The following is a 144,179-nucleotide window of genomic DNA, read 5'->3' as shown; positions in this document are numbered from 1 at the left end:
TGTTTTCCCTGTTTCTTTGTTAGTTTTTTTTTCTTTTTTTTCTTTTTTTTTTTTTTTTTGAAGGACAGCAGGGGCGCCTCCGTGAGGTTTTCACCCTTACCATCTGCCTTGAGCGCCTCAGAGAGGTTTTCACCCAAGGGTCTTTTTTTTTTTTCAAACATTTTCAGAAAGACAGCAGGGACGCCTCAATGAGGTTTTCACCCCTACCATCTGCCTTGGGAGCCTCAGAAAGGTTTTCACCCAAGGATCTTTATTATATACATTTTTTTTTTTTTTTTTTGAGATGTTCAGGGTATGCCCAAAACAGAGGCAGAACCCTTCTCTATGACCAGCACTGATTTTTCCACAGTTTTGATGAATTCTTGCCTTGAAAGAGGTTTTCTGTAGATCTTTAGTCGATGCCCATTGATGAGCATGGGGATGGCCTCCTCATCAATGGTCCGAATAAGAACAGACCCATTGTCACTACATTTTTCCACTGCATATGGTCCCAGCCATCTGGTTCTCAACTTCCCCTGGAAATCCTTATGCCTGGAATCGTACAACAGCGCCCAATCTCCCGGCTGAAATTGCTTGTCATTGAGGTGTTGGTCATGCCATACTTTCCTCTGAAGTTGAACCACTTCTGAGTGGAGAAGGGCTTGCATTCAGTGCTCGTCCAATCCATTCAGCTGCAATAACCTTTCTTGTTGGGCATGGCTGAGATCCAGGTCCAGCTGAGCTGCCATCCTCAAGGTGTTGTACTCGAACTCAATTGACAGCAAAGCTCTCTTCCCATAGACCAGCTCATAAGGTGTGAAGCCGGTTGTGGTCTTCCAAGTGCTGTTGTAAGCCCACGTGGCCTCAACCAGGCGATCTACCCAATATTTTCTACTACTGCTCACCACCTTAGTCAAGATCCCTTCCAATGCTCTATTGGTGACTTACACCTGCCCATTTGCTTGAGGATGATAGGGGGTGGAAGTCCTATGCTTGATTTTGTGATGAGCAAGTAGGTCTTCAATTAAGTTGGAGGTGAACTGGCTTCCTTGATCGGTGACTAGCTCTCTTGGGTAGCCAAATTTGTAGAAGATGTTTTCTCTTAAGAACTCGGCCACCTTTTCTTCTGTCGCTGCTTTGATTGCCTTGGTTTCTGCCCACTTTGTCAGGTAGTCTGTTCACACAATGATGTAAGACCTTTGTCTCGAAGGAGGATTGATTGGACCCACAAAATCCATACCCCACTTCTCAAATGGCTCAAGAGTCACTTGAGGTCGGAGAGGCATTTCGTCCCTTGGAGTCGGTTTCCCCATCCTTTGGCATCGGTCACATTGGCTAATATACCTTCTAACATCTTGATGAAGTGTGGGCCATTAGTAGCCTGCCTGTAGGATTTTGAAGGCAGTCCTTTTGGCTGCAAAATGTCCTCCACAAGGCCCGTCGTGACAGGTTAGGAGGATATCAAAGACTTCCTCCTCCCTTACACAACGCCTTAATATCTGATCGGGGCCAAGCTTGAACAGGTTTCCCCCGATCCAAGTGAATGAGGCACTCTTCCTTACGATTCTGCTCTTCTCTCTTGAGGATAGGTGCGGATGGAACTGTGCCGAGACAAGGTAGTTTGCTATATCAGCAAACCATGGAGAGAGTACTGAGATAGAAAACAGATGGTCATCTAGAATTTGGTCATCCACTGTTCCATCCTCACCTGCAGGTAAATCCAATCTAGACAAAAAGTCAGCAACAACATTTTCTTTACCTGGTTTGTCAATGATAGTCAAATCAAACTGTTGCAACAAAAGTAACCATCTAATAATACGAGCATTCACATCTGGTTTATTCATTAAATATCTAATTGTAGCATGATCCGTATGTACAAATGTTTGATAGCCAGTGATATAATGTCGGAACTTGTTCAGTGCATGGACCACGGCCAAGAATTCTTTCTCAGTTACAGTATAATTCAGTTCTGCCTTGGATAAGTTTTTGCTGACAAAGTATATGGCGTATAAAAGTTTTTGTTCAACTTGTCCTAAGGCTGCCCCTATGGCTTTGTTCGAGGCATCAGTGTGGATGTGGAAAGGTAGGGCCCAATTTGGACCTCTCAAGATTGGGGCAGACACCAACTTATCCTTTAATTCATTCAGAGCCTTCTGACAATCGTCAGTCCATTTAAACTCAACATCTTTTGCCAAGAGGCTAAACAATGGCGAGGCTAGCTTATTGAAGTCTTTAATGAATCTCCTATAATACCCTGCTAAACCTAAGAAACTTCGAACATCTCTTACCTTCTGAGGAGGTGGAACCTTCTTGATGAGAGCAATTTTGTTATGATCCACCTGTAACCCTTGGCGAGAAATGGTATGTCCTAGCACGGTCCCTTCAGTCATCAAGAATTCACACTTTTCAGGACTAAGGGACAGGTTCATCTCAATTCACTTGGTTAGGACTTTTCCCAGATTGGACAATGCTTCCTGGAAGTTGGACCCATAAGGAGTGAAGTCATCCATATAGATTTCCACCGAATCATGGACCATCTCAGAAAAGATGCTCAAGACGGCTCTCTGGAAGGTGGCAGGAGCATTGCATAGTCCAAAGGGAAGAACTCGGTAAGCAAAGGTACCCCAAGGACAAGTGAAGGTGGTCTTATCTTGGTCTTCCGGGCTGATTTGGATCTGGTTATACCCGCTTAACCCATCTAGGAAAGAGAAAAACTTCTTTCCCGCCAGTCCATCCAACACTTGATCTATGAAGGGTAGAGGAAAGTGGTCTTTCTTGGTGGCTTTGTTAAGTTCTCGGTAGTCCACACAGATTCTCCACTTCCCGTTTTTCTTGGGAACCAACACCAGAGGGGACACCCATTCGCTATCCGAGATGGGGTAAATGAATCCGGCATCCAACAGTTTTTGCAATTCTTCCTTGACGATGTCCTTAAGGGCTGGATTCATTCTCCTTTGGAGCTGCCTAACTGGTTTACAATATTCTTTGATGTAGATGTGATGGGTATAGACTGAAGGATGGACTCCTTTCATCTCCTTATAGCTCCAAGAAAAAGCATCTAGATGACTGGCCAACAGACTACACAACCCCTTTTCCTGGGAAGGAGATAGGGAGGAGCTGATCTTTAACGTTCTCTCGGGGCCGAACTCCACATTGTTGACTCTGGGAGCGACTGGGTTGGTCACACAAAGGTCCGCTAAGGTGCTGGCTTGGGCATCCTCCACCAATTCCTCTAAGGACAATGCACTGGGAGGTGGATTTTGAATCAAGGTCTCAATCAAATCATCCTCGGTTTGGGGGCCTCCCCTAGTGGTGTCTAGGGTGCACAAGGGTGCTGAGTACACCTCATCCTCTTCTCCTTCCTCCAACCAAAGTGGTAAGTCATGCTCTAATAACGGTTGTGAAGGAGGGTACAGGACTAGCTGCTTGGACATAGGACCATTTTTGATGGTCATGTTTCCTGCACGGAAGCTTATGTGTTATAGACATTTTTGTGCCTTACAGCATTGAGCATGAAATGTCCATAATCTAAGGGATCCAAAGTCCCTAAACATGTTGTTCCTACCCCTAGAGGAACAAGGCTAACTAACCACAGCAATTCACAGAAGTTCTCCACCTGAAACCACTCAAAAACAAGTCAATTCAGGATCATGTCAACTGCTCCACTGAGCATCTGCGCTGAATGTCAACTGCTACACTGGCTACCTGCATTGAATGTCAACTCCAACACTAGCTACCTGCGCTGAGCGAGTTTGGACAAGTGGCAGACTCATTCCTCAATGTGTCAATGCTTAGGAAGCTTCCAAAATGACACTTGCCTCAGGGAATTCGAATGGTGATGAGTAGGAGGTTCCAAATCTCCAAGTGGAAGCAAGAACCTCCAAGTGGACTCAAGAACTGAGAGAGGGAGAGGACACTAGTTAGATCTCAAGTTGACTCATCCTCTCTCCAAAATAACTATATATAGATCTCTCCTCCATGAGATCTAGAGGCTGGAATCTTGTTATTGCAAAGAATTGCTGTTGGTTTGAGATTGGAAACATTGGGTGCTTAATGCTTTGAAGGGAGCTGAAGAAGGAATTCCATTCTGCTGGGAAGGAGGTGCTGGATTGGAGCCCTCTAGGTTGTATCTCTTCCTGAACCTTGTTATCAATCAATAAAGCTATCTTGGTTTTCTCCTATATACTGGTGTATTTGTATGTTTGCATTAATGTATTTGATTGTCTTCTAATCCTGAATCATTTATGAATATGAATATTTGCCTTTGTGTTGTGTTCTTCTCTTGTCGCAAGTAGCTATTCTCTTGTCATAGGTAGCTATTCTCTTGTGATCTCGTGGGAATCAAGTAGCTATTCTCTTGAGCAAGCGAGGAGGCAAGTAGCTGTGAACACCCAAAGAGAAGAGGATCTAGATCGAGGGACAAACGAAAGACAACGGTAAGTCTAACGATCTCCCCTCTTTCACATTTCATAAAGGAAGAAACCAAAATAGCTGTATCTGTTTGTTGCTAAGGCGCTTTCACACCTTAGGTGGATAGGATCGTCCTGCATAGGCATTTTTCCCCACAACAAATTGGCGACTCCGCTGGGGAGATTGCTTTAGTCATTTTATTTGTGTTTACGTCATTGTTTGCTTCATAGACTCAACAGCAACAATCGAACTGCTTCTGCAAAGTAGACTGTTGCTGCCTTGATCCTTCACTAGATTTTGTCTATGATCTGAACAATGGACTCACAAATGACTTGATGATCCTTTGTGATAGTCTTTAGTACCCTCTCAAAGCATCCCTTTGATTATACCTTGCTTGTGTTTCTGATTTGGCCTGAAACAGTTGATTTTTGAGCATTTTATGACCCAGAACCCAGGGGAAACGAGAGTTTCTCCTTCAGCGCAGACACTGTGAAGGCAATTTTCATTTCAATGCAGGTCCCGTGAAGGCTACCTGTGCTGAATGTCAAACCCACAGCGTTGGACTTGCGCTGAACTAGTTTAGCCTTGTGCAGCTGGGGTTCTCTGCTGTCTGTTGCCCTGTTTTGATCTCTGTTTTTTGCAGCCTTTAACCAGCATAGGTACCAGCCTGATAACTCCTTTTCTTTGCTTAGATTCCGCCTCCTTTTGTACAAAAAGACTGTGAGTGTTTTTATGTGTTTTTACGTCATTTATAGTTTTCCTTTGCATAAGTAAAGTAGTCATCCTGTAGCCTTTGATTCAGATCTGATTGATTGTGATCTTAGAAGAGAGTTCATTGGCTATTTGCAGATTGATTATACATTTACTTTTGCTTATTGGTTTGAATTTGTCTCTTTTAAGTATCAAAACAAGTCTTTGTTTCGAAAATCGTTAAGTGTTGTAATCTCTTCTATCTTCTCTGATTTCGAAAAAGTGAACTTGTTTGTATTGATCATTTAAAAGCAAATTCAAAGTTGTACAAAAAGCTTTCTTTGTAGGCATCAATACTAAGAAAGCGGAAAACAAACACCTGCATTGTGCATTTGCATTTTGATAAGTTTGCATGCTCGATTTAAGAAAGAGTGCATTAGAGTGTGCTGATTGCTCTTTGAGAAAAGATGGTGTCTTTCTTTTCCCTTAGTAGCTAGGATTTTCAAAGTTGAAAAGATAATAAAGCTTGCTTATCATCTTAGACTGCATTTAGGAATTGTACCATACATCTCATGGTGATCCTGAAAGGCAAACTTCTAAAAAGATCAACTTAAAATAAACTGAATGAACCTAACAACGCTTTGCAACATAACGCACAACATAGAGGTCTAGGCTAGAGACGTGTTCCGGCGTCGTTAAGCCTGGTGACTGTCGATCTCGTGGAAGGTGGGTGATTCCTCCTGAGGGACGATAGCGCCAGTACGGATTGTGCTCCCACGTACCGTCACGTATATATTGGGAGATCCCTATAGGCATATATCCTTTATCCTTAGGAAACCGTGTCGGCCGCCCTACTGATCGCAATGCACTGAACATAGCATTCAGGAAGATCGACCGCCCGTACCTTAGAAGGTATTCTACGGTTTTGCGAAAAGTTTGGCACACCCTCTGCCTAGAACTCCAGAGTAGTTTCTTTTGGCCTTTTTTAGACTCTATAACAGAAAAAATCCATCCGAGCATTTGTCACTTCGAGCTCGTTAAAACATCGAAGGAGACTAGAGTCATCTTTAGGCTTTTCTCGACTCTTTAAAATTGAAAAAGCAAGTTGTGTCCAAGCATCGTTAAAATTTATTTTAAACGGAATAATCATCACCTTTCCCTCGTTGATCTTCGAAGTTAGTCTACCTTCATCACAAAGTTCTTGTAGAATCGCTAGGAAATCTTTTGGATAGACTAAATATGTCTGAACAACCGTCGACATCCAGGACTGTGTCATCCGACACAGCAGCGGCAGAGCCTCCTGCTGCTACTCCAACGATGTTCACTGGTATACCATCTGTCCCGGCAAATTGTCAACAACAAGCTGGAGTCCAATCAGAGACTGTTTCGACGACATGGTTAGTTCCTATTTCTTCATTCGGATTATCATCTGGTATTTCTTATGTTGAAACTAAACAAATTGATCCAATGTGTCTTCAAAGGCCAATCTACCCTTTAAGTATTGAATTGCCACCATATGGAGGGCAGTATGCATTTTCATTGTTCCCCCCCGGAGAACAACCATATGGGAGTTTACAAAAAAGTTCAGGTCAAACTGGAATTACATCCAGCGGATGGGTACCGATACTGCCTCAGCAACCAAGGGTTGCATATTCAATGCAACTAGTCCACCCTGTGTTGAATGTTGCCACTATACCTGGTATGGTGATTGCGTCGCAAGTACAAGCGCTACCTGTTGTATGTCAACCCCAAGTTTCTCAGGTTGCCATACAACATCCTCTTGTCTCGACAACTCAATCACAACCTCCGGTTAGTGCCTCCTTATCTGGAGCGACTCAGGCTCAAACAAGTACTATGACTCCTCATCTTGGTCAATCATCCGGTATTGGACAACAGAAAATGGTCCAACAACCAGAGCTGGTTCAAACTCATCAACCCCCATTCCAGCAATCATATCGAGGACCTGAGCAACAAGTCTTTGTAAGTAATGGGCAATCGAATTTACAAAGCGGTTACCAACAACCATATTATAATGGTTATGCCCATCAACCTTGTCAAAGTTGCCAGCATCAAATACATTATGCTGGTATGCAAAGACCCACTGCTTAGGCGATTCGATCTTATCCTGGGTATGCTTCGCCTAACCTGAATCAACAGTTGCCCTTTGTAGCAACTCTAGAATTACCAGATCTAAACCGGCTGACGAATGATCCAATTGCTTATGCCCCTTGGTGGCCAGCGATTCCACATAAACTTCCGTCGGATATTCCTAAATTTAATGGAAATCTGGGTGAATATCCATCGAATCATGTAATGACCTTTCATCTGTGGTGTTCATCAAACATCCTAAATGATGATTCGATTAGGCTTTGCCTTTTTCAGAGGACGTTAACTGGTCCGGCAGCAAAATGGTATATCGAATTGCCTAGAGCTTCATTCAACAGCTTCAGTACCCTAGCCACGACTTTCTTAACCCATTTTCAATTACCCATAAGGTATGAAATGGGAACGGAACTCCTAACCAACTTCAAACAGACAACGGCCACTCACATATTTGATCATATACATGAGTGGCGACGTCATCGTAGGATGGTAAAAACGTACGTTCCCGATCAGGTATTAGCTGAATGGTTTATCAAGTCATTACTTCCTGCCATCACGGAAGATGTGGCAAAGGGGGGAGTCATAATGGAAGAGCAAGTCATCGCTCGTGCGCAATATCTGGACTTGGTTTACACTCAGTCTGGCATGATCTACGACAAAATACCTGATGCCCCTAGACCGGAATTCTCAATTCCTCCTCCTCCTAAATCAAACAATGACTCTCATGCCAACGATGGTGTGATTAGCGCAATGGACATGAAATCGACAAAGGCTATATCTAAAAAGGCCCGTAAGATTTCCGGTCAAAATGCAAATGAGGAACTTCTTGCCTCGGAAGTAAGTAAATGCAAACAACTGAAGCAACCAGGGGGCAAGAAGAAAAAGAAAGGGAGAAAAAGGAAACCCCCTTGCGGGGTGTCATATATGCGATGAGGATCATTGGACAGCAGATTGTCCATACAAAGCTGAGCTTGAAAGATTCTTTAAGAGTTCGAAAACCTCAGCTGTGTTGACTGATCCGTTTCCAAGCCCGGGAACCGAACTGGTTGCTAATCAAAATGCTTCCCGATCCCAAGTGCTTATGTTGTCTGTATCAAAGCAGCAAAATGATGCTTTGACGAGGAATAAAGATTATAGGAATCCAAAGCTGTCGAACAACAAGGCTAATGAAAAACCTAGTAGTTCGACAACAACTTTCACCAAAGTTGTGCCACCCACCATTCCTGAACAAATGATAAAGTCGCCAAAGGGAGTAGTATACAAGTCGACATTTAATCCTCGTGCAAAAATAGCACAGAATTATAATATAATAGAGGACCTTGTTGTGGGGAAAAGTATCCGACTCGGAATGACCCTATCCCTACTCTAAGGGTGATAGTTCCTTAGCAACAACTGAAAGTAAAGCTTTGATATTTTTCCTTTATGAAAGTACAGAGAAGGAAGAAAAGATTGACCAACCGATGTCTTTCGCTTTTGTCGATCCTGTCTTCTCTCTTTGCCTCTTGTTCCTAGCTCCTTGCTCCCTTTGCCGGCCCAGCTACACAAAGATCCTGCAAAAACAAGAGAGGGAAACTACAAGAAACATGTACTCATAACTGATGCATGGATTAGAATGAATCAAATATACAGATAAAAACAATACATCATTGCAATACAAGTATATAGGAGAACATCAAAGCTTTATTGATAGAAGAAAAAGGTTCTGAGAAGGTTACAACCATAAATGGCTCCAATCTAGCAGCACCTCCCCAGCAGCAAGAAATCTCATCTTCCCCTCTATAAAAGCAATCACCCAATAGCTCTAACTGTAAACCAACAACACTTCCTTGCTTTGTACAAAATTCCAGCCTCCCTAGACCTCATAGAAGAGCTCTATATATAGGAGATTTGGAGAAAGGATGAGTCAGCTTGAGACTGACCTAAAGCTGCCTTGTGTCCTCTCCCTCTTCAGTTAAACTTCAGTTCTTGAGTCCACTTGGAGATCCTTGCTTCCACATGGAGATCAAGTACCTCTTACTCATCATAGGGCGAATTCCTTGAACCAAGTGTCAGTTTGGAAACTTCCTGGGCAGTTGACACCTTGCAGAATGACTGTGCCACTTGGCCAATCTCGCCCAGCGCAGGTAGCCTTCATTGGTTTTGACTTTCAGCGCAGGTACAAGGAGGAGCAGTTGACATTCAGCGCAGATGCTCAGTGGAGCAGCTGACATGATCCAAAAATAGCATGTTTTTGAGTGTTTTCAGGTGGAGAACTGATAGGAAGTGTTGTGGTTTGCTGACCTTGTTCCTCTAGGGGTAAGAACAACATGTTTAGGGACTGAGGATCCCTGTAATTATTGACATTTCATGCTCCATGCTGCGAGGCACAAAAATGTCTATAACAGTTGCCCCCTAAAGTATGAGGTCGTTTATCGGGTGAAATGCTTTATCCAGAGGGTCCGAAGTTCATTCAAGTGCTGAGAGGTGCCCTGTAATACAATATATTATTTTTCATTATGTTTTCATGATCTAGCTGAGGCGGGCATTCCCATGCTCAGCTTTATAAATACATTTTGGTACATAGAACAGACGATCGTCTGATGGTAGACTGATAATTTTCTGCTGAAATTATCATCCTTTGAATAGGATGATCATCTGCTGCAATGATGTACATGACAAATGCTTTTATATTTCCTGAATATGTATCGCAGCTCGGATGGATGAAACTAGATCCGGGGTCTTCAAACTCGTTCGATCTTCACTCTAAGTACAAGTCGATCCATGTGAGAATTTCGCTGAAGTCGAACATGGAAAGACATCGCTTGATTACCGGTCAATGATGAAAAACCGTTAACAAGCGCGAGAGGAATCACCGATAATGATAATGACCCTCAAGGTACTGCAGTACAATTCACGTGGCGTGAATAAAGGACTTGGCGTCGAACGCCACGCAAAATCTTCTGGTCGAAGGTCATTGATGTATACCTATCGCCGGAAGTGAGAAACTTGCCATTGAGGCATGCAAGCTTCAAAGTACTGATGGGGTTGTTCCTAGATCAACTTCTTGGATAATGAGCTAAAGTCGACAAGAAGCGATCCGTCAAAGGAGGGCCTTAATGAATCCCACATCAATGACACGAAACGGAGCTAATGATTTTAGTGGAGGTGAAAACAAACTGTGACATATGATTCAGGGTGGCGATCATGAATGGATGAAGGATAATGTATGGTAGTGGATGGGACACGGTTGACACTTTCCGAATGACCTCTCTTGAACATATAACGACACTGATGCGATGGATCGGTAGCATTACCCCAAAATGTGGATGGTTTGGCGAAGACCATGGTGATGAGACCGGTGAATGAAACAACCCAACCCGATGTAGTACGGAAGAAAAGTGTCATGTTCAAGAGCGACTTGCTACCATTAAGCTTTGATGTTCTCCCAATTTTTCCCCAGTGGAGTCGCCAGTTTGTTGTGGGGAAAAGTATCCAACTCGGAATGACCCTATCCCTACTCTAAGGGTGATAGTTCCTTAGCAACAACTGAAAGTAAAGCTTTGATATTTTTCCTTTATGAAAGTACAGAGAAGGAAGAAAAGATTGACCAACCGATGTCTTTCGCTTTTGTCGATCCTGTCTTCTCTCTTTGCCTCTTGTTCCCAGCTCCTTGCTCCCTTTGCTGGCCCAGCTACACAAAGATCCTGCAAAAACAAGAGAGGGAAACTACAAGAAACATGTACTCATAACTGATGCATGGATTAGAATGAATCAAATATACAGATAAAAACAATACATCATTGCAATACAAGTATATAGGAGAACATCAAAGCTTTATTGATAGAAGAAAAAGGTTCTGAGAAGGTTACAACCATAAATGGCTCCAATCCAGCAGCACCTCCCCAGCAGCAAGAAATCTCCTCTTCCCCTCTATAAAAGCAATCACCCAATAGCTCTAACTGTAAACCAACAGCACTTCCTTGCCTTGCACAAAATTCCAGCCTCCCTAGACCTCATAGAAGAGCTCTATATATAGGAGATTTGGAGAAAGGATGAGTCAGCTTGAGACTGACCTAAAGCTGCCTTGTGTCCTCTCCCTCTTCAGTTAAACTTCAGTTCTTGAGTCCACTTGGAGATCCTTGCTTCCACATGGAGATCAAGTACCTCTTACTCATCATAGGGCGAATTCCTTGAACCAAGTGTCAGTTTGGAAACTTCCTGGGCAGTTGACACCTTGCAGAATGACTGTGCCACTTGGCCAATCTCGCCCAGCGTAGGTAGCCTTCATTGGTTTTGACTTTCAGCGCAGGTACAAGGAGGAGTAGTTGAAATTCAGCGCAGATGCTCAGTGGAGCAGCTTACATGATCCAAAAATAGCCTGTTTTTGAGTGTTTTCAGGTGGAGAACTGATAGGAAGTGTTGTGGTTTGCTGACCTTGTTCCTCTAGGGGTAAGAAAAACATGTTTAGGGACTGAGGATCCCTGTAATTATTGACATTTCATGCTCCATGCTGCGAGGCACAAAAATGTCTATAACAGACCTGGCCCAATCGCCGTCCGCTATGTCGACGCTTGAGGTACCGCAAAATTGCCTCTCCCAAGAGCAAACTTTATTATCAGCAATAGGTGAAATTGACCCAATGGATTCCAATCTTGTGACCTTTGATCATAAAGGATATGACCCTCAGTTACCATCTCAACTAGCTTTCCTTATTCAAGTGAAAGCCCTCAACAAAACTATTCATCGAACAATTATTGATGAGGGGGCATCTACATGCATTATGTCGATGAGTTGCTGGAAAACTTTAGGATCTCCAACCTTGTCGCGATCTTCGACAACATTAAAAGCATTCAACGGAAGGACATATACCCCATATGGTATCTTAAGTAACTTGAAAGTTGAACTAGGAGGGAAAACAGTAGAAATAGATGTTGAAGTCATCGATGGGAATCTTGATTACAACATCCTACTAGGAAGACCGTGGATCTATGCCATGGCCGCAGTTGTGTCGACCTACTTCAGGAAGATTGCATTTCCCTTCCAAGGAGGAATTACAATCGTCGACCAACAAACTTTTCTCCCCAACAGTTCACAAGTTACGGGAAGCATTCCAATGATCCATAGAAGCAATCATTCGCTCCAAAATATCGGAGTAGGTCTCCTAAAAGACCCTGCTTTAATGGGTACTTTTGCCCTACCACCTCCAAGTAATCTGGCGAAAGTGGACACAGTGGAATATGAAACCTTCTACATCTAATTGATTTGGACTCCGAGGACGGTTCTTATCTCGTGTCAACCTCGTTAAAAAATGAAACAAGGAGTCATGAGGATAGTTCTTTTATTGTGTCAACCTCATTAAAAAAATGAAACAAATCCCAACTCCATGTCTCAAAGGTAAACCTTCATTCCAACCACCAAGTTGAATGCAATGAAGCTTGGGGGGCATGCACCTCGATTTGCGTTGTTATGCTGGGGGCATGCAAACTTGTCATCGAGCAGTTTTAGCATAACGTTCATGCTCGTTAAAAAATAAACGCAAAGATCCGAGCAGTTTTAGCACATAGTTCATGCGCGTTAAAAAATAAACATAAGATCCGAGAAGTTTTAACGCGGTCTTCATGCTCGTTAAAAAATAAATATAAGCAGTGAGCAAGAGTTTCCTCCGGTGTTTAAGCTCATTTTAAAATAAAAAATGAACCTATCCCGGTAAATAACCACTGTGAATGTAATATCATCAGGCATTAAAACCTTGGTCGTGTTTGCACCTGCCACCTCCACTTTTCATTTGGCCGATCGTTCACCTCCATATGATTGTTTACCCATTTTGAGGAACAACTGCGAAGAGTGATTTCACCTAGCCATCCTTGTGACACTGCCGTGATTGGAAAATTCCAACCTGTACCTGGAATCAGCGGCTATCCCTGTTTATCACTCGTTCCTCAAAAGACGAGTCTTCTTTAAGCTCTTTTCAATTGACTCGTAAAATATGAAAAGATTGCCGAGTTTTTGCCTTCCAGCTTGTTAAAGGACAAGAAGAGCTATCCCTCCTCTATATTTTAATCTTTTTGGACCTGAGGGATTATTGCACAAAAATGTCGAGCGCTTGTTTTATTCAGCTCGTTAAAATTATCGAAAACTCATCCCTTCTGTATTGTTTTATACTTTTTCGGACTTAAGGGATTAGATGACGAAAAAGGAATTTTGGAGTTGACTTTATGTCCCTTTTCAGACTCTCTAAAAATGAAAAGGACCGAGTTATCTTTGTCATTAGACTCGTTAAAATTATTAAATAGTGACAAACTTGTCTTTAGATGAGAACGAGTTTCACTATCGCTAGGCTCGTTAAAACATATCGATGGGCGTGCCCGAAGGGCAGGTTATATAACAAGCATATGTTATCCTCCTCAAGCTTGAAAAAAATAAAGAGGTACTGGTCAGCAATGACTGGGGAAAAATTGGGAGAAAATCGAGAAAACTTTGATGGTAGCAGGTCGCTCTTGAACATGACACTTTTCCTCCGTACCACAATCGGGTTGGGTTGTCTCATTCACTGGTCACATCACCATGGTCTCGCCATACCATCCATATTTGGGGTAATGCTACCGATCCATCGCATCAGTGTCGCCATATGTTCAAGAGAAGTCGTTCAGAAAGAGTCAACCGGGTCCCATCCACTGCCATACATTATCCTTCATCCATTCATGACCGCCACCCTGAATCATATGTCACAGATCATTTTCACCTCCATTAAAATCATTAGCTCCATTCCGTGTCACTGATGTGGGATTCATCAAGGCCCTCCTTTGACAGATCGCTTCTTGTCGACATCAGCTCATTATCCAAGAAGTTGATCTAGGAACAACCCCTTCAGTACTTTGAAGCTTGCATGCCTCAATGGCAAGTTTCTCACTTCCGGCGACAGGTATACATCAATGACCTTCGACCAGAAGATTTTGCGTGGTGTTCGACGCCAAGTCCTTTATTCACACCACGTGAATTGTACTGCAGTACCTTGAGGGTCATTATCATTATCGGTGATTCCTCTCGCGCTTGTTAACGGTTTACATCATTGACCGGTAATCAAGCGATGTCTTTCCATGTTCGACTTTAGCCCAATTCTCACATGGATCGACTTGTACTTAGAGTGAAGATCGAACGAGTTTGAAGACCCCGGATCTAGTTTCATCCATCCGGGCTGCGATATATATTCAGGAAAAATAAAGACATTTGACATGTACATCATTGCAGCAGATGATCATCCTACTCAAAGGATGATAATTTCGCCAAAATTATCAGTCTACCATCAGACGATCGTCTGTTCTATGTACAAAAATGAATTTATAAAGCTGAGCATGGGAATGCCCGCCTCAGCTAGATCATGAAAGCAGTATGAATCATAATGTATTGTATTGTATCTTATTACAGGTCTCCTCCCAGCAAATGGATGAACTTCGGACCCTCTTGGATAAAGCATTTCACCCGATAAACGGCCTCATACTTTAGGGGGCAACTTTTATAGACATTTTTGTGCCTTACAGCATTGAGCACGAAATGTCCATAATCTAAGGGATCCAAAGTCCCTAAACATGTTGTTCCTGCCCCTAGAGGAACAAGGCTAACTAACCACAACAATTCACAGAAGTTCTCCACCTGAAACCACTCAAAAACAAGTCAATTCAGGATCATGTCAACTGCTCCACTGAGCATCTGCGCTGAATGTCAACTGCTACACTGGCTACCTGTGTTGAATTTCAACTCCAACACTAGCTACCTGCACTGAGCGAGTTTGGACAAGTGGCAGACTCATTCCTCAATGTGTCAATGCTCAGGAAGCTTCCAAAATGACACTTGCGTCAGGGAATTCGACTGGTGATGAGTAAGAGATTCCAAATCTCCAAGTGGTAGCAAGAACCTCCAAGTGGACTCAAGAACTGAGAGAGGGAGAGGACACTAGTCAGATCTCAAGCTGACTCATCCTCTCTCCAAAATAACTATATATAGATCTCTCCTCCATGAGATCTAGAGGCTGGAATCTTGTTATTGCAAAGAATTGATGTTGGTTTGAGACTGGAAATATTGGGTGCTTAATGCTTTGAAGGGAGCTGAAGAAGGAATTCCATTCTGCTGGGAAGGAGGTGCTGGATTGGAGCCCTCTGGGTTGTATCTCTTCCTGAACCTTGTTATCAATCAATAAAGCTATCTTGGTTTTCTCCTATATACTGGTGTATTTGTATGTTTGCATTAGTGTATTTGATTTACTTCTAATCCTGAATCATTTATGAATATGAATATTTGCCTTTGTGTTGTGTTCTTCTCTTGTCGCAAGTAGCTGTTCTCTTGTCACAGGTAGTTGTTCTCTTGTGATCTCGTGGGAATCAAGTAGCTGTTCTCTTGAGCAAGTGAGGAGGCAAGTAGCTGTGAACACACAAAGAGAAGAGGATCTAGATCGAGGGACAAACGGAAGACAACGGTAAGTCTATCGATCTCCCCTCTTTCACATTTCATGAAGGAAGAAACCAAAATAGATGTATCTGTTTGTTGCTAAGGCGCTGTCACACCTTAGTTGGATAGGATCGTCCTGCATAGGCATTTTTCCCCACAACATTATGTAAGCATCTGCAGTGGCTAACCAAGGCCTTCCCAAAATAAGGGGGTATCTAGTAAGCTTTGCCTTTGGTTGCAGAACCAAGAAGTCTGCAGGGTACTCCCAAGAGTCAACAGAGACCAAGACATCCTCTACAATCCCTTCGGGAGTCACGGTGGAGCGATTTGCTAGTTGCAGGACTGTTGAGGTCTTTCTCAAGGAACCCTAAAGGTTGAGTTTGAGCATGGTATCTCTGGTCATCACATTAATGGCAGCCCCTAGATCAATCAATGTGTGTGGTATGATGGTGCCATTGATGTGGACATCAACTACAGGACTCCCAGGATCCAAATACTTTGGGAAAATTACTTGCCCCAACATAAGATCAGACAGTTGTCCTATGACATTGATGGTTGAAGCATCTCTTTTTCGCCTGCCTGGGTGTCTGAAACACTTTTCCTTAACCAGTTTGTTGTATATCGGTACATCTTTGATGGCTTGGAGAAGTGGTATTCTCACACACAACTGTTTGAGTTCTCCCAGAAGCTCATCCTCCTCTGGGTTGGGTTGTGTGGTGGCCGTTAGTCTCTCAGGAAAGGGTGGAATGGCTTTTGGTTCACTTTCTTGTTTATCTTCCTCGTCCTCTGGGGGAGGAGGTTGGCAATCCGGAAGAGTCTTTCCAGATCGCAGGTTGATCTCCTAGATCTCCACAGCATAGGTAGGGCATGATGTTTCCCCATTATATACCTGCTGGGCCTGTCGGTTGTTGGGGTTCGGGTTCGGTTAAGCAGGCATTTGGGGTTGCCTTGGAGGAGCAGGAGGTAATGGTTGTGGTTGAGTTGCTGGTGGAGGAAAAATGGCGGGAGGAGTATTGTACTGGGGCCTCCACCCCGGTTGAGGTGCATTCCACTGAGGCTGTGGCTGGGCATGTGAGTGAAACGAATGAGTAGTGGGCTAAGTATGGTACTGAGGCGGGTAAGACCATGGAGGAGGCACAGACCAGGAAGGATGAGCAGGGGGACCCCAGGAAGGCATAGGAGCAGATTGGTTGGGGCTATAATAAGCTTGGGGTGTCCCTTGCATCCCCTGCTGGTAAGGTCTAGGTCCATGTGGCCTCCTTTGGTTGAGGAAATAGAGAGGTTCAGTGGGCACTTCTGTCCCTTGGTACATGGCTTTAAGCCCAGGTAAGGTTAGACATTGGTTTGTGGGGTGGTCCTCCTCACAAACAAAAAATACCTCAACCGAATGTAATGGGCACTCGTTCTTAGGGTGCTTCCTTGTAAACCTAGGGCAAAAGATAGCCAAAGCCCTCTTAGCTTCCTCTTTCTTCTTCTGGATTCGAAATGTCTCAAGTTGCATGGCAATGGTCTGTCTCACCTCACTCTTGAGGTTCTCTAATTGATTTGCAAACTCATGTTTGGAGAAAGGAATACTAGCTGAGAGGAGGTTTCCTCTACCTCTTTTCCAGGTTGCCCTAGAGTGGTTTCTAAACACAGTCTTTATATCCTCATAAGGTAGTTGGTAAATATCTCCTCCAGCTAGCATGTGAAGGGTATCTAAGAGGCCTTCAGGGACTCCTCGGAGCAGGACCAACTTGAGAGATTCAGGGTCAACTGTGTACCTGGCCTGTTTATAGCTAAGTTGGAACCTTTCCTCGTAATCTTCTAAGGACTCATCATTCCCCATGGTCATCCGAAAGATTTCTCCCTTGGCTTCCTTGGACCTACAGTAGTCCCGATATTTGGCATTGAAAGCTTGCTGCATCTGGGCCCAAGTGGTGATACTGTTCCCAGGTAAGCCCATGAACCAGCGTAATGCTGCATCCTTAAGGGTAGAGGGGAAGAGTTTCAGTTTTTACTCATCTTCGGTATAGTCATAGGTTCGACAAAGGACGGCAAACTCAAACAGGAAGGTATCAGGGTATTCAGTAGTCAGTCCATGGAAGTGAGGTAAAGCGGAGGGGCTTATGTTCTTCATTTTCATGTCTCCATTGGTCTCTCGGATGGGGAAGGCACCTTCTATTCTCTCATCTTCTCCCCTATTGTCAGCCATGGCTTCAGATGGAGTGGTCTCTAACTCTTCTTCTGTTATAGTATCTTCATATATCTCAGGAGGCTCGCCTATAGGTTCTTCTGGATCACTGTCACCAAAGAAGAGAGAAGGGTGACTCAGTGACGTGGTGGGGGTGTTGGGTAAGAATTTGCCTGTTTTATCTCGATTTCTACGAGGCATGAAATGGAAAGACTTTTGATTGCTTTTGTTCTTTTTTCTAGTACTTGAAAACCTAAAACAGATTGAATTGCAACTAACTATCTTGTTGAAATGGAAATGCGGAATTGAAATGAAAGCATGAAAGAACTAATCTATTTTGCTCAAATGAAATTGCAGGAATGAAATGCTAGGCTACGCTTGTGGAATTGAAATGCTAATCTACGCTTGTAGAAATGAAATTGCGGAATTGAAATGTTAATCTATGAAAGAAGGAAATGTCTATGCTACTTTTGCGGAAAGGAAATTGCAGAATGGAAATGAAATAAAATACTTAGCAGAAGGCGAGAGTAGGAAAATAGAAGAAAAGAAGAAAAGCAACAATCACCAATACTCTGACGCTTCCCCGGCAACGGCGCCAAAAATATGGTGGGCTCCAGTATTGTAGTAATAATGCTACAACTCCTGGAACTTCCTTCTTTAATTTTATCAACCCGGTAGTTCGTAACAAACTTGGAAGCGACGGTGCTATATGCACAAGTACTAGCTCTTGCCACAACTGTCACTTGGTCAGCAGGCACATGTCCGCTAGGGGCTTAAGGCAACTTCTATGAGCTCTTAGAAGAAGCTTTTTAACTGATGGACGAAAGCTAACTCAAAGGAAGCTAATCTTCTTGCGGAAAGAAACTGCAAGCCAGCAAGAAACGCAAACCCTAGCAAACCCTAATTCTACCAGCTAGTCCTACTAATGCAAAGATGGGAATGCAAACTACTGAAAGAGATGCCATTACTTCTATGAAGGTAAGATGCATGTGTCTAGACTACTTCTACCTAAAGAAAACATCTTTTTGTATTTTTGAATAAGTTATTTAGAATTATCATGCATGTGCTTTTAACTGGCTTTTTACCGTGCAGAGGCGGATCACGGAGGAGAAATGCTTGGAAGAGGTCGGGAAGGTTTAGAGAGGGTCTAAGGAGTCTCTAACATCCTTCCAGAGAGTTTCACAAAGTTTGGCTGCCAAGAAACCGCGTTTATGAGCCTCTACAGGAAGTCTGCAAGGGTTCTACAGGATGTTTCATAATTTCTACAGGATGTTCAACAATTCCTACAGGATGTTCTACGATTGGATTTTGGATGATGGGTGAGTGGAAGAGGCTGCATGGATGGATAGGGAGGTAGGAGAGGGGTTTGTAATGACTTAGTGATAGAGAGATGAGGTGATGAGAGGGTGTGGAAAGCTAGCTTGTCTTAAAGAGGGCAACTGGGAATGGAAGGCCAAAAAGGTAGGGTGACGTGGGCAGTAGAGTAGTTGTGAGACAAGGGGTCTAATTTGGAGATGAGCAGTTGGCCTGGATGAAGCTTAGATGGACGAGAGAGTTATGGAGATGCACTGCACGGTGTAAACTGAACCAAATCATCCACGTCCTGCACATAATCAAAATATTACTAATCTATCCTAACTGTTAATGAAACCAATGAATAGCAACGTTATTTCTAAAGAGAACCATGTATGGTACTGAAGCAAAGAAACATTCCAAGAGGTGTGAGTGCATGGATAACTTTTACAAACGAAAACAGTGCACCAAAGATTGCATGAGTACGCAAACTAGTGTTTTTGTTGGGTAGCACTGTTTGCAATTCCAGCCCCTAGAAAGAGGTGAAAATGAGAGTGCAGGCAACCCTTTTCTGGAACTCTTATCAATTCTAATCTCTTTACTATATTCTAGACATCTGAAGCAACTCTATCTTCTAACAATGACCTACTTAACCACACCACGAAATCTAACTCAACAAACTGCGTTTCAAATGCATGTAAAGAAAACCATATTGCTGAAAGAAAAGATATCAATACAAAAGAAGGAGGCCCTAGGCTCTCAGGTTGGGCCCAACCCCGAGAGCTATGGCTCCTCTAGAAACTCAGAGCTGAGATAAAATCTGACTGCTTCTCATTAAAAAATAATAATCATAAGTCAAGAGGTATGCCAATGATGGCTACAAAAGAGCAAAAACAGAGCTGGCAGCTCGTAGTGCAGAATGTGCAACATTTTTTCAAAAAGTCCTTTTCGAAGGCTGAAGCCTTATCATTTATACATCACGAGGCCCCAAGCTGGCCTCCTAAATCTATGGGACTTGGCTGACCAAACTGGGAGTGAACAGCTGCTTCCACAAAATCTGTTTGGCTGCCTTCTAGATCCGGTTGTGGTGGCTTTTGGAGCTCAGAGTTGGGGGTGAAGATCCTGAGGAAGGCTATTTAATGTCGTGGACAACCCTCCTACGAATCCTCAACCCCATCTTGGCTGTCTCCTAGCCCTTCTCTACTCGGTTTTGCTCCAACAAGTGTCAAAAAACCTGAAATGAGCACGTGTTAGCCACCTAGGAATAGTGACTGCACTTATTCGTACAAATGACATAAACATACTAAAAAATGATGCATAAGTTATGGAAAATGAAGGATTGAGCAAGGGTGGTTAGGCCAAATGAGCCCAAAATGTTACCAAATTTGGGTCTCATCATCACCCTCCAGCTAAAATGATTGCTCATCCCTAAGCAACTAATCCAGCTCCTCGTCCTTCATTGCTTTCACTGCCACTCTCACATCCCAGGCTTCTGAAGTAGTATCCTCCTCACTGGCATGGAACCTAGCCTTCCTTTCCACCTCTTCCCACTGCTTATGCTCTTCTTTTTCTGTGCTGCCTTCCATCAATCCTAAAAGCAAAGGTGGGCTTAGCTTGAGGCCAATCCAGTTGGCTTGGAGGTTCTGTATGGACTTCTTGTAGAGGGGGACCCGTACTAGAGCTTCCCTCATTCGAGTTGGAGTGTGATATTCCCTGATTTTGAGGCTGTGGGACAATGTGTTCCATCGACGGGTGCAAGCATGAACACAATTGTCCCCTAATAGTCGCTCCATATCCTCGAAATGTGCTATAGCCTGAGCCTGCTGATCCATGTATTTCAATAAAGCTTGAGGGTTGGTGGCTAAGTGTTGGTGGGCCGATATCAATGCAGTGGGATCCCCTGGCTCTCCTCTAATCAGCAGTGGCTCATGTAACTCTCAGTTCATGACCTCTTTGACCTTTGCTGCTCTCTTTTCTTCATGGTCCAACCATGAGGTAAATGCCATCACCTGCATATCTCCTACGACTGTGTTGGGATCCCATGAAGTCACATTAGGAAGGGCCAAATTATGGAGATAGAACTCCGATAGCTTGGCCTTGTCCTCTGATGAACTGCTATTGCATAACTCTGTGAACTGCTGGGGGTATTGGATTTGGGAGATACCCCTCTGTGCCAATGCATTAATTTGGAATTGCAGCCACTGGTCCCGTATATATAGGCCATAATATTTGGCCGGTTGTCTACATTGTAGAGCATCCATGGCCCAACTGACCATGCAGGCCAGTTGTGCCTCTTTTTGCTACAACTGCTGTTTGAGAGCTTGTATCTCGATTTGTGCTTGTAGTTCCCTTTCCTGTAGATGCGAGGTTAGCTCCCCAAGACCAACTTGCAGTCCTTCTTTGCCTTGAGGTTCTGCTGTAGTGTCCCCTGATGATGTGCCCCTTTCTTTCCTCTGTTCCTGTAGCTGCAGTTTGAGTTTCGCATTCTCTTCCTGTAGGAATACCCGCTGGCAGTTTCCCACGTGTTTGGCCACAGCTAATTCTCTTCGTGCCTCCTTGAGTTGTTCCTCCAAGGGGCCTATATCTGCCACTCCTTTAGATTTAGCTATCTTCATCCACGTGTGGGTTCTCACTCTTTCATCCTCCAACGCAAAGAAAAGCGACACTGTGAATTTCCGTGGAATAATTTTTCCAGCCTCCAAAAAGTTATAATACGAGCTCAAGCTTGGTTGGGGACTAGGTTCCGGAATATGCTCTACCTCTTCTTCCCTCGGTGGCTCTACTCCGTCTTCCCTATGTGGTGATGTGGCTGCCTCTCCCTCCATTCTTTCGGTCTCCTTGATCCTGGCCAATGTTTCCTATAGAACGGCCTCAGCATCCTGTAGCGGGGTTTTTGAAGCCAACCTGTCCATTCTCTCCTTCCAGATAGTTGTCTTCGGGCTCCCCCGCTCATAAGTGACTGATATTTTTGAGGGGGACCTCTCCCTTGGCGAGGTAGGGGTGTCTTCTATGGTAATTGGGTTGTTGGATGGAGGTTGGGGCCTGCCTGTTTTGATTCTCACACTTCTGCTGGCTTTGAAATACAGAGGGATCTCCCTCTTTCGTTTTTCCTTCGGCTTGGGAGGGGTACTAAGGGTGGCCAGCACAACTACTGCCTCCCTTGCAAGGATTTTGGTTGTCTTCTCCTTCTGTTTTCCTTTCTCAGGACTTCCTGTAGAAAGCCCTGTAGCGGCTGATTTCTGGCTTCCTGTAGAAGCCGTTTTTGATTTTCCTGTAGAAACAGGTGGCACTGTTTGAACCTGTTTGGCTGAGGGTGCTTTGTCTTTTGACATGCTGAGGCTACCTTCGAGGTGCCTTCACTGACGTGGACTTGTTCAGTCCTTTCCACCCTACTCTGTAACCTTTTCTCCCTGGGTGTCAATGTCGGTTTGTCATCCTCTGTTTCGGCAACCTGGTGTTTCTCTTGTTTCCCCTTTTGTTCTTTCTTTGGTGCTTTGGGCATGGTTTCTTGGCCTTTTCCTTTCTTCTCTATTTGTATTGGTTCCTTCTCCTCGCTGCTGGAGGAGGTGAGCTCCTCGGCCAACATTTTGATGTTGCCATCCTTAGTCAAATTTCGAAAGGCTTCCCACGAGAGAGGGACGGTGTATGTGTGGAGTGCATCCTCCACGAGGAGCTTAATGAGCCCATGATGGGCTACCTGGTCTGGCGTGCCCTCTCGTAATTTGGTGGCACATTCAGTCATGGACTGTAGGAGGAAGTAAGGAATACTTAGCTTGTTTTTTGAAGGTAGGTCCATTTGGTGCCTAAGTTCTGTGAGCAGCCGGAAATGGTACCCATATACGATGCTGAATCGTCCTTCGCACGTGATATATTTCATAATTTGGAGGCTGACCTCACTCTACAGCGGCTGTAGGCTAGCTCTGCGAACCCCGTTCTTATCCTCTGAGAATTGCTCCTCCGGCAGAAAGAACTCCTTCTTAGCCTTCTGGCCTAGTTTTCTCTCCTCCTTATCCCACGGTACCCCCATCGGGAGATCAGTGACTCTGCTGATGAAATATGGGGTGAGTCTGAGATTCAAACCCCTGAAATTGACAACAGCCAACATTTTTGATTTTGGCTTCAAAGCTCGCAGGAATTCCTCTGCCACCTCGTCATCGTAACCTTGAAGCTTGTCGTAGAATGACATCCATCGTGCACGAGAAAACAGGTCTACCACCTCAGGCTTTTCCCGTAGCTTCTTTGAGTATGTCGGTTCTTTCCTAGTGAACCCACCCGGCATGGTGAAAGCTTGCTGTGTTAGGCGGAGGTGGCTGGCGCGTATCAAAAGATGAGCCTTTGGGATTTCCTTAGACAGAGTATAGAATTACGCCTCTGTCAAGCACATAGTTCGTGAATTCTCGGCTATCTACAGGTGAGCCTTGACAGGGGCTCAATTACGAACCAAATCCTGTAGAAAATCCCGCATATACACTGCGTGGACAATTCTCATGCAGAAGGACGACAACGCTTGCAAATTTATGCGCAGACTGTAGTTTTACTTTTTTAGGACGTCGAATTCGCCACCCTTCAAACCAATTGCATGGGAGGACCAGGTTGAGGCTTACCTCTTTCAATTCGCCACCTTTGACGTGAATAGATTGATTTCCTTCGTAGTGGTGAGCTTCCTGTAGCGCAGCTTCCTGTAGAAGTCGCGCACGGGTTCTGGAGAGCGCGTGAGTGGTTCTGGTCCTTCTGTGCAGCCACCAGATGTTTGAACAAGTCGAGGACTCGGAGTAACAGGCTTCAGGGAATTTCGGACGCTTAGTCGACTGCAAAGCGGTTGATGATAAATGAGTGGAGTGCCATACACGATCTAGCCAGTGGATTTGAATCCCTGCGGAACTCGTGGCGCGAGGGTGAGCTGTCCCTGTCGAACCGTTGGACGACGTCACCTATTATCATTCCACTGTAAGTCTGCCTGACCGCCGCATCATTCCCTGCATATCTACCACCGCCATTTCTGTTAGATCGCCACTTCTCCCCGACTGGACGCTTCCCACTTGTCCATTTCCTGTCTTGCTTGACACAACCAACACTTTCTGAATCTGACGAGACCATCAGACTGGTCGTGGTGGCCAGTTGAATGGCTACCCGACTGGCTCAACCCATTCATTTTCATACTCGCACACATTTTAGAGAATTGTTCATGTAATTTGACGAAAAAGGGCGAGGCACTTACCTGTGCAGCCGCGATGTTATTTTCAGGCTTCAGGACGAGGGTGATGGATCCGCTTGATGTTGCTTCATGCACAGGCACGGGGGTTCCTTCTTGCCGACTGCTGCTGGTTACGAGACTTGTTACCTGGCTACGGATGGTGCATGTGCCCGCTCTATGTGTTGCAGGTGCCTTCATGGTGTACGCTCTAGCCAGATGAACTGCTACAGGATTCCTATAGGATATCCTGTAGCCGTTTCTCCTCCTCAGGTGCATGCCGAAACGGTGGAAATGGTGGCATCACAGTCACGGTCGCAGGGTCCTAGGATGGCTTTGATAAGTAGCGCATGGGGCCTCTGCATACTTTATTCTATTTGAGAATTGTTTCTTCTGAGAATCCAACGTTCTGATTTGACTGTGCAGGTATTTCCATTGCATGGCAATAGGGGTGGTAGAAGGAGGCGACAGCAGTGGGTGATGGAGAAAAACATTGGTTTGCATGCCTCCGTATTGGACCTCGGGCTTCAAATCCTCCCACACAGTCAGTCCTGGGCCGTCCAAATATTCTACAGGAAGTTTCTTGTAGAAATACAGAACTTCCTGTAGAAAGTCCTGTAGCTTCCTGTAGAAGGCTAAACTGTGATCAAATCATGCCCAGACCTTGGAAGAGATGAGTGTTTCTGGAGGGAGTGCTGGTGAGGTCACCTGGTAGCATAGTAGGGACCCTTGTCCTTGAGTTGAGGGACCTCTTTTCCTGCATGGAATACCTGCAACCTGCATGAATTGTCAAATCCTGAACCTGTTTTCCCTGTTTCTTTGTTCATTTTCTTTTTTTTTTTGAAAGACAGCAGGGGCGCCTCCGTGAGTTTTTCACCTTTACCATCTGCCTTGAGCGCCTCAGAGAGGTTTTCACCCAAGGGTCTTTTTTTTTTCAAACATTTTCAGAAAGACAGCAAGGATGCCTCAATGAGGTTTTCACCCCTATCATCTGCCTTGGGAGCCTCAGAATTTCAATAATACACAGTGATATTACAGAGGGATGCAACACCTCCGGGATTGACCAAATATACACGAAAATACACAGATATATAATTTCTGCAACTAAATCTTATATGGAAAAACAAGCCAAACTAGTCAAAATCCCCTTATAATGATCCAGAACTTACATAAGTACTGGTTCATTTAACAAACAGATCCTAAATCAAAGGATTGAATTAACTAATCCTATCTAATCTGCATAATATTCTCCTCGAGAATCTCCACTACATCTAACTACTTGAATTTATTACATGATAACCCAAATCCTAGATTCTAGTTCATATCCTAACTAGAAAGCCTTGTAAATTGACAGCTAAAGGACCCCACTCCTCTGCTTGTAAACTTCTTTTGTATTTTTGGAATAAGTTTGAAGCCTTTTGCATTTAAGCCTCATGCTCTTGCATCAAACTTCAGAGGAAAAAGTTCTTCATGGGCTCCTGTCCATGAGCTCTTCTACAAAACTACCCAATTTTTGTAGCATGGCATCTGTCACCCAGGTAGCATCAACAATTGGTTGATCTTTCCACTTGACCAAATACTGAAAATACTCCTATCCCCTTGTCTTATTCAATAATTTCTTGTCCAGAATCCTCTCTGGCTGCAATTCCTTTGATGTAGGTAACTGTTTTACCCAACCAATCTCTTGTTTCTCTTGGTCTTCTGCTATGTCATCTGCATTTTCACCTTCATACCTGTACAAATGAGCAACACTGAAAATTGGAGATATTCCAATATCAGGGTGTAATTCAATTTCATATGCATTTGTAGAAAATTTCCTCAATACTCTGCATGGTCCAATTTTCTTGAACTTTAATTTGTTATACTCTCTTTTTGGAAACCTTTCCTTCCTTAGGTGGGCTAAAACCAAATCTCCAACTTCAAAGTTAACTTCTCTTCTCCTCAAGTCTTCTTTGCTCTTGTACTTTATGTTGTTGTCCTATAACTGTTGTTTTACTGGATCATATATTTCCTGCATCTCCGAAGCAAAATCTTCCCCTTTAGCACTTCTCATCCCATCTTTTCCTAGATTTCTTAATTCAAACACTCCCCTTGGGTGCATTCCATAAAATATATGGAATGGACTCTGCCCTATACTCCTATTAGGAGAGTCATTATATGCATATTCAGCCTGTGCCAATACTTGATCCCATTGTTTTGGATGTTCACCTGTAAGACTTCTCAGAAGATTACCCAAGCTTCTATTTACAACTTCAGTTTGTCCATCCATCTGAGGATGATAAGCAGAACTAAAACTCATTTTAGTTCAAAGCTTCTTCCACAATCTCCTCCAAAAATGTCCAAAAAATTTGGAGTCTTTGTATGAAACAATACTCTTAGGTAACCCATGCAATCTTACAATCTCTTTAAAAAACAGATTAGCAATGTGAGTAGCATCATTGGTTTTATAACATGGAATAAAATGTGCCATTTTTGAAAATCTGTCCACCAAAACATTTGACTTTCTTGAACTAAAATGCTTTTTCTACTTAAGTCATCTGCTGTTTTATTCGATTGACCAGTTATATGTTTTAATACAAATTAAAACTTTGCAGGTATTCTAACCATTTAGCATGCTTCTGGTTAAGCTTTGGTTGTTTCATAATGTACTGTAATGCATGGTTATCTGAATACAGTATAAACTCCTTGGACATCAGGTAATGTCTCCACTTCTTCAAAGACTGCACCACTGCATAAAATTTTTTATCATAAGAAGAATATTTCTTCTTTGGTTCATTCAGTTTCTCACTGAAATAAGCAAAAGGCTTGTCCTCCTGACTCAAAAAAACTCCAATGGCTTCTCCACTGGCATCACACTTCACTTGAAATTTTTTATTAAAATCAGGCAAAATCAAAATAGGTTTCTCAGTAATCTTTCTCTTCAACAGCTAGAAGTTCTTTTCTGCTTCGGCAGTCCATTTAAATGGTTGTCTTTCCTTCTTTATTGTGTCAATAATTGAAGCATTAATCTTACTAAAATTCCTTATGAATTTCTTGTAAAAACTAGCAAGACCATGAAAACATATTAACTCCAAGGCACTTTTTGGTGAAGGCCACTCCATGATAGCCTTGATCTTCTCTGGATCCATCATTAACCCTTCAACAGAAAAAAAAAAGCCCAAATACGCCAACTCCTCCTTCATGAATGAACATTTCTTCAAATTTAATAGTAATTTTTCTTGGTGTAGCCTCTGTAAGACATAATTCAGATGTCTCACATGTTCCTCCTTAGATCTGTTGTAAACTAATAAATCGTCCAGATATACTATTACAAATTTACCAAGAAATTCCTTCAGAACTTCATTCATAAGCCTCATGAACATACTATGGGCATTCGACAATCCAAAAGGCATTACTATCCACTCATATAATCCTTCATTGGTTTTAAAAGCAGTTTTCCACTCATCTCCCCCTCTAATTCTGGTTTGATGATAACCACTTTTTAAATCTAACTTTGTAAAATATCTAGCTCCACTTAAACAATCCATCAAATCTTCAATTCTAGGTAAAGGAAATGTGTACTTGATTGTTATCTTATTGATTTCTCTCGAGTCAGTTCACATTCTCCAGCCTCCATCCTTCTTTGGGCTCAACACTGTCGGCACTGCGCAAGGACTCAAACTCTCGCTAACCAGTCCCTTGTCTATTAGTTCCTGAACCTGTTTTTTGATTTCTTCATTCTCTTTGGGAGTCATCCTGTAAGCTTCTTTATTTGGTAGATTTGCTCTTGGAATCAAATATATGTGATGACTGCGTTTTCTAATGGGTGGTAACTCATCAGGAAAATCATCTACAATGATATCACAATAACTGTCTAGCATCTCTTGAATTTCAATTGGTAAAATGGAAACTTTTGTGGAAGTAATTATTACCTTAGGTTTTCAAACCAACGCAAAATTCACCTCATTTTCTTCCATCTACTGCAAGTACTCCCTTCCACTCAGCAATAGGGTCTTCGGTTCATGTTTCTTCGATGTATCTTCTTCTTCTATTGGCAGCAATGTATGATTGACACCATCTTTTCTGAATTTGTAGGTTTTCTTCTTTCCATAATGCATAGCTCCTCTGTCATACTACCATGGTCTACCCAACAATATATGACACACATCCATAGGCATTACATCACACAAAATTTTATCTTTATACTTTCCCAACTACAAATCCACTTCACAACGTTCATTTACTAACAATTGATGTCCCTTTTGTAGCCCTGACACCTTGTAAGGTGTTGGATGTTTCTTTGTCCTCAATTTCAACATATCCACCACTTCTGTAGAGACCAAATTATCAATGTTGCCACTATCAATTATCATCTGATAGCATTTTCCTTGAACCTTCCACACAGTCCTAAACAAAGTATTCCTTTGTGTTGGTGCAACAACTTCTTTTGCTGGCTTTAGTAATACTTTGTTAACTACCAAAGATTCTCCTTTCTCTTGGTACATTTTCTTCTTCTGTCATCGTTGTTGATTCCTCTTCAATATGAGCAACAATTACATTTCTCTGAGGTGTTCCTGCATTTTCTGGGCACTCATAAGCTCTATGTCCCAGCTTGTTACATCTTTGACATCTAACTTCTCTTCCTCTACCTCTACCTCCTCATCCTCTGGAAAAACTCCCTCCGCCACTTGCATCACCTCCTGTGAGTGCATGCTTACTTGAGTTGCTAATAGCTCCATCTCCAGGTGCTGTAGATCTTCCTCTACCACCTTGTCTTCCCCTTCCTCGGAAAGTACCTCTATTTCTGCCAAACTGCTTCCTCATGAGTTTTTCTTCATCCCCCAACACCATATAATAAGCTTATTCTACTGTTTTAGGAGACAGTACACTTATCTCATCTTGAATGTCCATTCTAAGACCATTCACATATCTGACAACCTTCTCATATGTATCTTGGATTTGTCCTGCTCTTATACTCACTTTGTAGAATTCCTCTGTGTATTCCTTTATTGTCATAGACCTCTGTCTAAGATTCTGCGTATGTCTAAATAATGTTTGCTGATAGTCACTTGGCATAAACTTACTTTTCGGTTTTGCCACCATCCTGTTCCAATTCTTAATTGGTTGTTTGCCAAGTCTTCTTCGTTTTCCTAGCACTCCATCCCACCAAAGTGCTGCATGTCCTTTCAACTTTGTGACAACAAACTTCACCTTCTTTTCATCCTCTGTTTCTTCATAATCAAAGAATTTCTCCATGTCATTAGTTTAGTCTATCAACTCCTCGGGATTTAATCCTCCTACATAAATTAAAACCCCAGTTCTGGGTCTAGATGTGGATCTCAACACTTCATTAAAAAATCTCATCTCAGGAGTAACTTCTACAGGTTCCTCCTCTTCTACAGCTTCACCTTCAAGCTCTCTGATATCTCCAGCATCTGCATCTCTCCCTGTTTCCATTGCTTCTAATCTAGCTTCCATCTGTTTCGTAGCTTCCATCACTTCAGCATTTGCAACAGGTCTTCCTCTTCTACCATGTCCTCTTCCAACTTTGAAAGCCATGGTGGATTTCTTTCTTTGATCCTTGAGATCCTATTCAGTTCCTTTAAGCTGCTCTGATACCAAAAATGCAGGCCTGGGTGCAAGTGTTAGTGACAATCGTTCAAAACTGGAAACAATTTCTGCTAGTTCAGGCTGAATCTCCTCTTGGGTTTCCTACGGAGTATCAGTCATCTACCGCCAAAGTTATCTATTTTGGTAAATTAGAAAAACTTCTTAATTTACCCCCAACTAAAAGTTCTTAAAAAATCGCAAATCGCAAATGAAAGTTCCTCAGGGCAAGGTTCATTTACTTATGACCGATGCGATGTGAGATTGATCTAACGGTTAGCAGTCTTTAGTGATCCAACAATCACTGTGATATCGCACAGGAATCTGCGCGACGATTATCCACCCTCACGATGCCGGTGAGGTTTATAATTCCTCAATTTATAAAATTTCGGGTCCGGCACCTAGATTAACGTTCGTTCATTTTTAAACCCGATATCCATCGGATAACAGTGGCTATTAGATCCTACTGCTCGCGGGACTTCTATTAACACATGAGTTAAATCCAGGGCCAACCCCGCTGTTGATTGTGACATAAGGCGTTGAAAATGAAATCAACGGTCAGGAATGATTGCGACATTTCAGATCGATCAAGGAATCCGTACGCTTTCAAACCCCACAGTTGGTAATAAACGACGAAAAGTGATTAAATGCGATCACACAAAACTCTACGTTTTCAGGGCTAAACTGGAATTTCAATAATACACAATGATATTAAAGAGGGATGCAACACCTCCAGGATTGACCAAATATATATGGAAATACACAGAGATATAATTTCTACAACTAAATCTTATATGGCAAAAGAAGCCAAACCAGTCAAAATCCCCTTACAATGATCTGGGACTTACATAAGTACTGGTTCATTTAACAACCAGATCCTAAATCAAAGGATTGAATTAACTAATCTTATCTAATCTGCATAATATTCTCCTCGAGAATCTCCACTACATCTAAATACTTGAATTTATTACATGATAACCCAAATCCTAGATTCTAGTTCAAATCTTAACTAGAAAGCTTTGTAGATTGACAGCTAAAGGACCCCACTCCTTTGCTTGTAAACTTTTTTTCTATTTTTGGAATAAGTTCGAAGCCTTTTGCATTTAAGCCTCATGCTCCTGCATCAAGAAAATTTGTCAAATCTATCTTCAAATCTGTCTTCAAATCTTCCATGCTTTTCTTTAAATCATCCATCTTCGCTTCCATGCCATCCATCTTAGCTTCCATCTTGGCTTCCACGTCATTCATCTTAGCTTCTACGCATTTCTTTAAAACATCCATCTTAGCTTCCACGCCATACATCTTAGCTTCTATGTTTTTCTTTAAACCATCCATCTTAGCTTCCACGCCATACATCTTAGATTCTATTACTTTTTGTGCTAGTGAAATTTGTTACACTTGGTCTCGTAATTTTGATATATCATGTTGCATTTCTTCCTCTTCTTCATGAGTCATGCTAGAGCTTTCAGGTTGCTTACTAGGTGTTTCCATTTTCTTTCTTTGGGGCATTAATTACTCATAATAATATTTCACTATGTCCTTTGAATTCCTTCAACCTAATTTTTCAATCCAAGCTTATGCAAAAATTTAAAAAAAATTGCACACCTTTTTTCACTTTGTAGGAGCTCGATATTGAACCTAATGTATCTATGTAATTTTGGATCTCCAAGGTCTGAAATTTCTTCCTGCGGTAACCCTCTGATTAATCTTTCTAACCTCGCATGTCTAATCAAGATTGGATTCTCCAATGAAGAGTTATGCCAAATGTCCCACGATGACCTGAGTATATACTGGTTCAGTAGAGAGAACTTGTACGATGTGCCGTGGGTCACTGTTTCAACCTTAGGTTCTAAAAATTATACTCAAAATAACTACATCCTGCCCTCTTTCTGTAATTTCTTACGAAAATTCAATCTGATGCTCAAAGCGAAAGTTATGACAGTTTTCCCAAGGTCACCTATTTGGAATGTAATTTGGGGTCTGCAAAAACCCTAATTCCTCAGATTATATCTCCGAAAATACAGCGAGACAAGATCTCAAATTTGGGCTTGAGGTTGAGAGAGATTTCATCTCAAATGGTTTTTTTTGGAGCTTCTAAAACGTCACAGAAAAAAATTATATCGAAAACTCCATGATGACTGGTTTGGAGCAGCGAAATCCTAGAATCCAGAGCTCTGATACTAAATGTTATGAAACCATCTCACCAAAAGATAGAAAATATAGATGAACACATTAGAAATAAGCCTGTTCGAGGGGGAAACCTACTTTACATTACACAAATGAACAATTCTTGGATGATTCAAATGACAAAACCTGCTTTCTATATATAGGAGTCTAAGGGGTCACAATATAACCAAAGCTAACCTAACAATAATAATATAAAGGCACAAAATTAACAATAATGGGATTCTATAGGGCACACTAATAACAATATGGGGAAATTAGGGGCACAACAATAATAATAATGGATACAACAACAATATTAATGGGGGAATCACTAGTATTATAGGGACCTAACATAGAGAGAGAGAGATGGGGGGCGAGAGAGGGAGGTAGGAGAGAAAGGGAGAAAGAGGACTTTAGAGAGAGGAGGAGAGAGGGGGGAGAGAGGGGGGTAGAGTGAGGAGGATAGAGGGATGGAAAAAGAGTTTGAGTTGGAAGGGGAGTGGGGGAGAGAAGAAGAAAGACACAGAGAGAGAAAAGTAGAGAGAGATATATGGAATGACGTGGGAGAGATGGAGAGAATGTGTATATGTTTCGATTTGAGATAGAGAGATAAAGCATGAGAGATAGAGGGAGAAATAAATATTGATGGAGGCGGAGAGAGGGAAGAACATTTCTTGCACTATATGCATTGATTTTAGTGTAGATGGTGATATCTAATCCTATAATATTGCTTGCACTAGGTGACTTGATTTTAGTGTAGATGTTGATTTCTAATGATATATGATTTCTTGCACTCGATGCATTAATTTCAGTGTAGATGTTGATTTATAGTCATATTTGATTGCTTGTACTAGATGCACTGATTTCAATCTAGATTCTTTCTAACTCTATATGATTGCTCGAACAAGATGCATTGGTTTTAGTGTAGATGTTGATTTATAATTCTATTTGATTGCTTGCACTAGATGCATTGATTTCAGTGTAGATGTGTATTTATAATTATATTTGATTTCTTTCACTAGATGCATTTATTTTAGAGTAGATGTTGATTTATAGTGCTATTTTATTGCGTGCATTACATGCATTGCTTTTTAGTGTAGATGTTGTTTGCTAATCCTATTTGATATCTTGTATTAGATTCATTGATTTCATTGTAGAATTTTTCTTCTATTCATATCTGATTGATTGCATTGAATGAATTGATTTCAGTGTATATGCTTATTTTTAATTTTATGTAACTGTATGTATGATGGTACATTAAGTTTAAAGTGATTGGATTAACAGTGTGCATTGATTTCAGTGTAAGTATAAAAAAATTCTTGACTTGAATGTGCATTGATTTGTGTGTTATAGTAATTCAACCTATTAATATTGGCGAGAAAGAGAGAGAGAAGATATGATCTTTAATACAATAACTTGAATTAAATATTTGAATGTTTTACGATTTCAGCTACCCCTTTCATATAATCGATATGAAAAGATGGCTAAACTGACAGTGGTGACAATAAGAATAGTAGAAGAAAATAGTTTGATATTGACCAAAATGAAGACTATTGATCACAATGAAGACTATAATTATCAAAAACGGATAATTTTACTTGATAAGAGGAAGTCTATTTTGGAAATCGAGCTCATCGTTTATAGCTTTTTCCAGTGAAAACTTTTAGAACCCCCCCTAAATTTATATGTATAATAAATGGGCGAATCTCCATGGTATATAGGAAAAATGGAAGGCGATTTTATCAATAATATAATATGTATATATAATTTTTTGGTGAATCTCTCACCAGGCATGGCGAATATTTTGCTCAATTAAAAAATCTTGTAAGATCTTGGCAAGTCTTTCACTAAATAATAAAACTTTGTAAAGTCTTAGTGAATCTTAGCATTGTGAACTCTTAGAGAATTTTTTGAAAAAGTATAAAACCATATACGACAAGAGCCACATAGTGGCAATATCACTGTCTTTTTTCACATTTCCACGACATGGAACTTGTTTATAAAATTATAAAAACGCCAACCAAGTCCCTTATAATATGCAGGTAAGCCTATAACAAAGTCTGATACCTCTATTATTCTTGTCTTCATTCACGTGTCATAGCTACTATACTTAACACTGTGAATCACAACTCTCTCAGAACTCAACTCTATAGTGTAATTAAAACCTTTGGAAATTGAATCTGACAACTCTATGAAAAGGATTAGTGAAATAGAAGCTTTTGTGAATGAGCCCACTAACTATCACTGCTAAACAATCAATCTAGACTATGAAGTCTTCCATCTTGACCACAATCGTGCTCACGATCAAGGGAGTGCGACCACCTGGCCTGACATAATGGCCATCATAGCTTCCAATAATCAACAACCACCTTGCAAGGACATCCTAGCTCATGTCTCATGACTTTTATTCATCAATCTTAACTGATATAAATCTTATAAAGATAATATTAGAATCCTCTCTAGATTCACTGTTAATACAAAGGTAAAGGACATTTTCTAGCTCAAGGCACTAGCCAATACCAACTTTGGTATTTGTGACCCCTTTGTGGGGATGCACCTACCCTGCCCTGTTGGGTTTCTCCCTTGTAACATAGCTCAAGGATCACAAGACTTTCCAATCTTCCTACTCCATTAGACACACTTTATATGCTATACATAGTGAATGGAAAAGAAGCATTATAGAACACACAATTTCACAAAAGGAAGAAAAATCTTAGCCAATTCAATATCAAAATCTTAACCATTAATTAATAAAGAATAACAAGTAGTGTAATGAATTGTTCCGAGTTATTATTTACAAGCTGTAAAGAATGTAGTGGAATGGAAAATATTACTTAGGCAACCCTTCAATATTTTCTACTAATATGTCTGTGCATGTACATATGAAATTAAGAGCATTGTTGAATACAAAGTTTCCTTTTCTCTTGCCTCCATTTTGAAAAATCAGTGTGAAATTAGTGTCACTTTGAATCTCCTTTCCTGTGTGGATGTTTTGACAAATCAATGTGAAATCAAAGTCACTTTGAATTTCCTTTCCTACGATGGATCACATCCACAGTTGATTAGTAAAAGATAATCTACTATATATTATGTTCAAGAAACTGACTGCAATCTACAGTGGAAACGACACCTCAATTCTTATTCTGAATTTGAATATCTCAGGACAACATAAGAGATAAAAATGAATATGGCCTTAGTAGCTAGAAAACAATCACTCCGTCATTACAATACCACATAGATTTCAGCACTTAATCTAAATAATGGCACTAGTTGCAGTGCTTATTTGCATTAACACCATGGAAAAGAAACAACAATGTTTCAAAGCACACTTACTGGAAAAGTTGTAATATTACGAGAATATTTAATGATAGCATCTGAACCTCATAGCTATGGTGGGGAAACTAGGGAACCCAAATCTTGGAAGATATCTCATACCAAATCTGAGAAAAAAATAAAAAAGGGAAAAAATCAAAATCTATAAATCAAGCAATGAATTGTCTACAAATCAAATACAATTCCTTTAACTAACAGTTAAATTGTGGTGATATATTTAAATATTTAGTAAGAGGGGAACTTCAAACCATTGAATATTACCTTTGTCATTACTGTCATCCCTCAGTGACTGAGATTACAAATGAATACTTATGGAAAGATTGTAAGAAATTCTGTGAAATAGTAAAGCATATTAACCTCTATTTTGAAGCAACAAAATCAAGACATTGTTACATCAAGAGCCATAATTGATGCATAATCAATGAATCAGGTCCTTGTATGGCACAGGCTTGTTTCACAACCTCTATTTTCTCAATAACAAAATCAAGACATTGTATGTGGTTATTTCCAAAAGGAAATTGCGTTCTAATTTGGAAGAGGATCTTATCAAAAGACATGGATTTATTCAAAGCTACAAAGCCTAATGGGTTACTGAAAAATAAGTTGGAATATGTGATCATGATACTTAAATTGAAAAAATATGCTTTCCTTTTAGAAACATTACAGTTATAAAATGTTTTTTGAAAGCATTATAATTTGAAATTGGGCCTTTCTATCAAAACATATTTTCATTAACATAATGTACTTTCCTACCTGAAACGTTGTAGATATCCAAGAAAAACTTGAAAATCATAAGAGAACTTAGCATAATGTACTTTCTTTCCTTCCTTAACATTCTTAAAGAGTTGAGGTTCCCCAAGTCATTAGGTAACTTTTGAAGAAAATGACAGTTAGTAATAGTCCAATTCACAACTGAAGATGTGTCACAAATACGAGGGGGCATCTCCTCGAAATCACAAAAGTGCTCGAGGTTAAAATCTAGCATTATTGAAAGATTAATGCTCGACTGGGTGTTATTGAACCCAGAAATTTTTCCAATCTTCACTAAAAGCTTAAAGATAGCTTCTCTAAGTTCTACATGACTTTACTATGCTCTTGAAGTGGGGGCACATGCAGCCTCTCCAAGTGAATAGTCTTAAACTAAGTGAAGGTAAGGCCGATAGATCATTCAGTGTGGATATATTTAACCCATAATTGAATACTATTAGGACTTTCAAATTTTTCATGGAACTCAAAAATGTTGGAAGAAAGTATTTGCTTCCAGAAAAGAGTAAAACTAAAGCCTCTGCTTGAGGACAATTGATGTCACACCACTAATATTTCTCCATGGAATCTGTATAGGTAAACCATAAATGCAGAATTCCATTAGAATATTGTGTTTATTGGATACACAAATGAAATCATTGCATTTCTTTAAAATATCTTTTGAAATCAAAATTACCGAAATTACATATCGATAACCTAGTGGGTGTAGGATAAAATTCACCCATGTCATTCATAGAAAGCATGAGAAAAAACCTAATACTATATAAAAAACCAAGATAAAATCAAATTGATCACTTCTAGGGACCTCATAACCACCTTGCTAATACACAAGTATGTTCCCATTTGCAGTTAGAAAAATTACCCAAATTACAATCTGTTTACTCCAGCCTATGTTGGAAAGTTATAGAAGGATGAATAGTTCAATCAATCCATTCCTTTTAGCCCTGGATTTGTTTCAGTTTAAAACAGAAGTATACAAATATACTTGTCCAATGTCTACTGCTACTGAGCATTAGTTAATTCATAAGAAAGTATGTAAACATACAAACATAAATTCACACTCATGAATATCCCAACTTTCTATCAAGTGCTATGACTAGTGATGGAAAGCACAATTATTTTCGAAAGCCTGGAATCATGCCTAAGCATCCTCTATGAATGACCCAACACCTTCCTGGTTTGTTATAGACATTTTTGTGCCTTACAAATCTAAGCATGAAATGTCCATAAACCAAGGGCTCCTAAGTCCCTAAAAGTGTTGTTCTAACCCCTAAAGGAACAAGGTCAATAGATTACAGCTTCTCCCAGAAGTTCTCCACCAGAAACTGCTCAGAATAAGTCAAAACAGGATCATTTCAGCTGCTCCACTGGCTAGGTGCATTGCATTGCACCTAAATACACTGTGAGGGTGCGTTGCATTGCAAAAGTCCCTTCTGTGGGGTGCGATGGGCGAGAAATGACAAATGGCAGTGTCATTCCACGAGGTGGAGAGGCAATGGAAGCTTCCAGAATCTTCTCCTGTGACACTTGCCTCACTGAATTCGACCAAGGATGAGTAAGAGGCCTTCAGTCTCCAAGTGGAAGCAAGAACTGACAGAGAGAAGACACTAATCAAATCACAAGCTCATCCTCCTTGCACATATCTATATATGGATCCCTCATCTCAGAGATCCAGAGGCTGGAATTTTTCATATTGTAAGGAATTGCTGTTGGTTTTTGAGGCAAACATCAGAGTATTGGGTGATCTATGCTTTGTTTGAGGTGAAGAGGGTCTTCTTTGCTGGGAGGTTGATGCTGGGTTAGGAACCACCGGTTGTAACTCCTCCTGGATCTTTTCTTGTTTATCAATAAAAACTATTTGAGTTTTTCCTCCATGCTTTTGTATCATTGATGCTTGTTACATTTGTATGGTTAACTTAAATCTAATCCTAAGTTTTTTATGAATATAGATCCATGTCTTTGTATAGTGTTCTTCTTCTGTGATCTTATAGGTACTTGGTGAAGCTGGGCAAGTAAGGGAGCAGGTAGCTGGAGACTGTCAAAGAAGAGAGGGATTGGATCAAAGGATTAGCGCAAGACATAGGTTGGTTCTTTCTATTCCTCTCTATCTATAGTTCATAAAGGAAATACAAAGTAGTTTTTCTCTGTTTGTTTCTAAGGCAGCTGTCACACCTTAGCGGGGTAGAGTAGTTCTAAATAGACACTTTTCCCTGTAACATGGTTAGCTCTCTACATTAAAGTTGCAACAAACAATATGACATTAGGCATGGCTTGAAAGTAACAAACCGCCGCAAAAATCAGGCATAGCTGGCAAGTGCACACCGTGTTTTCAAGATATCGGTTAGAAAATCCATAACATATAATAGCACAAATTGAGAAACTCATAATGTCCTGTCTATTGAATATTGTAGCCAATTTTCTCACAGATTATACTGCAGAGCATAAAACTGCTCATAAATTAACTAACACACAGGCTTCATATTCCTTGTTTTTCTTCAAGTTTGTTGCCATTGACAACACAGACTAGAGATAAATCATGGAGGAACTTCATTAAAAGCATGGATATATAACATTGAAATAGTAACTGCACATATTTTGAATAAAATTTGTAACGTTTTACGATTGCAAAGAAAATTAAATATGTCAAAATAAAATGTGGAATCTGAATTTTCTTTACAAGACTTAAATTATTAAAGATAATAACAAATCTTCCCAACCATTCAAGATAAATCTGATTTAACTTGAATGCACATATTCTTTATTTCCATTATCTAAATATTTTGGTGTCATGAAAAATAGATATTTCCATCTCAACATATCCTTGATCACTTGACATTGCCCTTGGTTAGTTTTTAAAGGTAATGGCTAAACATTTACAGAAATTCTAATATTGTAAGCCTTACCATTTCCCTTTCATTTCTCAAGTTTAATTTCCACATTTTTATTTCAATGAAACATTAAAGGCTGCAAACTTTGTGGTTAAGACCCAACTGGTAGAAGAAGGAAGACTTTCTATGAAGCTCAAACTACTCAGAGGACCCTTTAATACCACCATGATTATTTGGCATGCCCAGGGTCTTCAGAACCACAAGACTCACATAATAGATTTCATGCTACAAGAAAACAGAAATACTTCGAGCTCGACTTCAATTGCATTTTTTACACACACTATATGGTCTACCCTGTCCACTAAGATGGACAGAGGTTCTTTGTGAAGACACACCAAATACAACTGAGTGATTTATGGCACAATGATTAAATAATGATAAGCCAACAAAATATGTACTATTCAACATAAGATATGCTCCATGAAGGGAAAGATTACTGGCCGAGGATTTAGACTCCAAGCACCTAATTGGAAGTTGGTTTATGTGGCCTCAAACCAGATGCACTTGGACTCATATTTTTTCCTTGACTAACCAGGGGAATGCCCAAATGCTTTTCCCCTCTGTGAGGGCTATGTGTCTGTCTAATCTCACTTATACGAGGGCTATATATTTGTTTAGATTCTACAATTTTGGGACTTAATGCAGACTCAGATCCATGAATTAGTGTGCAATCACTCGAGCTAGTTATTCATGGACTATATGTGTGTTTGACCTCACTGCGACTTTGTGTAATCATCTCATCCAAAACTTCGCCATCATTTGCACCTGTCCCCATGCTTCCTAGTCCAAACCACTGAATTCAAGCTTCCTGCAATCAATATATGTTACTGTTCAATTTATTACTGTTCATGCTGCAGGGCTTATGAAATGGAATTGAGTAATATTTTTAAAATTTGTTTGATATGTGTCTTGCACTCACTGTTATATTGCATGGCATTCCAAGGGCTTCTTCATACTCTACTGCATCCAATTCTTGAAGATGTGCTCCTTTGAAAAACTTGGGAAGGGTATACTGCCTCGCTAGGAATAACAAGTTACAACATGATCAATAGCGGGAAGAGAACACCATCTATAGGCACCCATGTGATACCAAAACATGCCAGCAAATAACATGTCTGGAAAATGGTGAAAGTGGCAATTGTCTTGAAAGGCACCGTTTCAAGAAATGTAGCATGATACTCTTGAAGTTCTCTATAACCATCAGTTCAACATTGATCAGCTTTCAAAACTATATTACAAGCATTAAATTCAATCACATTATAGTTTGAATAAAGTTCATACTTGTATCTACGGCTTGGAGCAGTGAAAAGAAACAATATCCTTTCCCAAAATTGATTTCCTGGCAAACTCTCTATGGCCATGAAGGCAAAGTAACCCCAAATCAGAGAAGTTGGGATCTTTCTAATGATGGGCATTACTACAAGGCAGTCAACCACCATCATAGATTGCAACAAATTACTCAATCGCTATTCTTTCACCTCAATAGGAAGCAGGTAATCCACGTCCTTGTCAACATTAAAAATTGATTCATCAACTGGGGCATCCATATTCCCAGTACTTGCAGCCAACTGAATTGTGGTCTCTTTCAATTCCTTAAGTGCCTACACAAATGGTTGGGACATGACAAGAAAAATAAATAATGGGAGAGGAAAATTAGATAAAATGAAACACCCAAACTCAAAAATAAGACCATTACCAAGGCAGTTGGAGGCTAATAAACCAGTGGGGTCTGCATTTTCTCATAGGCTTCTTGCATGTTTCTATATACTTGCCCTAAGGCTGAATTTTTTTGCATACTTTTCCGGACTGTTGTCACTAACTTGCTAAGCACCAACTGTAACAAAATTACTTGTAAGTTACTCATCTATAAAATGTCTAAATTGTGTCTTTGCCCTGAGAAGTTGCAATTGATAATTCCAATATATTGGTATCTAATGTTTGAGGGTAGCTAAGCTTTTCATGTGCAGGGGAGATTGAGGAATAACACCATTTGAAGGAGGTATGCCAACAAGACCACATAAAATAGTTTGCCACAATAAAAGGAAAATTTATGAATCCACTAGAGATTTTTTATGGAGGTGAAAACAAAGAATGAAGGGTTAGATCAAGATGTCTTTAGAAGAGCAAGAGCTCTTCCAGAATAGGGTAGCCAGTGACAGTTGAACCTAAACATGAACTCTGACAAAAATTACAAAATAGTTTTAAATAGTATATATATACCGAGGTAATTTGCATACCAAAAATCCTAAGAGAAGTAAGTCATAATGGTATGAAGAAGGTTTTCTTAAGTTGAATTCCTTTTGTTGGGCAAGTTGGGATGCAACGCTGTGATCAAAATAATAAAGCACTGCAATCATTGTTTCCGGAATGAAAGCTCCAAAAATGTATAACAGTGGCACATCAAGCATTTCCTGTGTGGAAAAATAAGTATTTTTATTGCATGGAAACGAAAACAAAAAAGGAGAAAAAAATGGATTCTATGTTTTGAGGTGGTGGATGAAAGGCAAGATCAGTGCCTTATCATGTTTGGGCTATGGGAGCACGCATTTTATGTCAAAGGGAGAATATAAAGAAGCATTATGGATTATAAGCAACCAAGGATCATCCCCCTGACTTGTGTTGTTGCCACCCCCAACCTTCCAAAGTTCAAACCAACTGTCTTCCAATCAGCGGAAAAGCCAACACCACCGCCTTCCAAATCATTGAAGATTTATTGTAGGATTTGTTTGGAGATCTTATACAATCCTTAGTAGACATAGGTTGTATGTACTTCCAACTCACCACCTTTCTCAATAAGCCCTACCCTTCTATAATTCTCTAGAAATATTTAGCAGCCAGGGCTCTTTCCAAGCAATGGAGATTTTAAATTTCCCATGCTCACAGCTCTTTAGGAACAATAGTTTTTTTCCATGAGACCTGAGGAATATTCTTTTTTTCTGTTTGTCCCCAGCCCATAGGAATCTGAAACTAAGTCTTCTTACCTGTTCCAGGACCCGTTTGGGAATAAAGGAAAAAAACACTCAGTACACAGGGATGGCTTCAAGTAGGGATTTCACTAGCACTAACTTACCCCCCTTGATGATAACCATCTATTACACCATATTTACGTCTCCTTTTCAACCTTAGAAACCATCCACACCCATTCTATTTTTTTGTAGTCACTAAATTTTGATAAAAAATTAGCACTGCGATTACAATTGAGCTAATTGAGCACCCAGATTACAATTATTGTGTTGGGGAAATTGTTATTTGACTGGCGTCTGTTGCAGAGCTACTAGAAGTGTCTAATGTTGTTGAATCATTACTTGATGATAAGGTGTGTCAAAACATCTCATCACTTGAGAATTGTATGAAAACAGAAAATGATTCGAACGTTGAGAAAGATTATGAAATGGAGCCAAAAGGTGAGTATTGTATAAGAACAGAGCTATCTCCAGAACAGATATCTTTGAGAAAAAGACAAAAAGCTAACGTTGGTCTGGCCTTTTAGGATTAGTCTGGTGATGATAAAGAAATTGAATTGAAGCCAAAATGTGTAAATGAGACCAAAATTACAGAGCAAATTTTCCAGCAAGGGTCTTCGAGAAGGTGTAAGGGTAAAGTAGGTATGGATACTGAAGAATCAAATTTATCCTTGATTGAGAATATTATAGGTATCAAAAACAGGTATATTGAAGTGATGTGGGCAGATGGAATGATTTAAAAAGTAAGTGTTCTCTTTTTTTTGCTTGGATCTATTCTTTGCTACATTGATGTTTACTAACAATAGATGGAAAATAATTTAAAATGATCAGTCATATTTGACAATCATAAACAACTTAATTTCCAAATAAAGTTTTGTTCAATAGTCTTCAAGAACTAGAACCACCACAATCCAGCTACACCAATGGTGCAAATCCTTAGCAAAAGTGGCAAAATAATTTTTTTTTAAACATGGTATACTTGATCATGTTACTTATACAGGTTTCCATCTATTTTACCAGTCTCCAAAGAGAAACTCATTAGTGAGATGATGCATGCTACGCTACAACAGGCCAATAATCTTTTTATCCCCACAACCAATATACAGGTCAGGGTACAAAACCTAGATCTTTGAAATACTCGTGCTCCTGAGCACTACGAGCAGTGATGCGTCTACTGGGCTCCAGGCACAGCATTTTCTGGGAGGGAACATGGTGGCATAAAAACAAAGAAACAAACAACAAAGTTGTCAGCATTAAGAAAAATTGTTACCAGACATCCTTTGATCATATTCCAAAGAAAAAGATAATGTTTGTCCTCACCGAGAGAAGATCAATTCCTGTTGGCTCAAGACCTGGAACATGCACCTAACCACAAAGAAACTAAGAGGGTCAACGCTGTTAAAACTTCACAAAACTTGATCATAACCAAAACAACTTTAGCAAGAAGACATGTCAATCACCAATGAAACAATGTAAGAACCTAAATTCAGGCATAATTCCTTACAGAAACAAGAGAATGCTACATCTATGGTGGCAAAATAATGAACAACTACTTAGCCAACCTCTTCTGAAGAAGCACAGGATCACATGAAGCAACGAGCAGGGATCATCTCCATCATTAATCCAAAGAGTTCAAAAATGCAGTGCTACCCATGAGTAAACAACACCAACAATGAGCTATCCATGTAGATCATGATAATCACAGAGTTACATCATCATCAATGCGAACATATGGTGCATGAAATCCATTGAATAAAATACATCAATATCATAGATTATACCCTTATTCTCAACAAGGCACCCCTAGCATTAATTCAAAAAGGATACAATGTCACTAAAAGCCTTTGTAAAACCATCAAGAACAAGCAGGTTTAAATTTTGAAATATAATTGGAAAAAAACTATGCCTCACAATAAAAAAACGTGCTTCAAAAACAGAGTCACTAGTATATATCATATTGCAAATTTTAACAAGACTTCTTGCTCAGAAACAAACATCATTTATATACAACATTTCACCTTTTTCTATGGGCTGGACTTTTGAGAAAATTTTTGTGGTTAGAATCCAAAATAAGCGTTCTCTTTCACAGTTCACCATTAGAACCTTGCATGATTCAAAGAAAGGGTTCCATCACCATTGAGATGTTATCATCAAAACCAACATAAAAACCACTTGAATATCATATCCTCTACACATCAACATAACAAGTAAATACTCGCGCTATAAAGCATAGAAAACCATATTGCACAATATTATGAGATACCATGTTAGTAACAACAGATGGCAAAGAATTTCAAATGATCAGTCATATTTGACAATCGTAAACAACTTAATTTCCAAATAAAGTTTTGTTCAATAGTCTTGAAGAACTAGAACCACCACAATCCAGCTACACCAATGGTGCAAATCCTCAGCAAATGTGGCAAAATAATTTTTTTTCAAAACATGGTATACTTGATCATGTTACTTATACAGGTTTCCATCTATTTTACCAGTATCCAAAGAGAAACTCACTGGTGAGATGATGCAGGCTACACTACAACAGGCCAATAATATTTTTATCCCCACAGCTAATATACAGGTCAGGGTACAAAACCTAGATCTTTGAAATACTCATGCTCTTGAGCACTATAAGCAGTGATGCGTCTAAAAACACCAAAAAACTCATTTCCAAAATTCCTACACCTTTGTCTAATTGCAAACACATCTGATGTCAATTGGATCTAGCTCCACTGGTTAGGTGGAATGATTGTTATCCTCCCTACAATGGTTCTATTCCCACCAATGAAATGTTGATATGGCCTTTGGCCCTAAGGAATTTGCTTAAGCCTAGGTGCCATCCTCAGAATGAGGCAATGTTCCCTGGGTTTTCTCAGGATATATTTTGCAAAAAGCATTTTAGTCAATTGGGTCTAGCCCAAGTAATTGAGGGGGAATGTAATCCCTCCACACCTAGGACTAATTCTCACAAGTGACATGTTGACCTCTTAATGAATGTATTGTTGATTTCCTCGTACCCATAAAAATTTGGGTTTACACTGGATACCATCCTCAGAATGAGAGGAAGTGCGAGGATATATATTCCAAAAAAAAATTGTAAATTGGGGCTAGACTAGGTGGTTGTGAGGAGTGTTAACCTTCCAATATAAGGATATACATGCAATGAAATATATGTGGGAGATTCTTGTTTGAATTATAATGGCAGCTCGGGCTGAGAACAGTATGAGGTAAGTGTGTAAAACTAGCAAGAAATCTATTCTAGATACAGTGTTCCAGCCTAGCCTATGTTGCACTAAAAATTGTCACCATGACATTCTGCAATCTGTGTGAGTCTATCACCACTCATACTTTCCACCTTTGCAAGTCTTAAACCTCAGCTCTTCATGTCAAGCCCTGAAAATAAGAGAAAGCCCTAAAAAATCTATAAAACTCTGGTTCTGCACTTTCTCTTAGCATTACCTGCGGTCCCGCACGTAATGGTCATGTCCCTTCTACTCCTTACCTCTTTGTCTCTGTGTAATGGGTGCGGACCCCTGTAAAAGTCAAAAAGGCGCAAGTATATACTTAAAAACTCACTTTGAGTTATTTTTGGAAGCTTGTAGAGGGAATCTTGAGGTGGCAAGTTCGCTCCTTTAAGGTTCATGCATCCCATACCTTAAGGAGCTAACCCCTTAATGTGAGGAGCTTATCCCTTTGAAGGAGGACTCTATCCCTTCATAGGTGGACCAATAACTTCCTTCCTCTACACTATAAAATGAGGCATTAGGCTGGTTACTGAGAGAAAAAGCTAAATATTTTTGAGGTGAAATGCTGTTGGAACTTAGTCTTCCTAATTGAGCTTTTGAGAGGAAAGATTACATACCTTTTTGATCTCATTGGGAAGAGTGTGAGGCTTGTCAAAGTAGAGGAGATTCATGTTTGGACCCTGGGAAGAGCTTGTACAACATCAAGGCACCAAAGGTTGTAAAGTTCTTCTATTTCAAAGTTAATACAATCAAGTTTATTTTTCTCAATAAGCTATGTTTTATGGTTTATTTTATGGACTCCTTGATCACCATAATGAACATATTTTATGATATTAGCTATGTAGTTGTTATTTGATGTGTGCTTGTTTGTGTTTGCAGGTTCTCAAAAGGAAACTCTTTCAGACGGTTGAAGGTTGGCTGCTACAAACTAGCATTGGACTTAAGGTAGGGTCTAACACCTCTATAGTTTTTATTAATGAAACAATATGTTTAGAGAAAGGTAGATTTGCTTATTCTTCTTGTTGCTAGATATCTGTTGATACTAGGGAGATCGGCCTTGTCCACAAGAACGATTTATCTGGCCAACAAATTGGCGACTCCACTAGGGAACTGAATTTGGTTATTGGTTTTCCTTTTCTTTGACTTGTGAAACTTGTTTTTGTTTTTGGTTTTTGCTTGATGTTTGTGGGATTGGGTAGTTTTTAGGATCTTGAGTATTTTCTATTTTTTCTGAAATTTTGAAGAGGACCGCACGTTCTGTTTACAATACAGTGTGGACATATCCGCACTGTTCCTTTAGTGCACAGAGCGGTACCGCATCTGGTTATGCTGGAAGCCTACGGACCCTATCAAAATTCTTGAAAAACTTAAAAAATTTTCGCCCAGTTAAGTTTAGGTTTCATTTACAGCTTTTAGTGTCTCCCCAGATTTGCATGTGTTCTGTCAAAAATCTCTTATAAGTAAGTTCCATTGGCATTTTTGTTTTAGGTGATTTTCTAGAAGTTTTGCATGCCTGGATTGGTTTTGACTTGGTCTTTGTACTGACTCAAAGATTAGAAGCCTTAGAAACCTTAGATTACCCTGGTCTCTGTTGTCTTCTTGATGCGTCTGGCTGGTTTGTGAAATCTGTCCTTGGTGAGAAATACATCCAATTGTAATTGATATAATCTGGGAAGCTCCTCTTAAAGGAGTCAATCACGAGATCATGTCTGAACCTTTGAGATAATCAAGTCTATCTCATTTGGAAAGATAGAAGATTTGCGCGTATTAAAAATGGTAAACCTCGAATTAACCATTGTCAAGGATCCTAGGGTCACTTGTTGGTAAACCTCAGATTGATCATGTCGAGGAGCCTTCAAGGGGATTGAGCTCTATTACTCTGCCCTTGCGTGTAGATCAGATCGTAGATTGTTCCCCCAGTTGTATTTGTTACTGTTGGTAACCTTAGTGACCATAACCTTAAGATTCTTTCCTGAGGTGATTGTGAAGGACGGATTTCACTGTACCTGGAGCAGACATCGACTAGACTCACTTGGACTCTCTGGGGGGTTCTCTTCACTTGAGATGGTTTTGTGAAGAAACTTGTGCCAATCAATTTCATTAAGCAGGTTGCCGGGGTAACTGTTCCAACTGACCTTTCTGTATTAAATTCTACGACGTTGGATTTGATCACCAACTAGAGTTTTTGGTACAGGAAGTTACTGTTTGTGTGTGGTTTGAACTCTTAGATTTTTAGGTGTATGATTCACTTGTTTGTTTCTTTAGAGACTTTAGGTGCTTTTATTGAAATTTTCTTTGTTGTGTGTGATTATTTTCATCCTACATCCAGAGATTATTATTCTTGATCGATCATGTCGAGACAGTCATCCATGTTTTCCCAATCATTGGAAACATTTTTGTATGGTGGTCCTACTGTTCCTTTGGGGTACCAGTCACTTTCTGTTACTTTTTTAGGAGCAACTCCTCGACCAACTGAACATCAGTTATCATCTGGTAATAATGGAACGAAAATGTTGAATGTAGAACAGATATTTATGATGTCTGGTAGTATTCCAAACCCTCGACCTCAAGGTAGTCAACCCTCAACCATGTCGTAGATTCATCTGCGGCCAAATCTGGTAGTAAAGAGCGGGGAAAGAATAAAAATAATAAAAATTCAAAAGAGAAAACAAATAAAAATGAATCTCTTAACGGAAAATGAAAACCTCTCTATCCTTGTTTCATCTACGATGAGGATCATTTTACTAAAGTATACCCCTATCGAGCAGAGTTTTCAAAGTTCGTTAAAGGTTCTCAAACGCCTACTGTCTTGAAGGATCCTTCTCCTGATCAAGATAGTAAAGCGGTTGCTTCTTCCTCGAATACCTTGGAAGAACCCATTATGATGATGTCTCATGTCAGGATTGCAACGCGGTCGCAAGATCATGGTAGTAAAAATCATGTTGATGGTAAAGAATTAGGATCTTCTAATTCAAACCCATCAACTACACCTCTTCCTGGGTCTGCTCCACTACAGATCGAGAAACCCAACCCATACTTAGTAACCAAACTGCCTGTTAACGGTATATGCCGGAAATTAGCTGCGAGAGCTGCTCATAATTATAACATTGTTGAAGACCTGGCCATTTCCCCTTCAACAATGTCGGCTTTGGAGGTGTTGCAATCATGCCCAGCACAGCGTGAATTACTATTGTCTGCTTTAGGACCTATTGATCTTCAGGATTCGAACCTAATAATCATCGATTTAGAAAATAGTACACCCCGCCTTCCTCATCAAATGGCTTTCCAGATTCCAGTGTTAGTCAAAAACAGACCTTGCTTTAGGACTGTGATTGATGAGGGAGCTTCCACGTGTATTATGTCGATCCAGTGTTGGAGATCTCTTGGTTCTCCTACGCTCAATCAGTCCCCGACAATTCTAAAGGCTTTTGATGGCCGAGGGTTCCATATTTTTGGTATTTTGGAAGATTTACCTATAAGGGTCGAAGGCAAAACTGCTAATCTAGATGTGGAAGTGTTTGATGCCCCTCTAGATTACAACCTTCTCCTGGGTCGCAGTTGGTCTTATGATACGACTACTATTGTTTCATCGATCTTTCAGCTTATTAAGTTTCCTCATAACGGAAAGATCGTTACGATAGACTAGTTGAGTTATTTCTCATCCGACCTGGCCTCTACTGATAGTGGTTAGCACATCGGTAAAATGACTATCCCTTACAAGGATGTTGGGGTAGGTTTGATTAAAGATTCTTGTTTACTCAGAACTTTTTCGTTACCTCCTCCTAACATATCGCCTTCTATTGCAAATATTCAAAGCCCTATTGCTTTTGATGATCCTTGGATCATACCCTCCGATTCTGAGGTGGATTCATTTCATGGCACGGTACCTGTGAGTCCCTTTGAAATTGAGGCGGTACAGTCGTTTTCTTATTCCTGGCCTATCGCCAGGATAGTTTTGTTCTTGTATCAACCTCGTTAAAAAATGAAACAGGGTATCGTGAGGATAGTTTTTTCCTATCTCAACCTCGTTAAAAAATAAAACTGGATGTTGCGAGGATAGTTTGTTCCCATCTCAACCTCGTTAAAAAATGAAACTGGATATCGCGAGGATAGTTTTGTTCTTGTATCAACCTCGTTAAAAAATGAAACAGGGTATCGCGAGGATAGTTTTTTCCTGTCTCAACCTCATTAGAAAATGAAACTGGATGTTGCGAGGATAGTTTGTTCCTGTCTCAACCTCGTTAAAAAATGAAACTAGATGTCACGAGGATATTTTATTCCTGCCTCAACCTCGCTAAAAAATGAAACTAGGAATCATGAGCATAGTTCCTTGTCTTGTGTCAAGCTCGTTAAAAAATGAAACAAGGAGTCTTGAGCATAGTTCCTTGTCTTGTGTCAAGCTCGTTAAAAAATGAATCAAGGACTTTAGAGCATAGTTCCTTGTCTTGTGTCAAGCTCATTTAAAAATGAACAAGGGTTTTTGAGGATAGTTCTTTTCCTGTGTCAACCTCATTATAAAAATGAAACAACTTCCTTTCCAAATCTAGTCTTTGAGTCTTTCCAAGATCTCGAAAGTGAACCTTCATTCCATCCACTTGGTTGAATGCAATGAAGCTTGGGGGGCATGTACCAAAGATTTGTGTCGTTATGCTGGGGGCATGCGAACTTATAACAAGCATAGTTTTTCGTTTCAAGCTTGTATAATCATGAAACCGAATCCAAGAAGAGTTCTCTATGGTTCAAGCTTGTGTAAAAATGAACCCATACCCATTCTACATCTCGTGATTGATGTCTTTATCCGCTAAATTTTTCTAGATGAGCCTTGGTTTTTTTCATCCCATTACCACCATCTCTTTGGCCGATCATATGCTTTCACTTGGTCGTTTACCCTTGATCCAGATTTAAGCAGGAACGCAACAAATTACAGAGATAACCATATACACAAAGATGCAGCGGAAATAATACTTCATTTCATTAATGGAAAATACTGACATATGCTTACAAACAGAAATGGCAATAAACTAGCTAGGGCAATGGTAGCTTATCTCTTAGAAGAGATGTGATGGCTACATGCCTCTGAACTGTTCTGAACTATATTACAATGAGGCTCGAAGGCCTATTTATTGTTGAGAAACAATGGAAAACCCTTCACATACCGAAACCTAACCCTAGAAGATGAAACGCCAAATTGTGGGCCCCGTTTGGGTAAATTGGTACATCAATTTCCGGGGTCGTAACTTTGGCATACGATCTCCGTTTGACGCGTACGATAGCCCGTTAGAAAGATCTATCCGAGTACTACAACTTTGGGAGGCAACATAGGGCTCGGTCGCCCCAGAATTCCAAAAAAACGTCGTTTAGGACCTCAAAACGGCTCCGGAAGTTCAGGACCCGAAAAAACTGCTAAAAATAGTAAACTGTGCTACAATTAAGGAAACTGAAAATGTTGAGAAAGACAATGGTGGGGGTCCAGGTGGACCTGGCAGGTGGCCACCAATATCCACCTGGATCAACCCTTCCTGAGGGACCACAACGATGAGTGGTTTTGTTAGCCAGCCTCTTAATCATTACATGCTTTGAGCAGCTCCTCCATTGCCGGAACCAGTTGCTACCCTTTATACCACTTGTTCCTCTAGGACGAGTCCTCTTTAAGCTCTTTTTTGACCCATAAAATATGAAAACATTGCCGAGTTTTTTCTTTTTTAACTCGTTAAACAGAATTAAAAGGGCGGTCCACTTACAGCTCTTTCTGACCGCATAAACATGAAAATATTGCCAGACTTTTTTCGTTTCAAGTTTGATATTGGTAATAAAACAACGTGCCTTTGATCGCTTTTTTTACTTTTTCAGATCAGGGCCACTAATTATGAAAATTACTCCTTGATCGTAATGGTCAAGTGGTTCTCTCAAGTATTATTTTATACTTTTTCGGGCTTGAGGGACACAAATTTACGAAAAAGGACACCCATGGAGTTTCCTTAAGTTTTTCTTCTGACTCCCTAAAATTGAAAAACACCGAGTTTCTCCTATACTGGACTCGTTAAAATTGAACAGTAAAGGACCTATTCAATTTTAAACAGGAACGAACCACTCCTTCTTGGGGTTCGAATTTTAAACTAAGTTGGACTCATCCGAAGGATGATATTATAATCAAGCAAACGTTATCCTCCTCAAGGTTGTCAAAAATAAAGAGGTACTTGCCAGAAATGGTGGGGGAAAAGAGAGAAAAATGAACCTGTTTTTTATACTTTGTGTTTTAGAAAAGCAGTTAACCACTCTTGAACACAACACTTTTTGTTCACCTGGTTTGGGAAATCCTTTGCCTAAAAGTTAATCAAACCATATTAAAAGTATTCAGCCAGTTTTTGGGTATTAGCTTTGGGTCAATTGTCACCAAACCATCTGCAGTGTCGTTATGTGTTCAAGAGGTCAGTTCAAATAAACCATTCGTTTGAAAAATATCTATCATCCATTTTTACCATCCCTGAGTTAGTCCTTGCTACTATATTTCTTCAAAACTTGATCTATGATTTCGTGTTGTGGGCTTGCCTACGACGGATCGCTTTCTATCGACTTCAGCTCATTATCTAGAAAGATGATCTAGAAATCGTCAGTACCTTGAAATCTGCATGCCCTAATGGCAGGTTTTTCACCTTCGATGACTTATTGCATCATTGACCTTCGATCAAAGGATTCTGTGACATGTTTGACATCATCTCATTTATTCACATTTCATGGATTGTACTGAGTACTTTGAGAGCCATTGACATTACTGGTGGTTTCTCTCACACTTGTTAACAGTTTACATCATTGACTGGTAATCAAGTGGTTTCTACCATGTTCGACTTCGACACATTCATTCACATGGATAGAATCATACTAGTTCGGGAAGCAGAAATCAAGACCCTGGATCTAGTTTCCACCATCCAGGCTGCGAGGAATTTTGTTATTCACTATACAGTGGACTATTCATAAACATATGTCTGCACCCATACTGTGTCTACATATGTCTATACTTGTGATGTATTGCAAAATCATTCCTGTATCAGAGCAGTTTAGTTAGTTTTCTAGTCAGTTTTGATCTGAGTATGGGAATGCCTACCTCAGCGATGATGTGTTCACATATATATATTTTGCATTGAATGTTTTTACAGGTTCCGATTGGGATATACACATGATCATCCTTGAAATGATAAAGTACTTCACTCTTCTTACATGAAAGACTTCATCTTCATCTATTACAGACTTCGCACTTTAGGGGGCAATCTGTTGCACTAAAAATTGTCACCATGACATTCTGCAATCTGTGTGAGTCTATCACCACTCATACTTTCCTCCTTTGCAATTCTTAAACCTCACTTCTTCATGTCAAGCCTTGAAAATAAGAGAAAGCCGTCAAAAATCTATAAAACTCTGGTTCCACACTTTCTCTTAGCATTACCTGCGGTTCTGCACCTAATGGTCATGTCCCTTGCACACCTGAATGCTCTGTCTCTGTGTAATGGGTGCGGACCCTTGTAAAAGTAAAAAAGGCGCAAATATATTCTTAAAAACTCACTTTGAGTCATTTCTGGAAGCTTCTAGAGGGAATCTTGAGGTGGCAAGTTCGCTCCTTTAAGGTTCATGCATCCCATAACGTAAGGAGCTAACCCCTTGATGTGAGGAGCTTATCCCTTTGAAGGAGGACTCTATCCCTTCACAGGTGGACCTGTAACTTCCTTCCTCTGCACTATAAAATGAGGCATTGGGCTGGTTACTGAGAGAAAAAGCTTAATATTTTTGAGGTGAAATGCTGCTGGAACTTAGTCTTCCTAATTGAGCTTTTGAGAGGAAAGATTACATACCTTTTTTATCTCATTGGGAAGAGTGTGAGGCTTGTCAAAGTAGAGGAGATTCATGTTTGGACCTTGGGAAGAGCTTGTACAACATCAAGGCACCAAAGGTTTTAAACTTCTTCTATTTCAAAGTTAATACAATCAAGTTTATTTTTCTCAATAAGCTATGTTTTATGGTTTATTTTATGGACTCCTTGATCACCATAATGAACATGTTTTATGATATTAGCTATGCGGGTGTTATTTGATGTGTGCTTGTTTGTGTTTGCAGGTTCTCAAAGGGAAACTCTTTCAGGCGGTTGAAGGTTGGCTGCTACAAATTAGCATTGGACTTAAGGTAGGGTCTAACACCTCTATAGTTTTTATTAATGAAACAATATGTTTAGAGTAAGATGATTTCCTTGTTCTGCTTATTGCTAGATATCTGTTGATACTAGGGAGATCGGCCTTGTCCAAAAGAACGATTTATCCTCCCAACAACCTAGGAATGACATTTTTAAGGGTTCACATGTGTGCATAAAAAGCACCTCACCCCACCTCAAGCCTCACGCTCCACTATCTGAGCAGATCTTCCATGAGGTCAAGTAGTAGGGGGAATTAGCACTAGGGGAAATTCTAATTCCCCCCTACAGAACTCAGTTGTAGTTGTAGAGATATAAAGTCACAGGTAAGCACTATCCATAACAACATATCGCAAGGTTCCATAGGGATTTTGAGTCGTTGTTTTCGAGTGAGATGTGTGTCCAATCATTTCTTTGTAATTCATCAATCTAGCTTTTATAGGACTTGAACCATTGAATCTGGCTTCATCGAATATCCCTAACCCTAATGAACCTAGTGGATATCACCATCACGTGTGGATAACACTGCTTCAAATACAAGACCCAGTAGGGTAGACTGAATGCATGAACTCATGCACCCAACACACTTAGAAAACTGCACCATTCACAAAATAGACATTCATGCATGCCCTCCCCTGGATGGGTAACTGTGCCTTCCTAATTGAAGACAATACATTCATACATGTGCCTCATCTAGTGATCCTACTAAACTACTGCACCTCCATTAGAGGATCTCTTATGGGCCCTCTACTAAACATCAACTTTCCTCTGTACAAGCTGGAATGCATTTGTTGAAGGATGATGTTGTTGCCGAAGGAGAACAACTACTGAGAAATAGGTAAAATCTAAGACTACCTCCACTCTTGTATCAGATAAAAGTAAAACTGTTGTCAAATTAAGCAATATTATTAAGCAATTTTCTCTTTGTATATTCAGCTAGCCAAAAATGAAAAATATTATATCATATGTGGGTACATGGAGCAGTTTTTTACAAGTCCTATGGTACCAAGTGCAACATCTAGTTTAATCACAATAATATTCACTGGCCTGTAGAAATATTCTTCTGGAAAAAAACTAAAAGAGCTTTATTACGCTTTGAATTTCAAATTCTTGTTAAAGGATCAAGTGGCAGTTGCAAAGAACAACTCAAACTGGGTGATATCAAAACAAAATAATTTAGTATTTCCAAGACAAAATAACATTACTGATGTATCTCTGAATTCCATGAAAACAAAACAATTTGATGTATTGAAATGATATTAGGAGATTATTAAAGACGATCAAATTAAGTGATGTTATGGCCATACCATTGTATCCATTTACGGTTCGAGTGAAGAGACTCGGCAACACCAAGAACATCGAGTGCCCTCCAAGACAATGTATTCCTTGTGTTTGTAGAGAGTCTTCTCACTCTACCATCGATCTCTTCAAACCAACTCTGCACAAGGTCATTACAAATTTAAAAAATCAGCAAGACATAAATTTGGTAGTAAATATGACCAAAAGAAGAACTAGTGCAAACAATTTTCACAATCTTGCTTTTGAAACCAACATTATAATCTCCTTAGCATTATGATTAGCTGTCAGTGTTCTTCCCAAGTTAGCGAACTCAGCTCCGCCTTGACAAAGTGTAATTGCATAAAAGGAATGTCGGTTTCATGCTAATATGTCTCCTACGATGAATGCACAGGAACCTAGTACATAGACCATTTTTCTCTTCACTTAGCTACCTAGGGATTATTTCCCTCTCCAAATATCAATAATTCTTTTCCAAGAAAACATAAAATAAGAATAATATTTTACTATATTCTAAAAGGTGAAGATGCTGAAATCATGCCACAAAGTGAAAGGAAATCAAATCTCATTCCTCAAACCACCAAATATATAAAGAAAACAACAATAATTATAAAAATAAAACATGTCGATCTATGCATGAAATGAGTCAAGCGACTAAAAAAATCTAACCAAAACAAACCAAAGATTTCAAACTTGACAAAATACTCTAAACAAGCAGCAAACAAACTGCTAAAATTTTCTAAGATATTAGAGCTAGAAATCAACGTAATTTCATGTACTTGAATAAGCCCATTGTTGCTTAGCGTTAGACTTTTAAATTAGTTATTTATCATTTCATACTAGGACATTTTCTGTGTGAAAAGAAATAGGTCCCAGCTTCATCAAATCCGACTTCATTTCCAATCAAAGATCAAATCCAAAGGACACTAACTCGTTACTCTTGGATGGTGCTAAAGTTAAATACACAAAATAACAAAAAATAAATATATGATAAAAAATAGACCTGCAAGATTGTATTGGTCGAGTGTGACAGGGACACCAATAACTGAGACTAGAGAGATTTATAGAAGGCAGTAGTTACTACTGTGTGTCTATTGTGCAATTAGTGGTATGGTGGAGAGACCTACCAAGAAGGGACGTTGGTCTTGGGAAAGTATAGTAGGGAGATCCATAGAGCATTTATGTAAAAGGAAGATGAGAAGTGTTGTCTTCAAGTTGGTTTATATTATGGTAGAATTTTGTTGGTGATAAGTGGTAACAAAACACTTACATCAATAGGTAAAAGTAAATTTGGGGCATGAGTTGGACTGACTTATCTCATCCCTTAATGGTCCTAATAACATGTGGGGACCATAACAACTTAGTACCTAAAAGACTTGAAACCATGGCTGAAAAATGACTGACAAGAAATGGCTAACAAATGACTTGAAAGTCTTGTTAAATTTGTCATTTATCATTTAATAATAGTTAGACACTATCTATGTGAAAAGAAGTAGGTCCCAACCTCACCAAATCTAGCTTTATTTCCTGTCACAGATAAGAAACAAACAATGTAATGATTAAATATGAAACATCAATCTTAAAATAACACACATCAAAATAATGTCGTTGTAATGTTACAATGAAAAATACAAATATAGAACCTATTTTTACCTGAAGTTGACATATAGTAATTTTGCATGATCAATGGAACATGTATACCAAAATAAGAGTCCTATGGTATTTCAATTTCCCAGTTCTCATCTTGGTCCTCATTTTCTAAGTTGTGAACATGATCTTCTCTAAATGAACTGTCATTATGAGCCTCCAAAACATTATGTTCTATATCAAGTTCATTAGAGAGATTTGTTATATTGTTTTCTCCCCTTCTATCACAATCTGATCACCAAAGAGTTAGCGCTCTTTCATATGGAAAATTGTCAATGTCATACTTTGTTACATATAATCTTAAACATGTATCCACATGTTTATAAATCTTGTTCCTCAAATTTGACTTCAAGAATGATAATGCACTAAACATTCTCTCATCCTCCACTGATCCCAAAATCATGGTTTGACACAAATCTGGTAATTTGAAATATTCTGATATGTTTTCTTGCAGGTATTGGCTAGCATTTAAAGTAGTCCATAATCTTGTTATAGCACCATTTTCATTAGGATTCTCCAAAAAAGGATATTTCTTCCACATTGTTTCAACAAAGCGTCCACCTTGTTGATACAATCTAAAATACCTTCAATTTGTTCTCCATGTATCGAGACTTTCTTGCAAAAATGGTCTACTAAACATTTTAATCTTTTTTGAAATCATCTTTCAAAGTTCTTGGACATTGAAAATTGTTCCAATATTGAGGGTATACCACACACATGGCCTCCAACAATTCATCTCAAGGAAATCGTTCTCTTATCTCTAATGATAGTGATCTTGCAATTTCTATCAAATTTTGTCTCACTGAAATCACAATATTATCAAATTGGTCTCTTGACATGGGGCAATCTTTGGTGATTCATCCTGTCTTACTAATATAATGAAAGGGAACCATATACCCACGCACTGCGATACATAGTATCCCTTTTTCATCAAACGTCAAAAAAATTTCAGTATTTTCTATATTGATGTTCTCAGTCCAACTTTTAAACTCTGGACCAGTAAAAGATTCTGGCATCATATACAAATTATCCAATGCAAGACATGCTGACTTTCTTGCATTTGTTTATTCCGCAATATACATTGTGCAATTCTGAGACATTTTCACGAGGACATTCATTTCATGTAGCATAGGAAGAATTCTAGCCAATGTCAATAATGTCTCTATATTAGTTAGTCGAGAAAGAAGATCTTGAGCTTTGTCTACATTATAGCGATTTTCATACATCAACCCTACCAAAGATTTGAACTCACTAAATAGTCTTTGAGCTGGTCCATTTAATGAGATCCATCTTGTATCAACATCTTTCAGTAGTTTTTTTCCATCCGTAATACCATCTGCAAATTGTTGAAACTCTAAATATCGTTTGGGACTACGAGAAAAGTATGCATGAGTCTCACATACAAGATCTTCAACTTTTGAAATTGATGGAAACTTGCTTACTATTTTAAATGCAAGATTCATCCTATGAGCCATATAATGAATATTAAGCATATATGGTGAAGTTGATAGTTGTAGCCTAGCACAAAGGCCATTCCTTTGTCCTTGCATTATCGCTGCTCCATCTGCTCCAACACATACCAACTTTTTTGCAATAATTAATTGATCCATACCACTTTCCTTCAATCCATTAAGAACAAGTTCATAAATATTTTCAGCTATAGAAGGCTCTCTCATCTTATTAATCCCAAGTAGATAGGAATGCCTAATATGGTCATTAACCATATAAATGCTCATGCAAATCCATGAAGTATTATCTATAGCCGTAACCTCATCTAAAAACAATGCCAAAAACCTAGCATTTGCAATCTTCTCTTTCAAATCATCCTTTTCTACTTGAGCTAGATATCCTACCCATCCCTAACCACTGGTTACAGACCAATGAGAAGATTGAAAGTTTGGCACTTGAAAAAAAGATAGTAATTTCATGTGATCTAGATAATCTATCATAGGACGACCTTTAGATAAGATGTGAAATACAGTGCTTAATTGTATCGTCTTGGATAACAAATTTCTTTCCATCGTCTTTTCAAATAGAGATATGATGGTTCCTTTGTTTGCCTCAAGTTTCCTCTTACTTAATAAATATTTTTTATATTCTTCTACATATTCAACATGTCGACATTCCTCAGAAGATTTCCATCTAACAATAGATTTCTCTTTACCATTTACAATTTTATTTTCATACACCTTTCTTGCATGCTTTTGTATCGTATCTAGCTTCATCTAAAATTTCACTTCCTTTTGAGTTTTCCAGCTACATGCAATACATCTAACTTGTCGGAAAACCTCGTTCTCATTTGTAGGAGGTATTTCTTCAATAAATGGAAAACTTGAGACCCAATTTTCTTGGAATCATCTCCCTATGGCCGATTGGCCTCTTTTCCTTTTCCGCGAATGGATTGTGTCACTTTCCAAGAAAAATCTTTAACATTTTCATCACCAATTTCTGTTGAAACTGCATTTATCTCACCCTGACCACTTGAGGAACCTATTATTTAATCCATCGTATGGATATCAAATGCATTTCCACAAGAGTTAACCTCTCTCTCAGTAACAGATTGTTCAAAGGAGCTTGAATCATGAAGAGAATGTGTGTTTTTGGATGGAGCCTTTTGAAAGTATGATAATACATCTATTTGCCTTGATGGTTTCATCCCATGATTATATTTTTACATTTCACTAAATATTCCACAAGTAAAATTTCAAATCGATCTGCAAACCTGCATCAACAGTTTCCAAGCGTTGAGATATGCTTTATATAAATTCACTTGTTCATAGAAAATAGAATTGTACTTTGCAAAAGAATTGTTGAGTCAACATTGAAAGAACATGTATCAGAAATTGAATATTGAGGCAAAATGGAATTTCACAAAAATTATTTAACAATGATAATGGGAAACTATTAAATTTTAAGACATAAAATATAATAATTCATTTGTATAACATTGAAACAACATAACTTATGCGATCGGAATGAAAAATGTCTCAGGGCGGAGAACGAAATAGGTTTTTGCTCCCTGGCTTGGCTTTTGCTCGAATGTCGCCGCTGCGAGGCTGGGGTTCCTTGCCGCGACATGCAGGGATGGTGGCCAAGGCGAAAATGCCTTTTGGAGTGGACCAAGTAATCGATGGGGCAGTATTGCGCCATTTCAGGTAGATTTTTCTCTATCTTTACCTCGACGGAAGAACAGGGAGCTCCTCGGTGATGGGGGTTTTGGTCCTGCTACGGAAACACTTGTTTTTTCTCCTCGGACAGATTCCTGGATCATTAATGGTGCAGATTTAGGGTTCTTGTTCTTGGTCCACGATGTTTTTCTGCAGAATGGGTATCTTGTGGTTGTTGCCTCTGCTTCCCACAGGGAAGTGCGAGCCTAGGTTTCTCTTGTTCTGGCAGCAGTTTTTGTTAAAGGCATATGCAGGGTCGTTTCTGGGTGGGTTTCTTTGGGCAGGAAAATTTGTATCGACTCAGCGGTGGTCAAGTCACAGGCTCCCTGCCTCCAGTTCAATCAAAGCTCCAGGAAAGGCATACCCGAAACAGTCTTGCCCTGCGGTTTCGAGGATGGTACTAGAACTAAGAGGCTAGTAAGTACCCCCTGCTTTCACATTTTCATAAAGCCCCCTATTGGGACATCACTTATATTCTGGGTAAATAAAGCAGACAGTGTGATGATTCTGAAACAATGTATCACACAAAAAACTGGATACCCTATTGTAGGACGCTGCAAGTCAGGACTCAAATTTAAAGATTGTCCTGCCTTTATTACAAAGTTCTATCTAATTTTGTAGCATAAGATATAAGGCTGAGAAACAATGTAGATAAGGCAAGATAATTTTATTTAAGTCTAAATAAAGCCTGACAGATAGGTAAATGGGACTAAGAAGTACAACCAGTGATGCCAATATGTAGGGGAACCCTTATATGGTCTGGTTAAGAAAAATATTCAAATTCTGCTTGGCTTCTTGCTAAAGATATTTTCAGGTTGATTATCCTAGTGCTTATCAAAATACTCCATTATATTCAAAAAAATTGAAGTCACTTTCAAAGAAGGATCTGTAAAATTAATCAATTTGCAATTGTCTTCATCTTGTATATTTTTCTGAAGAGGAAAACAACTATGATCGTCCAGTTTTGATTAGTGCAAAACAAAATGGGTTTGACCAACTGGTTTCAACTAAAAATGGCCAAAACCAGTCTCAGCCAGCTGGCTTTGAATACACCGATTTTCATAATTCAATTGGACCTATTTCTCCTTTACCAAAACATTATTTATTTATTTTTAAATACCATATTAGCTACTTTCAGTTCATCACTGTGCTTTCCCCTCTTTCATGCAATAGCTTGGGTGTAACATTTTAACACATTTCAACAGTTAAAAAGATCCTAATGGCATCTGTTTTATTTGAAGGTTAACCGTGTCTCTTTTTCTTAGGGGTTCTTCCTTTAGAGATAAAGGATTCATGTTACTAGGCCCTAGTAAACCATATCATGCCATAGAAGACACAACATTTGAGACTTACCTTCTGTCATTGTGTAAAAATTCTGTACAATTCACCTAGTTGTTGATGCATGATTATTCAATGAGATGCATTGTTGAAGGCATCCCTGACAAGAGAGTTAGCATGGTAGAGCAAGGATATATTACCACCTAATATCTCGTAACAAAATCTTCAATACTGAATTCTGTCTCGAAAAATGACTTCTTGGTATTAAGCACCAATTAATCAGGTTAGGTAGTTTCCCAAGTTATTCACAGAAGACCATAGAACAGAGTTCACTCTAGAGACATTGGTAGCTTATTTCTAACAAAAATTGCTTTTTGGTCTTGAGCACCAGTGAATATGTTTAGGTAGTCTCACAGGTTATTCACAACAAACCTCATAACAGAAAATGGTCATCTTGGAGGCATGGGCTCTACATGTTTGAATTGTTTACTAGTTTTTATCTCATTACCTACAGCTTGGAAGATTTCTGCTTTTGTATTGCTCCTTTAAATAAACTTAGATATGAGATGCTTTCAGCACTTCTAATTGTTTCCTTTCTTGTTTTTTAACCAATCAGATGGTCTGTTTTAAAGTTTGTAGTTATTACAATTTCTTTCTTTTCTGTATCTAGTTTCCTATAAACTATAATTAGTTATGGTTTAATTTTTCTTGTTTAAAGGCTTAGATGTTGGAGAAACTATTCCTTTGCTTTCTACTACCTTGTTGCTTCTGTCATCGAAAGAAAGCTGAAGTTTGATGGTCAACACTCTGTTTAAACATATAGCTTCATAATGACATCTATCTTGGATACAGCCAGTCAACTCTAGAATAGCAATAATTTTCGTAGTTCTCTATTTGTTTCTTACACACTTGCATAAATACACATACAACCCAAAATGTAGGTGTTTTCAGTTAAGGATAAATCTAAATGAAAACCAGCCTCTGTTTTAAAATAAGAAAGGATGTCTTAGGAATGATGTGGAGAGAAGAATTGGACCTCTCTTATGCTAAATCACTCCAAAATGCTATCCACCTTGGAGATTTTGAAGGCGCATGGTAGGGTACAATTGCTAAACTGGTAAGAGTTTTTTCAAACAGAATCTTGTCATGGAACTAAACATTGCATTTAAAATTGGGGGAATTGTAGATAAGGCAAGATAATTTTATTTTATGTCTAAATAAACCCGGACAGATAGGTAAACGGAACTAAGAAGTACAACCAGTGATGCCAATATGTAGGGGCACCCTATGCTACCCGAAAAGCATAAAACAAAATATAACAGGATCAAGCAAGAGAACATGAACTAAATATGAGATCAAAAAAGTGGAAAGAGGATAGAGTGCAAGAGATTAACTAGAGGTACACAAGACAGGATGAAGCGGAAAAGGGTAAAAAGAAGAATCTACCATGGAATCAATCACTAAGAATGATCCAATACATTGTCTAACGATATTTTCTGGGCCCTGAGAAGTACCCATGCCTGAGAGGACCTGGCTAGATGATCCTGGGAGGCTTCTGCCAAACATGAGCAGACCTTCTCCACACATTCAAGGGCAGTGTAGTCATGGCTTAATGTGTGTGCATCATTGAACCTTTTGATGAAAGAAATTCATAACCAAGCAAGCCACTAATTCTTACTTGTATAAGAAAGAATTTGCATTGAAATCAACTGTTAATTGGAGAGCAAAACCTTGGGATTGGCAGGGTATTGTTCAAAAACACCAATACAAATTGAGAGAAGCCTTACGACAGTGGTTTCAGAGATTCCATTAACATCAACCGTAGGGATATTTAAAATTTCTGAGATGAGAAATCCACTGTTGCTAAATATCTTGGATCATTCCCCGAATGGTTCAACAATGTAGGCCACTTTGCTTGTTAAAAACGTATTGTCAGTGGTATATCAAAGTCCAAATGACCGGGGTAAATGGCAAGATAATGTTAAATATGAAAAATCCATTACATGCTCTGAAAAACATAGTAGAATAAGTGGAAGTAGAGATTCAACCATGGGTAAAATTAAGAGAAAAGAAAATTTTTGCAATTCCCAACATGGTCTAGTCAGATATATTGCATACTACGAGCAACTCCACTGTTGTATATAAAAATAGTCACCGTGGATAAACTTGGTAGCAAAATAAAGCAACATTCAATATAGTTGAGCATACCTTATAAAGTTATCATATGGTTAAACACACTCACGTGTTGAATATTATGATCTCTGTTCAACTTTTCTATCAGATGTAAAGAGGTCATTATCAGTCACCACTTCCTCAATACTTCCACCATGGTACAAGGTCTTGGCCACAATTAGAATGGAACATTTCCTGAAAAGTCGATATACCATTCAGGTTAATTTTTAAGCCAAATCTTCTTTCCAAAAGATGAAATCCAAATCAGCATAATGATACTTCTACATATTTGTTCAGATTTAGTTGATTCTCCTTTCATTGTGGGGTAACAGACAGATGGAGGGAATCTTTAACAAAATTTTATATCCAACCCTTAAAAAAATTCATGGTCTCTTGGAACCACGGTTATATGTGCTTCCAAATCAGCGGAAGCATTCAGCTTTGGCTGGAAAAGTAATTATCACCCCTGTTCCAACTGCAGGAGGCATGAATCCACCTAATTTGGCCTTCCAGAACAACTAATAATCTGTATCATACTCAGCAACTATCTTCTCCCCTACTTCAAACTTGAAGAAAAACAAGGAATATGAAGCCAACTTACCCTAATTCAAAAACCGGCTACAGATGGACAGGACCTGCATAAAGGGGCCTAATTTCTCGTGCTCAACCAATAATTCTATCAAGTACCAACTACTGTTGGTACTGCTATAGTGGCATGAGACGTTCAGATCCAAGAAACCATGGATACCAAAACAAGAGAAGAATCAGTGGATTGAAAATGCAAGAATATCGCACCGAAACTACTGCTGCTAACTAGAAAATTAGGATTTGTGAACTATGATCAAAAACTCTATTTCAAAATAATTTTATACAAGATGAATTCATGAAAGTAGGGAGCCATATACACAATGAATCCATGAAAATAGGGAGCCATATACATGATGAATCCAAAATTCGTGAAAACAGGGGGCTGAATCCGTGAAAACATGGAACCGCCCTCCATTTGAAAACAAATTAACCTCCGCCCTCAATTTCAAAACAAATCTAACCTCCCAGGACCAAATCAACCCTCACAATTTCACAAACCACTCCCAAACCAGAAAAACCAAACTGTAAATTAGAAATATGGTGATTTTAATCTCCCAAACCAGGAGAAAATATAAAAATTGGGGGATTTTAAGGGAATACGATTCGATTAATTTATCAGCCCATTTTATATTTTGGGCTAAAATAAAAAAATAAATTAATTTTTAAATAAAATTAGGGCTAATTATATAAAAAAGGTTTTTATTATTTTAATTAAAAATTCACCCCATTAAAATATAAAAACCCTTAAATTTCGCCTTTGGGCAATTATTCACCCCTAAAATTTACCATGGCGTTTTCTTGATCCACATAATCTTTATATTAAATTTCCCCAAATGAAACAAGGAACGACCATAAGGAGCACTATATGGATGACCCTCTATTTTCAAGAGTGGTACTTATGTTGGGTCACTTTTCTTGAACGAACGTTGGGGAGGGAGGATCAAATGCAGGGTGAGCCCAATTTAGAAAGGAAAAGTGAGAAAACCTTACATCACAGTTTCTGGGAGATCAGAAATGCAAATCTGGCCTAGCTCTGGGAGGATAATTGGCAGCAGGAGGACAATCTTCGAAGTGAATAATTAGCAGACATTCACATCGATACCATCAACAAGGGATTAAGGTGGGTAAGTGACTATTGGGACCAATCAAGGAATAATGGGAAATGGAGAACATGGAAACTTCTAGATTAGAGTGGAATGGGCATGTTGCACACCCAAGCTATAGCCCTTAAAGGTCTTTTAGACAAGAGAAAAATCCTAAACTCAACCTTGGACGATCAACTAAGATGGGGAAAGAACAAGGTATGTCTCTTCAACCTTAAGGAGGCCAAAAGGATTGATTCAGGGCTCAACCTTCCAAACACTGATAAGATGTGGAAAGAACTCTGCGATAATCCTCATTAGATGAAAGTCAAACTGTTAAAGTGGCTAGTTCAACAGGGCAAGATTCTGACATGGGATAACCTAAGAAAAAGAGGCTTTGTTGGCCCCTCAACATGTCACTTATGCAGACAACAGGAAGAAACTACAAATCATCTCCTGAATAGATGCACTTTCACTTCAATTATTTGGAGTTTGGTTGGAGAAGTCTTCAAGGAGACAAACAGAAATGTAAATGACATCATTGCTACTTTGAAAAAATGGCGGAATTTTTTTTCGGATAATGATATCATTAACTCCGCCTGGATGCTCACCCCAGGATTCATAATCTTGAATGTTTGGAAGGAGAGCAACAACAGGATTTTTAAGGATAAAGCAAGTCCGGTGAGCAGCATCCTTAAGCTAATCCTTAAACAACTCAAAGACATTGTTCATATCCTGGGAGGTATGGCTACTGGCAAACCCATCAGACAAAGAGAGGCCAGAATTCTGGAGAAGTTAGAGCTCAAGGTTCATCCCCCTTAGGGTTCTATGTAGATCAACAAGAATACCTTAGCAGAAAATGCTTCATGGCAACCCCCTTCACATGGCTTTTTAAAATTTAACATAGATGGGGCCTCAAAAGGGAATCCTGGAGAAGCAGGATATGGAGGGGTCATGAGGGATGAGGAAGGAAACATACAAGTCATCTTCCACAGTTATCTAGGAAAAGCAACCAACAATATGGCTGAGCTCATGGCGATGGAATTATGCCTGGAAATACTGCTCAAGTACAACATTCACAATGTCATCATTGAGGCTGACTCGGAATTAGTCATTAACTCAGTGAAGAGGATAAATGCTGGCGCTGCACCAGAGAAAATCTCAGGACACTGGCGGCTTTTGCAAGTCTACCAAAGAATCCAAGCACACCTAAGAATGCTGAGAACTCTTAGGTTGGTGCATGTCTGCAGGGAAGCCAACAAAGTTGTGGATTGGCTGGCCAATGAGGGGGTATGAAACAAGCATATCGACTTGTGCTGCTGGTGGGAGGAGGTAATGGATGACAGGTTGAAGGAGGGATGCTCATCCCGAGCCCTCAGCGACAGACAGTAGTATCAGGAAAAATCAAGAGAAAGAATTTTACTTCATGAAAGTGATGGATAAGTTCACTTCAGAACGCCTATCAGCGGAGATGTATTGGTGGCTTTTTAAGGGAGCTTCTAGAAATAGAGGCAGTAATCGAGATAGAAGATATCTGTTCATAGGAGGAATGATTCCATGGAGGTCGAAGGCGTCAAAGGAAGAGATTACTGGGGTCAAAAACTGCCCAAGACATACCACTTGCTTCAGGCAACCTATGACCCAGGAGAAGTTTTCCCGGAAGACAAGCGATTCCATTCAGCAGGCGACGCGTGGAGGTGGATGGACAATGATTATCGCCTTCATCGCTAGGTATTTCGTGAGCAGTTGTGTGGTCCGTGTTGGTCTGTGGCCATTAGATCTGGAGAGGGAAGATCAACGGCCACCTTTTGGTGTGCAAGTTGGCGGGGTCGAAAGGATAAAACCACTTATGGTTTACCACCTTCATCGGGCGCCTTCCAAACCAAAGATGGTTTTAATGAAAAGCCAACGATTCCACTTAGGTAGCAAGACATGGCGGAGGACCGAAAAAGCATACCGCCTTCATCGCGTGGTATTCAGCATGCTTTTTAAGCCGCACGATATGGACTCCAGCCGTTGGATCAGAAGGAAAAGATCAATGGTCAGTATTGATCATGCAACTCTAGGGTTTTTCGTGAGCAATTGTGTGGTCCCAAATGGTCTGGGGCCGTTAGATCTGGAGAGGGAAGATCAACGGCCACCTTTTGGTGTGCATGTTGGTGGGGCCAAAAGGATAAAACCGCTAATGGTTTACCACCTTCATCGGGCACCTTCCAAACCAAAGAGGGTATTAAGAAAAAGCCAGTGATTCCACTTAGGAAGCAACACGTGGCGGAGGACCGACAAAGAAAACCGCCTTCATCATTCAGTATTTAGCGGGCTTTTTAAGCCACGTGATATGGACTACAGCGGTTGGATTAGAAGGAGAAGATCAACGGTCAGTGTTGATCGAGTAACTTTAAGGATTTTTGGGGCTTCGCCCCTGCGCGGGTTCAATCTTGACCGTCAGATTATTAGAAGAAAGATCTTCGATCAGTTTTGGGGAGTGGACTTCAGTTCCACTTGCTCGCTCTTGGTTCTAGGGCTATCCAGGCCTTGTCTCTATTTGATTTTTGGAGGATTTTTTTGGGTACTTAGGGTATTTTTACTCCCCTTTATGGGAGTTTGTGCCTCTGAGCATATGTTGTAACATGTGTAAAATATTTTTCTACCTAACTTAATAGAAGGACTGTCTCTTGCTTAAGCAAAAAAAAATAGTGGCCATTAGATCCTACAGCTCACGGGACTTCTATTAACACACGAGTTAAAACCAGGGCCAACCCCCACTGTTCATTGTGATGTAAGACGTTGAAAATGAAATCAACGGTCAAGAATGATTGCGGCATTTCAACCCGATCAAGGAATCTGTACACTTTCAAACCCCGCAGTTGGTAATAAATAGCGAAAAGTGAATAAATGCGATCACACAGAACTCTACGTTTTCAGGGCTAAACTAGAATTTCAATCATACACAGTGATATTACAGAGGGATGCACCACCTCTGGGATTGACCAAATATACACGGAAATACACAGAGATATAATTTCTGCAACTAAATCTTATATGGCAAAACAAGCCGAACCAGTCAAAATCCACTTACAATGATCCGGGACTTACATAAGTACTGGTTCATTTAAAAACCAGATCCTAAATCAAAGGATCGAATTAACTAATCTTATCTAATCTGCATAATATTCTCCTCGAGAATCTCCACTACATCTAAATACTTGAATTTATTACATGATAACCCAAATCCTAGATTCTAGTTCAAATCCTAACTAGAAAGCTTTGTAAATTGATAGCTAAAGGACCCCACTCCTTTGCTTGTAAACTTTTTTTCTATTTTTGGAATAAGTTCGAAGCCTTTTGCATTTAAGCCTCATGCTCCTGCATCAAGAAACTTTGTCAAATCTGTCTTCAAATATGTCTTCAAATCTTCCATGCTTTTCTTTAAATCATCCATTTTCGCTTCCATGCCATCCATCTTAGCTTCCACGCCGTCCATCACAGCTTCCATGCCATCCATCTTAGCTTCCACGTCATTCATCTTAGCTTCTACGCATTTCTTTAAAACATCCATCTTAGCTTCCACGCCATCCATCTTAGCTTCTATGTCTTTCTTTAAACCATCCATCTTAGCTTCTGTTACTTTTTGTGCTAGTGAAATTTGTTACACTTGGTCTCGTAATTTTGATATATCATGTTGCATTTCTTCCTCTTCTTCATGAGTCATGCTAGAGATTTTGGGTTTCTTACTAGGTGTTTCCATTTTATTTCTTCGGGGCATCAATTACCGATAATAATTTTTCACTATGCCCTTTGAATTCCTTCAACCTAATTTTTCAATCCAAGCTTATGCAATAATTTTAAAAAAATTGCACACCAATTTTCACTTTGTAGGAGCTCAATATTGAATCTGATGTATCTATGTAATTTTGGATCTCCAAGGTCTGAAATGTCTTCCTGTGGTAACCATCTGATTAATCTTTCTAACCTTGCATGTCTGATCAAGATTGGCTTCTCCAATGAAGAGTTATGCCAAATGTCCCATGATGACCTGAGTATATACTGGTTCAGTAGAGAGAACTTGTACGATGTGCCGTGGGTCACTATTTCAACCTTAGGTTTTGAAAATTATACCCAAAACAACTACAGTCCATCCTCTTTCTGTAACTTCTTACGGAAATTCAATCTGATGCTCAAAGTGAAAGTTATGACGGTTTTCCCAAGGTCACCTATTTGGAATGTAATTCGGGGTCTGCAAAAACCCTAATTCCTCTGATTATATCTCTGAAAATACAACAAGACAAGATCTGAAATTTGGGCCCGAGGTTCAGCGAGATTTTGTCTCAAATGGTTTTTAGCTTCTGAAACGTCGCAGAAAAAAAGTTATAGCAAAAATTCCACGATGGCCAGTTTGGAGCATCGAAACCCTAGAATCCAGAGCTCTAATACCAAATTTTATGAAACCATCTCACAAAAAGATAGAAAAATAGATGAACACCTTAGAAATAAGCCTCTTCGAGGGGGAAACCTACTTTACATTACACAAATGAAAAATTCTTGGATGATTCAAATGACAAAACCTCCTTTCTATATATAGGAGTCTAAGGGGTCACAATATAACCAAAGATGACGTAACAATAATAATATAAAGGCACAAAAATAACAATAATGGGATTCTATGGGGCACACTAATAACAATATGGGGAAATTAGGGGCAGAACAATAATAATAAGGGATACAACAACAATAGTAATGGGGGAATCACTAATATTATAGGGACCTAACATAGAGAGAGAGAGAGAGAGAGATGGGGGGCGAGAGAGGGAGGTAGGAGAGAAAGGGAGAAAGGGGACTTTAGAGAGAGGAGGAGAGAGGGGGGAGAGAGGGGGGTAGAGTAGGAGGATAGAGGGAGGCACAAATAATTTGAGTTGGAAGGGGAGTGGGGGAGAGAAGAAGAAAGACACAGTGAGAGAAAAGTAAAGAGAGAGATATGGAGTGACGTGGGAGAGATGGAGAGAATGTGTATATGTTTCGATTTGAGATAGAGAGATAAAGGACGAGAGATAGAGGGGGAAATAAATATTGATGGAGGGGGAGAGAGGGAAGAACATTTCTTGCACTATATGCATTGATTTTAGTGTAGATGGTGATTTCTAATCCTATAATATTTCTTGCACTAGGTGACTTGATTTTAGTGTAGATGTTGATTTCTAGATATATGATTTCTTGCACTCGATGCATTAATTTCAGTGTAGATGTTGATTTATAGTCATATTTGATTGCTTGTACTAGATGCATTGATTTCAATCTAGATGCTTTCTAATTCTATATGATTGCTCGCACAATATGCATTGATTTTAGTGTAGATGTTGGTTTATAATTCTATTTGATTGCTTGCACTAGATGCATTGATTTCAGTGTAGATGTGTACTTCTAATTATATTTGATTTCTTTCACTAGATGCATTTATTTTAGAGTAGATGTTGATTTATAGTGCTATTTTATTGCTTGCATTACATGCATTGCTTTTCAGTGTAGATGTTGTTTGCTAATCCTATTTGATATCTTGTATTAGATTCATTGATTTCATTTTAGAATTTTTCTTCTAATCATATTTGATTGCTTGCATTGAATGCATTGATTTCAGTGTATATTCTTATTTTTAATTTTATGTAATTGTATGTATGATGGTACATTAAGTTTAAAGTGATTGGATTAACAGTGTGCATTGATTTCAATGTAAGTATAAAAAAAATCTTGACTTGAATGTGCATTGATTTGTGTGTTATAGTAATTCAACCTATTAATATTGGAGAGAAAGAGAGAGAGAAGATATGATGTTTACTACAATAGCTTGGATTAAATATTTGAATGTTTAATGATTTCAACTACCCCTTTCATATAATCGATATGAAAAGATGGCTAAAATGACAGTGGTGACAATAAGAATAGTAGAAGAAAATAGTTTGAGATTGACCAAAATGAAGACTATTGATCACAATGAAGACTATAATTATCAAAAACGGATAATTTTACTTGATAAGAGGAAGTCTATTCTGGACATCGAGCTCATCGTTTATAGCATTTTCTTGATCCACATAATCTTTACATTAAATTTCCCCAAATAAAACAAGCAACGACCATAAGGAGCACTATATGGATGACCCTCTATTTTCAAGAGTGGTTCTTGTGTTGGGCCACTTTTCTTGAATGAAAGTTGGGGACGGAGGATCAAATGCAGGGTGAGCCCAATTTAGAAAGGAAAAGTGAGAAACCCTTACATGGTTTTCTTCTCCTTTTCTTTAAAATTGATAGAGATTAAAAATAATTCAGTGAACAATGAATACCACTGCGGGATGAATTATTTCCCAAAATTTCTAACCAACGAAAATTTCAATCAATCATCTATCTCTATTCTTTTTCAGTATGGTAAATGGTTGAGAAATGATTTTTAATAGAATCTATTAATTAAAATATCATTACCATTTTCATAAGCTCATGGTTTCAAAGTTAGAGAATTCGGGGATTTCAATATTTCCATCTAAAATTTACCTGAGAATCCCTAAAGCAATAGGTGTGAGGAACTCCAATCTTGATTCACCCAAAAATTAGGAGGCTGGTTTCTACTTCTTGTAGTGGAGTTCATAGATCCAACATAGACCCATCTAAATCTTGGTCTGATATGTGCTTGAGAAAGGATTTTTTAATGGAATTGATCAAATAAAGAACCATTTCCATGTTTAAAAGTTGCAGGTTTCAAGGTTGAAAATCTAGGGATTTCAATATTTCAATATTCTGTGAAATTGTACATACTGACCCTCACTGTTGTTGGGAAAAGTATCCAATACGGAATGACCCTATCCCACTCTAAGGGTGATAGTACCTCAGCAACAATCGAATCAAAGCTATCTAAGATTTCTTCTTTATGAAAGTAAAATAGGGGAGAAAGAGGTCCACTAACCGATGTCTTTTGCTAATGGTTGATCCAATCTTCTCTCCTTGCTGCTTGCTCCCAGCTCCTTGCTCTTTCACTGGCCCAGCTACACCAAGATCCTGCAAAATGGCAAGAGAGGGAAACTACAAGAAGCATACATTCATAATTGATTCAAGGATTAGAATAAATCAAATACACGAGTATAACAATACACCATTGAGACACATGCATATAGAAGAACCTCAAATGCTTTATTAATGGAAGAAGTAAAGTTCAGGAAGTGATACAACCATAAAAGGCCCAATCCAGCATCACCTCCCAGCAGAAAGAAATCTCCTCTTCACCTCCTTCAAAGAAAATCACCCAATAGTTCTAAACTCAAACCAACAGCACTTCCTTACATTCACAGGATTCCCGCCTCCCTAGACCTCATGAGAGAGCTCTATATATAGGAGTTTTGGAGAAAGGATGAGTCAGCTTGAAGCTGGCATGAAGCTGACTAGTGTCCTCTCCCACTTCAGTTATTCTTCAGTTCTTGAGTCCACTTGGAGGTTCTTGCTTCCACTTGGAGATCTAGACCCTCTTACTCATCACCAGTCGAATTCCTTGATCCAAGTGTCATTTTGGAAGCTTCCTGGGCATTGACACCTTGAGGAATGACTGTGCCACATGTCCCAACTCACCCAGCGCAGGTAGCCTTCTTTGCAGTTGACATTCAGCTCAGGTAGACAGTGGAGCAGTTGACATTCAGCGCAGATGCTCAGTGGAGCAGTTGACATGATCCAGAATTAGCTTGTTTTTGAGTGTTTTCAGGTGGAGAACTGCTATTCAGTGTTGTGGTTTGCTGACCTTGTTCCTCTAGGGGTAGGAACAACATGTTTAGGGACTTTGGATCCCTTAGATTATGGACATTTCATGCTTCATGCTATAAGGCACAAAAATGTCTATAACACTCACCTTTTAGCCTTTAATTTCATATGGTTGTGTTACTCTCCACATTCAATGCACATAGAATGAATTTTATTTCTAGGAAGTTACCAGCTTCGAGACCCAATCTGCGATTGAAGTCTTGGCGACAGAGAGTCCACTACTTTTGCCAATGATAGATGTGAGGATCCCTTCAAAAATGATCTTGTTCTCTGTCAATGCTGTGTCCTTATCGGGAATCGAACAATCTTTAGAGAATGAAATCTACCAACACAAACTAGTTAATCAACATCCTTCCATAAACAGACTGAAACAAGGAATTGATCATACATACTTCTATCCTGGTAGGAGAAATAGTAAACTTTATGGAGGAACCGCGGGGGGAATTATGGTCCTTAAAAATCTCCTTAAACTGCTTTATCGCCTTGGCTTCAGCTTCACCATATATGCTTGTAGCTTCCCAAGCTGCCTTGCCACCTCCAGTCACTTTTTTAGAGTACTAAGCTCCCGAGAGCATTAAGATGACTGTTACTCTCATAAATTTCTCATATTGACCTACAAGTTACTGATTCCCACAACCACCTCATTTCATACTTTTAAGAGAAGAAATATGCTTTCATAGTTCTAAGAGAAGAAAAAATTAGGACTTCAGAGGATGTAGAGAATGTTAATGCAGCATAATATGGAACAAAATCAAATCAAATTCCACATTCGGGAAAATAAACTGTAGAAATTAAGGAAGGGGCATTTTGAGACAAAGCTTATAGATATTATGATATCTGTAATAGATATCGAACATCTCTTTACCATTATTAAACCAAAGTTTGAAACTACAGGGTCACACATATCCATTTTCAGATGAAATTATGGTGGTAGCATGGTTGAGGAGAAATTGATGTGCACAGATGTCACGCAGAGAGGAGAAGAATGCAACAAGTGGAAACGACATGTTTATTGGTAATTTCACTTTTTGATTGGGTTATGTGTGTTTTTCACTTATTTACTGGGTTATGGTTTAGATCATGTGCATGATGTTTTATCCACTCATTAAATAGCAATTTTAACAAGAATTATCTTTTTTATGAAAAGACAAAAACCTCGAATAATCAGACTTCCCTATTTTAAAGGTGGCTAGGTTAAAATTTCAGCCAATTTTTTTTTATATAAAAGAATATGGAAAAGGTTTTGTCTACTACTTGTATATTTTGTCAGTAATTATGATGAAAATGTATCATAGCCAATGAAACTTCGAGAAGATATTGTTACCATCATCAAGGATACAAAACATTTTGAAGGGAAAATGATGCTATAAAAAATCTTGGGTCAAAATTCATGGATGACAGATTTCTATATAGCATCATTTCAAAATGATGCTTCCACGAATTAAATTAAACATATTGAATAACAAATATTGGACAGTAATGTTACCTATCTTCCTGAGCTATAGAGGAACTTGTTGTCTCCATTGCATATTCAATAACAAGGTCATTCCATTCACAAGTTTGATGGAAAAGTTGAAATAAGGATGTATTTTGACAACATGGTCATCTTAACAAAATGGGAGGATGAGAAAATATTGAAGCTGAAAGGGACATCTAGATAGGTACATAATTCTATGTATTTTTGACACCTTGATGAAGGCTTCTATGAAATCTCAGGCTAGAAGGGTGAACACTGCGAATCTACCTTGGGGTCAGGGGGGATTTCTTCTCTTTCACTTTCAGATTGACTTAAAAGAGGACTATAATAAGTTTCTATAAAGGTCTTCGGGTCTTGTCCATGAGATTTATTTTTGGCATCTACTCTATTACTCTTTCCACTTTGCGTTACTGCGATCTCTTGCTAAAATTTATTCTCTCTTCTTCCAAACATAAGTAAAATAGCAATCTAACTACATCTGTAAAACTCCCTTTTCACACAGAAGCATCTTAATCCAAAGTTTCAAAGATTTTAAATACTTACCTCGTGTTCCTTTGAAGAATCATTGTTTCTCTTCATTGTAGGACACGATCAAGTCTATGGTGAACTCAATAATGAATCCTCCCAAGATGCTATCAATCCAGAAATCAACATCCCTTGAAATCCTATTGTCAGTGTTCTTGGGTTGTTGTATCAGTTTAGGAGTCAACACCATAGGTTCTTCTTTAAAATAGTTCTTCCTTTCGGTCAACCTTGATATTCACTCGTACAAATCGACAGGAAATGAAGTGAATAATTTTTTTTATTAATCTGTAAAAATATACTTCAGTAACCAAGCTTTGGATGTTAGATGAGGGCTTCTATTCTATTGATCTGCAAATTTTCACTATTTTAGTTCTATCCAGTTTTGAATCTCCTTCTTCTACAGGTGCCACATCAACATAACATTCAAACAGATCTCGGTCTCGACACTGAAACCATTTGTTGGATTGGTTTGGGCTAACCCAAGTTCGATCTATATTGTGCACCAACAAAACCCTCAATCATTGATCCTTTCAGCAATGACCTACAAGTAGATCACAGTCCCACCTAAAGTGACTATGGGAGGATGCAAAACTAGGTTTTTGCAGCCTTGAAGGATTAGGAGATGTGGTATTATTATGTTTTCTTAATCTTATCATTCATGAATTACTTCGTCGAATTATATTAAACACTTAAACATGTCATATAAAACCATAAACCATCACTGTGCTGAAAGTAAAATGAAACTCTAATAATTGCTACTCTACAACAGATAATAATAAAATATACAAATCAAGACACCAAATTACCGTGGTTCACCCCCATGTAGGGCTATGTCCATAAGAATTTTTTCTTATATAATGAATCTTTGAACAAAAAATAGTTCTTGGCCTGCGCACTAAGCTGCAATCTATTTTCATACTCCGGTATGGACTGAGGCCTCTGCGCACTCAGCTGTAGAGCCTCGCCTTCTCTACCAAATTACAGATCACAATAATACAACCATAACATTGATCTAGATTAATTCAATTTTATGATTCTCTTGTTATTATTTTACCCTATATATATTATTACACCGAAGGTTTACATCATCAAAATACCATTGTCCAAATACCATGGACTCCCTAAAATAAGAAACTATGGTCCAAAACCATTGATCCCTTACAAAAATAGTGCACTTTTACAAAAAGGAGGGGCTTCGACCCACCCCGAAGCCCCTACACCGCATGGTATATTTACTTCCTCAAACTGTGCTTCATTACTTCCACTGCGTGATCCACTTTGCACTCCACTGCATGCTCCATTGCGCGCTCCGCCCCACACATGCAAAGTATTTTCCAAAATCTAGGCCAAGTTGGGCTACACCCAATAATGGGATAAATTTTCGAAGCTCTTTGAATAAGGGTAAATAGGAATCCTACATATTGGGGAGCAGGAAAATGGAAGAAACATAAATGTACCTACAATTAGAAACAATTATAATCAAAGTGTGAATAGAACATCCGAATTACTCTAGATTTCGTATTACTTAGTTCTATTTTTGAAATATCTACATTTTCTTGTAGATATTATTTTGTAAATAATTTGTTTTGAGGTTTGAATTAGTTCAAGAGAAAATCTATAAGTATTTTGTGAAAATATTTAGAAAGGGTTGGATGATGCAAAAGAGAAGTTCTTTCTTTGATTGTAAGTAGTGAACTATATTTTGAAGTAATCAATTTAGAAATACAAAGGAAGTATTGCTTCAAGATTCTTGTGTCAAATAAATGGTGATGTTTTCCTCTTTATTAATGTGTTATTCCTTCTAATTTTTCACAATAATGTTCTTTCCTAGTTGTTGCAAGAAGATTAAGAGTTGAATTTACTTACAGTACTTTGCTTTGGCTTGTTAAACAATCTCAATGTTTTCCATCTAAGATTAAATATAAAATTCATTTAAGTATGATTTATATTTAATTGAATCTTACTTCCTATTCATCTTATTCATACCACATATAATTCACGATATCCAGCAGTTTGCGTACCTCGCTCTCTTTCAACTACTCTATTAATTTATGATTGATTACTAAAGATATTTTATGACTCCATGCCCAATGGAATTTTCTTTCATTTTACAACCAAAACTTTAAAAAACCTATCTTGACCTTTCATAACTAACCTAAGATCTAAAAAGTGAGATTAAAATCATACAGAGAGAGCCCTCTCTGAAGCTGGAAGGGCTAAAACCAAACTTTAAAAGCGGTTTGTAGTTACCTTTGCAGTTTCCTCCTCAGCCTAGGAAAACTATGGATTTCTAACACCTGGCCTTGTCGTTTCCTAGATAGCCATTGTGTTGTGGGTTTCCCACTTGATATTTTTATGATTGGTGCTCATTTTACTTATGTTTGTGGATTGAGTTACTAGTTCGTGGAGCCTTGGTCAAACGAACACTCTGGAAGCCATGGAATAGATTGGCTTGAGCTACTAGTCCTGGAATGCTTAGTCAGACAAACACTTTGGAGCCCTTGGTGGGTTGAGATAATAGTCCTAGATCCTTGGTTGGACAAACACTATGGAGCGCTGCAACAACTGTGGGTTGATTTGCTAGTCGTGGAGCCAAGTTTGAGAAAACACTCTCGAGCCCTAGGAAGCTTGGGTAGACACCAATTCGGTGATGGTTAGTGATGTCCTCGCATGAGGTGGAATCACTAGTTTAGGGTTGAGGTGGTTTAGCGTCTGGAATCCGTTGTTTGGTTTTGTGTGGTTTATTCCATGAGATCCCACATTCATGCTTGGTATATGGCATGGGGGTGATTGACTGAAAGAGATATTTGGTTCAACCCAATCTATGGTCGGATGGTACGTGAAAGTCTAAATTGGTTGAATTTTGCGTATGTTAATAAGAGTTATTTTCCTATTGTATTTTTATGAGTATTTACACTTGTTATTATATGTCTTTATGGTTGTTCTATCATTATTATTATTCGAGTTATATGTTGATTATAAGCATGGTTTCATGATAGATTCTAGTTATGGCTCTTAACATGTTTTGTTTGGTAAATTAATGGTTATTAAATGCATGATATAATAGATGTTATTGCAACCATTGTGAGAGGGAATTAGACCTTCTTGATGATTCTTAGATATGTATCAAACCCCTATATTTAGATATACATTTATGACCTATAGATTACATGTTCACAACATGTTTAATGAAATGTATGTCATGGTCAGGCCTAGTTGGGTTAATTTCTTGACTAAGTTTTGCATTAATGGATTTTTCCTTATGTCATTCATCATTCTATAAAGTTCTATCAAGTTTTTGGCAGAAGTTTGGATACTAGCCCTCAAAAAGTGGCTCTGACTCTAAGGTTGCATACTCAAAACTGGGAAATCTAGACTACAGTCATTGGGAGACAAGGTTATATATGTGACTGGAGAGTTACAACCGTTGGATTTCCTTCTTATGCAAGTGACATGGATCCTATATCACTAAAAGAGAAATTTAACTCAGGGTTATGGAACCTAGAGTGGTTAACACTCCTATCAGTTGGAGTCATCTAGTGAACATGATGTTGATTGGACCAGAAATGTTGGCAGAGATGGAACATGAAATGGAGGTTATCAAGAAGAATCTAAATGCAACACGGGATAAACAAAATAGTTATGCATATCGACACATGGAATTTAGGGAGTTTCATGTTGGGAAACATGTGTACTTATGCATCAAGCCCAAAAAGAGCTCCTTGAGGATTGGATCATGTGTGAAGATGGCACCTCAATATTGTGGGCCTTCCAATATTCTTGAGAGGATTGGACTAGTAGCATATCGACTTGCATTGCCTTTGACAATGAAAGTCCATGATGTTTCCATGTGTCATTGCTTAAGAAGTATGTGAAAGATGTTGATAATGTGATTAACTAGTGTATATTGTAGGTGGAGCCAAAAGGAGAATTTCATCCAGAATGTCGGTGCATTTTCTAGCGAAAGATGCTCATGCTCCCGAATCGAGCAGTCAAGTAAGTTAAAGTGCAGTGGAAGCACATTGGGTCTGATAAAGTTGTTGGAAATAAAACTGAGAGGGGGGGTGAATCAATATTAGCAATTTAACAATTTTTCATTTCCATAAACAAATTGATATACGCTACTTCTATTAATTAAACCTGCGTATATACTCAACTGTGTTTAGATAAAACTGCGTATATCTTGCAAACTTCTAATTTAGTTAGCTGATCATAATTTGTGTATCAGAACCATAAAACAGTAATCAAGTGCAGTAAACAATACAGGGAATCACACACATGAACACAAGATATAAGGTGGAAACCAAATCTGGGTGAAAACCACCTGCTACAATTCATCTCTATCTTCTTTTTACAATATTTTTGTGCTGGTGTAGTCTTATACCAGTACGTAGGCTTCTACCTGCGGAAGGCTACAACCTTCTTTCTCTCTCCAACTTTTCCTGGAAGGGAGCTACAACCCCCTTAGCTCTTGTATTAGCTGATGTATTAGTACGTAGGTGCTGACCTACAGAAGGCTACAACCTTCTCTTTTCTTCCAGGGACCACATTTCATAAATTTTCAGACTGGATCCATCAATAACATCAATCAAACATCAAATATATCTGCATCAACCAATCTCCTTTGCACCAACCATAAAATGAATACAGTAATAGTAACCAGAAACCAATCCTGAACCCAGAACACTACAACAATAAACAGAAGTAGCTAAAACATATTTTATGAGATGTATGCTACTTCAATGTGTAGAGCCTGCGTGCATACGCTGATATATTAAGGAAAACCTGCATATACGTTGTTGTGAATTACAGAACCAACGTGTATACGCACCCTTGCTATGCTAAACCTGCGTACAGATCTATAAAAGATGATTTACCCTTTTCAACTATTCAGACATCAGTTATACCCAGATCATTAGATTTATAGATCAAGTCATGCACCAAATATAACAGATCAAAATCATACAAAGATACTTCTCTTCAAGCCTTAAGATCTTGACCCACCAATAGAACTTATCCTTCTCTTAGCGTTCAGGTTCCTCCTTGATTTAGATCTAGCTATGCACCATAACCCAATGACCAGTATTCTAGATCTTGTTCTTCATAAGATATCCAATACTTGAGTGCCTTTTCCTAATGATCTCCTTCCCCTTTTATAGTCTTAGGCCTTACTCAATACCATGGTCCAAAACCACTTAGAACCAATACTTGGGTTCAGCACTTCGGACGAGATACCATGGTCCAAAACCATAGGTCCGAATACCAAGGACCAAACACCAAGTTTTCCAAACTGTACACACTTTTATGTGCATGGAACTGCGTGTATACGCATACGTGCCTCTTGGTCTGGGAATACGCATGTATACGCGGCTTGGTCAACAGGAACCTGCGTATACCTCCTTTTCCTTTATTTTGAGATCTTGTGATCCTGAACTATCATCTGAGTGATTTGTCGAGTGAGTTGCCATCAAGGACAATACCTGTGCCATAGTGCCAAACCTGTGTCATAATGCCAACAATCTCCCCCTTTGGACTTGATGGCAACCCCAAGTCACTCTCCCCCTTTGTCATCAAGGGCAAAGGGTTATGCTCCCCCTAAGTACATGCTGAAATCTCTGCTTTGTTGAAGTGTGTTGTTCATGCTCCCCCTGACTGTAAGCAAGGTCTGCAAAAAGATGTTCTACAAGAAGAACATGACTCTATACATCATAAATGACCTTCCTATCACCAAAGACTCATACATACATCCATCTCCCAACCAAGTGGGGATATACCAATAGTGACTCATCCACCCAACCAAGTGGGGATACACAAAAAGCTTATACATGATAAAACAAGAACATTACATCATCCATCCCAGGCATAGTGGGGAAACAAGATAGGTCGTTACATGACCTTGATAATAAAAGAAATACATGACATAGAGACTAAATATCTAAGACAAGAATATGATAGTCATCAGCAACTATTATCAACAGCATCTGTCAATCATCATCCAGACCAACAGCCATGATCTCCCTCTACACCTATTCCACCTGAATAAAAAACAACTGTGAGATTGTACCAAGATCTTCTAAGATAATGCCAATAATGCATTATTAGAAGTATATGCTCGCCCTGAATCTATGCCAAATGGTCTCTGTCAGACCTATATCAGACTCTTTTCATCCTGAGTCTGGACCACTATTTTTCTTCAAACCAACATATATGCGACTGTATCCACAAAAACAGGCATATGTACACGAATGCTCTTCATGAAACTCGCGTAAAACCACTTTTCTCTGAAACAGATAAGTGTCAACAGTAAGATGATGCATCAACTACTCCCAGCTTCTGTCTGAGGTATTCAAATGTCTCCCTGGGCAGTGGTTTGGTGAATATATCAGCAACCTATTCCTTGGAGGGAACATACTCCAATTTGACCTTTTGTTCAAGCACTTGTTCCCGGAGAAAATGATATTTGATAGGTATGTGCTTGGTCTTTGAATGCATGACTGGATTCTTTGAAATACTGATTGCACTTGTATTATCACATAAAATGGAGATAGGTGGAGTACAAGTGATTTGAATGTCTTGTAATGTTTGCATCATCCAAAGGAGTTGTGTGCAGCAAGATGCAGCAGCCACATATTCTGCTTCAGCTGTAGATAATGCAATTGAACTTTGTTTCTTGCTGAACCAAGATACTAATATGAAACCCATAAAGAATGCATCACCACTAGTGCTTTTTCTGTCATCCACGCTTCCTGCCCAATCTGCATCTGTATATGCATGAAGTGTGAGATCTGTATCTCTAGGATACCATAAGCCATAGTTTTGTGTTCCTTGAAGATATTTGAAAATCCTTTTAACTGCCTGAAGGTGTGCTTCTTTTGGACTTGCTTAGAATCTTCCAACTATTCCTACTACATGCATGATGTCTGGTCGGGTACCTGTCAGGTAGAGTAGACTACCAATCATGGATCTATAGGTTGGTAGATGTATTGCTGCTAATTCATCATTTGTGCTGAGGCTACATCCTGTTACCATAGGGGTACATACTTGTTTTGAATCTTCCATGCCATATTTCTTCAAGATCTGCTTGAGGTACTTGGTTTGTGATAGAAAGATACCATCCTTGTTTTGTTGGACTTGCAAACCAAGAAAATATGTGAGCCCACCACGCAGGGACATTTCAAATTCTCTCTGCATCTCCAAAGCAAAGTTTTGACTCATGGCTTCTTCATTGCTACCAAAGATGATATCATAAACATACACAACAAGTATTAGCAATTTATCATTGTCAATTTTTATATATAGATTTCTATCTGCTGATCCTTTTGAAAAACCTTCTTGATGGAGGTATTTTTCCAGACGATAATACCAAGCCCTTGGAGCCTGTTTAAGACCATAGAGAGCTTTTCTGAGTCTGCATAAAAGTTTTGGATCAATTCCAAGGATAAGTCCATCTGGTTGCTCAATATACACTTCTTCGTCTAAGTCTCCATTTAGAAATGAAGATTTCACATCCATTTGATATACTTTGAACTTCTGAAAGCTAGAAAGAGCAAGGAACATTCTTATGGCTTCAAGTCTGGAAGTCGGTGCAATAGTTTCTTCAAAGTCTATACCTTCTTCTTGTGCATACCCTTTACAAACAAGTCTGGCCTTGTTTCTAATAACATCTCCATTTTCATTCAGCTTGTTTTTTAATATCCATTTGGTCCCTATGACAATCTTATCATTAGGTCTAGGAACCAATTCCAAAGTGTTATTCTTTTCAATCTTCTCAAGTTCTTCATTCATGGCCTTGACCCAGCATTCATCTTTGCATGCTTCACTTATATTTCATGGTTTGACGGAGGAGAGCAATGCTAGATAGCTTGAAGCTTCTGTAATAGTTCTTATTGTTTGTACACCTGCCTCTTTCTGCCCCAAAATTTGAGTCTCTAGATGGTTCTTCTGGACGTACCTGGATGGAGTCTTTTATTCTACCCTTATCTGTTCTTCTGGTACCTCATAAGTTTCTTCTTCAGCATTAGCCTGATTTGATGTTGAAGGATAGTCCTCATCATCTTCAAAATCTTCGTTTTTTATCTGCTTTCGATTGTTGCCTGCTTCATAAACCACCACATCAATAATTTCAACAATTTTTCCAAGTCTTTATTGTAACAGTTATATCCTTTACTTCGGGAAGAGTAACCAAAGAAAATGCCTTCATCTTCTCTAGGTTCAAACTTGCCAAGCTTTTCACCAGTCATTTTGATGTAACATTTTCTTTTAAAACTTTGAAGTATTTTTCAGTAGGAGTCTTACCATACCAAAGTTCATGAGGAGTTTGAGTGTTGTTTACCCAGACGTTTATTTTGTTGAGAATAGTAATGGTAGCAAATGCAGCTTCACCCCAGAAGGTTGCAGGAGTTCCAGACCCATCAAGCATAGCATGAGCCATTTGTTGAAACGTTCTGTTCATCCTTTCCACCACTCCGTTTTGCTGAGGAGTCCTTGTAGTAGAGACTTCCCTTGTTATTCCATGTTCTTCACAAAAGTCAAAAAATTCATCTGAGGTAAATTCCCCTCCTCGATCAGACCTGAGGTATTTGATTTTGCAATCTCACTCATTTTCAGCCATGGCTTTGAAATCTTTTAACTTTTCGAAAGCTTCGTCTTTATGCTTCAGAAGTCCTATCCAACACATCCTGGAAAAGTCGTCAATGAACAATATAAAGTATTCTTCTCCATGAGGTGACTTTTTCCTTGATGGACCACATAAATCAGTATGGACAAGTTCAAGTGGCTTACTAGCTGATCATTTCTTCTCAGGAAAATGTGTTCTCGTTTGCTTGCTAAACTGACATGATTTGCATATTGTATTGTCTAGAATTCTAATGTCAGGAAGATTGCGAACAACCTGATATTTGCATGCTTTCCTTATCTGAGGGAGGCTTAGATGCCCCAATCTTCTATGCCAAGAGATTGAAGATAGGATGTGGTTCTTACCTTCCAATAGATGAAGTTTCTCCCATCAAAGATTGGTGGCCTGATGGATGCCTCCTTTTCGTAGTTTCTCATGATGATAGATCTTCCTTCAAGCGATCAAGCTTCTTCTGAAGGACCTACTCTGATACCAATTGTTGGAAATAATACTCAGGAGGGGGGGGGGGTGAATCAGTATTATCAATTTAACAATTTTTCATTTACATAAATAAATTGATATACGCTACTTCTGTTAATTAAACCTACGTATATACACAACTGTGTTTAGATAAAACCGCGTATATCTTGCAAACTTCTAATTTAGTTAGCTCATCTTAATCTGTGTATCAAAACCATAAAATAGTAATCAAGTGCAGTAAACAGTACATGGAATCACACACATGAACACAAGATATAAGGTGGAAACCCAATGTGGGTGAAAACCACCTGCTGCAATTCGTCTCTATCTTCTTTTTACAATATTTTTGTACTGGTGCAGTCTTATACCAGTACGTAGGCTTCTACCTGTAGAAGGCTACAACCTTCTCTCATTCTCTAGCTTCTCCTAGAAGGGAGCTACAACCCCCTTAGCTCTTGTACTAGCTGATGTACTAGTACATACGTGCTGACCTATAGAAGGCTACAACCTTCTCTTTCTTCCAGGGACCACGTTTCATAAATTTTCAGACTGGATCCATCATGAACATCAATCAAACATCAAATATATATGCATCAACCAATCTCCTTTGCACCAACTAAAAAATGAATCAAACAATCACTTCTCTGAATGCTGTAATCAGAATACAGTAACAGTAACCAAAAACCAATCTTGAACCCAGAACACCGCAGCAATAAACAGAAGTAGCTAAAACATATTTTATGAGACATACGCTACTTCAATGTGTAGAACCTGCGTGCATACACTGATATATTAAGGAAAATCTGCGTATATGTTGTTGTGAGTTACAGAACCAGCGTGTATACGCGCCCTTTCTATGCTAAACCTGTGTGTAGATCTATAAAAGATGATTTACCCTTTTCAACTATTCAGACATCAGTTATACCCATATCATCATATTAATAGATCAAGTCATGCACCAAATATAACAGATCAAAATCATACAAAGATACTTCTCTTCAAGCCTTAATATCTTGACCCATCAATAGAACTTATCCTTCTCCTAGCACTCAGGTTCCTCCTTGATTCAGATCCAACTATGCACCATAACCTAATGACTAGTATTCTAGATCTTGTTCTTCATAAGATATCCAATACTTGAGTGCCTTTGCCTAATGATCTCCTTCCCCTTTTATAGTCTTAGGCCTTACTCAATACCATGGTCCAAAACCACTTAGAACCAATACCTGGGTTCAACACTTCAGACGAGATACCATGGTCCAAAACCATAGGTCCGAATACCAAGGACCAAACACCAAGTTTTCCAAACTGTACAAGCTTTTTTGTGCATGGAAGTGCGTGTATACGCATACACACCTTTTGGTCTGGGAATCCGCGTGTATACGCGGCTTGGTTTGCGTATACCTCCTTTTCCTTTATTCTGAGAGCCTGTGATCCTGAACTATCATCTGAGTGATTTGCCGGCTGAGTTGCCATCAAGGACAATACCTGTGCCATAGTGCCAAGCCTGTGTCATAATGCCAATAAAAGCTACATGGGAGGTGGATGATTATATGCGGGCTATGTATCCTTCTCTATTCACTGGTTGAGCATATGCCTTTTGATATATGTTTTTATGATGTTCTTTTTTTATGTATATATGCATATGTATGTTGTAAATATCATATCGAGCTATGCTAGAAAGCTCCAATAAGCGCTATGGTGTTCATGATACGTTGGGAATGTCTTCAACAGTACAATATAATGTAAATGTTGCATTGAGTTGTGTTATAAATCTCCTTGGGAAACATGTTTTTGGTTGGTTTATAGGTGTCATTGAAAACGAGGGATGGTGTTCCCCTGAGGGGGAGGGTTTTATAACAACCTAGGTTAAAAATCCATATAATAAATTTAGTAAAGGTAAAATAAGACAAAGGTCATGGAACACATATCCCAAGCCGAATGTTGGGAAAAAACATAGTGATGGGGATAACTTATTATTAATTAATAGCTATATAAATTGGAAAAGGCATTGGAAAAGGAAAAGAATCATTAATTGGCATTTATTTATGAAAATAAAGGAAAATAGGAGAGAAGGAAGATGAAAGGTCACAATATTGCACGTGAGAAAAATTGAAGGAAAAATAGAGAAAATGGTGAAAATAAAGGCCTCAATGATAAAAACACTTCTAAGGATCAATACTCTACTTTTTTTAGTTGAACTTTTTGATCATTTTTAGCTTGGAGCTCTCTCTCTCTCTATTCTCTCTCTCTCATACTCTTGCACACTTAGAGTTTCTTGGAGCATTGTGGAATACTTTGGATTTGGAGAAAGAAGGCAAAGGAAAAGTAGGAAAGTGCAAGGGGACAATATGATCAATGACTATAGTTGGATTTCTTTGCAATTATCAAGTTGCATGTATGATTTCATTGCTAATTTTGGCATGCATGGTATATGCATGTGATTATTTTCTTATGATCTGTCATTGACATGGAGGATTGCCTAGATTAACAACAAAATTTTCCTAGCCTTGCCATTTCCTCGATAGCCATGGTGTTGTGGGTTTCTAACTTGACTGTTTTCTAATTGATGCTCATGTTCCTTATGGTTGTGGGTTGAGTTACTAGTCCTAGAAACCTTGGTTGGAAAAACGCTCTGGAGCCCTTGGTGGGTTGAGAGACTAGTTCTGGAGCCTTGGTTGGACAAACGATCTGGAGCCCTGCAACAACTGTGGGTTGAGTTACTAGACCTGGAGCCATGTTGGAACAAACGTCTGGACTTGGAAAGCTTGGGTAGAGAACGATATGGTGATGGTTAGTGATGTCATATCGTGAGGTAGAATCACTGGTTGATGGTTGAGGTGGTTTGGCCTCTAGAAGCCCTTGTTTAGTTTTGTGTGGTTTATTCCATGAGATCCCACATTCATGCTTGGAATATGGAAGGAGTTTAATAGAATGAAAGATAGATTTGGCTCAACCGAATCTATGTTCAGGTGGTATGTGGAAATCCCTAAATTTGTTGGTTTTTGCATATGTTAATAAGAGCTCTTTTCCTCTTGTATATTTATGAGTATTTACACTTGTTATTGTGTGACTTGATGGTTATTCTATCATTGTTATGATTCTAGTTATATTTTGGTTATAAACATGGTTTCATCACAAATTCTAGTTATGGCTCTTAACATGTTTTGATTGGTAAATGAATGGTTATTAAATGCATAACATAATAGATGTTATTGCAAACATTGTGAGATGGAATTAGACCTTCTTGATGATTCTCAGATATGTATCGCACCCCTATGTTTAGATATGCATTTATGACTTGTAGATTACATGTTCACAATGTGTTTGACGAAATGTATGTCATGGTCAGGCCTAGATAGGTCAATTTATTGATTAAGTTTTGCATTAATGGATTTTTCCTTATGTCATTCATCATTTTATAAATTTCTATCAAGTTTTGGGTAGAGATTTAGATACTAGCCCTGAAAAAGTGGCTTAGACTCTGAGGTTGCATGCTCAGAACTGGGAAATCTAGACCGGAGTCACTGAGAGGCAAGGTTATCCATGCGACCAAATTTATATAGTTTTTCCTTACTATTTTATGTTATCTGATTATTAGACAATAGAGCCAATATCAAAGTTTTGAGTTTATGCTACTAGTTTGGTTACCTTAGTACAGGTGGCTTCAGTGGGGAGAAATACCATACCACGTGGGTTCATATAGGGGTATATATATATTGAGGAAAAAATAACATAATATATTGGGGATATATAGTGGGTAAATGATTTTTATATTGATATGTATAAAAAATGGACCTCAAAATTAATCAAAAAATATAAAAGGGTATAAAAAATGTTAATGAAAAAATGGATACCTACAATATCGAGTGAAAGTAGGGGTTTTTTAAATTTGGAAGGTGTATTGGGTTCATATTGCTAAGGGGTTAAATAATGTGATTTTTAGAGGTATTTTCCAATATGTAGTGAAATTAAGGGTATTGTATAGTATGACATGAATGCATGCAATATGTTAAATTTCATTAAGTGAAGCCCCCGTTCCTTAGTGGAACTAGTAGAGAAAATTTGTATTGTACCTTGGTGTTTTTCTTTAGTACTTTTAGTATAGTTTTTTTCCCTCTTCTACATTGTGGTATATGTAGTTGATATTTATCAAGTTTTAGTAGTGGCCAATATTGACATCTAGCATGGAGATGGTAGTATACATGATTAAGGGGAAGTCACAAAAATAAGAGAAACATATTTTATTTTTTATGAGACTAAGTGTGGATGTGGATGATCACCAAGGTCATGTAGGAGTGTTCCACAGCCTATAAGAGGTGCAAAACTTATTTGAATAAACTTATTTCCTCTAAACGTTTAGTCATTAAATTATTGAAAACGATTGTTTCGACAGTGAGGCCCGACCTAAATCCAAACAGGACCCTCATTTCCAATCCCTCTCTGCTTGTCGTCGATATGCCTTCATCATATTTTCCATTACAAAGCGGACACATGCACTGCACATGTTCGCATACTTGCTTAGAAGTGCCTCTTTGTTTTCTGGGATCTATTAGGGTCCTATGATTCATAGGATCAAATGATGATTGGCTATTATATTTCAGTTGATGGAACTGTAAATAACACTGTATTCTGCAAATTATTTCCAAGAAAAAAATAAAAAAATAAAAAATGGCTTGCAAATCAAAATGTGCCTTTAGAATAGATTAATCATGCTTAGGATAAATTAATTAGGTTTAAAATAATTAATTGTGTCATTTAATCACGATTAACCATTTGTAATAAGGCATCTAGCACTAGTTATTTTGGGTAGTCCAATACCATGGCTTTTATAGTCAACACCAACCAACCATACAGCTATATCTTGGGTTTTGAATATTCAGGAGACGAGACGAGAGGAGACTGTAAATCAGAAACGTGTGGATGATGAATGGGTTTTGAATATTGAGATTATCCATCAAGTCGGTCGAAATCGAGTGACGCAACTGTGAAGCCGCCAGCCGCAACTGCGAAGCCGCCGATTTATTAATATTATAATCTTATGCTTGCTTTGTTTGAATATCTTGGGTTTTGAATATTCATACATACGTACTCCAGGAGAGGAGACTGTAAATCAGAAACACGTGTGGACGATGAATATTCAGATTATCCGTCAAGTCGGTCGAAATCGAGTGACGCAACTGTGAAGCCGCCAATATATATGAGTGACTCACGCAACTGTGAAGCCGGCAATGAGGAAAAGGAAGAAAATATAGTGAGTGTGAACACAGTCACATACCAAACCATCTTAGTCTTTGAGACAAATTATTCATTCTTGGGTTTTGAATGCGGGTTTGCTAGCCATGTGGCTGAGGCGGTGCGGTTTTCCACTATGACGTCCTCCCTCCTCTCTCTCGTCAAATTTCCAAGATCGCTTAAGATCTCCTCGTCTAACTTATCGACTATTCAGTCACAGTGCAAAATGAGTAAATATATTCCAACTTTGAATTTTATTAACTAAAAACCAAAAAAATCACTTAAAATTTGCAAGACTGTATTTTTTTTCTCTCTTATATGTTGTGGTGTATTTTGGTGATATTTATCAGGTTTTAAGAGTGTTTAATATTGACATTTAGCATGGAGATGGTATCATACATGTTTTAAGGGTGTTTAATATTGACATTTAGCATGGAGATGGTATCATACATGTTTTAGGACAGCTAACAAAAAAAAGAGTGTTCCACAAAGAAAAAGAGGTGTAAAGCCCATTTAATTAGATATATTATATATAATATTTAAGAATTTTCTTTCTTGGCATTGTTTTACTTGAATAATGGCGATGACTTGATATAAATTCACTTATAGTAGCTAATAATAGTTGTCTTATGATAATTTTTTTTTTCTTCAGAAATACAACAAAGCCATTATCTTATTATCTATTTTAAGTAATCTATTTTTATTACTTTTAAATTATTTTAGCATTTCTTAAATCTAATTATTTTTTTAGAATAAATTAAATAAAATCAATAATACATCTACATTTATAAAATTAATGATATATGAGAATAAAATTATGTAAGTAAATCTACTTATTTCTTTTACCATTCTATTAATGGTTTTCAAGCATGGGAGGGAGAACTTGAAACAAGTGAAAAAACCTTTACGACATTAATTATATCCCTATGAAGTTCCTTTCTCTATTTAGTTTGTTTATCCATGCGGATTGGTTTGTTGAGTGTTGGAATGATTGTCGCTACTTATTGATGTTAAAATACTTTAAATGACTTTTTATATGTGAAAAATTACAATGAGATTCAATTATTGATTAATTGAATGACATTTTTATAAAACATGGGTGTTATTGCTTGAAAGTGGAGATATGCACCGTGAAATGTATTTATTTTGAATGATAAACTAATCTTAAATTTCATAAAATATTATAATATTATTGAGCAATATTTATATTTTAATTTATTGATAAGTAAAAATGAATATGTTGATGATAAAGCCTATTTATTAATATTATGATTATAAATATGTTTTATGTACTCAAAATATTAATAAAAATAAGGTATTTTTATTAGATATATTTTCTAAGCCTTATAAAAATATTCTAAATATAATGGTTTATGGTATTTATATTTTGGAATCACTTTCTATTGATACTTTTTATTTTTAAATAGATACACTAAATAAAGGTATTTTAAATATTATATGTTTCCATTTATTATTGATACATATTTTCCAAATGGTTAAAATTACACATTTAATTCTAATAATAGAATTGAAGAATTTAATAAAAACTCATTAATTTACATAAATTGTAAGTAGATCTATTAATTTTGGGAACCCCAAATTTAGGAACTTCAGAATGTCGGAGAATCAAAATTTTGGGACCTCGGAGGGTAGGAAAATCGGAACTTCAGAACGTTGAAATATCGGAGGTTCATTTAAAAGAAACTCGAGATAGCATGGAACTAATTTCAAAACTTCAGGACTTTAGAACCTCGTAACTTCTTACCTCCCGACCTCGAAAGGCTGCAATATCGAAACCTTGGAGGTTCAAAACTTCGGAATTTTAGAATTTTGTAACTTATTATTAATGAATCCTTTTTAAAAGCTACGAGGGTTGTCGTGAGCACCCGTTTACAAAGGAATTCGTGGGCAAAACCAAAGTATCAAGGCACCTTTTTTCTATCCTCGGACATGACACATGGTAGCAGTTGATCGGCTCTCAGGAGTTTACGGTGGCAAATAAATAACATCAGCGTGACATTGACATTGTTGTATGGAGGACACGTGGCAGTTAATTTTAGCATTATTTAATGGCTTAATGGAGAAAATATCCTGAGTCAACACCAGCCATACCATTTAAAATGGATCTTTCTCATGTTTTCTCTTCTTTTAGACACTTCACTTATTCCTTTATCTTATAAATTATTTCACAATAGAATTGCTATAAATCAAAATGTTCAATTTCAAGAGGATATAAATTACTTTTATTTTTTGAAATAAAAATATTTTTTGCAAGAGCTAAATCCTACCCCTTTATGGAGTACTAATAAGTCATTCTAAGTGGCATTGTTTTACTTGAATAATTGTGATTCCTTGATATGCATTTACTGATAGTAGCCGACAGTAATTTTCCTCACTATTGATTTGATAAGTAAATTATGATGAAAACTTTTCATTGTTTTAAGAAATACAATAAAACAATCATCTTATTATCTATTTTAATTAATTTATCTTTATTGTTTTAAAATTATTTTAGCATTTCTTAAATTTAATTATTTTGTTAAAATCAATTAAATAAAATAGATAGCACATTTAAATTTATAAAATTAATGATATATGACAATAAAATTATATAATTAAATCTACTTATTTCTTTTAACATTCTATTAATGGTTTTCAAGCATGGGTGGGAGAACATGAAACAGGTGAAAAAGCCTTTAGGATATTCATTATATCTCTATGAAGTTCCTTTCTTTTCTGTATTTAGTTTGTTTATCCATGAAGTTCATTTTGGGCATTGGTCTCTTGAGTATTGGAATGATTGTCTCTACTTTTAGAAATTGTTGATGTTAAAATAGTTTAAATGATGTTTATATGTGAAAAATTACAATGCTATTCAATTATTGATTAGTTGAGTGACAATTTTAAAAAACAAGTATGTCAAACTACTCATTGAAAGTGGAAATATGCACCATGAAATATATTTATTTTGAATAATAAACTAATCTTAAATTTTATAAAAAATCATAATATTATTGAACAATATTTATATTTTAATTTATTGATAAGTAAAAATGAATATGTTTACCATAAAGCATATTTATTAATACTACATGTGTCTTTCATAGTATATCCTGATATTAGGATGTCTAGTCCATTTAGGATAGAGCGCTTCCTAGATTCTAGTTCCCAATCCAGCTCGTTCCATTGTTCTGAGGCAAGGGCCTGGGGCCAATCCATTCATTCCTTCCATTTCCTCCATTCTTCACTAGACGATTATTCTTCCCAATACTGATATACCGTATGGAAGTTCCTTCCATTTCTGTATAGAAAGAGATCACTTAAGTCCTATCTCCCAAGAAATTTATCTCGCTGCTGCCATGAGTCTTGCCAAAACAAGGTTGTTTTCCCATTTCTGATCTCCTAGAAGACATGTTGTTGTATGAGATTTTTGTTTTGGACTTCCATATTCCAAATTTCTAAGCCTTTAGATGGGTCACGATATCTGATGATATCTTCTGTTCGAGTTGGCATGTTGTATTTTCGTGTCCAGATTTGTTTCCAGAGGTCGGGTCTGCCTTATATCCAACACCACCATAGTTTGGCTCCCATTACTTGATTCAGAGTATAAGGGTCCCGGAGACCCAGACCTCCTTCCATCTTGGTCTTAGTTAGGTTGGGCCATGATACCAAATCCCACTTCTTTACTTGTTGGGCTCCTCCCCATAATAATTTTTTAAAATTTTCCACCATCTTTGTGCAGGAGGTTTTTAGGGCTGCCATCCGTGAGAGCTGGTAGATCGGAATATGATTATAAATCATTATTATATAATGCATCAATATAATACAATGGACCAATTAGTCCAATACCATGGCTTCTATAGTCTAATATAATTTAAAATTTATTATATTACAATATATATTAATATATCATTATATATATTAACTCTAGATATATATATGGGAGGGAAGAACAAATACATAGAGCAATAGAGGTAGAGAGATAGAGGGAGTGAGAGAAAGGGAGAGAGAGGGAGGTAGGACAAAAAGCGATAGAGAGAAAGGAAGTGAGAGAGGACTTGAGAGGAAGGGAGAGGAAGAAGCAGAGAGGTAGGGATATAGAGATTGAGTTTGAAGGGGAGACAGGGAGGCAAGAAGAAATACATAGAGAGTGAAATTAGAGAGAGGGTGTGTATGTTTTTGGTTTATATAGAGATACAAAGAAGCATAGATAGAGAGAATGGGGGAAAGAATGAGAGAGAAGGAGGGAGGGAGGGATATAATGATAGAATTTGAGGGCGAAGAGAGAGAGAGAGATGGGAGAGAAAGGGAGATAGAGGAAGGAAGAGAGTGAGGATGTGAGGGAGAGAAGGAGAGAGGGAGGAAGAGAGAGAGGGAGGTAAGAATAAAGACACAAAGAGAGAAAGATGGAGAGAGAGAGAGAGGAAGTGATAAGGGAGATGTCAAGAGAGGGAGGTAAGACAGATAGAAGGGGGGAGAGAGGGGGAGAAGGGGAAAAGAGAGGGAGATGGAGAGGGAGGGAGAGATAAATAGATAAGGAGAAAGAGTGTGTATCTTTTTGGGGTGACATATAGATAAAAAAGAGAGATAAATAGATATAGAGATATAGATGGAAGGTGAAGAGAGGGAAGAAGAGAGAGATAGATAGATATGGAGCGAGAGAACATGTGTGTTTGGGTGGAGGTGAGATAGAGAGACAAAGAATTAGAGATAGAGGGAGATATAGATATAGATGGGGGGGGGGGCGGGGAGGGAATAATATTTCTTGCACTAGATTGATTGATTTCAGTGTAGATGGTGATTTCTAATCCTATTTCATTGCTTGCATTAAAGGAGTTAAACTAAAGGAGAGGGGAGAGGAATGAAGAGAGAAAGAATGAGAGGAGTGAGAGCGGGAGAGAAAGGTAATATATAAAAGGTGAGACACAAATATGCAGGGATGAGAGAGGGGGAGAGAGAAAATTAGAGAGGGAGGGAGATAGTGACATGGTTGGATATGTGAACTACCACCATGATAACACTCTTTCCTTCGGACTTGGGTAAACCTGTGATACAATCCATTGAAACCTCCTCCCAATGTTGGCTTGGAATGGATAAAGGTTGTAATGGTCCTAGGGCCTTAATTGTTTCAAATTTATTTTGTTCGCAAACCAAACATTCCGCCACAAACTTTTGAATATCTGATTTAAGGCCATCCCAAAAAAATCCTTCTTAACCCTGTGGTAGGTTTTTAGAAATCCTGAGTGCCCTCCTAAGGGAGAGGTGTGCAATTCCCTAAGAATCTTTTGTTTGAGCTATGAATTCTTAGATAGGTATAACCGATCCTTGTACCATAACAAATCATTTTTCCAGCTAAATGTATCAGATGTACTCGGATCTTGTTGTATCTTTTGAATGAGTGCCCACACTTCCTCATCATTCTTCCATTCATCACTTGCATCATTTATCCAATCTGGTTGGATAATAGAAATGGCGCAAAGAAATGCTTCTACATCCTCATCCTTTCTTGAGAATGCATTTGCCACAACATTTTGCTTCCCTTTTTTGTAGATGATTTCAAAGTCATAAGCCAACATCTTTGTGACCCATTTTTGTTTCTATTCTCAAGATAATATTTGTTCTAAAAAGTATTTAAGACTATTATGATCTGTTTTTACCTTGAAGTGTCTTCCCATTAGGTAGGGTCGCCATTTCTTAAGTGCATGTATTATTGCCAACGTTTCCTTCTCATAAATAGCTTTGTGTAAACACTTTCCTTTGATTGGACAACTTTCGAAAGCAATGGGTCTTTCTTCTTGCATTAAAATAGCACAAATTCCATTTCCTGAGGCATCACATTCCACAATAAAGGTTTTTGTGAAGTCCGATGTAGTTAACACTGGTGCTTGGCACATTGCCTCTTTAAGATGTTCAAAGACCTTCGTTTCTTCTGAAGTCCATGAAAATGCATCTTTCTTCAATAATGTTGTTAGAGGTGCTACTATTCTCCCATAATTCTTAACAAACTTGCGATGATACCCTGTCAACCCAAGAAATCCTCATAGATGCTTTATCAATGTGTGGATTTTCCATTCCTTAATGGTTTCAATTTTGCTAGGGTCTACCCTAACACCTTCATGATATACAATATGACCTAGATATTCCACCTCTTGTACTCCAAAGAAACATTTGGAGATTTTTGCACATAATTGTTTCTCCTCCAATAGTTTGAGCACCATGTCAACATGTTGGACATGATCCTTCTAAGACTTGTTGTAGATTAGTATATCGTCAAAAAATACTAACACAAATTTTCTAAGGAAGGGTCTGAAAATGCAATTCATCAAACCTTGAAATGTAGAAGGTGCATTAGTAAGGCCAAAAGGCATGACCAAAAATTCATAATGACCCTCATGAGTTCTAAATGTTGTTTTTGGAATGTCTTCAATCTTCATTATGATTTGATGATATCATGAACGAAGATCCAACTTGGTGAAGTAAATTGATCCATGCAATTCATCCAATAATTCATCAACGACGGGAATGGGAAATGTATCTTTAATAGTGAGCTTGTTGAGGTCCCTATAATCTGGACACATGCACCATGATCCATCCTTCTTGTGAACCAATACTACTGGAGTAGAGAACGAACTTTGACTAGGTTGAATTATACCAGCCTCTAGCATTTCGTCAACCATACGTTCAATTTCACTCTTTTGGACATAGGGACATCTGTAAGGCCTGATGTTTGGAGGAACACTTCCTGGAATAAAATTAATAGCATGATCATGATCACGAATAGGTGGGAGGCCTTTGGGAGTCTCATATACCTTGGAATGATTGTCCAAGACTTTTTGGAGATCTGGAGAAATGGATGATTTCGATGTGGCGACCTCTAGTGAACATAATTGTACAATTATGCCTCATTGTTCTTTCTTTAGAATCTTTTTCATTCTGTTAGAGCTGATTATCTTTCCCGGTTTCCCTGCGATACCCCTTAATTCAACTTCCTTTCCTTCTGAAGATAATTTCATTAAAAGTTCTTGAAAATTAAAAGCTATTGTACCCAAGGATTGTAGCCATTAGAATCCTAGTCGAACAACAGCACCACCCATTGGAATGGAAAGCATTGGGCTATTAAATACATATTCTCCCATGGATAGCTTAATATTATGGCACTTTCTTGAACAATTTATGGTTCCTCCACTTGCAACCATCACTTGACACTCTGGTGCTAGATATAGGAAGCAATTCAATTCCTTGGCTATCTTATAATAAGTAAAATTATGGGTACTTCTTGAATCAATCAACACTATTACCTCTTTCTTCTTGATATACCCTTCTATATTGATAGTTTGAGGAGTGGTAATTCCCACCAATGCATTACAAGATATGGTAGAATTCATTTCTTCTTTTCTAGGGATTTTTCGTGGTGTATATCCTCTTGTTTTGACATGTCTTGTCCCTTTTCTTCCTCCTCTTCAAAATCTATGTAAAATAATTTCTTCTCTGCACACTTATGACCTTTAGTGTGTTTTCTATCACAACTGTAACAAAGCCCTTTTGCTATTTTTTCTTCCAATTGTTGTGGTGTCAACCTTGTAGGTTGTCGATGGCTGGGAGTAGCAACACTTCCATCTTTATGATTATGAGTGGTAGGCTTCCTTGTTGCATAATTTTGCTTTCCATTTTTCTTGCCAACCCGAATGCCTTCTCCAATGAATCTGGTTCCCAAAGGAGAACCTCATGTTGGATGTTATCTTTTAAAGTCCCTATGAACAGATCAATCCTATGCTCTTCTCGAATATCTTTTACCCTTATATTCAATTTTTGGAAGTCCTCAATGTGCTCCATCATTGAACCCTTTTGTTTGAGATTTATCAATTGGATAAAAAAAGTGCTTCTTTTTGTATCCTCATAATGTGCTATCATTTCATCCGTAAAAATAGCTCAAGTGACAATTTGTTTACGAGAGCAAAGCCATCAATACCATACAAACTGATTTGGTTCCAAATATAAAGTTGCAATGCATACCTTTTGTGTGTTTTTCAAATTATGGAGATTGAACAATTGCTCTACCTATAGTATCCATGTTCTGGGATCCTTGTCATCAAACTTTCTCATATCGATCTTTGGAACATGGTGGTTCTTCGATCCGACGTTAGAGTCTACTAAATCATGATTAACATTTATTTTGTTCTCATCATGAGTTTCCTTTACTACCCTTTCGCCATTAGTGAGTATTTCTTATAGAAATGGTGTCCTGGGTGCAGGTGTTAGTGACAATCGTTCAAAACCGGAAACAATTTCTACTAGTTCAGGCTGAATCTCTTCTTTGGTTTCCTGCGGAGTATCAGTCATCTACCTCCAAAGTTATCTATTATGCTAAATTAGCAAAACTGCTTAATTTCCCCCAACAACAAGCGCCTTACAAGTCCTTAAAAACATCGTAAATCGTAAATGCAAGTTCCTCAGGGCAACGTTCATTTACTTATGACCGATGCGATGCAAGATTGATCTAACTGTCAGCAGTCTTTAGTGATACAACGGTCACTGTGATATCGCACGGGAATCTGCGCGATGATTATCCACCCTCACGAAGCCGATGAGGTTTATAAGTCCTCAATTTATAAAAGTTTGGGTCTGCCACTTAGATTAACGTTCGTTCATTTTTAAGCCTGATATCCATCAGATAATAGTGGCCATTAGATCCTACGGCTCACGTGACTTCTATTAACACACCAGTTAAAACCAGGGCCAACCCCCGTTGTTGACTGTGACATAAGGCATTGAAAATGAATTCAATGGTCAGGAATGATTGCGGTGTTTCAACCTGACCAAGGAATCCGTACACATTCAAACCATGCAGTTTCTAATAAACAACGAAAGGTGATTAAATGTGATCACACAGAACTCTAAGTTTTTAGGGCTAAACTAGAATTTCAATAATACACAGTGATATTACGGAGGGATGCAACACCTCCAGGATTGACCAAATATACACGGAAATACACAGAGATATAATTTCTGCAACTAAATCTTATATGGCAAAACAAGTCGAATCAGTCAAAATCCCCTTACAATGATCCAGAACTTACATAAGTATTGGTTCATTTAACAACCAAATCCTAAATCAAAGGATCGAATTAACTAATCCTATCTAATCTGCATAATATTCTCCTTGAGAATCTCCACTACATCTAACTACTTGAATTTATTACATGATAACCCAAATCCTAGATTCTAGTTCAAATCTTGACTAGAAAGCTTTGTAAATTGACATCTAAAGGACCCCACTCCTTTGCTTGTAAACTTTTTTTTGTATTTTTGGAATAAGTTCGAAGCCTTTTGCATTTAAGCCTCATGCTCCTGCATCAGACTCCTGAGGAAAAAAATTCTTCATGGGCTCCTGTCCATGAGCTCTTCTACAAAAATGCCCAATATTTGTAGCATGGCATCTGTCACCCAAGTAGCATCAGTAATTGGTTGATCTTTCCAGTTGACCAAATACTGAAAATACTCCTCTCCCCTTGTCTTTTTCAACAATTTGTTGTCCAGAATACTCTCTGGCTGCAATTCCTTTGTTGTAGGTAACTGTTTTACCCAATCAATTTCTTGTTTCTCTTGGTCTTCTATTGTGTCATCTACATTTTCACCTTCATACCTGTACAAATCAGCAAAATTGAAAATTGGATATATTCCAATATCAGGGGGTAATTCAATTTCATATGCATTTGCAGAAAATTTCATCAATACTCTGCATGGTCCAATTTTCTTGAACTTTAATTTTTTATACTCACTTTTTGGAAATATTTCCTTCCTCGGGTGGGCTAAAACCAAATCTCCAACTTCAAAGTTAACTTCTCCTCTCCTCAAGTCTACTCTGCTCTTGTACTTTATGTTGTTGTCGTGTAACTGTTGTTTTACCTGTTCATGTATTGTCTGCATCTCTGAAGAAAAATCTTCCCCTTCAGCACTTCTCATCTCAACCTTTTCCAGATTTCTTAATTCATACACTCCCCTTGGGTGCATTCCATAAACTATATGGAATGGACTCTGCCCTGTACTCATGTTAGGATAGTTATTATATGCATATTCGGCTTGTGCAAATAATTGATCCAATTGTTTTGGATGTTCACCTGTAAGACTTCTCAGAATATTACCCAAGCTTCTGTTTACAACTTCAGTCTGTCCATCCATCTGAGGATGATAAGTAGAACTGAAACTCAGTTTAGATCCAAGCTTCTTTCACAATCTCCTCCAAATATGTCCAACAAATTTGGAGTCTCTGTCTGAAACAATACTATTAGGTAACCCATGCAATCTTCTAATCTATTTAAAAAATAGATTAGCAATGTGAGTAGAAGCACTGGTTTTATAACATGGAATAAAATGTGCCATTTTTGAAAATCTGTCAACCACAACATAAATTGAATCATTTCCTCTTTGAGTCTTTGGTAAGCCCAAAACAAAATCCATGCTTACCATATCCCAAGATCTATCTGGAATAGGTAATGGAACATACAACCCTGTGTTTTGGCTTCTTCCTTTTGCATATTAGCATACTTTACAATTTTTCACTTACTTCTCCACTTCAATCCTCATCTTCGGCCAGAAATAAAACCTGTTAAACTACTCATAAGTCTTGTCTGCACCAAAATGTCCTACAAGTCCACCACTATGTTTCTCCTTGATTAAATTTTCCCTCATAGAACAATTTGGTATGCACAACTGGTTTATTTTAAACAACAACCTAGCTTGCAAGAAAAAATCAAGCCACTTACTTTTGTCTAACAAAACAGGATTTTTACAAGCTTCAAATGCCTCTTTAAAATTTAGATCTTTCTCATATAACTCTTTAAGGAAATCAAAACCCAACACTTGAATTTGACATTCTTGAACTAAAATGGTTTTTCTACGTAAGGCATCTGCTACTTTGTTTGATTGACGAGTTATATGTTTTAATACAAAATTAAAACTTTGCAGGTATTCTACCCATTTAGCATGCTACTGGTTAAGCTTTGGTTTTTGCATAATGTACTGTAATGCATGGTTATCTGAATACAATATAAACTCCTTGGACATCAAGTAATGTCTCCACTTCTTCAAAGACTGCACCACCGCATAAAACTTTTTATCATAATAAGAATATTTCTTCTTTGATTCATTCAATTTCTCACTAAAATAAGCTATAGGCCTGTCCTCCTTACTCAAAACAACTCTAATTGCTTCTCCACTGGCATCACACTTCACTTGAAAAGGTTTATTAAAATCAGGCAAAATCAAAATAGGTTTCTCAGTAATCTTTCTCTTCAACAGCTGGAAGTTATTTTCTACTTCAGCATTCCATTTAAATGGTTGTTTGTCCTTCTTTATTTTGTCAATAATTGAAGCATTAATCTTACTAAAATTCCTTATGAATGTCCTGTAAAAACTAGCAAGACCATGAAAAATTATTACCTCCAAGACACTTTTTGGTGAAGGCCACTCCATGATAGCCTTGATCTTCTTTGGATCCATCTTTAACCCTTCAATAGAAAAAACAAAGCCCAAATACACCAACTCCTCCTTCATGAATGAAAATTTCTTTAAATTTAACAGTAATTTTTCTTGTTGTAGCCTCTGTAAGACATAATTCAGATGTCTCACATGTTCCTCCTTATATCTGCTGTAAACTAATATATCATCCAGATATACTATTACAAATTTACCAATAAATTCCTTCAGAACTTCATTCATAAGCCTCATGAACGTACTAGGGGCATTTGACAATCCAAAAGGCATTACTATCCACTCATATAATCCTTCGTTGGTCTTAAAAGCAGTTTTCCACTCATCTGCCCCTGTAATTCTGATTTGATGATAACCACTTTTTAAATCTGACTTTGTAAAATATCTAGCTCCACTCAAACAATCCATCAAATCTTCGATTCTAGGTAAAGGAAATCTATACTTGATTGTTATCTTATTTATTGCTCTCGAGTCAGTGCACATTCTCTAGCCTCCATCCTTCTTTGGGCTCAACACTGTTGGCACTGCGCAAGGACTCAAGCTCTCTCTAACCAGTCCCTTGTCTAACAGTTCCTAAACATGTTTTTGGATTTCTTAATTCTCTGTGGGAGTCATCCTGTAAGCTACTTTATTTGGTAGATTTGCTCCTGGAATCAAATCTATGCGATGACTGATTTTTCTAATGGGCGGTAACTCATCAGGAAAATCATATGCAATGATATCACAATAACTATCCAGCATCTCTTGAATTTCAATTGGTAAACCTAAAACTTTTGTGGAAGTAATTATTACCTTAGGTTTTCAAGCCAATGCAAAATTCACCTCATTTTCCTCCATCTACTGTAAGTACTCCCTTCCTCTTAGCAGAAGGGTCTTTGGTTCAGGTTTCTTCGATGTATCTTCTTTTTCTATTGGTAGCAATATATGATTGACACCATCTTTGTTGAATTTGTAGGTGTTCTTCTTTTTATCATTCATAGCTCCTCTATCATACTACCATGGTTTACCCAACAATATATGACAAACATCAATGGGCATTACATCACACAAAATTTTATCTTTATACTTTCCCAACTGCAAATCCACTTCACATTTTATCTTTATAGTTCCTTTCTCTATTTAGTTTGTTTATCCATGGGGATTGGTTTGTTGAGTATTGGAATGATTGTCGCTACTTTTAGAAATTATTGATGTTAAAATAGTTTAAATGACTTTTTATATGTGAAAAATTACAATGAGATTCAATTATTGATTAATTGAGTGACATTTTTATAAAACATGGGTGTTACTGCTTGAAAGTGGAGATATGCACCATGAAATATATTTATTTTGAATGATAAACGAATCTTAAATTTCATAAAAGATTATAATATTATTGAGCAATATTTATATTTTAATTTATTGATAAGTAAAAATGAATATGTTGATGATAAAGCCTATTTATTAATATTATGATTATAAATATGTTTTATATACTCAAAATATTAATAAAAATAAGGTATTTTTATTAGATATATTTTCTAAGCCTTATAATAATATTCTAAATATAATGTTTTATGGTATTTATATTTTGGAATCACTTTCTATTGATACCTTTTATTTTTAAATAGATACACTAAATAAAGGTATTTTAAATATTATATGTTATGGTTTTTATATTTTGTAACCATTTATTATTGATACATATTTTCCAAATGGTTAAAATTACACATTTAATTATAATAATAGAATTGAAGGATTTAATAAAAACTCATTAATTTACATAAATATTATGTTGTGAGTAGATCTATTAATTTTTGGAACCCCAAATTTCGGAACTTCAGAATGTCGGAGATTTAGAATTTTGGGACCTCGGAGGGTTGGAAAATTGGGACTTCAGAAGGATGAAATATGAGAGGTTCATTTAAAAGAAACTCGAGATAGCATGGAACTAGGGAAGTAGGATGAATTTCAAAACTTCAGGACTTTAGAACCTTGTAACTTCTTATCTCTTATCTCTGGACGTCTAAACGCTGCAATATCAAAACCTTGGAGGTTCAAAACTTCGGAATTTCAGAATTTTGTAACTTATTATTAATGAATCCTTTTTAAAAGCTACGAGGGTTGTGGTCAGCACCCGTTTACAAAGGAATTCGTTGGAAAAACCAAAGTATCAAGGCACCCTTTCTCTATCCTTAGACATTACAAATGGTAGCAGTTGATCGGCCCTTAGGAGCTTACGGTGGCAAATAACATCAGCGTGACATTGTTGTATGGAGGACGCATGGCAGTCAATTTTAGCATTATTCAGTGGCCTAATGGAGAAAATATCTTGGGTCAACACCAACCATACCATTTAAAATGGATCTCTCTCATGTTTTCCCTTCTTTTAGACACTTCACTTATTCCTTTATCTTATAAATTATTTCACAATAGAATTGCTATAAATCAAAATGTTCAATTTCAAGAGGATATAAATTACTTTTATTTTTTGAAATAAAAATCTTTTTTGCAAGAGCTAAATCCTACCCCTTTATGGAGTACTAATAAGTTATTCTAAGTGGCATTGTTTTACTTGAATAATGGTGATTCCTTGATATGAATTTACTGATTGTAGCCGATAATAATTTTCCTCGCTATTGATTTGATAAGTAAATTACGATAAAAACTTTTCATTGTTTTAAGAAATACAATAAAGCAATCACCTTATTATCTATTTTAATTTAATTTATCTATCAGGCCCCTTCACATTTCTGACGCTGATCATCTGGATGAAGAAAAGAAGCATTTAGTCTCAACCTTTAAAGGTTTAGGCTACAAAGAAAATGAGATTAAAAAAGCAATTCAGAAAGCCGAGAAAAGGTTGTTATCTCATGAACCTAAAGCCCGAGATCAACCTGAAGGTGGTAGGGTTTTTCTTCCTTACATTCATGGAGTTACAGATAAGATAGCAAAAGTCCTAAGAAGGAAAAACATAAGCACGCAATTCTCAGCCCCTGGAACAATCAGGCAAAGTATGAGATCGGTTAAGGATAATATTGACAAACATCAACTTAAAGGGGTCTATAAAATCGATTTCTCATGTGGGAAAAGCTACATTGGTGAAACAGGTCTCTCTCTGCAGACCAAACTTAAAGAACACGGAGCTGATATTAAAAATGAAAGGTCTCGTTCTTCCGCCCTCGCAGAACACTCGTCCAAAACTAAGCACCATGTCTTCTTGGAAAACGCCTCCATTATCGCTAAGGAAGAGCAGCACCATAAGTGAAAGATCAGAGAAGCTCTTGAAATTATCAAACACCCGCACAATCTCAACAGAGACAATGGTATGGAAATTAGTGGAAGCTGGTTTCCCCTAATCAGACAGATTAACCCGATATCAGTATAATAATAATAATAATAATATTTCTCCATTAAAAGTTACATTATTAATTAATTAGGTATTTAATTTAATCACCCTTATTAATTTCCTATTATAAAAATATCTATTTTAATACAATAATAATAATCATTAAATATTTATTCTTTCAATAATTATAAGATTTAATAATAATCAATAATAATTAATATTAATTATCATATTAATAATTAATTAATATATTAATTATTATATTAATAATAATTAATATAATTAATTATTATATTAATAATAATTATTATAATAATTATAGTCTTTTCCATTATTTTTAATAATATATATTATTGATTTGATATTATAAGTATTTCTATTTACTAATTGTTATATTAATAATAATAATTAATGTAATTATAATCATTTCTTTTAATTTTAATAATAATATATTAATTAATAACAATTAATAATAATTGATTTTAATTAATATTAATTATAATTAATAATTAATTAATATCTAATTAATTAATAACAATAATTATTAACAATTAATTTTAATTAATAATAATTATTAATTTTTAATTAATAATAATTAAATGAATTAATTATTATATTAATATAATTAATTATTATATTAAAAATTAATTATTATAGTAATAATAATAATTAATATAATTAATTATTATATTAATAATAATAATTAAAATAACTATAATCTTTTCATTAATTTTAATAATAATAATATATACTATTGTTTTGATATTACAAGTAGTACTAATTACTATTTATTATATTAATTACTATATTAATAATTAATTATTATATTAATTATTATATTAATAATAATTAATATAATTAATTATTATAATAATAATAATTATTATAATAAGTATAATCCTTTCATTAATATTTATTATTGATTTGATTTTACAAGTATCACTAATTACTAATTATTATATTAATTACTATATTAATTATTTATTATATTAATAATTAATTATGATATTAGTTATTATATTTAAATAATTAATATAATTAATTATTATATTAATAAGAATAATGATAATAATTATAATCATTTCAATTAATTTTAATAATAATATTATTGATTTGATATTATAAATATTACTAAGTACTAAGTATTATATTAACAATAATAATTAAAGTAATAAATGTCATTAATTTTGATCATTGCAATTAATATTTCTAATTACTAATTATTAGATTAAAATCATTATAACCTTTTCAAGTATTCTTAATAATTATTTATTTTAATTAATATTTCAATAATAATAATAATAATAATAATAATTAATTAAATGAATCAATTAAATCAAGAGGCAGCCGACTTCTCAAAAATTGAGAGCCGACCATCCTCTCTTTTCTCTCCTCATCTCTATTTAAACCCTAAAAATCTGCTCTTCTTCTATCAAACATTCAAGTTGTCCCGATGATGGATCCCGATTGGGATTTGAAACATTGCCAGAAAAATGTTCTTACTGTGGAATCTCCGGTGACTAATTCGATAAATAAAATAGATAATACATTTAAATTTATAAATTTAATGATATATGACAATACAATTATATAGGTAAATCTACTTATTCTTTTCACATTCTATTAATTGTTTTCAGGCATGGGTGGGAGAACATGAAACAGGTAAAGAAGCCTTTAAGATATTCATTATACCTCTATGAAGTTATTTTATTTTCTGTGTTTAGTTTGTTTATCCATGAAGTTCATTTTGGGCATTGGTCTCTTGAGTATTTGAATGATTGTCTCTACTTTTAGAAATTGTTGATGTTAAAATAGTTTAAATGATGTTTATATGTGAAAGTTACAATGTTATTCAATTACTGATTAGTTGAGTGACAATTTTAAAAAACAAGTATGTCAAACTACTCATTGAAAGTGGAAATATGCACCATGAAATATATTTATTTTGAATAATAAACTAATCTTAAATTTTATAAAAAAATTATAATATTATTGAACAATATTTATATTTTAATTTATTGATAAGTAAAAATAAATATGTTTACCATAAATCATATTTATTAATACTACATGAGCCTTTCATAGTATATCCTGATATTAGGATGTCTAGTCCATTTAGGATAGAGAGCTTCCTAGATTCTAGTTCCCAATCCAGCTCGTTCCATTGTTCTGAGGCAAGGAACTGGGGCCAATCCATTCATTCCTTCCATTTCCTCGATTCTTCACTAGACGATTATTCTTCCTAATACTGATATACCGTATGGAAGTTGCTTCCAATTCTGTATAGAAAGAGATCACTTAAGTCCTATCTCCCAAGAAATTTGTCTCACTTCTTGCATGAGTCTTACCGTTTTCCCATTTTTGATCTCCTAGAAGACATGTTGTTGTATGAGATATTTGTTTTGGACTTCCATATTCTAAATTTCTAAGCCTTTAGATGGGTCACGATATCTGATGATATCTTCTGTTCGAGTTGGCATGTTGTATTTTCGTGTCCAGATTTATTTCCAGAGGTTAGGTTTGCCTTATATCCAACACCACCATAGTTTGGTTCACATTACTTGATTCAGAGTATAAGGGTCCTGGAGACCTAGGCCTCCTTCCATCTTGGTCTTAGTTAGGTTGGGCCATGATACCAAATCCCACTTCTTTACTTATTGGGCTCCTCCCCATAATAATTTTTTAAAATTTTCCTCCATCTTTGTCCAGGAGGTTTTTGCGGCTGCCATCCGTGAGAGCTGGTAGATCGGGAATATGATTAGAAATCATTATTATATAATGCATCAATATAATAAAATGGACCAATTAGTACAATACCATGGCTTCTATAGTCTAATATAATTTAAAATTTATTATATTACAATATATATTAATATATCATTATATATATTAACTCTAGATATATATGGGAGGGAAGAACAAATACATAGAGCAATAGAGGTAGAGAGATAGAGGGAGTGAGAGAAAGGGAGAGAGAGGGAGGTAGGACAGAAAGGGATAGAGAGAAAGGAAGAGAGAGAGGACTTGAGAGGAAGGGAGAGGAAGAAGCAGAGATGGAGGGATATAGAGATTGAGTTTGAAGGGGAGACAGGGAGGCAAGAAGAAATACATAGAGAGAGAAAGTAGAGAGAGGGTGTGTATGTTTTTGGTTTAGATAGAGATACAAAGAAGTATAGATGGAGAGAATGGGGTAAAGAATGACAGAGAAGGAGGGAGGGAGGGATATAATGATAGAATTCAAGGGCGAAGAGAGAGAGAGAGAGAGAGAGAGAGAGAGAGAGAGAGAGAGAGAGAGAGAGATGGGAGAGAAAGGGAGATAGAGGAAGGAAGAGAGTGAGGATGTGAGGGAGAGAAGGAAAGAGGGAGGAAGAGAGAGAGGGAGGTAAGAATAAAGACACAAAGAGAGAAAGGTGGAGAGAGAGAGAGGGAGTGATAAGGGAGATGTCAAGAAAAGGAGGTAAGACAGATAGAAGGGGGGAGAGAGGGCGAGAAGGGGAAAAGAGAGGGAGATGGAGAGTGAGGGAGAGATAGATAGATAAGGAGAAAGAGTGTGTATCTTTTTGGGGTGACATATAGATAAAAAAGAGAGACAAATGGATATAGAGATATAGATGGAAGGAAAAGAAAGTGAAGAAGAGAGAGATAGATAGATATGGAGCGAGAGAACATGTGTGTTTGGGTGGAGGTGAGATAGAGAGACAAAGAATTAGAGATAGAGGGAGATATAGATATAGATGGGGGGGTAGAGGGAATAATATTTCTTGCACTAGATTTATTGATTTCAGTGTAGATGGTGATTTCTAATCCTATTTGATTGCTTGCATTAAAGGACTTAAACTAAAGGAGAGGGGAGAGGAATGAAGAGAGAAAGAATGAGAGGAGTGAGAGCAGGAGAGAAAGATAATATATAAAAGGTGAGACACAAATATGGAGGGATGAGAGAGGGGGAGAGAGAAAATTAGAGAGGGAGGGAGATAGTGACATGGTTGGATCTATGAACTACCACCATGATAACACTCTTTCCTTCGGACTTGGGTAAACCTGTGATACAATCCATTGAGACCTCCTCCCAACGTTGGCTTGGAATGGATAAAGGTTGTAATAGTCCTAGGGTCTTAATTGTTTCAACTTTATTTTGTTGGCAAACCAAACATTTCGCCACAAATTTTTGAATATCTGATTTAAGGCCATCCCAAAAAAATCCTTCTTAACCCTGTGGTAGGTTTTTAGAAATCCTGAGTGCCCTCCTAAGGAAGAGGTGTGCAATTCCCTAAGAATCTTTTATTTGAGTTGTGAATTCTTAGATAGGTATAACCGATCCTTGTACCATGACGAATCATTTTTCCAACTAAACGTATCAGATGTACTGGGATCTTTTTGTATCTTTTGAATGAGTGCCCACACTTCCTCATCATTCTTCCATTCATCCCTTGCATCATTTATCCAATCTGGTTGGATAGTAGAAATGGCACAAAGAAATGCTTCTACATCCTCATCCTTTCTTGAGAGTGCATCTGCCACAACATTTTTCTTCCCATTTTTGTAGATGATTTCAAAGTCAAAAGCCAACATCTTTATGACCCATTTTTGTTTCTCTTCTCAAGATAATATTTGTTCTAAGAAGTATTTAAGACTATTATGATCTATTTTTACCTTGAAGTGTCTTCCCATTAGGTAGGGTCACCATTTCTTAAGTGCATGTAGTATTGCGAACATTTCCTTCTCATAAATAGCTTTATGTAAACACCTTCCTTTGATTGGACAACTTTCGAAAGCAATGGGTCTTTCTTCTTGCATTAAAATATCACAAACTCCATTTCCTGAGGCATCACATTCAACAATAAAGGTTTTTGTGAAGTCTGATGTAGTTAACACCGGTGCTTGGCACATTGCCTCTTTAAGATGTTCAAAGGCCTTCGTTTCTTCTAGAGTCCATGAGAATGCATCTTTCTTCAATAATGTTGTTAGAGGTGCTGCTATTCTCCCATAATTCTTAACAAACTTGCGATAACACCCTGTCAATGGGCAATAAATCCTCGTAGATGCTTTATGGGTGTGGGGATTTTCCATTCCTTAATGGTTGTAATTTTGCTAGGGTCTACCTTAACACCTTCATGAGATACAATATGACCCAGATATTCCACCTCTTTTACTCCAAAGTAACATTTGGAGATTTTTGCATATAATTGTTTCTCCTCCAATAGTTTTAGCACCATGTCAACATGTTGGACATGATCCTTCCAAGACTCGTTGTAGATTAGTATATCATCAAAAAATACTAACACAAATTTTCTAAGGAAGGGTTTGAAAATGGAATTCATCAAACCTTGAAATGTAGAAGGTGCATTAGTAAGGCCAAAAGGCATGACCAAAAATTCATAATGACCCTCACGAGTTCTAAATGTTGTTTTTGGAATGTCTTCAGTCTTCATTCTGATTTGATGATATCATGAACGAAGATCCAACTTGGTGAAGTAAATTGATCCATGTAATTCATCCAATAATTCATCAATGACGGGAATGGAAAATGTATCTTTAATAGTGAGATTGTTGAGGTCCCTATAATCTCGACACATGCACCATGATCCATCCTTCTTGTGAACCAATACTATTGGAGTAGAGAAAGAACTTTGACTAGGTTGAATTATACCAGCCTCTAGAATTTCGTTAACCATACGTTCAATTTCACTCTTTTGGACATAGGGATATCTGTAAGGCTTGATGTCTGGAGGAACACTTCCTGGAATCTCAAATACATTGGAATGATCGTCCAAGACTTTTTGGAGATCTGGAGAAATGGATGATTTCGATGTGGCAACCTATAGTGAACATAATTGTACTATTATGGCTCATTGTTCTTTCTTCAGAATCTTTGTCATTCCTTTAGAGCTGATTATCTTTCCCGGTTTCCCTGCGATACCCCTTAATTCAACTTCCTTTCCTTCTGAAGAGAATTTCATTAAAAGTTCTTGAAAATTAAAAGCTATTGTACCCAAGGATTGTATCCATTGGACTCCTAGTCCAAAATCAGCACCACGCATTGGAATGCAAAGAATTGGGCTATTAAATACATACTCTCCCATGGATAGATTGATATTATGGCACTTTCTTGAGGAATTTATGGTTCCTCCACTTGCAACCATCACTTGACACTCTTGTGCTGGATATAGGAAGCAATTGAATTCCTTGGCTATCTTACAATGAATAAAATTGTGGGTACTGGTGGGCTCCAGTATTGTAGCAATAATGCTACAACTCTTGGAACTTCCTTCTTTAATTTTATCAACCCAGTAGTTCATAACAAACTTGGAAGCGACGGTGCTGTATGCACAAGTACTAGCTCTTGCCGCAGCTGTCACTTGGTCAGCTGGCACAAGTCCGCTAGGGGCTTAAGCCAACTTCTATGAGCTCTTAGAAGAAGCTTTTTAACTGATGGACGAAAGCTAACTCAAAGGAAGCTAATCTACTTGCAGAAAGAAACTAAAAGCCAACAAGAAACGCAAACCCTAGCAAACCCTAATTCTACCAGCTAGTCCTACTGATGCAAAGATGGGAATGAAAACTATTGAAAGAGATGCCATTACTTCTATGAAGGTAAGATGCATGTGTCTAGACTAATTCTACCTAAAGAAAACATCTTTTTGTATTTTTGAATAAGTTATTTAGAATTATCATGCATGTGCTTTTAACTGGCTTTTTACTGTGCAGAGGCGGATCACGGAGGAGAAATGCTTGGAAGAGGTCGGGAAGGTTCAGAGAGGGTCTAAGGAGTCCCTAACATCCTTCCAGAGAGTTTCACAAAGTTTGGCTGCCAAGAAACCGCTTTTATGAGCCTCTACAGGAAGTCTGCAGGGGTTCTACAGGATGTTTCAGAATTTCTACAGGATGTTCAACAATTCCTACAGGATGTTCTACGATTGGATTTTGGATGATGGGTGAGTGGAAGAGGCTGCATGGATGGATAGGGAGGTAGGAGAGGGGTTTGTAATGACTTAGTGACAGAGAGATGAGGTGATGAGAGGGTGTGGAAAGCTAGCTTGTCTTAAAGAGGGCAACCGGGAATGGAAGGCCAAAAAGGTAGGGTGACGTGGGCAGTAGAGTAGTTGTGAGATGAGGGGTCTAATTTGGAGATGAGCAGTTGGCCTGGACGAAGCTTAGATGGACGAGAGAGTGATGGAGATGCACTGCACAGTGTAAACTGAACCAAATCATCCACGTCCTGCACATAATCAAAATATTACTAATCTATCCTAACTGTTAATGAAACCAATGAACAACAACGTTATTTCTAAAGAGAACCATGTATGGTACTGAAGCAAAGAAACATTCCAAGAGGTCTGAGCGCATGGATAACTTTTACAAATGAAAACATTGCACCAAAGATTGCATGAGTACGCAAACTAGTGTTTTTGTTGGGTAGCACTGTCTGCAATTCCAGCCCCTAGAAAGAGGTGAAAATGAGAGTGCAGGCAACCCTTTTCTGGAACTCTTATCAATTCTAATCTCTTTACTCTATTCTAGACATCTGAAGCAACTCTATCTTCTAACAATGACCTACTTAACCACACCACGAAATTTAACTCAACAAACTGCGTTTCAAATGCATGTAAAGAAAACCATATTGCTGAAAGAAAAGATATCAATACAAAAGAAGGAGGCCCTAGGCTCTCAGGTTGGGCCCAACCCCGAGAGCTATGGCTCCTCTAGAAACTCAGAGCTGAGATCAAATCTGACTGCTTCTCATTAAAAAATAATAATCATAAGTCAAGAGGTATGCCAATGATGGCTACAAAAGAGCAAAAACAAAGCTGGCAGCTCGTAGTGCAGAATGTGCAACAGTTTTTCAAAAAGTCCTTTTTGAAGGCTGAAGCCTTATCATTTATACATCACGAGGCCCCAAGCTGGCCTCCTAAATCTATGGGACTTGGCTGACCAAACTTGGAGTGAACAGTTGCTTCCACAAAATCTGTTTGGCTGCCTTCTAGATCCGGTTGTGGTGGCTTTTGGAGCTCGGAGTTGGGGGTGAAGATTTCGAGGAAGGCTATTTAATGCCGTGGACAACCCTCCTACGAATCCTCAACCCCATCTTGGCTGTCTCCTAGCCCTTATCTGCTCGGTTTTGCTCCAACATGTGTCAAAAAACCTGAAATGAGCACGTGTTAGCCACCTAGGAATAGTGACTGCCCTTATTCGTACAAATGACATAAACATACTAAAAAATGATGCATAAGTTATGAAAAATGAAGGATTGAGCAAGGGTGGTTAGGCCAAATGAGCCCAAAATGTTACCAAATTTGGGGCTCATCATCACCCCCCAGCTAAAATGATTGCTCATCCCTGAGCAACTAATCCAGCTCCTCGTCCTTCATTGCTTTCACCGCCACTCTCACATCCCAGGCTTCTGAAGTAGTATCCTCCTCACTGGCATGGAACCCAGCCTTCCTTTCCACCTCTTCCCACTGCTTATGCTCTTCTTTTTCTGTGCTGCCTTCCATCAATCCTAAAAGCAAAGGTGGGCTTAGCTTGAGGCCAATCCAGCTGGCTTGGAGGTTCTGTATGGACTTCTTGTAGAGGGGGACCCGTACTAGAGCTTCCCTCATTCGAGTTGGAGTGTGATATTCCCTGATTTTGAGGCTGTGGGACAATGTGTTCCATCGGCGGGTGCAAGCATGAACACAATTGTCCCCTAATAGTCGCTCCATATCCTCGAAATGTGCTATAGCCTGAGCCTGCTGATCCATGTATTTCAATAAAGCTTGAGGGTTGGTGGCTAAGTGTTGGTGGGCCGATATCAATGCAGTGGGATCCCCTGGCTCTGCTCTAATCAGCAGTGGCTCATGTAACTCTCGGTTCATGACCTCTTTGACCTCTGCTGCTCTCTTTTCTTCATGGTTCAACCATGAGGCAAATGCCATCAACTGCATATCTCCTACGACTGTGTTGGGATCCCATGAAGTCACATTAGGAAGGGCCAAATTATGGAGATAGAACTCCGATAGCTTGGCCTTGTCCTCTGATGAACTGCTATTGCATAACTCTGTGAACTGCTAGGGGTCTTGGATTTGGGAGATACCCCTCTGTGCCAATGCATTAATTTGGAATTGCAGCCACTGGTCCCGTAGGTATAGGCCATAAGATTTGGCCGGTTGTCTACATTGTAGAGCATCCATGGCCCAACTGGCCATGCAGGCCAGTTGTGCCTCTTTTTGCTGCAACTGCTGTTTGAGAGCTTGTATCTCGATTTGTGCTTGTAGTTCCCTTTCCTGTAGATGCGAGGTTAGCTCCCCAAGACCAACTTGCAGTCCTTCTTTGCCTTGAGGTTCTGCTGTAGTGTCCCCTGATGATGTGCCCCTTTCTTTCCTCTGTTCCTGTAGCTGCAGTTTGAGTTTCTCATTCTCTTCATGTAGCTGCAGTTTGAGTTTCTCATTCTCTTCCTGTAGGAATACCCGCTGGCAGTTTCCCACGTGTTTGGCCATAGCTAATTCTCTTCGTGCCTCCTTGAGTTGTTCCTCCAAGGGGCCTATATCTGCCACTCCTTTAGATTTAGCTATCTTCATCCACGTGTGGGTTCTCACTCTTTCTTCCTCCAACGCAAAGAAAAGCGGCACTGTGAATTTCTGTGGAATAATTTTTCCAGCCTCCAAAAAGTTATAATACGAGCTCAAGCTTGGCTGGGGACTAGGTTCCGGAATATGCTCTACCTCTTCTTCCCTCGGTGGCTCTACTTTGTCTTCCCTAAGTGGTGATGTGGCTGCCTCTCCCTCCATTCTTTCGGTCTCCTTGAGCCTGGCCAATGTTTCCTGTAGAACGGCCTCAGCATCTTGTAGCGGGGTTTTTGAAGCCAACCTGTCCATTCTCTCCTTCCAGGCAGTTGTCTTCGGGCTCCCCCGCTCATAAGTGACTGATATTTTTGAGGGGGACCTCTCCCTTGGCGAGGTAGGGGTGTCTTCTATGGTAATTGGGCTGCTGGATGGAGGTTGGGGCCTGCCTGTTTTGATTCTCACACTTCTCCTGGCTTTGAAATACAGAGGGATCTCCCTCTTTCGATTTTTCCTTCGGCTTGGGAGGGGTACTAAGGGTGGCCAGCACGGCTGCTGCCTCCCTTGCAAGGATTTCGGCTGTCTTCTCCTTCTGTTTTCCTTTCTCAGGACTTCCTGTAGAAAGCCCTGTAGCGGCTGATTTCTGGCTTCCTGTAGAAGCCGTTTTTGATTTTCCTGTAGAAACAGGTGGCACCGTTTTAGCCTGTTTGGCTGAGGGTGCTTTGTCTTTTGACTTTGCTGAGGCTGCCTTCGAGGTGCCTTCACTGACGTGGACTTGTTCAGTCCTTTCCACCCTACTCTATAACCTTTTCTCCCTGGGTGTCAATGTGGGTTTGTCATCCTCTGTTTCGGCAACCTGGTGTTTCTCTTGTTTCCCCTTTTGTTATTTCTTTGGTGCTTTGGCCATGGTTTCTTGGCCTTTTCCTTTCTTCTCTGTTTGTATTGGTTCCTTCTCCTCGCTGCTGGAGGAGGTGAGCTCCTCGGCCAACATTTTGATGTCGCCATCCTTAGTCAAATTTCGAAAGGCTTCCCACGAGAGAGGGACGGTGTATGTGTGGAGTGCATCCTCCACGAGGAGCTTAATGAGCCCATGATGGGCTACCTGGTCTGGCGTGCCCTCTCATAATTTGGTGGCACATTCAGTCATGGACTGCAGGAGGAAGTAAGGAATACTTAGCTTGTTTTCTGAAGGTAGGTCCATTTGGTGCCTAAGTTCTGTGAGCAGCCGGAAATGGTACCCATATACGATGCTGAATCGTCCTTCGCACGTGATATATTTCATAATTTGGAGGCTGACCTCACTCCAGAGTGGCTGTAGGCTAGCTCTGCGAACCCCGTTCTTATCCTCTGAGAATTGCTCCTCTGGCAGAAAGAACTCCTTCTTAGCCTTCTGGCCTAGTTTTCTCTCCTCCTTATCCCACGGTACCCCCATCGGGAGATCAGTGACTCTGCTGATGAACTGTGGGGTGAGTCTGAGATTCAAACCCCTGAAATTGACAACGACCAGTTTTTTTTATTTTGGCTTCAAAGCTCGCAGGAATTCCTCTGGCACCTCGTCATCATAACCTTGAAGCTTGTCACAGAACGACATCAATCATGCACGAGAAAACAAGTCTACCACCTCAGGGTTTTCCCGTAGCTTCTTTGAGTCTGTCGATTCTTTCCTAATGAACCCACCCGGCATGGTGAAAGCTTTCTGTGTTAGCCGGAGGTGGCTGGCGCGTATCAAAAGATGAGCCTTTGGGATTTCCTTAGACAGAGCGCAGAATTACGCCTCTGTCAAGCACACAGTTCGTGAATTCTCGGCTATCTACAGGTGAGCCTTGACAGGGGCTCAATTACGAACCAAATCCTGTAGAAAACCCTGCATATACACTACGACGACAATTCTCATGCAGAAGGAAGACGACGCTTGCAAATTTATGCGCAGACTGTAGTTCTACTTTTTTAGGACGTCGACTTCGCCACCCTTCAAACCAATTGCATGGGAGGACCAGGTTCAGGCTTACCTCTTCCAATTCACCACCTTTGACATGAATAGATTGATTTCCTCTGTAGCAGTGAGCTTCCTGTAGAAGTCGCGCACGGGTTCTGGAAAGCGCGTCAGTGGTTCTGGGCCTTCTGTGCAGCCACCAGACGTTTGAACAAGCCGAGGACTCGGAGTAACAGGCTTCAGGGAATTTCAAACACTTACTCGACTGCAAAGCGGTTGATGATAAATGAGTGGAGTGCCATACACGATCTAGCCGGTGGATTTGAATCCCTGCGGAACTCGTGGCGTGGGGGTGAGCTGTCCCTGCCGGACCGTTGGACGACGTCACCTATTATCATTCCACTGTAAGTCTGCCTGACCGCCGCATCATTCCCTGCATATCTACCGCCACCATTTCTGTTAGATCGCCGCTTCTCCCTGACTGGACGCTTCCCACGTGTCCATTTCCTGTCTTGCTTGACACAACCAACACTTTCCGAATCTGACGAGACCATCGGACTGGTCGTGGTGGCCAGTTGAATGGCTACCCGACTGGCTCAACCCATTCATTTTCATACTCGCACACATTTTAGAGCATTGTTCATGTAATTTGACGAAAAAGGGTGAGGCACTTACCTGTGCGGCCGCGACGTTATTTTCAGGCTTCAGGACGAGGGTGATGGATCCGCTTGCTGCTGCTTCATGCACAGGCACGGGGGTTCCTTCTTGCCGACTGCTGCTGGTTACGAGACTTGTTACCTGGCTGTGGATGGTGCATGTGCCTGCTCTATGTGTTGCAGGTGCCTTCATGGTGTATGCTCTAGCCGGATGAATTGCTACAGGATTCCTGTAGGATATCCTGTAGCCGTTTCTCCTCCTCGGGTGCATGCCGAAACGGTGGAAACGGTGGCATCACGGTCACGGTCGCAAGGTCCTCGGATGGCTTTGATAAGTAGCGCATGGGGCCTCTGCATACTTTATTCCATTTGAGAATTGTTTCTTCTGAGAATCCAACGTTCTGATTTGACTGTGCAGGTATTTCCATTGCATGGCAACAGGGGTGGTAGAAGGAGGCGACAGCAGTGGGTGATGGAGAAAAACATTGGCTTGCATGCCTCCGTATTGGACCTCAGGCTTCAAATCCTCCCACACAGTCGGTCCTGGGCCGTCCAAAGATTCTACAGGAAGTTTCCTGTAGAAATACAGAACTTCCTGTAGAAAGTCCTGTAGCTTCCTGTAGAAGGCTAAACTGTGATCAAATCATGCCCAGACCTTGGAAGAGATGAGTGTTTCTGGAGGGAGTGCTGGTGAGGTCACCTGGTAGCATAGTAGGGACCCTTGTCCTTGAGTTGAGGGACCTCTTTTCCTGCATGGAATACCTGCAACCTGCATGAATTGTCAAATCTTGAACCTGTTTTCCCTGTTTCTTTGTTCGTTTTTTTCTTTGTTTTTTTTTTTTTTTTTTTTTGAAAGACAGCAGGGGCGCCTCCGTGAGGTTTTCACCCTTACCATCTGCCTTGAGCGCCTCAGAGAGCTTTTCACACAAGGGTCTTTTTTTTTTCAAACATTTTCAGAAAGACAGCAGGGACGCCTCAATGAGGTTTTCACCCATACCATCTACCTTGGGAGCCTCAGAAAGGTTTTCACCCAAGGATCTTTATTATATACATTTTTATTTTTTTTGAGATGTTCAGGGTATGCCCAAAACAGAGGCAGAACCCTTCTCTATGACCAGCACTGATTTTTCCACAGTTTTGATGAATTCTTGCCTTGAAAGAGGTTTTCTGTAGATCTTTAGTCGATGCCCATTGACGAGCATGGGGATGGCCTCCTCATCAATGGTCCGAATAAGAACAGACCCATTGTCATTACATTTTTCCACTGCATATGGTCCCAGCCATCTGGTTCTCAGCTTCCCCTTGAAATCCTTATGCCTGGAATCGTACAACAGCGCCCAATCTCCCGGCTGAAATTGCTTGTCATTGAGGTGTTGGTCATGCCATACCTTCCTCTGAAGTTGAACCACTTCTGAGTGGAGAAGGGCCTGCATTCGGTGCTCGTCCAATCCATTCAGCTGCAATAACCTTTCTTGTTGGGCATGGCTGAGATCCAGGTCCAGCTGAGCTGCCATCCTCAAGGTGTTGTACTCGAACTCAATTGACAGCAAAGCTCTCTTCCCATAGACCAGCTCATAAGGTGTGAAGCCGGTTGTGGTCTTCCAAGTGGTGTTGTAAGCCCACGTGGCCTCAACCAGGCGATCTGCCCAATCTTTTCTACTGCTGCTCACCACCTTAGTCAAGATCCCTTCCAATGCTCTATTGGTGACTTCCACCTGCCCATTTGCTTGAGGATTATAGGGGGTGGAAGTCCTATGCTTGATTTTGTGATGAGCGAGTAGGTCTTCAATTAAGTTGGAGGTGAACTGGCTTCCTTGATCGGTGACTAGCTCTCTTGGGTAGCCAAATTTGTAGAAGATGTTTTCTCTTAAGAACTCGGCCACCTTTTCTTCTGTCGCTGCTTTGATTGCCTTGGTTTCTGCCCACTTTGTCAGGTAGTCTGTGCACACAATGATGTAAGACCTTTGCCTCGAAGGAGGATTGATTGGACCCACAAAATCCATACCCCACTTCTCAAATGGCTCAAGAGTCACTTGAGGTTGGAGAGGCATTTCGTCCCTTGGAGTCGGTTTCCCCATCCTTTGGCATCGGTCACATTGGCTGATATACCTTCTGACATCTTGATGAAGCGTGGGCCAATAGTAGCCTGCCTGTAGGATTTTGAAGGCAGTCCTTTTGGCTGCAAAATGTCCTCCACAAGGCCCGTCATGACAGGTTAGGAGGATATCAAAGACTTCCTCCTCCCTTACACAATGCCTTAAGATCTGATCGGGGCCAAGCTTGAACAGGTTGCCCCCGATCCAAGTGAATGAGGCACTCTTCCTTACGATTCTGCTCTTCTCTCTTGAAGATAGGTGCGGAGGGAACTGTGCTGAGACAAGGTAGTTTGCTATATCAGCAAACCATGGAGAGAGTACTGAGATAGCAAACAGATGTTCATCTAGCATCTGGTCATCCACTGTTCCATCCTCACCTGCAGGTAAATCCAATCTAGACAAAAAGTCAGCAACAACATTTTCTTTACCTGGTTTGTCAACGATAGTCAAATCAAACTGCTGCAACAAAAGTAACCATCTAATAATACGAGCATTCACATCTGGTTTATTCATTAAATATCTAATTGTAGCATGATCCATATGTACAAATGTTTGATAGCCAGTGATATAATGTCGGAACTTGTTCAGTGCATGGACCACGGCCAAGAATTCTTTCTCAGTTACAGTATAATTCAGTTCTGCCTTGGATAAGTTTTTGCTGACAAAGTATATAGCGTATGGAAGTTTTTGTTCAACTTGTCCTAAGGCTGCCCCTATGGCTTTGTTCGAGGCATTAGTCTGGATGTGGAAAGGTAGGTCCCAATTTGGACCTCTCAAAATTGGGGTAGACACCAACTTATCCTTTAATTCATTCAGAGCCTTCTGACAATCGTCAGTCCATTTAAACTCAACATCTTTTGCCAAGAGGCTAAACAATGGCGAGGCTAGCTTACTGAAGTCTTTAATGAATCTCCTATAATACCCTGCTAAACCTAAGAAACTTCGAACATCTCTTACCTTCTGAGGAGGTGGAACCTTCTTGATGAGAGCAATTTTTTTAGGATCCACCTGTAACCCTTGGCGAGAAATGGTATGTCCTAGCACGGTCCCTTCAGTCATCAAGAATTCACACTTTTCAGGACTAAGGGACAGGTTCATCTCAATGCACTTGGTTAGGACTTTTCCCAGATTGGACAATGCTTCCTGGAAGTTGGACCCATAAGGAGTGAAGTCATCCATATAGATTTCCACCGAATCATGGACCAGCTCAGAAAAGATGCTCAAGACGGCTCTCTGGAAGGTGGCAGGAGCATTGCATAGTCCAAAGGGAAGAACTCGGTAAGCAAAGGTACCCCAAGGACAAGTGAAGGTGGTCTTATCTTGGTCTTCCGGGCTGATTTGGATCTGGTTATACCCGCTAAACCCATCTAGGAAAGAGAAAAACTTCTTTCCCACCAGTCCATCCAACACTTGATCTATGAAGGGTAGAGGAAAGTGGTCTTTCTTGGTGGCTTTGTTTAGTTCTCGGTAGTCCACACAGATTCTCCACTTCCCATTTTTCTTGGGAACCAACACCAGAGGGGACACCCATTCGCTATCCGAGATGGGGTAAATGAATCCGGCATCCAACAGTTTTTGCAATTCTTCCTTGACGATGTCCTTAAGGGCTGGATTCATTCTCCTTTGGGGCTGCCTAACCGGTTTACAATATTCTTTGATGTACATGTGATGGGTACAGACCGAAGGATGGACTCCTTTCATCTCCTTATAGCTCCAAGCAAAATCATCTAGATGACTGGCCAACAAACTACACAGCTCCTTTTCCGGGGAAGGAGATAGGGAGGAGCTGATCTTTAACGTTTTCTCGGGGCCGAACTCCACATTGTTGACTCTGGGAGCGACTGGGTTGGTCACACAAAGGTCCACTAAGGTGCTGGCTTGGGCATCCTCCACCAATTCCTCTAAGGACAATGCACTGGGAGGTGGATTCTGAATCAAGGTCTCAATCAAATCATCCTCGGTTGGGGGGCCTCCCCTAGTGTTGTCTAGGGTACACAAGGGTGCTGAGTACACCTCATCCTCTTCTCCTTCCTCCAACCAAAGTGGTAAGTCATGCTCTAATAAGGGTTGGGCAGGAGGGTACAGGACTAGCTGCTTGGACATAGGACCATTTTTGATGGTCATGTTTCCTGCACGACAGCTTATGTAAGCATCTGCAGTGGCTAACCAAGGCCTTCCCAAAATAAGGGGGTATCCATTAAGCTTTGCCTTTGGTTGCAGAACCAAGAAGTCTGCAGGGTACTCCCAAGAGTCAACAGAGACCAAGACATCCTCTACAATCCCTTCGGGAGTCACGGTGGAGCGATCTGCTAGTTGCAGGACTGTCGAGGTCTTTCTCAAGGAACCCTGAAGGTTGAGTTTGAGCATGGTATCTCTGGTCATCACATTAATGGCAGCCCCAAGATCAATCAATGTGTGTGGTATGATGGTGCCATTGATGTGGACATCAACTACAGGACTCCCAGGATCCAAATACTTTGGGCAGATTACTTGCCCCAACATAAGATCAGACAGTTGTCCTATGACATTGATGGTTGAAGCATCTCTTTTTCGCCTGCCTGGGTGTCTGAAACACTTTTCCTTAACCAGTTTGTTGTATATCGGTACATCTTTGATGACTTGGAGAAGTGGTATTCTCACACACAACTGTTTGAGTTCTCCCAGAAGCTCATCCTCCTCTGGGTTGGGTTGTGTGGTGGCCGTTAGTCTCTCAGGAAAGGGTGGAATGGCTTTTGGTTCACTTTCCTGTTTATCTTCCTCGTCCTCTGGGGGAGGAGGTTGGCGATCTGGAAGAGTCTTTCCAGATCGCAGGTTGATCTCCACAGCATAGGTAGGGCATGATGTTTCCCCAGTATATACCTGCTGGGCCTGTCGGTTGTTGGGGTTCGGGTTCGGTTGAGCAGGCATTTGGGGTTGCCTTGGAGGAGCAGGAGGTAATGGTTGTGGTTGAGTTGCTGGTGGAGGAAAAATGGAGGGAGGAGTATTGTACTGGGGCCTCCACCCCGGTTGAGGTGCATTCCACTGAGGCTGTGGCTGGGCATGTGAGTGAAACGAATGAGTAGTGGGTTGAGTATGGTACTGAGGCGGGTAAGACCATGGAGGAGGCATAGACCAGGAAAGATGAGTAGGGGGACCCCAGGAAGGCATAGGAGCAGATTGGTTGGGGCTATAATAAGCTTGGGGAGTCCCTTGCATCCCCTGCTGGTAAGGTCTAGGTCCATGTGGCCTCCTTTGGTTGAGGAAATAGAGAGGTTCAGTGGGCGCTTCTGTCCCTTGGTACATGGCTTTAAGCCCAGGTAAGGTTGGACATTGGTTTGTGGGGTGGTCCTCCTCACAAACAAAACATACCTCAACCGAATGTAATGGGCACTCGTTCTTAGGGTGCTTCCTTGTACACCTAGGGCAGAAGATAGCCAAAGCCCTCTCAGCTTCGTCTTTTTTATGCTGGATTCAGAATGTATCAAGTTGCATGGCAATGGTCTGTCTCACCTCACTCTTGAGTTCCTCTAATTGATTTGCAAACTCATGTTTGGAGAAAGGAATACTAGCTGAGAGGAGGTTTCCTCTACCTCTTTTCCAGGCTGCCCTAGAGTGGTTTCTAAACACAGTCTTTATATCCTCATAAGGTAGTTGGTAAATATCTCCTCCAGCTAGCATGTGAAGGGTATCTAAGAGGTCTTCAGGGACTCCTCGGAGCAGGACCAACTTGAGAGATTCAGGGTCAAGTGTGCACCTGGCCCGTTTATAGCTAAGTTGGAACCTTTCCTCGTAATCTTCTAAGGACTCATCATTCCCCATGGTCATCCGAAAGATTTCTCCCTTGGCTTCCTTGGACCTACAGTAGTCCCGGTATTTGGTATTGAAAGCTTGCTGCATCTGGGCCCAAGTGGTGATACTATTCCCAGGTAAGCCCATGAACCAGCGTAATGCTGCATCCTTAAGGGTAGAGGGGAAGAGTTTCAGTTTTTGCTCATCTTCGGTATAGTCATAGGTTTGACAAAGGACGAAAAACTCAAACAGGAAGGTATCAGGGTCTTCAGTAGTCAGTCCATGGAAGTGAGGTAAAGCGGAGGGGCTTATGTTCTTCATTTTCATGTCTCCATTGGTCTCTCGGATGGGGAAGGCACCTTCTATTCTCTCATCTTCTCCCCTATTGTCAGCCATGGCTTCGGATGGAGTGGCCTCTAACTCTTCTTCTGTTATAGGATCTTCGTATATCTCAGGAGGCTCGCCTATAGGTTCTTCTGGATCACTGTCACCAAAGAAGAGAGAAGGGTGACTCAGTGACGTGGTGGGGGTGTTGGGTAAGAATTTGCCTGTTTTATCTCGATTTCTACGAGGCATGAAATGGAAAGACTTTTGATTTCTTTTGTTCTTTTTTTTGGTACTTGCAAAACTAAAGCAAATTGAACTGCAACTAACTATCTTGCTGAAATGGAAATGCGGAATTGAAATGAAAGCATGAAAGAACTAATCTATTTTGCTCAAATGAAATTGCAGGAATGAAATGCTAGGCTACGCTTGCAGAATTGAAATGCTAATCTACGCTTGCAAAAATGAAATTGCGGAATTGAAATGTTAATCTATGAAAGCAGGAAATGTCTATGCTACTTTTGCGGAAAGGAAATTGCAGAATGGAAATGAAATAAACTACTTAGCAGAAGGCGAGAGTAGGAAAATAGAAGAAAAGCAACAATCACCAATACTCTGACGCTTCCCCGGCAACGGAGCCAAAAATATGGTGGGCTCCAGTATTGTAGCAATAATGCTACAACTCCTGGAACTTCCTTCTTTAATTTTATCAACCCGGTAGTTCGTAACAAACTTGGAAGCGACGGTGCTGTATGCACAAGTACTAGCTCTTGCCGTAGCTGTCACTTGGTCAGCTGGCACAAGTCCGCTAGGGGTTTAAGCAAACTTCTATGAGCTCTTAGAAGAAGATTTTTAACTGATGGACGAAAGCTAACTCAAAGGAATCTAATCTACTTGCGGAAAGAAACTGAAAGCCAACAAGAAACGCAAACCCTAGCAAACCCTAATTCTACCAGCTAGTCCTACTGATGCAAAGATGGGAATGCAAACTACTGAAAGAGATGCCATTACTTCTATGAAGGTAAGATGCATGTGTCTAGACTACTTCTACCTAAAGAAAACATCTTTTTGTATTTTTGAATAAGTTATTTAGAATTATCATGCATGTGCTTTTAACTGGCTTTTTACTGTGCAGAGGCGGATCATGGAGGAGAAATGCTTGGAAGAGGTCGGGAAGGTTCAGAGAGGGTCTAAGGAGTCCCTAACATCCTTCCAGAGAGTTTCACAAAGTTTGGCTGCCAAGAAACCGCGTTTATGAGCTTCTACAGGAAGTTTGCAGGGGTTCTACAGGATGTTTCAGAATTTCTACAGGATGTTCAGCAATTCCTACAGGATGTTCTACGATTGGATTTTGGATGATGGGTGAGTGGAAGAGGCTGCATGGATGGATAGGGAGATAGGAGAGGGGTTTGTAATGACTTAGTGACAGAGAGATGAGGTGATGAGAGGGTGTGGAAAGCTAGCTTGTCTTAAAGAGGGAAACCGGGAATGGAAGGCCAAAAAGGTAGGGTGACATGGGCAGTAGAGTAGTTGTGAGACGAGGGCTCTAATTTGGAGATGAGCAGTTGGCCTGGACGAAGCTTAGATGGACGAGGGAGTGATGGAGATGCACTGCACAGTGTAAACTGAACCAAATCATCCACGTCCTGCACATAATCAAAATATTACTAATCTATCCTAACTGTTAATGAAACCGATGAACAACAACGTTATTTCTAAAGAGAACCATGTATGGTACTGAAGCAAAGAAACATTCCAAGAGGTCTGAGCACATGGATAACTTTTACAAATGAAAACATTGCACCAAAGATTGCATGAGTACGCAAACTAGTGTTTTTGTTGGGTAGCACTGTCTGCAATTCCAGCCCCTAGAAAGAGGTGAAAATGAGAGTGCAGGCAACCCTTTTCTGGAACTCTTATCAATTCTAATCTCTTTACTCTATTCTAGACATCTGAAGCAACTCTATCTTCTAACAATGACCTACTTAACCACACCACGAAATCTAACTCAACAAACTGCGTTTCAAATGCATGTAAAGAAAACCATATTGCTGAAAGAAAATATATCAATACAAAAGAAGGAGGCCCTAGGCTCTCAGGTTGGGCCCAACCCCGAGAGCTATGGCTCCTCTAGAAACTCAGAGCTGAGATCAAATCTGAATGCTTCTCATTAAAAAATAATAATCATAAGTCAAGAGGTATGCCAATGATGGCTACAAAAGAACAAAAACAGAGCTGGCAGCTCGTACTGCAGAATGTGCAACAATTTTTCAAAAAGTCCTTTTCGAAGGCTGAAGCCTTATCATTTATACATCACGAGGCCCCAAGCTAGCGTCCTAAATCTATGGGACTTGGCTGACCAAACTGGGAGTGAACAGTTGCTTCCACAAAATCTGTTTCGCTACCTTCTAGATCCGGTTGTGGTGGCTTTTGGAGCTCGGAGTTGGGGGTGAAGATCCAGAGGAAGGCTATTTAATGCCGTGGAAAACCCTCCTACGAATCCTCAACCCCATCTTGGTTGTCTCCTAGCCCTTATCTGCTCGATTTTGCTCCAACATGTGTCAAAAAACCTGAAATGAGCACGTGTTAGCCACCTAGGAATAGTGACTGCCCTTATTTGTACAAATGACATAAACATACTAAAAAATGATGCATAAGTTATGGAAAATGAAGGATTGAGCAAGGGTGGTTAGGCCAAATGAGCCCAAAATGTTACCAAATTTGGGGCTCATCATCACCCCCCAGCTAAAATGATTGCTCATCCCACAGCAACTAATCCAGCTCCTCGTCCTTCATTTCTTTCACCGCCACTCTCACATCCCAGGCTTCTGAAGTAGTATCCTCCTCATTGGCATGGAACCCAGCCTTCCTTTCTAACTCTTCCCACTGCTTATGCTCTTCTTTTTCTGTGCTGCCTTCCATCAATCCTAAAAGAAAAGGTGGGCTTAGCTTGAGGCCAATCCAGCTGGCTTGGAGGTTCTGTATGGACTTCTTGTAGAGGGGGACCCGTACTAGAGCTTCCCTCATTCGAGTTGGAGTGTGATATTCCCTGATTTTGAGGCTGTGGGACAATGTGTTCCATCGGCGGGTGCAAGCATGAACACAATTGTCCCCTAATAGTCGCTCCATATCCTCGAAATGTGCTATAGCCTGAGCCTGCTGATCCATGTATTTCAATAAAGCTTGAGGGTTGGTGGCTAAGTGTTGGTGGGTCGATATCAATGCAGTGGGATCCCCTGGCTCTGCTCTAATCAGCAGTGGCTCATGTAACTCTCGGTTCATGACCTCTTTGACCTCTGCTGCTCTCTTTTCTTCATGGTTCAACCATGAGGCAAATGCCATCAACTGCATATCTCCTACGACTGTGTTGGGATCCCATGAAGTCACATTAGGAAGGGACAAATTATGGAGATAGAACTCCGATAGCTTGGCCTTGTCTTCTGATGAACTGTTGTTGCATAACTCTGTGAACTGCTGGGGGTCTTGGATTTGGGAGATACCCCTCTGTGCCAATGCATTAATTTGGAATTGCAGGCACTGGTCCCGTAGGTATAGGCCATAAGATTTGGCCGGTTGTCTACATTGTAGAGCATCCATGGCCCAACTGGCCATGCAGGCCAGTTGTGCGTCTTTTTGCTGCAACTGCTATTTGAGAGCTTGTATCTCGATTTGTGCTTGTTGTTTCCTTTCATGTAGATGCGAGTTTAGCTTCCCAAGACCAACTTGCAGTCCTTCTTTTCCTTGAGGTTCTGCTGTAGTGTCCCCTGACGATGTGCCCCTTTCTTTCCTCTGTTCCTGTAGCTGCAGTTTGAGTTTCTCATTCTCTTCCTGTAGGAATACCTGCTGACAGTTTCCCACGTGTTTGGCCATAGCTAATTCTCTTCGTGCCTCCTTGAGTTGTTCCTCCAAGGGGCCTATATCTGCCACTCCTTTAGATTTAGCTATCTTCATCCATGTGTGGGTTCTCACTCTTTCTTCCTCCAACGCAAAGAAAAGCAACACTGTGAATTTCTGTGGAATAATTTTTCCAGCCTCCAAAAAGTTATAATACGAGCTCAAGCTTGGCTGGGGACTAGGTTCCGAAATATGCTCTACCTCTTCTTCCCTCGGTGGCTCTACTCCGTCTTCCCTAAGTGGTGATGTGGCTGCCTCTCCCTCCATTCTTTCGGTCTCCTTGAGCCTGGCCAATGTTTCCTATAGAACGGCCTCAGCATCCTGTAGCGGGGTTTTTGAAGCCAACCTGTCCATTCTCTCCTTCCAGGCAGTTGTCTTCAGGCTCCCCCGCTCATACGTGACTGATATTTTTGAGGGGGACCTCTCCCTTGGCGAGGTAGGGGTGTCTTCTATGGTAATTGGGCTACTGGATGGAGGTTGGGGCCTACCTGTTTTGATTCTCACACTTCTCCTGGCTTTGAAATACAGAGGGATCTCCCTCTTTCGTTTTTCCTTCGGCTTGGGAGGGGTACTAAGGGTGGCCAGCACGGCTGCTGCCTCCCTTGCAAGGATTTCGGCTATCTTCTCCTTCTGTTTTCCTTTCCAGGACTTCCTGTAGAAAGCCCTGTAGCAGCTGATTTCTAGCTTCCATTAGAAGCCGTTTTTTATTTTCCTGTAGAAACAGGTGGCACCGTTTTAGCCTGTTTGGCTGAGGGTGCTTTGTCTTTTGACTTTGCTGAGGCTGCCTTCGAGGTGCCTTCACTGACGTGGACTTGTTCAGTCCTTTCCACCCTACTCTGTAACCTTTTCTCCCTGGGTGTCAATGTGGGTTTGTCATCCTCTGTTTCGGCAACCTGGTGTTTCTCTTGTTTCCCCTTTTGTTCTTTCTTTGGTGCTTTGGCCATGGTTTCTTGGCCTTTTCCTTTCTTCTCTATTTGTATTGGTTCCTTCTCCTCATTGCTGGAGGAGGTGAGCTCCTCGGCCAACATTTTGATGTCGCCATCCTTAGTCAAATTTCGAAAGGCTTCCCACGAGAGAGGGACGGTGTATGTGTGGAGTGCATCCTCCACGAGGAGCTTAATGAGCCCATGATGGGCTACCTAGTCTGGCGTGCCCTCTCGTAATTTGGTGGCACATTCAGTCATGGACTGCACGAGGATGTAAGGAATACTTAGCTTGTTTTCTGAAGGTAGGTCCATTTGGTGCCTAAGTTCTGTGAGCAGCCGGAAATGGTACCCATATACGATGTTGAATCGTCCTTCGCACGTGATATATTTCATAATTTGGAGGCTGACCTCACTCCAGAGCGGCTGTAGGCTAGCTCTGCGAACCCCGTTCTTATCCTCTGAGAATTGCTCCTCCGGCAGAAAGAACTCCTTCTTAGCCTTCTGGCCTAGTTTTCTCTTGTCCTTATCCCACAGTACCCACATCGGGACATCAGTGACTCTGCTGATGAACTATGGGGTGAGTCTGACATTCAAACCCCTGAAATTGACAACGGCCAGCATTTTTGATTTTGGCTTCAAAGATCACAGGAATTCCTCTGCCACCTCGTCATCGTAACCTTGAAGCTTGTCGCAGAACGACATCCATCGTGCACGAGAAAACAGGTCTACCACCTCAGGGTTTTCCCGTAGCTTCTTTGAGTCTGTCGGTTCTTTCCTAATGAACCCACCTGGCATGGTGAAAGCTTACTGTGTTAGCCGGAGGTGGCTGGCGCGTATCAAAAGATGAGCCTTTGGGATTTCCTTAGACAGAGCGCAGAATTACACCTCTGTCAAGCACACAGTTCATGAATTCTCAGCTATCTACAGGTGAGCCTTGACAGGGGATCAATTACGAACCAAATGCTGTAGAAAACCCTGCATATACACTACGATGAAAATTCTCATGCAGAAGGAAGACGACGCTTGCAAATTTATTCGCAAACTGTAGTTCTATTTTTTTAGGACGTCGACTTCGCCACCCTTCAAACCAATTGCATGGGAGGATCAGGTTCAGACTTACCTCTTCCAATTCGCCACCTTTGATGTGAATAGATTGATTTCCTCCGTAGTGGTGAGCTTCCTATAGAAGTCGTGCACGGGTTCTGGAGAGCGTGTCAGTTTTTATGGTCCTTCTGTGCAGCCACCAGATGTTTGAACAAGCCGAGGACTCGGAGTAACAGGCTTCAGGGAATTTCGGACGCTTACTCGACTGCAAAGCGGTTGATGATAAATGAGTGGAGTGCCATACACGATCTAGCCATTGGATTTGAATCCCTGCGGAACTCGTGGCGCGGGGGTGAGCTGTCTCTGCCGGACCGTTGGACGACGTCGAACTGGATGCTTCCCACGTGTCCATTTCTTGTCTTGCTTGACACAACCAACACTTTCCGAATCTGACGAGACCATCGGACTGGTCGTGGTGGCCAGGTTAATGGCTACCCGACTGGCTCAACCCATTCATTTTCATACTCGCACACATTTTAGAGCATTGTTCATGTAATTTGACGAAAAAGGGTGAGGCACTTACCTGTGCGGCCGCGACGTTATTTTCAGGCTTTAGGACGAGGGTGACGGATCCGCTTGCTGCTGCTTCATGCACAGGCACGGGGGTTCCTTCTTGCCGACTGCTGCTGGTTACGAGACTTGTTACTTGGTTGCGGATGGTGCATGTGCCCGCTCTATGTGTTGCAGGTGCCTTCATGGTGTACGCTCTAGCCGGATGAACTGCTACAGGATTCGTGTAGGATATCCTGTAACCGTTTCTCCTCCTTGGGTGCATGCCGAAACGGTGGCATCACGGTCACGGTCGCAGGGTCCTCGGATGGCTTTGATAAGTAGCGCATGGGGCCTCTGCATACTTTATTCCATTTGAGAATTGTTTCTTCTGAGAATCCAACGTTCTGATTTGACTGTGCAGGTATTTCCATTGCATGGCAACAGGGGTGGTAGAAGGAGGCGACAACAGTGGGTGATGGAGAAAAACATTGGCTTGCATGCCTCCGTATTGGACCTCGGGCTTCAAATCCTCCAACACAGTCGGTCCTGGGCCATCCAAATATTCTACAGGAAGTTTCCTGTAGAAATACAGAACTTTTTGTAGAAAGTCCTGTAGCTTCCTGTAGAAGGCTAAACTGTGATCAAATCATGCCCAGACCTTGGAAGAGATGAGTGTTTCTGGAGGGAGTGCTGGTGAGGTCACCTGGTATCATATTAGGGACCCTTGTCCTTGAGTTGAGGGACCTCTTTTCCTGCATGGAATACCTGCAACCTGCATAAATTGTCAAATCTTGAACCTGTTTTCCCTGTTTCTTTGTTCGTTTTTTTTCTTTTCTTTCTTTTGTTTTTTTTTTTTTTTTTCAAAGACAGCAGGGGCGCCTCCGTGAGGTTTACACCCTTACCATCTGCCTTGAGCGCCTCAGAGAGGTTTTCACCCAAGTGTCTTTTTTTATTTCAAACATTTTCAGAAAGACAGCAGGGAAGCCTCAATGAGGTTTTCACCCCTACCATCTGCCTTGGGAGCCTCAGAATTTCAATAATACACAGTGATATTACAGAGGGATGCAACACCTCCGGGATTGACCAAATATACACGGAAATACATAGAGATATAATTTCTGCAACTAAATCTTATATGGAAAAACAAGCCAAACTAGTCAAAATCCCCTTATAATGATCCAAAACTTACATAAGTACTGGTTCATTTAACAAACAGATCCTAAATCAAAGGATTGAATTAACTAATCCTATCTAATCTGCATAATATTCTCCTCGAGAATCTCCACTACATCTAACTACTTGAATTTATTACATGATAATCCAAATCCTAGATTCTAGTTCAAATCCTAACTAGAAAGCTTTGTAAATTGACAGCTAAAGGACCCCACTCCTTTGCTTGTAAACTTTTTTTGTATTTTTGGAATAAGTTCGAAGCCTTTTGCATTTAAGCCTCATGCTCTTGCATCAGACTTCTAAGGAAAAAATTCTTCATGGGCTCCTGTCCATGAGCTCTTCTACAAAACTGCCCAATTTTTGTAGCATGGCATCTGTCACCCAGGTAGCATCAACAATTGGTTGATCTTTCCACTTGACCAAATACTGAAAATACTCCTGTCCCCTTGTCTTCTTCAACAATTTCTTGTCCAGAATCCTCTCTGGCTGCAATTCCTTTGCTGTAGGTAACTGTTTTACCCAATCAATTTCTTGTTTCTCTTGGTCTTCTGCTATGTCATCTGCATTTTCACCTTCATACCTGTACAAATCAGCAACATTGAAAATTGGAGATATTCCAATATCAGGGGGTAATTCAATTTCATATGCATTTGTAGAAAATTTCCTCAATACTCTGCATGGTCCAATTTTCTTGAACTTTAATTTGTTATACTCTCTTTTTGGAAATCTTTCCTTCCTTAGGTGGGCTAAAACCAAATCTCCAACTTCAAAGTTAACTTCTCTTCTCCTCAAGTCTTCTCTGCTCTTGTACTTTATGTTGTTGTCCTATAACTATTGTTTTACTGGTTCATGTATTTCCTGCATCTCCGAAGCAAAATCTTCCCCTTCAGCACTTCTCATCTCATCTTTTCCTAGATTTCTTAATTCAGACACTCCCCTTGGGTGCATTCCATAAACTATATGGAATGGACTCTGCCCTATACTCCTATTAGGAGAGTCATTATATGCATATTCAGCCTGTGCCAATACTTGATCCCATTGTTTTGTATGTTCACCTGTAAGACTTCTCAGAAGATTACCCAAGCTTCTGTTTACAACTTCAGTCTATCCATCCATCTGAGGATGATAAGCAGAACTAAAACTCAGTTTAGTTCCAAGCTTCTTCCACAATCTCCTCCAAAAATGTCCAACAAATTTGGAGTCTTTGTATGAAACAAAGCTCTTAGGTAACCCATGCAATCTTACAATCTCTTTAAAAAACAGATTAGCAATGTGAGTAGCATCACTGATTTTATAACATGGAATAAAATGTGCCATTTTTTAAAATCTGTCAACCACAACATTTGACTTTCTTGAACTAAAATGCTTTTTCTACTTAAGTCATCTGTTGCTTTGTTCGATTGACCAGTTATATGTTTTAATACAAATTAAAACTTTGTAGGTATTCTACCCATTTAGCATGCTTCTGGTTAAGCTTTGGTTGTTTCATAATGTACTGTAATGCATGGTTATCTGAATACAGTATAAACTCCTTGGACATCAGGTAATGTCTCCACTTCTTCAAAGACTGCACCACTGCATAAATTTTTTTATCATAAGAAGAATATTTCTTCTTTGATTCATTCAGTTTCTCACTGAAATAAGAAAAAGGCTTGTCCTCCTGACTCAAAACAACTCCAATGGCTTCTCCACTAGCATCACACTTCACTTGAAAACTTTTATTAAAATCAGGCAAAATCAAAACAGGTTTCTCAGTAATCTTTCTCTTCAACAGCTGGAATTTCTTTTCTGCTTCAGCAATCCATTTAAATGGTTGTCTTTCCTTCTTTATTGTGTCAATAATTGAAGCATTAATCTTACTAAAATTCCTTATGAATTTCCTATAAAAACTAGCAAGACCATGAAAACATATTAACTCCAAGACACTTTTTGGTGAAGGCCACTCCATGATAGCCTTGATCTTCTCTGGATCCATCATTAACCCTTCAACAGAAAAAACAAAGCCCAAATACACCAACTCCTCCTTCATGAATGAACATTTCTTCAAATTTAATAGTAATTTTTCTTGGTGTAGCCTCTGTAAGACATAATTCAGATGTCTCACATGTTCCTCCTTAGATCTGTTGTAAACTAATAAATCGTCCAGATATACTATTACAAATTTACCAATAAATTCCTTCAAAACTTCATTCATAAGCCTCATGAACATACTAGGGGCATTCGACAATCCAAAAGGCATTACTATCCACTCATATAATCCTTCATTGGTTTTAAAAGCAGTTTTCCACTCATCTCCCCCTCTAATTCTGGTTTGATGATAACCACTTTTTAAATCTAACTTTGTAAAATATCTAGCTCCACTTAAACAATCCATCAAATCTTCCATTCTAGGTAAAGGAAATGTGTACTTGATTGTTATCTTATTGATTTCTCTCGAGTCAGTTCACATTCTCCAGCCTCCATCCTTCTTTGGGCTCAACACTGTTGGCACTGCGCAAGGACTCAAACTCTCTCTAACCAGTCCCTTGTCTAACAGTTCCTGAACCTGTTTTTTGATTTCTTCATTCTCTTTGGGAGTCATCCTGTAAGCTTCTTTATTTGGTAGATTTGCTCCTGGAATCAAATATATGTGATGACTGCTTTTTCTAATGGGTTGTAACTCATCAGGAAAATCATTTACAATGATATCACAATAACTGTCCAGCATCTCTTGAATTTCAATTGGTAAAACGAAAACTTTTGTGGAAGTAATTATTACCTTAGGTTTGCAAACCAACGCAAAATTCACCTCATTTTCTTCCATCTACTGCAAGTACTCCCTTCCACTCAGAAAAGGGTCTTTGGTTCATGTTTCTTCGATGTATCTTCTTCTTCTATTGGCAGCAATGTATGATTGACACCATCTTTGCTGAATTTGTAGGTGTTCTTCTTTCCATCATGCATAGCTCCTCTGTCATACTGCCATGGTCTACCCAACAATATATGACACACATCCATAGGCATTACATCACACAAAATTTTATCTTTATACTTTCCCAACTGCAAATCCACTTCACATTGTTCATTTACTAACAACTGATGTCCCTTTTGTAGCCCTGACACCTTGTAAGGTGTTGGATGTTTCTTTGTCCTCAATTTCAACATATCCACCACTTCTCTAGAGACCAAATTATCAGTGTTGCCACTATCAATTATCATCTGATAGCATTTTCCTTGAACCTTCCACACAGTCCTAAACAAAGTATTCCTTTGTGTTGGTGCAACAACTTCTTTTGCTGGCTTTAGCAATACTTTGTTAACTACCAAAGATTCTCCTTTCTCTGGTACATTTTCTTCTTCTGTCATCGTTGTTGATTCCTCTTCAATATGAGCAACAATTACATTTCTCTGAGGTGTTCCTGCATTTTCTGGGCACTCATAAGCTCTATGTCCCAGCTTGTTACATCTTTGACATCTAACTTCTCTTCCTCTACCTCTGCCTCCTCATCCTCTGGAAAAACTCCCTCCGCCACTTGCATCACCTCCTGTGGGTGCATGCTTACTTGAGCTGCTGATAGCTCCATCTCTAGGTGCTGTAGATCTTCCTCTACCACCTTGTCTTCCCCTTCCTTAGAAAGTACCTCTATTTCTTCCAGACTGCTTCCTCATGAGTTTTTCTTCATCCCCCAACACCATATAATAAGCTTATTCTACTGTTTTAGGAGACAGTACACTTATCTCATCTTGAATGTCCATTCTAAGACCATTCACATATCTGACAACCTTCTCATATGTATCTTGGATTTGTCCTGCTCTTATACTCACTTTGTAGAATTCCTCTGTGTATTCCTTTATTGTCATAGACCTCTGTCTAAGATTCTGCGTATGTCTAAATAATGTTTGCTGATAGTCACTTGGCAGAAACTTACTTTTCAGTTTTGCCACCATCCTGTTCCAATTCTTAATTGGTTGTTTGCCAAGTCTTCTTCTTTTTGCCAGCACTCCATCCCACCAAAGTGTTGCATGTCCCTTCAACTTTGTGACAACAAACTTCACCTTCTTTTCATCCTCTGTTTCTTCATAATCAAAGAATTTCTCCATGTCATTAGTTTAGTCTATCAGCTCCTCGGGATTTAATCCTCCTACATAAATTAAAACCTCAGTTCTCGGTCTAGATGTGGATCTCAACACTTAATTAAAAAATCTCATCTCAGGAGTAACTTCTACAGGTTCCTCCTCTTCTACAGCTTCACCTTCAAGCTCTCTGATATCTCCAGCATCTGCATCTCTCCCTGTTTCCATTGCTTCTAATCTAGCTTCCATCTGTTTCATAGCTTCCATCACTTCAGCATTTGAAACAAGTCTTCCTCTTCTACCACGTCCTCTTCCAACTTTGAAAGCCATGGTGGATTTATTTCTTTGATCCTTGAGATCCTATTCAGTTCCTTTAAGCTGCGCTGATACCACAAATGGAGGCCTGGGTGCAAGTGTTAGTGACAATCGTTCAAAACTGGAAACAATTTCTGCTAGTTCAGGCTGAATCTCCTCTTGGGTTTCCTGCGGAGTATCAGTCATCTACCGCCAAAGTTATCTATTTTGCTAAATTAGAAAAACTACTTAATTTCCCCCCAACTACAAGTTCCTTACAAGTTCTTAAAAAAATCGCAAATCACAAATGAAAGTTCCTCAGGGCAAGGTTCATTTACTTATGACCGATGCGATGCGAGATTTATCTAACGGTCAGCAGTCTTCAGTGATCCAACGATCACTGTGATATCGCACAGGAATCTGCGCGATGATTATCCACCCTCACGGAGCCGGTGAGGTTTATAATTTCTCAATTTATAAAAGTTCGGGTCCGGCACCTAGATTAACGTTCGTTCATTTTTAAGCCCGATATCCATCGGATAGCAGTGGCTATTAGATCCTACTGCTCGCGGGACTTCTATTAACACATGAGTTAAATCCAAGGCCAACCCACGCTGTTGATTGTGACGTAAGGTGTTGAAAATGAAATCAATGGTCAGGAATGATTGTGGAATTTCAAATCGATCAAGGAATCTGTCTGCTTTCTAACCCCGCAGTTGGTAATAAACGACGAAAAGTGATTAAATGCGATCACACAAAACTCTACGTTTTCAAGGCTAAACTGGAATTTCAATAATACACAATGATATTAAAGAGGGATGCAACACCTCCAGGATTGACCAAATATACATGGAAATACACAGAGATATAATTTCTACAACTAAATCTTATATGGCAAAACAAGCCAAACCAGTCAAAATCCCCTTACAATGATCTGGGACTTACATAAGTACTGGTTCATTTAACAACCAGATCCTAAATCAAAGGATTGAATTAACTAATCTTATCTAATCTGCATAATATTCTCCTCTAGAATCTCCACTACATCTAAATACTTGAATTTATTACATGATAACCCAAATCCTAGATTCTAGTTCATATCTTAACTAGAAAGCTTTGTAGATTGACAGCTAAAGGACCCCACTCCTTTGCTTGTAAACTTTTTTTCTATTTTTGGAATAAGTTCGAAGCCTTTTGCATTTAAGCCTCATGCTCTTGCATCAAGAAAATTTGTCAAATCTATCTTCAAATCTGTCTTCAAATCTTCCATGCTTTTCTTTAAATCATCCATCTTCGCTTCCATGCCATCCATCTTAGCTTCCATCTTGGCTTCCACGTCATTCATCTTAGCTTCTACATCTTTCTTTAAAACATCCATCTTAGCTTCCACGCCATACATCTTAGCTTCTATGTCTTTCTTTAAACCATCCATCTTAGCTTCTGTTACTTTTTGTGCTAGTGAAATTTGTTACACTTGGTCTCGTAATTTTGATATATCATGTTGCATTTCTTCCTCTTCTTCATGATTCATGCTAGAGCTTTCAGGTTGCTTACTAGGTGTTTCCATTTTCTTTCTTTGGGGCATTAATTACTCATAATAATGTTTCACTATGTCCTTTGAATTCCTTCAACCTAATTTTTCAATCCAAGCTTATGCAAATATTTAAAAAAAATTGCACACCTTTTTTCACTTTGTAGGAGCTCGATATTGAATCTAATGTATCTATGTAATTTTGGATCTCCAAGGTATGAAATTTCTTCCTGCAGTAACCCTCTGATTAATCTTTCTAACCTCGCATGTCTAATCAAGATTGGATTCTCCAATGAAGAGTTATGCCAAATGTCCCACGATGACCTGAGTATATACTTGTTCAGTAGAGAGAACTTGTACGATGTGCCGTGGGTCACTGTTTCAACCTTAGGTTCTAAAAATTATACTCAAAACAACTACAGTCTGCCCTCTTTCTGTAACTTCTTACGAAAATTCAATCTGATGCTCAAAGCGAAAGTTATGAACGTTTTCCCAAGGTCACCTATTTGGAATGTAATTTGGGGTCTGCAAAAACCCTAATTCCTCAGATTATATCTCCGAAAATACAGCGAGACAAGATCTGAAATTTGGGCCTGAGGTTCAGAGATATTTCATCTCAAATGGTTTTTTTTTGAGCTTCTAAAACGTCGCAGAAGAAAAGTTATAACGAAAATTCCATGATGACTGGTTTGGAGCAGCGAAACCCTAGAATCCAGAGCTCTGATACTAAATGTTATGAAACCATCTCACCAAAAGATAGAAAATATAGATGAACACATTAGAAATAAGCCTGTTCAAGGGGGAAACCTACTTTACATTACACAAATGAACAATTCTTGGATGATTCAAATGACAAAACCTGCTTTCTATATATAGGAGTCTAAGGGTTCACAATATAACCAAAGCTAACCTAACAATAATAATATAAAGGCACAAAATTAACAATAATGGGATTCTATGGGGCACACTAATAACAATATGGGGAAATTAGCGGCACAACAATAATAATAATGGATACAACAACAATAGTAATGGGGGAATCACTAGTATTATAGGGACCTAACATAGAGAGAGAGATGGGGGGTGAGAGAGGGAGGTAGGAGAGAAAGGGAGAGAGAGGACTTTAGAGAGAGGAGGAGAGAGGGGGGAGAGAGGGGGGTAGAGAGAGGAGGAGAGAGGGAGGGACAAAGAGTTTGAGTTGGAAGGGGAGTGGGGGAGAGAAGAAGAAAGACATAGAGAGAGAAAAGTAGAGAGAGAGAGATGGAGTGACGTGGGAGAGATGGAGAGAATGTGTATATGTTTGGATTTGAGATAGAGAGATAAAGCAGGAGAGATAGAGGGAGAAATAAATATTGATGGAGGGGGAGAGAGGGAAGAACATTTCTTGCACTATATGCATTGATTTTAGTGTAGATGGTGATTTCTAATCCTATAATATTGCTTGCACTAGGTGACTTGATTTCAGTGTAGATGTTGATTTCTAATGATATATGATTTCTTGCACTCGATGCATTAATTTCAGTGTAGATGTTGATTTATAGTCATATTTGATTGCTTGTACTAGATGCATTGATTTCAATCTAGATTCTTTCTAACTCTATATGATTGCTCGAACAAGATGCATTGGTTTTAGTGTAGATGTTGATTTATAATTCTATTTGATTGCTTGCACTAGATGCATTGATTTCAGCGTAGATGTGTATTTATAATTATATTTGATTTCTTTCACTAGATGCATTTATTTTAGAGTAGATGTTGATTTATAGTGCTATTTTATTGCTTGCATTACATGCATTGCTTTTTAGTGTAGATGTTGTTTGCTAATCCTATTTGATATCTTGTATTAGATTCATTGATTTCATTGTAGAATTTTTCTTCTATTCATATCTGATTGATTGCATTGAATGAATTGATTTCAGTGTATATGCTTATTTTTAATTTTATGTAACTGTATGTATGATGGTACATTAAGTTTAAAGTGATTGGATTAACAGTGTGCATTGATTTCAGTGTAAGTATAAAAAAATTCTTGACTTGAATGTGCATTGATTTGTGTGTTATAGTAATTCAACCTATTAATATTGGAGAGAAAGAGAGAGAGAAGATATGATGTTTAATACAATAACTTGAATTAAATATTTGAATGTTTTACGATTTCAGCTACCCCTTTCATATAATCGATATGAAAAGATGGCTAAACTGACAGTGGTGACAATAAGAATAGTAGAAGAAAATAGTTTGATATTGACCAAAATGAAGACTATTGATCACAATGAAGACTATAATTATCAAAAACGGATAATTTTACTTGATAAGAGGAAGTTATTTTGGACATCGAGCTCATCGTTTATAGCGTTTTCCAGGGAAAACTTTTAGAACCCCCCCTAAATTTATATGTATAATAAATGGGCGAATCTCCATGGTATATAGGAAAAATGGAAGGCGATTTTATCAATAATATAATATGTATATATAATTTTTTGGTGAATCTCTCACCAGGCATGGCGAATATTTTACTCAATTAAAAAATCTTGTAAGATCTTGGCAAGTCTTTCACTAAATAATAAAACTTTGTAAAGTCCTAGTGAATCTTAGCATTGTGAACTCTTGGAGAATTTTTTGAAAAAGTATAAAACCATATACGACAAGAGCCACATAGTGGCAATATCACTGTTTTTTTTTTCACATTTCCACGACATGGAACTTGTTTATAAAATTATAAAAATGCCAACCAAGTCCCTTATAATATGCAGGTAAGCCTATAACAGAGTCTGATACCTCTATTATGCTTGTCTTCATTCACGTGTCATAGCTACTATACTTAACACTGTGAATCACAACTCTCTCAGAACTCAACTCTATAGTGTAATTAAAATCTTTAGAAATTGAATCTGACAACTCTATGAAAAGGATTAGTGAAATAGAAGCTTTTGTGAATGAGCCCACTAACTATCACTACTAAACAATCAATCTAGACTATGAAGTCTTCCATCTTGATCACAATCGTGCTCACGATCAAGGGAGTGCGACCACCTGGCCTGACATAATGGCCATCATAGCTTCCAATAATCAACAACCACCTTGCAAGGACATCCTAGCTCATGTCTCATGAATTTTATTCATCAATCTTAACTGATATAAATCTTATAAATATAATATTAGAATCCTCTCTAGATTCACTGTTAATACAAAGGTAAAGGAAATTTTCTAGCTCAAGGCACTAGCCAATACCAACTTTGGTATTTGTGACCCCTTTGTGGGGATGCACCTACCCTGCCCTGTTGGGTTTCTCCCTTGTAACATAGCTCAAGGATCACAAGACTTTCCAATCTTCCTACTCCATTAGACACACTTTATATGCTATACATAGTGAATGGAAAAGAAGCATTATAGAACACACAATTTCACAAAAGGAAGAAAAATCTTAGCCAATTCAATATCAAAATCTTAACCACTGATTAATAAAGAATAACAAGTAGTGTAATGAATTGTTCCGAGTTATTATTTACAAGCTGTAAAGAATGTAGTGGAATGGAAAATATTACTTAGGCAACCCTTCAATATTTTCTACTAATATGTCTGTGCATGTACATATGAAATTAAGAGCATTGTTGAATACAAAGTTTCCTTTTCTCTTGCCTCCATTTTGAAAAATCAGTGTGAAATTAGTGTCACTTTGAATCTCCTTTCCTGTGTGGATGTTTTGACAAATCAATGTGAAATCAAAGTCACTTTGAATTTCCTTTCCTGCGATGGATCACATCCACAGTTGATTAGTAAAAGATAATCTACTATATATTATGTTCAAGAAATTGACTGCAATCTATAGTAGAAACGACACCTCAATTCTTATTCTAAATTTGAATATCTCAGGAAAAAATAAGAGATAAAAATGCATATGGCCTTAGTAGCTAGAAAACAATCACTCCGTCATTACAATACCACCTAGATTTCAGCACTTAATCTAAATAATGGCACTAGTTGCAGTGCTTATTTGCATTAACACCATGGAAAAGAAACAACAATGTTTCAAAGCACACTTACTGGAAAAGTTGTAACATTCCAAGAATATTTAATGATAGCATATGAACCTTGTAGCTATGGTGGGGAAACTAGGGAACCCAAATCTTGGAAGATATCCCATAACAAATCTGAGAAAAAAATTAAAAAGGGAAAAAATAAAAATCTATAAATCAAGCAATGAATTGTCTACAAATCAAATACAATTCCTTTAACTAACAGTTAAATTGTGGTGATATATTTAAATATTTAGTAAGAGGGGAACTTCAAACCATTGAATATTACCTTTGTCATTACTGTCATCCCTCAGTGAATGAGATTACAAATGAATACTTATGGAAAGATTGTAAGAAATTCTGTGAAATAGTAAAGCATAACCTCTATTTTGAAGCAACAAAATCAAGACATTGTTACATCAAGAGCCATAATTGATACATAATCAATGAATCAGGTCCTTGTATGGCACAGGCTTGTTTCACAACCTCATTTTCTCAATAACAAAATCAAGACATTGTATGTGGTTATTGCCAAAAGGAAATTGCATTCTAATTTGGAAGAGGATCTTATCAAAAGACATGGATTTATTCAAAGCTACAAAGCCTAATGGGTTACTGAAAAATAAGTTGGAATATGGGATAATGATACTTAAATTGAAAAAATATGCTTTCCTTTTCGAAACATTACAGTTATAAAATGTTTTTTGAAAGCATTATAATTTGAAATTGGGCCTTTCTATCAAAACATATTTTCATTAACATAATGTACTTTCCTACCTGAAACGTTGTAGATATCCAAGAAAAACTTGAAAGTCATAAGAGAACTTAGCATAATGTACTTTCTTTCCTTCCTTAACATTCTTAAAGAGTTGAGGTTCCCCAAGTCATCAGGTAACGTTTGAAGAAAATGACAGTTAGTAATAGTCCAATTCACAACTGAAGATGTGTCACAAATACGAGGGGGCATCTCCTCCAAATCACAAAAATGCTCGAGGTTAAAATCTAGCATTATTGAAAGATTAATGCTCGACTGGGTGTTATTGAACCCAGAAATTTTTCCAATCTTCACTAAAAGCTTAAAGATAGCTTCTCTAAGTTCTACATGACTTTACTATGCTCTTGAAGTGGGGGCACATGCAGCCTCTCCAAGTGAATAGTCTTAAACTAAGTGAAGATAAGGCCGATAGATCATTCAGTGTGGATATCTTTAACCCATAATTGAATACTATTAGGACTTTCAAATTTTTCATGGAACTCAAAAATGTTGGAAGAAAGTATTTGCTTCCAGAAAAGAGTAAAACTAAAGCCTCTGCTTGAGGACAATTGATGTCACACCACTAATACTTCTCCATGGAATCTGTATAGGTAAACCATAAATGCAGAATTCCATTAGAATATTGTGTTTATTGAATACACAAATGAAATCATTGCATTTCTTTAAAATATCTTTTGAAATCAAAATTACCGAAATTACATATCGATAACCTAGTGGGTGTAGGATAAAATTCACCCGTGTCATTCATAGAAAGCATGAGAAAAAACCTAATACTATATAAAAAACCAAGATAAAATCAAATTCATCACTTCTAGGGACCTCATAACCACCCTGCCAATACACAAGTATGTTCCTATTTGCAGTTAGAAAAATTACCCAAATTACAATCTGTTTACTCCAGCCTATGTTGGAAAGTTATAGAAGGATGACTAGTTCAATCAATCCATTCCTTTTAGCCCTAGATTTGTTTCAGTTTAAAACAGAAGTATACAAATATACTTGTCCAATGTCTACTGCTACTAAGCATTAGTTAATTCATAAGAAAGTATGTAAACATACAAACATAAATTCACACTCATGAATATCCCAACTTTCTATCAAGTGCTATGACTAGTGATGGAAATCACAATTATTTTCAAAATCCTGGAATCATGCCTAAGCATCCTCTATGAATGACCCAACGCCTTCCTGGTTTGATATAGACATTTTTGTGCCTTACAACTCTAAGCATGAAATGTCCATAAACCAAGGGCTCCTAAGTCCCTAAAAGTGTTGTTCTAACCCCTAAAGGAACAAGGTCACCAGATTACAGCTTCTCCCAGAAGTTCTCCACCAGAAACTGCTCAGAATAAGTCAAAACAGGATCATTTCAGCTGCTCCACTGGCTAGGTGCGTTGCATTGCACCTAAATACACTGCGAGGGTGCGTTGCATTGCAAAAGTCCCTTATTTGGGGTGTGATGGGCGAGAAATGACAAATGGCAGTGTCATTCCGCGAGGTGGAGAGGCAATGGAAGATTCCAGAATCTTCTCCTGTGACACTTGCCTCACTGAATTCGACCAAGGATGAGTAAGAGGCCTTCAGTCTCCAAGTGGAAGCAAGAACTGATAGAGAGAAGACACTAATCAAATCACAAGCTGACTCATCCTCCTTACACATATCTATATATGGATCCCTCATCTCAGAGATCCAGAGGCTGGAATTTTTCATATTGTAAGGAATTGTTGTTGGTTTTTGAGGCAAACATCAGAGTATTGGGTGATATATGCTTTTTTTGAGGTGAAGAGGGGCTTCTTTGCTGGGAGGTTGATGTTGGGTTAGGAACCACCTGTTGTAACTCCTCCTGGATCTTTTCTTGTTTATCAATAAAAACTATTTGATTTTTTCCTCCATACTTTTGTATCATTGATGCTTGTTACATTTGTATGGTTAACTTAAATCTGATCCTAAGTTGTTTATGAATATAGATCCATGTCTTTGTCTAGTGTTCTTCTTCTGTGATCTTACAGGTACTTGGTGAAGCTGGGCAAGTAAGGGAGCAGTTAGCTGGAGACTGTCAAAGAAGAGAGGGATTGGATCAAAGGATTAGCGCAAGACACAGGTTGGTTCTTTCTATTCCTCTCTATCTATAGTTCATAACAGAAATACAAAAGTAGTTTTTCTCTGTTTGTTTCTAAGGCAGCTGTCACACCTTAGTGGGGTAGAGCAGTTCTAAATAGACACTTTTCCCTGTAACATGGTTAGCTCTCTACATTAAAGTTGCAACAAACAATATGACATTAGGCATGGCTTGAAAGTAACAAACCGCTGCAAAACTCAGGCATAGCTGGCAAGTGCACACCGTGTTTTCAAGATATCGGTTAGAAAATCCATAACATATAATAGCACAAATTGAGAAACTCATAATGTCCTGTCTATTGAATATTGTAGCCAATTTTCTCACAGATTATACTGTAGAGCATAAAACTGCTCATAAATTAACGTAACACACAGGCTTCATATTCCTTGTATATGGCTTCATATTCCTTGTTTTTCTTCAAGTTTGTTGCCATTGACCACACAGACCAGAGATAAATCATGGAGGAACTTCATTGAAAGCATGGATATATAACATTGAAATAGTAACTGCACATATTTTGAATAAAATTTGTAATGTTTTACGATTGCAAAGAAAATTAAATATGTCAAAATAAAATGTGGAATCTGAATTTGCTTTACAAGACTTAAATTATTAAAGATAATAACAAATCTTCCCAACCATTCAAGATAAATCTGATTTAACTTGAATGCACATATTCTTTATTTCCATTATCTAAATATTTTGGTGTCATGAAAAATAGATAATTCCATCTCAACATATCCTTGGTCACTTGACATTTCCCTTGGTTAGTTTTTAAAGGTAATGGCTAAATATTTACAGAAGTTCTAATATTGTAAGCCTTACCATTTCCCTTTCATTTCTCAAGTTTAATTTCCACATTTTTATTTCAATGAAACATTAAAGGCTGCAAACTTTGTGGTTAAGACCCAACTGGTAGAAGAAGGAAGACTTTCTATGAAGCTCAAACCACTCACAGGACCCTTTAATACCACCATGATTATTTGGCATGCCCAGGGTCTTCAGAACCACAAGACTCACATAATAGATTTCATGCTACAAGAAAACAGAAATACTTCAAGCTCGACTTCAATTACATTTTTTACACACACTATATGGTCTACCCTGTCCACTAAGATGGACAGAGGTTCTTCGTGAAGACACACCAAATAAAATTGAGTGATTTATGGCACAATGATTAAATAATGATAAGCCAACAAAATATGTACTATTCAACATAAGGTATGCTCACTGAAGGGAAAGATTACTGGTCGAGGATTTAGACTCCAAGCACCTAATTGGAAGTTGGTTTATGTGGCCTCAAACCAGATGCACTTGGACTCATATTTTTTCCTTGACTAACTAGGGGAATTCCCGAATGCTTTTCCCCTCTGTGACGACTATGTGTCTGTCTAATCTCACTTATACGGGGGCTATATATTTGTTTAGATTCTACAATTTTGGGACTTAATGCAGACTCAGATCCATGAATTGGTGTGCAATCACTCGAGCTAGTTATCCATGGACTATATGTGTGTTTGACCTCACCGTGACTTCATGTAATCATCTCATCCAAAACTTCACCATCATTTGCACATGTCCCCATGCTTCCTAGTCCAAACCACTGAATTCAAGCTTCCTGCAATCAATATATGTTACTGTTCAATTTATTACTGTTCATGCTGCAGGGCTTATGAAATAGAATTGGCTAATATTTTTAAAATTTGTTTGATATGTGTCTTGCACTCACTGTTATATTGTATGGCATTCCAAGGGCTTCTTCATACTCTACTGCATCCAATTCTTGAAGATGCGCTCCTTTGAAAAACTTGGGAAGGGTATACTGCCTCGCTAGGAATAACAAGTTACAACATGATCAATAGTGGGAAGAGAACACCATCTATAGGCACCCATGTGATACCAAAACATGCCAGCAAATAACATGTCTGGAAAATGGT

General features: G+C 38.9%; 2 pseudogenes; both read right to left on the bottom strand.

Moving 5' to 3' along the window:
* Positions 1-39,686: 39,686 nt before the first annotated feature.
* LOC149156396 (boron transporter 1-like) lies at positions 39,687-98,645 on the bottom strand (annotated as a pseudogene).
* Positions 98,646-143,515: 44,870 nt separating this feature from the next.
* LOC149156395 (boron transporter 1-like) overlaps positions 143,516-144,179 on the bottom strand; it is a 3,693-nt pseudogene continuing 3,029 nt past the window's right edge.

The sequence above is a fragment of the Pinus tabuliformis genome, chromosome 9, assembly GCF_031772625.1.
Source record: "Pinus tabuliformis cultivar Carrire ecotype Pingquan chromosome 9, CPIR1, whole genome shotgun sequence".
NCBI lineage: Eukaryota > Viridiplantae > Streptophyta > Pinopsida > Pinales > Pinaceae > Pinus > Pinus tabuliformis.
Note: the sequence above shows the minus strand (reverse complement) of the source record. Positions and strands in the feature narration are given on the sequence as shown.